At 38.3% G+C, this 105,000-nt stretch overlaps 2 protein-coding genes across 4 annotated transcripts; one reads left to right on the top strand and one right to left on the bottom strand.

Annotated features, from left to right (window-relative positions):
* Window positions 1-27,612: 27,612 nt before the first annotated feature.
* mchr1b (melanin-concentrating hormone receptor 1b) lies at window positions 27,613-33,648 on the bottom strand (the record flags this gene model as incomplete). Its single annotated transcript, XM_079831895.1, is given in 4 exon segments — window positions 27,613-28,628; window positions 33,087-33,156; window positions 33,593-33,621; window positions 33,624-33,648. Coding segments are annotated over 4 exon segments (1,134 nt in total). The 5' UTR covers window positions 33,643-33,648.
* A 3,206-nt stretch (window positions 33,649-36,854) lies between these two features.
* On the top strand, window positions 36,855-93,710 carry grb2b (growth factor receptor-bound protein 2b). 3 transcript variants are annotated; one of them, XM_079822026.1, is made up of 7 exons: window positions 36,855-37,020; window positions 38,137-38,224; window positions 38,310-38,460; window positions 81,104-81,201; window positions 87,280-87,402; window positions 88,774-88,942; window positions 91,972-93,710. In XM_079822026.1, exons 3-7 carry the CDS (start codon window positions 38,383-38,385, stop codon window positions 92,155-92,157), a joined length of 654 nt encoding a protein of 217 aa, XP_079678152.1. In that variant the 5' UTR covers window positions 36,855-37,020; window positions 38,137-38,224; window positions 38,310-38,382; the 3' UTR covers window positions 92,158-93,710. The 3 variants fall into 3 exon arrangements, with proteins under 3 accessions (XP_079678152.1, XP_079678151.1, XP_079678150.1); XM_079822025.1 differs by having other exon boundaries at window positions 36,860-37,020; window positions 38,137-38,228; XM_079822024.1 differs by lacking the exon at window positions 36,855-37,020 and having other exon boundaries at window positions 38,056-38,228.
* Window positions 93,711-105,000: the final 11,290 nt, after the last annotated feature.

The following is a 105,000-nucleotide window of genomic DNA, read 5'->3' on the forward strand; positions in this document are numbered from 1 at the left end:
TTTAAAAGGTCTAGCACGTCACGTGACAGTGTTTAATCGCCCTATTAGCAAGGTGTGTTGATTTAGAAAGCAAAGAAAAGCGAAGCCTGAGTGGAAATTAAAGATATAATGCAGTGACTGAACATAATCTGATCAATAACGACAGAAAATACTTTATATCAAATATTCATGGCTACTCACCAACATGTGGCCCACGTGCACTGATGCCAAACATCGCGATGTATTCTGAATGAGACTTCTTCAGCGAGATTTCATACCGATAGAATACCGGCAAAGGTTTCCCATTGAAAGCAATGGAGTTCCCAGTTCGTCTATAGACTGACGCCGAGGGGTATGGCCGTGCCTGTAGCGTCTTCACTATGACGCCGGGGTGCGGAGGGAAACGCAGATCGCTTTTGGGTCTTTTCTTCACACAAATCAATCGTTTGGCCTCGGAACAGTTGGAATACTTGACATTTTTCAATAAAGTGTGCATGTTGTCTGTTATATTCTGTGTTTTATATCATATAACGCAAATGGGTAGGTTAAGGGGCGGGGTTTGGGCTACTTTCAAACGTGTCTGAATAGCGTAAATACAAATCAATAAATGTAAATAAAATAATGCTGGCTGATTAAATTGAGAATCATACTCCAACATGTCATAATGGAAACATTATAACCCAATAAATAGTTACATCATGATAACATTCACATGCCCAACACGTCTGTGTATGACGCCAAAGGTGTCTCATTGGAATCACTGCAGTACCCTTAACGTCGAAAAATGCCTTTCAAGGGGTACCCTGTACGTAAAAAAGTGACGACGAGGGGTCCTGACCAAGCGTCAATATGTGACGAGTGGGAGTGAGACTGTGTTGTTTTGAAAGAAGCATCTTTTGCTCTCCAAGGCTGCATTTATTTGATTGAAAGGACAGTAAAAATAGTAATATTGTCCTATCCTAACAAACCATTCATCAATGGAAAGCTTATTTATTCAGCTTTCAGATGATGATATTTTAAAAAAAAAAAGTACCCTTATGACTGGTTTTGTGGTCCAGGGTCACACATACTGATTTGCTCCTCAAGAAACATATATTATCAATATTGAAAACAGTTTATATTTTTCATTTTTGTTTTTGTTCATTCATGATTGCCTTAAATTTTAGATTCACTTTGGCTAGCGGGATGGTTTCTGCAGGAAATTGCATACTTAATTCGCCCATTCATCATTATGGGCCCTATTTTAACGATCTGAAACGCACGTGTCAAAGCGCGAAGCGCAAGTAACTTTGTGGGCGGGTCTCGGCGCTGTTGCTATTTTCCCGGCGGGATAAATGGCTCTTGCGCCCGGCGCAAATCTAAAATGGGTTGGTCTGAAGTAGCTTCATTATTCATAGGTGTGGTTTGGGCGTAACGTGAATAAACCAATCCGAGCGTCATCCAACATTCCCTTTAAAAGCAGGTGCGCAAGTTCCATTATGGATTGCTATTATTATGGCGTATTTACCAGGCGCACGCCAGGAGCGGTTCACAGCCGAGGAGACTGATGTTCTTGTAAGAGCAGTGAAAGACAGAGAAGTTGTGTTGTAATGTTGTACATTATGGTAAAGGTGATTTCACAGTCTTTTTTTTTTTCAGTCTTTCAGTTTTTTCAGTCTTTCAGTCGATTTTTTTTTCCTGGTTCTTGACGGACAAACCAATTTGTCAGATGTCCTTATATAGTACATGTCTTGCCACTATTGGGCAAACAGGTCTTATCCTTAATTATTACAATTAGCCTGAATCATTTGTAAGCTAGATTTATGCCTATTTTTTCACATCTTCGTGGCACACCACAATGATTTCCGTCATCTCATGTGTTAATATTTTTTTAGTGTAACAATTTATGATTTGCAAAAATAACTGTTGCATCTGTGTAGATTACATGAGCAAAGTGTATGCGCGTTGTGCACGCTATACATTATGGTCAAGCATGCGCCCTTAAAATAGCATAATGAACAACGCGCAACGCGCCACTGACTTTAGACTAGGTTTTTTCTGGTCAGTGGCGCAATTGTTTAATGGAACAGCAAAATAGCAACAGGGATTGTTTGCGCCGGAACACGCCTCCTTTTTTGCGCTGAACCGCCCAGGGAGCGCAAGTTCATTCACTAGTTTAGCGACGTGCTTTTGTGGAGGGAAAAGCGTGCTTTGCGCGGGTGCAAAATAGGAATGACACATGCGTCGGTGTACAAAGTCAATTGCGCTGGGTGCAAGATAGGGCCCTTAATCTGTAAATAGAGAAAAGATTCTGGCTACTTTGACATGAGCAAGAAAGGTTGACATGGAGCAGCTAAATCTTGAACCTCCGGGGAATCACCCATTTTACAAAAACGTCAAACAGAAGAGAGTCAGCTGGCAAAGAGAGAACATGACAGCGCTCGTAATAAACCAATAACCAACATTGGCTTGGCTTTTCGGAGATGGCAAAAACTGAGGGATTTGTTGTAAAAGTGACGTGGAGATGGTGTTTTTATTACTCAATAGGTGAGAAAGGTATTTTATTGAACAGATAAATTGTATATACTGTATATACACTCACCTAAAGGATTATTAGGAACACCATACTAAAACTGTGTTTGACCCCCTTTCGCCTTCATAACTGCCTTAATTCTATGTGGCATTGATTCAACAAGGTGCTGAAAGCATTCTTTAGAAATGTTGGCCCATATTGATAGGATAGCATCTTGCAGTTGATGGAGATTTGTGGGCTGCACATCCAGGGCACGAAGCTCCCGTTCCACCACATCCCAAAGATGCTCTATTGGGTTGAGATCTGGTGACTGTGGGGGCCATTTTAGTACAGTGAACTCATTGTCATGTTCAAGAAACCAATTTGAAATGATTCGAGCTTTGTGACATGGTGCATTATCCTGCTGGAAGTAGCCATCAGAGGATGGGTACATGGTGGTCATAAAGGGATGGACATGGTCAGAAATAATGCTCAGGTAGGCCGTGGCATTTGAACGATGCCCAATTGGCACTAAGGGGCCTAAAGTGTGCCTAGAAAACATCCCCCACACCATTACACCACCACCACCAGCCTGCACAGTGGTAACAAGGCATGATGGATCCATGTTCTCATTCTGTTTACGCCAAATTCTGACTCTGCCATCTGAATGTCTCAACAGAAATCGAGACTCATCAGACCAGGCAACATTTTTCCAGTCTCCAACTGTCCAATTTTGGTGAGCTTATGCAAATTGTAGCCTCTTTTTCCTATTTGTAGTGGAGATGAGTGGTACCCGGTGGGGTCTTCTGCTGTTGTAGCCCATCCGCCTCAAGGTTGTGCGTGTTGTGGCTTCACAAATGCTTTGCTGCATAACTCGGTTGTAACGAGTGGTTATTTCAGTCAAAGTTGCTCTTCTATTAGCTTGAATCAGTCGGCCCATTCTCCTCTGACCTCTAGCATCAACAAGGCATTTTCGCCCACAGGACTGCCGCATACTGGTTGTTTTTCCCTTTTCAAACCATTCTTTGTAAACCCTAGAAATGGTTGTGCGTGAAAATCCCAGTAACTGAGCAGATTGTGAAATACTCAGACCGGCCCGTCTGGCACCAAAGACCATGCCACGCTCAAAATTGCTTAAATCACCTTTCTTTCCCATTCTGACATTCAGTTTGGAGTTCAGGAGATTGTCTTGACCAGGACCACACCCCTAAATGCATTGAAGCAACTGCCATGTGATTGGTTGATTAGATAATTGCATGAATGAGAAATTGAACAGGTGTTCCTAATAATCCTTTAGGTGAGTGTAGCTCTCTAACAGAGTTTATTATAAAGTATTATATTGTGAAGGGTCATTACATTATGGTCGTTGTAGCACAATGTTCTCCAGGGCATCCCCCTGTGGCTTCTACCTCTTTCTGATCTTGTGCGGCCACACTATCGCTTCTGGGTCGGGCCCCTGTGCTCCACCTCACTGCCCTGTGGGTACGTCTGTGGTCCCACTGGACCCGCTTGCTTTGTCTGGGAGCCTTGCTAGCGCTCCGCAACCCGCCATGTTGGTTCACACGGAGGATCATACTCGGCTATGCGATTCAGTTCACCCTGGCCAGTCCATATGTGTTACTCCAAATGTTACCTTCCTACCGGCAGGATGTGTCCATCTGGAATAGGCACGCTTCCCCTTGTTAAGTTGTTATCCAAGAGTCTCACTGTATAGGGTAAGATGAACAGCAATGATTCCAATTCTTCAATTCAGTTCTGACGTAACGCTGAACGTGACTGATTAATAGGGAACATCTAGTTACTATTGTAACCCCCGTTCCATAAAGAAGAGAAAGGAGACAATACATCCAGTCGCCACAATCCACTGTGTCCAAGCAACCGGGCACTGGCTCAGGTCCTCAGCGAAAACTTAATGAGTGAGTGCTGCATGCTTTCTCATATACTCATGGCACAGGGAGTGGTTTGCAGTGAAAATAGCACTTGCCATTGTCCATTGGCTTGTGCTGTTAACACTCGAAGGTAATTGGGCTCCCAGGCGAGATCCCAATTCGTCAGTTCAGTGCTGACGTAACATCTCCGTTCCCACCTTCAGGGAATGGGGCTTACATTAGTAATCCAGTCGTTTCATAATCTTTATTTTCTGAAAAGTCTTTGTCTGCTTCCTTTTTGGCCGACATCACAAATGATGAAATTCTAAAAGAGTGTGCAAAGGAAATGGAATGTGCACTGAATTGAAGCTGATTGTCTTTCCTCTTTCAGAAAACAGCTTTGGCAGTGTTCCTTCAGGCAAACATTCCTCCTGCCATTGGATTCACTGATGAATTAGCCTACTAATTGAGCTTTTAGCTAAAGTCAACAATGATGACGTAGTTTTCCCATTACTCAGAGCTGTAATCATTAATCATTTCTGAAGGCATTCCTCATATGTTTTTTTCTGTCTGTTTGATAGTTCTCCATATGCATGGCCCCATTTTCTAATAGACTGCTGCTATTCTTAGGTGGTGTCATTTGTCAACTCCGGGCCTGAAATGTATTGAAGGGGGTGGATTCTGGAAAACACTGCCACTTCAATGTTTATCTAATGAGTGATAAAAATCAAGATATTAATCAATATTTTCCTTCTACATATTTAATTATTTAAATTATTTCTTTAAGCTTTATGTAGTCATAGAATTACATGTCTGTTTACTGAAATGTGCTCTCTCCATGTGTTAAAACATATATATATATATATATATATATATATATATATATATATATATATATATATATATATATATATATATATATATATATATATACTTTTCTAGATGACCAAGACAGCCGAGGGTACGGGAGTCTCTTCAGCCTGTCCCTAACATGGCCAATCCTTTACTCCAACACAAGAGAATAAAGATGAATTGTCTGTCTCATTGTAGATAAAAGAACATGTTATCTGTATGTTTTGGAAACTTTCCTGCAGAGTTCGACCAATTTGAACCTTGAAGAAGTTTTGTCTCCTGTGTATCTGTGTGTGTGCGTTAATATTCTTTGTTATAGATCAGTATTGGAGGTGGACAAGCTGCTGAAACGCAGTTCTGCGACCTGGAAGATCACTCGTGCCTAAACCAGAGCCCTTGATGTCAGCCATATAGTCGATGCTCCTGCATATCAGTTCATGTGTGGAAAATGTCTATGTTTATCTATTTCTTAGCCAATCAGAATCATGCAACCTGCAGTAATGACGTAGATGTAGGGTATAATTGTGGTGTAAAATGTGAGTGTTGTGTTGAAGCTGACTTCTTCTGATGAAACGGCAAATGTTCTTCTTTTTATTATAATTCTGACTCCGGGCCTTCATTCAACATATCTGGTCCTTGGGTCTTTAACTGTAAATTCCCCTACAGTAAAAACTGATGATACTTCTACAACTGAAACCTCCAGTGTATAACAGTCATTACAGCAAAGAACTTCAGCCTTTTGTTGTTGTTCTAGTGGGAATGTGTGTCTGTAAATCTCCAAAACAATTGACACCAAATTGGTACAGTGGAGCAATCATAATCCAATAAGAAACTCCTGGGTATTTTCCTTATGAAGAGAAGAAGGCCAGGTGCACTGGTACTCTTGAAAAACAGCAAGATCGATAGGAAGAGAGCAGATAGAAGAGCAATACATTTGGCTCCTGGTGTCGGTTTCCTTCCAAACCGCAGAAGAATTATTCATGAAAATGTTAATCCGCATTCCACAGAAACGACAGTGTTTCCTGAGGCGCAAGTTAAAGTTTTGCTTAAAGTTTAAAGTTATTAATGAAGCAAAATCAATAAAGATGCATTGAGAGTCATACTGGCATGATTACATTCAGAGGGCATAAGAGTGAAGGGGCCAAAGAGGCATTTCAATTAAGAATATCTGTAGTAGGTGTTGAGATCGTTCTCTTGCTTATGTACTGCATGGTCAAACCACAGTAACAAGTAGTTTTTACCCAATCAGGGGCGTAGCACAAGATCCCCGCCAGAATGTGATAGACCCTTGGGGCCCTGGTAATCAGTAGTGGTTTTACCCCCAGTCCTACGCCCCTGGACCCAATAATAAAGTCAATACCATCCACTGACAGTCATCATCTGCTGTAAACCAGGAGTGTGCATGAAATTAGTTATTCATGTGGAAGTCGATGAATTATTGATGCGGTGTTATTAATGGTTTTCAAGTTGTCATTCCATTTCAAGAAGTTATTCAGTTGTAACATGTAATTACAGGGAGTGCAGAATTATTAGGCACATTGATTTTCTGATCATATTTTTTTTCCAGGCACATTTGACCAATTCCAAACCACAGTAATCCTAATAACTACTATTGATTTAGTATTTAATAATGTATAAGTGATATAGAATTGTTCATGAAGGCTGGAAATGAAAATCACCTTATATTCAGGTGTGCAGAATTATTAGGCATGTTTTCTTTTACAGATAAATTGAGCCAAAAAAGAGATTTAACTCAGACTGAAAAGTCAAAAAGTATTAAATGCCCATGAGAAGGATGCAATACTAATGCAATACTAGACATTGCAGTTAAGGCATGACCATTGGACAGTGAAATGCTCATTGGGTCAGCAGGATCTGACAAAAACATGTGGCGGAGAAAAGACACCTGTTAACTGCAAAAGAATTAAGAATTAAGGTGAAGAATTAAGAGTGAAACCATCAGGAACCCTTTAGTCTCCAGCGCCACCATTTTCCAGAGCTGCAACCTACCTGGAGTCTCCAGAAGTGCAAGGTGTCAGGATCTTAGAGACTTCAGTTAGGTAAAGAATCCTAAAAAATGACCCCCACTAGATAAGAATCACAAGCTGAAGTGTTGTAAAATACATGAAGAAGGTTTTTTTATAGGCTTTATGGACAGATAGGTTGAGAGTGACTCTTGAAGGACCAGCACCACATCCTCTAGTACCACTGTTTGAAGAATTCATCTTCCAGAATCTGGCAGTACGTTTTGGGAGTTCATTTTAGTCCATCCTGAAGTCCGTTTTGCAGAGATGGACTAAAAATGAACTCCCAAAACGTACTGCCAGATTCTGGAAGATGAATTCTTCAAACAGTGGTACTAGAGGATGTGGTGCTGGTCCTTCAAGAGTCACTCTCAACCTATCTGTCCATAAAGCCTATAAAAAAACCTTCTTCATGTATTTTACAACACTTCAGCTTGTGATTCTTATCTAGTGGGGGTCATTTTTTAGGATTCTTTACCTAACTGAAGTCTCTAAGATCCTGACACCTTGCACTTCTGGAGACTCCAGGTAGGTTGCAGCTCTGGAAAATGGTGGCGCTGGAGACTAAAGGGTTCCTGATGGTTTCACCCTTAATTCTTCACCTTAATTCTTAATTCTTTTGCAGTTAACAGGTGTCTTTTCTTCACCACCTGTTTTTGTCTGACCCTGCTGACCCAACGAGCATTTCACTGTCCAATGGTCATGCCTTAACTGCAATGTCTAGTATTGCATTAGTATTGCATCCTTCTCATGGGCATTTAATACTTTTTGACTTTTCAGTCTGAGTTAAATCTCTTTTTTGGCTCAATTTATCTGTAAAAGAAAATATGCCTAATAATTCTGCACACCTGAATATAAGGTGATTTTCATTTCCAGCCTTCATGAACAATTATATATCACTTATACATTATTAAATACTAAATCAATAGTAGTTATTAGGATTACTGTGGTTTGGAATTGGTCAAATGTGCCTGGAAAAAAAATATGATCAGAAAATCAACGTGCCTAATAATTCTGCACTCCCTGTATGTGTGTAGATCATAATGTTATATGCTTATATAAAAAGTGTAGCAGTTCAGCTATTTCTACCTAATGACTTTTGTTGGTGTAATATATATATATCCATACACACAGTGCTGGGTAGTAACTGATTACATGTAATCTGAAATACGTAAACAGATTCCTAAAATTAAGTACTTGTAATTAGATTGCAATATATTTTAAAATACTCATTATCAAATATAGAGTCCATAACTCCCCCCAAGAGAATTTGGGGGGGGTGGGGGTGTGGGCTAGACGTGCGTTAAGACAGGCATAGACACGCGTTAAGTCTCTCTTTTTTCATCCCTACTCGCCTTAAAACCCCACTATCTATTTATATTTTACTACCAAGTGAACAACTTCTTTGTAACATATATATTGGCTTTGATTATGGCAGCTAAATCATCGAAACAAGGCAAAAAGGATCAGAAAGCCGAGGATGCCAGCTATCACTAATCTTCTAGAGGAGCAACGGGCCACTCTTTCTATGGACTTTAAAGCCGCCACTTCGACACGCGAGGTAAAACTAGACCAAATTCAAGCTACCGTGATGGATCACGGTTCGAAGATTGCTTTGCTCGAGACACATGCAAATTCACAGGATGAGCGCACACAAGCCTTGGAAACAACCGGTGCTATGCTAACAGAGAGCAATGCAAAATTGCTAGCCAAAGTTGTTGATCTCGAGTCCCGCAGCCATCAAAATAATATAAGAATTATTGGACTACCTGAATCCATTGAAGGACCCCGACTTTCTGTCTTCTCTGAGCTACTCACGGAAGTGTTTGGGGATGGAGTCCTCAAATCCTCGCCAGAATATGATAGAGCTCACTGGTCACTGTCCGATAAACTGAGGCCGGGGCGGAGGCCCTGTTATCACCCGGCTGCATAAGGCACACAATCTTGGCCTAAAACCAGCGCTGTTGCTCACTATTGTAATGAAGGACGGCGCTAGGAGAAGATTTGCATCGGTTGCTGAAGCCAAGGATTACATTTCATCTATACGTCCTGATGCTGAGGTCTAAACTTGTAATGACAAATGTGCAGTAACTCATGGCTGGATCGGCTGTTGACTCAAAAAGCAGCGATCGCTAAAGGCTTGGACTCCTATACAGCCTTAGGCGGGCTGTTGGCCATCGCTTGGCTGTTACATCTGATAGGGTTATTGTTTTGCTTATTATAGATTTATAGATGCCTTTTGTTCTGCATTATAGAGGAGTTGTTTTATGTGCACCCTTGTGTCCACTTACTTCATTTTAGTTCTACTGTGTGACGGCTGTATACATACAGTTTTACTGACTCTTTTCTCCCTCCTCTTCCCTTCATTGTGCCTGACGGTGCTTATTACTTTACATACTTTGTTTCAACTCATTTTTGTTTAGCTCACGAGTCACAGGCTGGATGTTTTTTTCTTTTTTTTCTTTCTCTCTCTTGAATTGTTTCATTTGAGTCACTATGCACATCCATTGCCTGTGAGAATAGTTTTGTAACTGGCTAGGGCCTACAGTATGTTCAGTCATGTGTGATGTACATTGCATACTAATACGTGGATACTTTTTTTTTCTTTTCCTTCCAGGCAGCACTTATGGTTTCCACATTTATTTTGTTTCTATTACTTTTGTTTGGTTCTTAAGTCACAGTTTGGACTAATTACAACATTTTCTCCTAAATGGTTTGTCTTGTGCCTTCCTTGGTAGTTGGCACCATGCTTATCTGGTGCCTGTTAGACTTTGGAACAGGGGTGTCTACAGTATGTGACTGTTAGAATATATATACGGTATACATGTATAATATTTTGATTTTAAATGTTGTATTCTTTTTATCTATAACAGTGTTTTACCTTATTGGCAAACATATATTGTTTATGTTTATATGTGTATATAATTTAATATTTGTTGGTTTACTTATGTTTGGATGTGGTTTTCTTTTTTTTGTAATTCTTTTTTTGTACCAAACTGTGACAATAATCTTCCTCTTAGTGTTACCTCCCCACCACTATGGAAATTTAGTTCTCATTTATTAGCGGATCATGAGTTTAAGGACGTCATGGCCACTCAAATTAGTAACTACACTGAATTCAATGACACCCTTGAGGTCAAGCCCTTAAAGCTTTTGTTCGAGGTCAGATTAATTATTTCACTTTGTGCCTTCGTAAGGCTGAAAGGGCCAAAAAGCAGGACATTTTAGACGCGATTTTCAAACTTGATGAAACGTATGCCCTCTCTCCTTCCCCCGCCCTTTACAAAAAACGACTTCTATTACAATCAGAATTTGATAGTTTAATGACGCATGTTGTAGAGAGACAACTGCGACAATCTAAACAGCGTTTTTTTTTTAACTGGCCCGCACGGCCAGTGCCTCTAGATTAATTCAGAGAATTATTTCACCTAGTGGCAATTTGACTGCAGACCTGGCAGAAATCAATAGAGTTTTTTTGGATTTTTATGTTAACCTCTATACTTCTGAGTATTCTTCAGCTTCACTAACAATCCCTAACCCCTTAGATGAATTAACATACCCAAGAATTGACGAAGGTATGGCAAAGGAATTAGGCAGCCCCATTTCCTCCCAAGAAATCCAAGAAGCAATTAAATCAATGCAAGATCGGAAATCCCCAGGCCCTGGTGGGTTTACAGTTGAATTCTACAAGGCATATTCTACTTTACTAGCCCCAATTTTAGCAAAAATGTTCAATGATTCCTTTCTAGAAGGCCAGCTCCCAGCGACTCTGTATATGGCTTCTATATCTTTGCTGTTAAAGAAAGACTGGGATCCCACTTCCTGCGGTAACTATAGACAGATTTCTCTGCTAAACGTAGACTGTAATATGCTAGCCTAAATTCTTTCTCTCCGCCTCCAAAATGTAATGCCATTCATAATTCTGTTAGATCAAACAGGCTTTACATTGGATAGGCATTCTTTCTTTAATGCTCAGAGATTGCTCAACATTATTTTCTCTCCCTCATCCAATACCCCTGAAGTCATAGTTTCATTGGATGCATAGAAAGCTTTCAACAGGGTTGAGTGGGAATACCTATTCTTTGCGTTAGGAAAATTTGGATTTGACCCCAAATTAATTTATTTTATTCGACTCTTCTATGCTTCCCCGGCTGCATCGGTGCATACCAACGGAGTCCGTTCGCCACCTTTTTTGCTCCAACGGGGGACATGTCAAGGTTGCCCGCTCTCACCCTAATTTTTCAATATAGCTATTGAACTCTTGGCAATTTGGCTTCGTAGCCACGATGCATTTAAAGGCATCACACACCATGGTCGGGTACATAAACTTTCTCTTTACGCAGACTATTTGTTATTGTACATCCTAGTTTCTCTCCCTCCTATACTATTCATTCTGGATCAGTTTGGCTGTCTATCAGGGTACAAGTTAAATTTTCAAAAAAGTGGTTTTGTTTACCAATTGACTGAATCTCTTCCTCATTCTTCATTCCCCTTTAAATTGGCCTAGGATGGGTTTAAATGTCTGGGGATATTTATCACTAGTTCGCTTAAAGACTTGTTTTTTAAGAATTTTACGCCACTTTTGGACAAATGCAAGTTGGACTTTGCTAGGTGGAGTTCCCTTTCCCTTTCTGTAATAGGTTGTGCAAATATTATTAAAATGGTTATCCTGCCAAAGTTCTTGTATATATTACTCTACCATAGATGGTAGATATCAGCCGTTTTTGACCAGGGTCGAGGGTGAGGAATTAATTAAGTTTTGATTCGGGTGGACGATTGGGGTAATGGGGAAACAACTTTTGAATAAAGTGCCTCACTTGGAAAAAAAAGAAACAGATGGCTATTAGGAAGGTTGAATTTAGCTGATAAGGAAGAAAAAGAGGAGAACACATGATTTTCATACAAGTCATTCAGAATAGAAAGGCCCTTAGCTGTCCTAATATCGAAGACGCTGTCTTAGAGGGACGGGGGAAATAAATTATTATTTGAAATTGCATATGAATTGAGGCATCGAATTGTTTCCTCAATTGAAACCAAATCTTAATAGTATTGATTACTATTGGATTGCTTGAAATTTTGTGTACCCCAAGGGGAAGCTGGGAGCAGATATTAGAAAGTATAGAAGGGAGGGAAGATATCTCTATATTCACCCTCGGCGGCCTAGGCATCCCTTTAAGGCCAACACAGTAAAGTAATTTATTAATGTTACATGGCCAAAAGTAGTACGGAAAATAAACCCCTTTCAGTTTTGGGAAGCTGGAGAACTGATTTCCTGATGCGAAGTGGTTTATTATTCCAAAGGAATGTGTTCAATTGCTGATCTAAATTAGTGAAAAAAGATTTACTAATGCAGACTGGAACATGCTGAAAACTCCCTAACCTCATCTCCGATTGATAGGCTTAAGCAAACCTGGATGCAGGATTTGGGCTTTGACATTTCTGAGGACCAGTGGAAAAACATACTTGGTTTAGTTCATTCTTCGTCTATTTGTGCTAGACACGCTCTAAAACAATGTAAAGTGCTTCACAGAGTCCATTTCACTAATGCCAAAATGTTTCCTAACAAAAGTGATGCCTGTAACCGATGCAGACATCCCCAGCTGATCATCTTCACATGATCTGGTTTTGTCCGATGCTAACGGACTACTGGTCTGTTATATTTTCCGAACTCTTTCACATGCCCTTAATGGGGTCTATGTTGCTGATGACCTGTTCTGTTACTTTTCAATGTTTTTTTTTTTTTCTTCTTTTCAGACATCCTGTTTCATTTTGCAACAGTTGTAACACATTTAATATTTCTGCAGAAAATTTTATAATAATTAAAAAAAATTGGGATTCAGATCCAGCCTTGCTTTCAGTCTCTGTCCGGTCACTATTGTGTTAAAGTGTAGTTCTCTCCCTGTTACCAGATTCTTGAGTGTTCCTATTAAGGTTTTGTTTGGATTTCAGTCTTCAGCCTGTTCCTGAGTACACCACACCGTGACAATTATGTTAAATGAATTAAATGTTTAATGCATTGTTTTAGTGTTATGTGTGTTTCTGTGATGGTTTTGTTTTTGTGTATATAAGACACTATTTGCACCTTCTATATATTATCTCAGCTTGTGGAAAAGTTATTTGTTTGGATTTCTCCACTTGTGTGTTTTTGGTGGTTGTTATTATATACGTTTCAAAACCGACTTTAATAGGTTAGTATATTAACATTTTATCAGTTCATGAAATAAGCTTTTTCTTTTTTATTGTAAATTTAAGTTCAGTCTTTAGAACCTAAAATGTTGCTACTACATTTTTAAGGTAAAGTTCTGGCAACCATAGCTGCCTTTTTCTTTTTTCTTTTCTTTTTTTTACTGTAAAGCTTGGATTTATATAGGCCTACTTGCATGATATTGCTTCAATCACAATAAAATGACATTTCATTGCTTCAATCACAATAAAATGACATTTCACATAAAGTGGAAATGAAGGGATGGCTTATGATAAAATAAACAAATGTTTTCTGGCAAGGTATGCCATGTGGAAAATGTATTTCTTCCATGGCGAACTGACTTCAGAAAAAAAAACATTTTCACCCATACAAAAATATTATTAATATTTGTTAGTGAGCAGACTTCATTTCAGAAAAGGATATAATCTAAACTATTAGTATAGTGTGAGGATTTGGTTAAATGTGCCAAGAAACAACACTGTTATAATGATATAGTGGAATGGAATGCAGAGAATACAAAAAATCTGTTACGAAACAGATTTAAATCAAAAGTAAACCTTTCTGGAGCTTGGAACTAATTATATTTTTAGTTATTTTTTTTCCATTGCTGCATAGTTTTGCCTCAAGGCCACATATTACCAATGGGAAATTATTTTCATTGTACAAATTAGGTTCATAAAGATTATCAGACAAATTTCTCTATCAGTTCTGTAAATATTGTTTTTATTGTGCCTTACTGAGCATGAATACAGTTCATCAATTGAAACTCCCTTAGAATAAGCAAGTGTTCTTTAGCGAAAGCTAAAGAAACTCTAAAAAAACACTCCACTATTTTTGAAAACAGTTGAGGCGTTGTGTAATATCATTGCATCTGCTGCACCCATGGTACGGGACAAAGTTCCTTGATTATTACGCAGGAATGAGAGTATAGTTCCTAGCCATATCGGCCTAGAAAATTGCAACTTTTCATTTTCTGTTGCCTTATACACAATGTAACTACAGAAGAGTCAAGTTTTAAATAGCAAAATATCGAAACTCTTTGGTAATTTTTTGAGCGAGATGCTAACGGTCTAATCAGATTCAGTGATCTATGCTAAGCTATGGTAAAAGTGCTATCACCAGACCCGGAGATCGGCTGAATGGATTTGAAAACAGTAAAACTTAACTGTTTTACTCTAGGGGAGTTGAAAAATGGGCCTATTTTCAAAAATAGTGGCATGTTCCTTTAAATCACAGTAAGGATTTTTCTCCTTTTGCTGATTAAACAAAAGAGTGAATTGAGCACAATCAATAATTTGTTTTAAAAAGCTACTATTATGTTGAAAGTGTTGTTGTTCCCATCACCTCAAGAACGGCTCTATAAGGCTAACGTGGTCAGAAAACCACTCTTAGGGCTTAGAAAACCAGACCCTCATCATTATTGTTGATGCAGACCACATCAACGTCAAAAGGAGCTGTCAGTAATAATCATATGAATAGAGGGTGAAATGCATTGTAGTATTTATACTGAAGCTTCTATAATCATGAACAAGAAAACAGCTTGTGTAAAATTTTAATTTAAAATCCTTTTTTTAATGTTCATAAAGGTTTCTATCCTTCTGCTTCCATTTTGTATCTCTCTTGGTAAAACAAATGAATGATTTCTGACGAATTCCATTAAGGAATGACTTTTTCAGTTTGCACCATAGGCCATATATATATATACGTATATACATACTGTATATATACACAATATATAATCTGTGTGTATGTTTTTCTATTAGCTGTTTAGAATCTAAACAAGTGATTCGTGAATTAATCACTATTGATCTAATTGGCCAAACAGGTTGCAAAAAGGTCTGAAACTGTTCGCAATTAAGTTTGAGTCATTCGGACAGTTTAATTAACGCAGGGGTGTCCAAACTCGGCCCTGGTGGGCCATTGTCCTGCATGGGGATGTTATCTGAATTTTGATGTTGACTATTTGACATGTTCCAGGATTGTTAGCTTCGATGCTCATCCCACAGTCGTTGTCATAGAAACAGGCCTGTAAGCTCAAACCTGCTCAGGAGCCAGTTTGTTTCATGTAAACAGGATTAGATTTCAATTTGAGCTTGTGAAATCAAATTTTCCTTGAGCTTTTGATATATGAAAGGTCATCTTAATATATGAATATCCTGTAAGTTTCAGAACTGAAAATTTCCTTGTTAGTGCAAAAACAGCTTGTGGAATGTGGAATGTGCTTATCTATAGATAGGTGAAAGACCAACTCTGCAGAAGAAAATCAACACCTATTTCATCATTCCAATTTTGGCACCGCCCACTGGTGTGTTAGTGAGATGACGAGGAGAGAAGAGTGATAGGATCACTGGACTAAAAATAACATTACCTTCCAAAGGATCCTAATGCTAGGAATGTGGTTATTTAGGATAGAAACCTTTATGAACATGAAACATAAGAATGATAAATTAAAGATGTACACAAGCTGTTTTCTTGTTCAAGAAGCTTCAGTATAATCCTGACTATAAATACTACAATGCATTTCACCCTCTATTTATATGATGTATAATTATTACTGACAGCTCCTCTTGACATATCCAGTGATTGCTGTGGTCTCAATCAACAACAATGTATGGGACTTTTCAACAATGTGAATGTCTCAGTTGAGAATTATTAATTTGTATTCGGTACATTTCACTGTGGATTCTTTGGTAATTGCAATTTCGGCGCAGGCTTTGAAAACAGACTTTTACCAAATGGACTCGACAGTAATGCCACAACATGAAGGTAACCGTGTTAATTCTAATGGCTGATCTAATGGGTGATTTCTGATATGTAATGATTCATGTACAGTCAGATGTTCTTTGTCTATGTGCCAGTAAATCAACCTAGTGACTATACGGTCAACTTCACTGTGGCTGCGTTCGAAACCGCATACTCATTGAGTAGGTACTCATTTTCAATAAGTACTTACTTAACGAGCTCTAAAAGAGTAGGTACTATATTGCCTGATCTCGTTAAGTATGAATGCGATCCGCACTTTATGCGCCATGTTGACGTTATCATGTGACCTACGACGTTATCTCAAGCGCAACAACTTGAAAGACGAGTGACAGGTTTAATTCATCGATCTATAAATATCTTAATATTGATTAAACTTGTTAATTTTGTGGGCTTGTTGAAGAAACAGCTGCCCATTTATTTTTTGATATTAACCCTACTAATCTGACCCAGTTTTATCCTTACCAAAACCCACAATCGTGATCTCTTAAATATGTTGTTAATTTCTTTATTTTATATGCAAAACATTTCATCCACAAGCAAAATTGGCCTAAATCTCCTTTATATTTTCCTTTTTCTTTTTAAATTTAACTCCTGTTTTATCCCTCAAGCTTATGAAATAAAATTTAATTGCATTATGATGAATTATTCAAAGATATCTAACCTTGTTATTGTTTTTTCTTTGTATATAATGTATGCAACCCCATGATATTTGTTTTATTATTAGGATTGTTAAAGATACAACCATGTAATTATAAAATAAAAGATAGGCCTATGAGTGACAGGTGCAGTAACAGCTCAAAGCATCAATAACTCCACAGCCCGACCTGTGCGGTTTCCCGCGGAGTCTGCAACGAGGACGTCTTTCAGCTGCTCGAAGATCTCACCTTGGGAGAACACTGTTGATTTTATACTCTTAAAATGTAAGTTATCACTATTCAAAATTAAGATTACCTCAGAATGAATTGCATTGCTAGCCCACTAAAACACTTACAATAATAATAATAACAAATGCTGACCAATACTTAATTATATTACTTTTTTTTTTTACTGAAAATTATATTGTTTTAGTAAAACAAGCAAAATGCAACTTGATGTCATATGACATAGCGATGCATGAATACACACTAGACAAATGCAGCCGATGTGAATACCAATTTTCAGTCAAGCAATGAATAAATGCATGAGTTAATAAAATATTTTATTTACTGACAACAATAGGAAACATGAATTAATGAGTAAAAGAATGAATAAAAGTAAACATCACAAATGAATAAGTCACCATGAAACAAAGCTTTATTCAAACGTATTGTTCTAACAAACCATCACACATTTACAGGCGGTGAGCCCCACATCTGCTGCCATCTCAACACAGCTGTGCCAATTCTGTGGCTTTATGTTGATAAAGCAGTTGACCACCGTGAACGCGTTCGCCTGTCCTATCCATCCATCATGTTCCTCCTGTACCTCACAACCTTGAAGCAAGAGTGGGAAAACATGTGTGGGACAATCTCTGACTGCTGATGTCTGCTCCAAACATCCGTGTGCCTGCTCTCCATCAGCATGACTACTTAAAACATTTTACAATTCATGTTGTCAGCATCCCATTTCTTGCCATATTTGATTTAATATTTTTACAATTACATGCTATTTGTATTGTAGCTTTATGACTTTTGTGGTGTAGTGGGCTAAACACTGAACTGATAAGCAGAAGGTTTCCTTGAGCAAGGCTCAACCACAGAAGCTCTGCAGCAAACGCACAGACATCAAGAATCAGAAAAGTGCTTAAATAACTCTGTTTGAAAGAGAGAATCTAACCTATATCGTTTATGTAAATCCACTTTGGAGACGTGTGTGTTACTGGAGCTCATACATAATAAAACATGTTTTTACAGCCCAATAACAACTGTACTATACTGTCTGTTGTCTTTACACCTTCAACAATTTAACAGTTTACTCTACAGTAGTTCAACAAATGCGATTTTAACACAAGGAACCGTGATTTTGGTTAGTAATACTCACATTTGATTCGCTTTTCTCTGCCTGACATCTCCTTTCCTGTGGCCTCATGGGAAGGCAGGGATAGAAAAGTATCCGACGATGGGTACTTCACAATCTGGGCGGAATCAGTAAGCCATCCGGGGATTTATCGCATACTCTTTTATGATTACTGAGGTTTCGAACATACTACTCCTTTCACGTACTGTTTTCGCCTACTATATAGTAGGTAAGTAGGCATATTCGAGCGCAACAGTAGTATACGCACGTCTGAATCTCGCGAGAAATAGTCCAAAACCCCGGTAGTTCTCGCCTACTCTTTTATAAATCCTGTGGATTCGTACATACTTTTCGCTCGCCTACTGCTTTTTACATACTATATAGTAGGGAAGTATGCGGTTTCGAACGCAGCCATTGTTTCTCTAGAAAATAATCTGGGGCCGTATTCACAAAACATTTTAAGGCTAAAAGTAACTCCTAACTAGCCAATTTTGGAGAAACTCTTAAAAACAATGGGCGTGTCAGTCCTAATTTTTGCTTGAGTTTGACTTTGGTTTTCACTGTTTCTAGATCAGTTTCCTTTGTCTGTGTTCATTAGTTTCCATGGTTACTAATCAGCTCATTAGTGTTGGCACCTGAAGTTCATTTAGTTCATTGGTTTGTTTCAGTACATTTAAGCTCCGTTTTCATTTCAGTTCTTTGTCTGGTGTCATCACATTTAGCATTGTTGATTCTGTTCCTGCCAGTGGGTTTGAGTTTTCGGTGTATAAATAAAGTAAAGCTGCTGCATTTAGATCCTTTTCATCCTTCTTTATTTTCACAAGCTGTGACTATGATACCTCGTCGTTACACAATATTTCTGACAGAGACCCCTATCCCTATCAGCCAATCACTGTGTATGGGTCACCTATTCAAAACAATGGCCTATTCAAAAAATCGTACATATTGGGCCTTAAATTCAAGTCTGCTGAAGAGACATGTCCGCTTTATACGATGAACAGGTTTTAATTTAGGCTTTAGTTTACATATTTAAACATTGATCAATTACAATAATCTCACTTAAACATTTGCTCACTCTGTGTATTTGTCTTTACAATAGGGTTACTTTGTTGCAATAGCTTACACGCAGAACAAGAAAGCTTGATTTCAAACTTGATCACAAACTGAATTAAATTTTTTTTAAAAGACAAGTAAACAGAGAGAATTCTTAAGAGTGAGGGCGGGGTTGACTACATTGCTATGGATGATGTCATCACGCTTACTAGCTACACTCTAAAAAAAAAAAGGTTCTATATTGCACCAAAAATGGTTCTTGGCTCGTAATCATAGGGGAACCTTTTTTAGTGCTATATAGCACCAATTTTGGTGCTTCAGTGGTTCTTCAGCGGTTCTTCAGCGGTTCTTCACCGGTTCTTTGACTAAGGTGCTATATAGCACCTCTGAAGAACCGCTGAAGAACCACTGAAGCACCAAAATTGGTGCTATATAGCACTAAAAAAGGTTCCCCTATGATTACGAGCCTTTTTTTTTTAGAGTGTATATGGCATATGATTTGATTTAATATTTATTGGTAATTCATTTTGCCAGCTAAAAAGTAACTAGTACTCTGAGTAGAGTACCTATAATTGAGTATTATTATGTCAGCAACATTCAGTTCTTTTTCCACCTCTGAGTAGAACAACCCTTGTTCCTGAGCTACAAAAATTGCATTGAAAACAAAAATAGCACTGGATGGAATGATATTTACCTGCAATCCATTGTGTGAAACAATTTTTTTTTATCCATAAATCCGATACAGTATCATAGAGTATCAAAATGAGTATTATCTTTGATGGAGAGGTCTATGCCCCTGTCTTGAGGAAAGGCTTGAAACAGTCCTTGGATATCGTGCACAGCCGTTGTGAAAATCTAAAACAGTTTCAGGCATCAGCGTTATTGCATCATGTATTCAACATGCACGCTGAAATTAATAAAACACAAAGCCACTTAATGCATTACAGGCCAAACATTCTCCCCTGTGTCTTAAGCACCAAAATTTACAGCGTTTCCTAGAAACATCACTGAACTATACTTCAGGCTTGTTTCCTGTGATAACACAATACACGGTTTAAACATTCATTATGATTCTTCACATGAAAGGTTTAATTAGTTCACATATGTTCAGGCAATTTCCTCTTAATTGAGTAACCTTTACAAAGCCAGAGGAAGTTTGTTGTCTATAGGCGTTGACTTTTTAATGAGCCCTTATTAACAAGCATATGAAATTAAAATTATAAATTCATAGGCAACTCTGCAGGCGTGTTTTGCAAAGAAGGGATGCTATGAAATTGCAAGGCAGGTTCTGAATGGCAAACTTGTTTTGTCCTGTTTTTCCACTGCAATCAAAAGAGGAAATGGAGCAACCTGAATTTCTTTATATGCTGTTTTCAATAACCGAATATGCTCATAAAATGGGGGAAAAACCATTTTCCATCCAAATTAATTACCTCTCTTTTCAGAAGAACAATGGCTGGCATTGTGAAGAAGAACATTAGTGTTTCTCTAATGGAAGTCCTAGTACGGCTGCGTATCTTGGCTATCACGTCATCAAACGTCGCTGAAGGCTGTCTCAATTTAAAGGATCTTTGGAGGGCAGCCTTCTTTTGCATTCTTCATTCAGCCTGTTTTGAAGGATGCATCGGATGTATCCTTCATGGCCTTAAATCACCCACACACCTTTGCACACATTCCAATTCCAATTTCAAATGCAAAACGAGTCAGCACTGAGCTTGTTTGAGTTTATTATGAAATGTAAGACAAAAATAATGTTTTCAGACATGAAAGCATAGATGTTATCTTTTGTTTTGCTAATCACTTAACACTAAGGGCCAGATTTACTAAACAGGGCAAATTAGCATGAGAGAGCAATTCCATAAATGGGCCGATGGGAGGGGAAAGTTCTGCGGGTGATCTACTGATGACACACAAATTAAAGAACACAGATGCAGCCGGATCATTTCCATAACGAATTTCCATTTCCTGATGAATCTTCTAGTGTGTGCATTCAAAGGATTATAATGCTAAAAATCGTCCCAGGCCTTAATCCCTGTAAAGAAAAAAGTAATTCAGAAAGCATCTTAACCCTTAAAAGAGGTCTTAAAGGTCCCATGGCATGAAATTTTCATTTTATGAGGTTTTTCAACATTAATATGAGTTCCCCTAGCCTGAATATTGTCCCCAAGTGGATAGAAATGTTGATCGGTGTAAACCCGAGTTCTGGCTGTCTTTCTCTGCCTTTGAGAAAATGACAGGCCAGACGAGCCAATCCTGAAGTCTCCTGGTTTGACGTCCAAGCAGGAACGGTTACCTCCCTTTCCTCCGCCCAGAGAATCTGGCACGCCCATGCAAACGCTCGAGAGATCATGGGTTGTGAACGAGTGAACGCTGGCAGTTTCTCAGTGTTTGGATGTACAAATGAAAACAGAAGTCTTTTTTCAGTTCCTTCTGATCTGTGATTTCTTATGTGTAGCTAATTATTTATTATTCGTGCACACAATGCGGCTTCTTTCTCTCTCGACAGACAGAACGGTGTTTTCGTGTTTTCTATCTTGTGAGTCAGTGTTTTTGTCCGTCCTCGTCGCGTCTATCGGTTCTAAAATGTGCATACAGTCGTTTCTGCTCAACATAGAGAGCCACATCTTTAGAGATAAACCTCACACACGCCGAAGCTCGGGCTGACCAGTCGGCCTTCAACATCCCCGACCCCCAGTACTGCATCTGGCCCACAGCGGAGGCGCCTTACGCAGCGCGAGATAAAGCAGACGGGGGGTAAGCGTGTGGGTATCCGGCTAGGCTAGCCAGCTATTCCCACAATAAACTGGATTACATTCGATTACTGCTGTTGTGTCTTTGTTTGCGCTGTGTACTCAATGCGCGTCACTGACGCTTTTCATATGATAGGAACATGTCTAAAAATAATGCTATTATCAACACTTACTCGTAACTCGTTCGTCTCGACAGCTGTAATGGTACTTTGCATGTGTTACAAAGTTGGTAATAATGATGAAGACGGACTCGGTGTGACTGGAACTCGTGTTTATTCAGAACTCTCAGATACAAACACAATAAACTCGCGCTGACAGACAGCGCTCTCACAACTCAGTAGTTACTATAAATAACTGTTAGTAATCGCTCCGTCTCCGTGATGTCCGGTTCGCGAACGAATCATTCTTTAGAACCGGTTCTTTTTAGTGAACCGAATCAGTTGACCAAATCGGACTGAATCGTTCTAAACGGTTCGCGTCTCCAGTCAGCGCTGATCCATAATTTACTAAAGTTACAAACTTTCTGACATGAGTGACAGTCCCTCCGACTAGAAATAAACTAATAACCTGAAGTATATGCTGTAACTACAACAGCACTGAACTGAGACTGACAGAACTGATGTGAAGTGAACTCAGGTCCATCCATCTCTCTGGCAGCAGCTCGTGCCTGCTCGTGCCTCGTAGACCTTGTTAAACCACGCCCCCTCCGCTCATTTAAAATGCAAAGATGTCAGCCAATCACAACAGTGGGCGTTTTTACTGAAGTCTCACAGCAGACACGCCTCTTGAAGCAGGGCATTCAGCCAGAGGACAAACATCAGTATTGAAAAAATGCCTTTTATTTCTAAATTATGACATTTTATGATGTAAAAATCATACTAACAATATAAGTACACCTCAGGAAACATTATAAAATAATAGAAAAATGCCATGCCATGGGACCTTTAAGGTCCAAAAGTGTTAGGAGTACAGACGAGGTCTCCACCTACGTCACGGCCAACATAATGGCGTCATACGTCGTGAAGAAGTACAACACCATAGTTGCACATTTGAGATTAAAAAGTATATACATTTCAATTTTTTTTAGAAAATGGCAGATGGTTTCACTAGATAAGACCCTATTCCTCAGCTGGGATCGTGCAGAGCCCTCTGAAGCCCTTCAAAACCCTTTGAAACTGCATTGATTTGGACCTTCAACCCGTTGGTTGCCATTGAAGTGCATTAAAAATCCTGCAACGGTTTCCTCAAAAAACGTTATTTCTTTTTGACTGAAGAAAGTAAGACATGAACATCTTGGATGAGATGAGGGTGAGTAAATTATCAGGAAATTTTCAATTTGAAGTGAACTAATCTTTAAAGAGTTTCTTTAGCAGCAGAGAAAATGGACGAAACTCGAAGAGGGAGAAGAAATGTGTTGCACACAATGCATGAGTTAATAAGACACTACACATTAGATTGTGCAGGGATCATGTTTCTGACCGATCTTATTAGAGACACGCTAACATCTCAGAAACAGCGCAGAAATGCCATAGAAGTAATCACTACATTAACATATTTGGCAACTGGAAAAATACAACTATGCAGCAGGGATGATTTGGGTCTGTCACAACCTTCTATAAGCAAAGTGATCACACAATTACAGCAATTTCAGAACCTTATTGTGTTGCTGTTCATTAAGTACAACAAATACATTAAGTACAACATTAACAGCATGGTAAATAAAAAAATAAAGAATATATATATAATGTGAGAAAGAGAGAGTACGGTAAAACAGGATAAATGACGCCTGTAATTTAAACAAAAAAAAAGCTCTTATTTTCCTTCTTGGACAACCAACCAATCACAGTCTTCAAAAGACTGTGTCATACGTAGCAATGGAGTCAGCCCCGCCTCCTCACTAAGATAAAAGTTTTTGTATTTTCCTCGCTCAGAGTTGCTCTCAGATCGGTCCTGAATCACTCTTAAGCTAACATTCCTACGTAGACGTTTTTTAAAGTTAATTAGGAGCTGTCTGAGAGGATTCTTAGAAGCTTTAAGAATACGGGCCCAGATTTTTTTGGTGTTATTTATATATGTAGTGACTATTTAAAGATTTAATACACCAAAAGAAGACAACATAGTATGCACATTTGCACTGACATTAAAACAAAAAGCATTGATCTAATTAAACCATGATTAAGAATAGCTCATAACCATTTTCAATAACTACAATGCAATGCAAACTGATTTTATAAATAATGTAAAACAAGCGTGTCTCTTTTGAGATAGAAAATGAGACACATTTATGGACTTTGTAAGGACAAAATAGGCAACATGCAGAAACTGTCATCAAGGTTATTATAGTTAAACACTAAAACCATGAAATTAAATAAATATAAAAAAAAAATTGTTTTCCATCACAGGAATAAATTACATCTCAAAATATATTAAAAAACTTTATTTTTAATATAATTTTTTTTTTACTGTATTTTTAATCAAATTAATGCAACCTGGTGAGCAAAAGAGACTTTCAAAAACAAAATGCTGTATATAAATGTCAAAAATTAGTAGGAAGTGTACAAGCCCTTTCTTTGACTTCAGCACATCTGCAGCCAGGACATCACTAGTTTCTCACACTGCTCTGGTGGGATCTTGGTCCTCTCCTCTTCCTGTCTCCTCTAAATTTCGGTAACCGTAGTGGGTTTCTTAGCCTAAACTTTGTCACTAAGGATTTTCCAGAGATTTCAATTGGTTTTGCCACTCTGGTCTGGCCATTTCATTATTTCAATGTACTTAGCTGCCATTATCTGCATTACCGGTTTTGCAGTGTGTGACAGGCATTGTCTTGCATAAAAATTGCGGGCTGGTTGGGAGATGCTCGCAGGAAAAGATGTTGCATTTGCATTCACCCTGTAGCTGTATAAAAGGCCCAATTCCTGCTGCAGAAAACATCCCTCAAACCATGACACTTCCTCCTCCACCTTTCAGTGTCTTTTTCTTTGTCATTACTGTCACAAGGTTGTTGTCAACTTAGAGCGGCTCGTCATCTGGCAAAGTCAGTGAAAATTGGAAAGATATCCTAACAGGAATGCTGCTAATTAAAGGCACAATATGTACGATTTTTGGATTCAAATATCCAAAAGACGCTAGAACAATGTTATATATTTTGTTGACTTGTGTACTTACATTGTCCCAAATGTTTCCAAGTATGTTTAACCCTTAATCGTCCCTTGGGGTCCAGCTGACCCCACTGGACTTTTCCTCCATTTTTTAAAAGTGTTCCCTTCATCTCAGGGCCATGAGACTCGGTGACTTTTCCTAAATAATCTATATAAACATGCACAAAAAATCTGGGCTTGATTTGGTTGTTCTAAAGTTGTGTAAAAAAATTACCGTTTAAGTCCCTCGGGGTCAGATTGACCCCACATTGAAAATGAATGGGAAAGTGTAAAAAATAAAAAAAAATCACTTTTTTTGTCAATTTTTTTTTACTAAATCCAGTATAAATCTGAAAATTTCCACATTTATATCAAGGTCTGGTCCTAGAGCATAAACACAAAGTAGAACGAACTTTCTATCTCATACACACACACGTACACACACACACAAACACACATATGTGTGTGACTGCAACAGAGAGTATTTTATTGAAATTGGCAAATAAAATCAACAAAACTGGCATAAATCTGAAAGATTTTCATACATAAATGAAGTACTAATACTAGAGCACAAATGCAATATGGAACAAGCATGTTCACTCACACGCACACACACACACACAAACACAAACACAAGTGTCTGGAGCATTTTTTTGGATTTTGGCAATGAATGGGAAAATGTAAAAAATGCTTTTTTTCACTTTGTTTGTAAAAAAAACCCAACTAAATTCAGTATAAATCTGAAAATGTCTACATTTATATCAAGATCTGGTCCTAGAGCATAAACACAAAGTGGAACGAACTTTCTGTCTCATACACACACGCACACACACACACAAACACACACATGTGTGTGACTGCAACAGAGAGCATTTTTATAGAAACTGGCAAATAAAATCAACAAAACTGGCATAAATCTGAAAAAATTCCATATACATAAATGAAGGACAAATACTAGAGCACAAATGCATCATGGAACGATCATGAGAAAGAGATGGAAAAGGGCAAATAAAAGAAAGATGAAAGGCAGCTTAACTTTTGCATAACTTCCCTATGGACCTCTATTGGATAATGTGGTCATTGCACTCTCTTTCTCTTTAACTATAATTCCTAAAGTTTTTCCACAAACCTACAGATGGCGGTATTCTATCCTTAACACATAGAGCAATGTCCAAAAACTATTTATATTTATTTAAGATCATCATTCAAGTGATTTTTTCATAAAAAAATCATTTTTAATGAGCCAATTTATGACATAGTTAAGTATTTGTGCAGTAAAAAACTACCAAATACCCACAAAAACACAGCATAAATGTATAGTTGAGAAGTAAATAAAAAAAATGATATATAGTTTTCCATGTAAAAAAATTATATTTCCTTATGCAATCGCTCTGTAAAAGTTTGGGGTCTATCTGACCCCAAGGGACTCAAACGTAAACCCTACTTGAGGGGCGATTAAGGGTTAAATCCAGAGAAATAAGCAATTTTCGCCTATCAATGACATCACACCCGCGTTAACCCCGATTTCCGATTTTATTTGGTTGAAACCATGGAAACACCAAAGACGCTTTATTATGTGTTTTATTAGACAGGTGAGCAACTGATTGGATACATTCATTGAAAACTAAACATTGTTTTACCGTTAACATTTACCGTGAGTACCATGTTTTACCATTCCTAATATCAATCTAGCTAAGTGTCTCATAGGATCCGCCGAGCGAATGCACAGAAAAGCAATATAACATAACTTTCAACACACTTACCCCACATACGCATGAGCGGAAGAAGCGGAAATGGTCGTCTGTGACATAATAAAAGCTCCACTGCTCTTGAGCCGTGTGGCTGGCTTGTCTCTCATTAGCAATCGCTCCAGTGGCCTTGTTCCACTCCAACGGTTTTCAGCCCCAACCTGCTTCATACTAACGTTAATAAATCTTTAATACATCAGCTCATCCAATATCATTTCTGCTCGAAACCCATCTGATTCTTTTCTGCCGGCTGTAGAGGTGAAGACAACAACTCCAATGATTCTGTGAAATCAAGCCGTCATCAAGCTAAGCCTTTGTTTTGAATAAGCGACCTCTAGCAGTAAAAATTACATATTGTGCCTTAAAATAGTTTTTTTTTTTTTTTTTTATCAGAGGTTGTTGTGTATTTTTTTTCAAACCCTAAATACCAACCCTAAACTTCCCAAAGCCCTATTTTACAGAAAACAAAAGGCTGTAAATGCAACTGCAAGGTAGTAAATCACTGTGATGTAAAAGTGTTGCTATAATTGGGTTGTGTGTATATTTTATCTCTAACACTAACCTGCACAGAAATATGACAAGGAAAATGTGCAATCACAGATACATTTAAACCCACAAGCTCTGTTAATGAGCAATTCTGCAAAAAGCTTCGTAGACTTCTTTGCAGCTGCATGCTCATTATAGACACAAACATGTGTTCATCATGCCTCAGTGCATTTCTCAGAGATTCCTGGTGTGATAATTGTTTCAGTGTACAGCCACGGTAACCGGCAACAGCTCGCGTGAGGACTGGGACTGTTGCACTCCGTCAGGGACCAAACGTAGACTGACGCTTCCGTCTGTCGTTCCCGGATCAGCCCGGAAGTGTTTGTGCACTGGTCGGATGGCTACGATGAATTGTCTTTTGAAGGTCTCACTTAGCATGATGTAGAGAAGTGGGTTAATGCAACTGTTGGCGTAGCCCATGCTAATGGCGATGTTATAGGCGTAGAGGAAGGCGTAACTGGGCCGTTGCACGCTCAGATGTGCCAGTTGCAAGATGTAATGAGGTGCCCAACAAATAAAAAACGCCAGGCATATGGCGACGGCCATCCGAGTGACCTTCCTGGTGCGCATGCGGAGGCTGTGCTGGGGAAGTGGGGCGACCGTGGCCGCCATGTTCTGGAGGATCTTGAAAAACACCACGCAAATGATTACTAATGGCAAAGCGAATGCCAGAACGAACTGGTAGAGAGTAAACCAGTAGGTGTCTGTAGATGGATTGGGGAGGAGCAGAGCGCATCCCATTGAACCGTCCCGCAGGGGCATGAGGCCGGCGTACATCCACACTGGTGTGATGGACAGCAGTGAGAGGATCCACACCAGGCCGACGACTGCCACGGCCACGCGTGGAGTGCGAATGTGGTTGAAGCGGATGGGATGAACTGTCGCCAAGTATCGATCCAACGTCATGACTGTTAAAATGTAGGTGCTCACGATCTGGCTGTTGGAGTCCAGCGCTGTGATAACAGTGCACATGGTGCCGCCGAAACACCAGGAACCGTTGCCCACTAGCTGGTGGATGAGGAACGGCATGCCTAGGAGAAACAGAAGATCTGCGATGGATAGACTGAAGATGAAGATGTCAGGCACCGTCTGCTGTGCCCTGAACTTTGTCTTTTTGACGATGGTGTAGATGACGATACAGTTGCCTATAATGCCGACGAAGCAGATGACGCCATAAACACTAGGCATGAGAACATTGTGGTACTGATCATCAGTGTCTGCAGGAAACAAGAGAGAAATTGTAGTGTTTGTAGTTTTAAGGATCAACGTACATTTAAAATATATGCTTTAATTTTATTTATTTTAATTTTTAGTTTCAAAAGTTAATCAAGTACAACAGGGCTAAAGGCGCTTTTCCTCTACTTCAAAAACTTGCCTCACCACTTTCCTAAACATCTGCTTTTCAAGATGCACATGGAAATTTGTCTGATCCTTGACCTGCTAATTTGATCTAAAAGTTTTGTTCAAGGTAATTAAAGCAACAGTTTTTTAATTAAGGGAGGATATGTAAAAGTATGGTATCTGGGGTCAAAGGTGCCCCTGCTATTGGGGCAACAGGCACAATAATTAACATGATAATAAATAGCCGGCTGATTTTCTGGTTAGATTCCGATGGTAAATATCATATATTAAGTTGGGTGTCCACCTTAGAGATAATCACCATATTTATAATGTAACCATCATATTTAAAAAAATATATGATATTAATCATATCATATAATAAAATATAATTTATTGTTACTACTGCAAATTAGGGTTGATCTGAATACCATTTTTTGAGCTTTGAAACTTCGGTAATAATCAACACCGAATATTTGAGGCTTCGGTGGGAGGGGGCTGAAAATATTCTTCTCTCTAATAAAGGCAGGAATCTCGATAAGTGGCACGCCTCACACGGGCAGGGCTTATACCGAGAATGGACACTGCACTAGTGATACAAAACACACCTGTCTGTTACGTCCCAGTAACACGCTCCTATATTTCGCAGTAGTAGATTCATTTTGATTGATAATAACGGGTAATAGGCTTGCAGTGATAGTCGGTGATAGTAAAAATAATTTAGTTCAGTTAGAGAACAGATGAACTACAATTAAAAACTGAATGTGCTGCGTGAGCCAGACAAGAGTCTCAGCACAGTCCCAAGAGGGTAGTCTTCTCGCTCCCCTCAGGAACCTGACGATCAGGTCGTGCTTTCCTAGAGACTTACCATCAACTGCATCGTGATGTGCGGTGATCACGGCAACATACACTTTGAGGGTGGAGGGAGACAGCCTACTCTCAAGCCCATCTTTGTGGGTCTTCCCGGCGAGAAGAGCACCACTTGATGAACAGGTTCCACTTAAACACATAGAGGGAGCTCTACCTGAAGTGATGGTGTCTACCACTGCTTGGGGTAGATTACCTAAGTCCTCCGCGTCCCGGCCAAAGACCAGACATGGAGATTCCAGAGGTCTGGACGCAGTGGGCGAGTTGTGACATGTGACGGGAGCGTAGACCACCTTGGCGGTTGATGTACGCAGTGGCTGCAGTGCTGTCCGTATGGACCAGTCTGTGCTTGCCTCAAAATGGCCCTTTAAGGCAGCTCAGCACAAGATGTACTGCTAAGAACCCTAGGCAGTTGATGTGCCAATGTAGTTGGGGACCTGTCCAAATGCCCGATACTGCATTCCCGTTGTATGTGCCCCCCCCCCCCCCAATGTTTCAGTGGGGCCGCTGTCCTGTGTTTGAATGAATTCAAGCAGTTCATCGCCGACTGAACATGTTCCTCTGTGAGGCGTGCTGTTAGGTTGACCGAGTCCAATTCCATACCGAGAAAAGAGATCCTCTGCACAGGAGAGAGTTTGCTCTTTTCCCAGTTGATCTGAACTGGCTGAGGTGACTGAGCACCATGTCCCTGTGCTCGCACAACTGCTCTCTCGACTGGGCCAGTATCAGCCAGTCACCGAGGTAGTTGAGAATGCGAACGCCATGATCCTTCATGGGAACAAAAGCTGCCTCCACGACCTTCATGAAGACGCAAGGCGACAGGGACAGCACGAAGGGTAGGACTTTGTACTGATATGTCCCTTGAATGCAAAGCGCAGGAGTGGTCTGTGTCGAGGGAGAATCGAGAAAGTATGTGTCCTTCAGGTCGATCGCTGCAAACCAATCTTGGGGACGGATGCACCCGAAGATGCGTTTCTGTGTCAACATCTTGAACGGCAGCCTGTGCAGAGAACGATTCAAGACTTGCAGGTCCAAGATTGGTCGTAACACACTGTCTTTCTTGGGTACAATGAAGTACAGGCTGTAAAACCAAGTCTTAATATCGGCTGAAGGGACCGGCTCTATCACGTCCTTCGCCAGTAGGATCTCCGCCCATAACACACGAGTACCCTCGTTCAGCACGGAGGTGAACTGAATGCCCCTGAACTTGGGGTGGCGCCGAGCGAACTGAATCACATAGTCTGATGGTGCAGATGAGCCAGTGGGACGGGCTGGGGAGCGCTAGCCATCTTTGGGTGGCCCATCTCAGGGACGCTTGTACTTCCGCTTGCCACCTGGCTTTGCAGCGGCCTGGACGGGCTGGGCAGCCCACCTACGACCGGATCCACGCTGTGGCCTGGGTGAAGGCTGCTGCTGAGGCTTAGCGGGAGCGGAGGCCATTGCAGGGGGACGCCCTCAGCGATGAGTGGGCGGAGGATCCAACATGAATCATCCACAAAATCTGTCTCAGCGTACTAAATGCCCAGACACATGAGACAACAATTGTGACCGTCAGACGGCGCCAGGGAACGACCACATTCAGAAACGCATGGTTGGAATGCCATCTTTAAAAAGACGCAGTGTCACAGTTGCTCTTTTAGGGAAAAACTCTTTTTTAGTGCTGAAGCACACAGGGAAATGGCCGCGGCACACAGCAGGGAATAGTGCCGCCTGCAGTGGGAACGCCCACAAACCAAACCGTCAGCTGTATAATTAGCACTCGTTGAAGACGTCTACTCTCTTTCTCTCTCTATGCTGTGAAAACAGCAGTTGTTGAGTTGGTGAGCTTGCGACCACCGCTGAACGTGTCGTCATACCAACACCTGGTACAAAGAAGCTCCTTCTGAAGAGCTGACTTTCGTAGTCGACACACTCTCAGGAGATTGCAGCAGGAACAAACAATCCTCTCAGCTCTGAAGAGAAAGACAAAGGTGCGTTGCATCTGCTTCCGTATTTATACCCGCTCTGCGGGTCGGAACGCAAGATGCAAATCTCGCACACCAATGTGCATTGACTCGTTTAGTTTACACTCAAGCAGCTCACATGCGTTTCCCCAATACATTTGTGACAATGACGAAACGTTGAATGTGACAGACTGAAAGGGAACATATTATTTTAGCTAAAGTTTTTGTATAAATTCTTTTGTGCCTTTTGCCCCATGCTGGTTTTACCACCTCATACATTTATAAGATTTTTAAACAAAATAAACCACTTTTATAACATCTGTTGCTCCATAAATGTTCAATACAAATATTCTGCAATCATTCTGCAATCATACACAGGGAGTAGTGAAAGCAAATTTTTTCTTACGGAGTGCCTTTAGCCCCGTTGTACCCTATACATTACCTTTTATTCAGCAATGCATTAAATTGATAAAAAATGACAGTAGAAATTTACAATGTTACAAAAGATTTTTTTTTTTTTTTTTACTTTGTATTCCTCAAAGAATCCCAATGAGCTTGACAAGATAACGAGTTAACAAGGGACACCTGGGAAAGACAAACAAGGGGGGGGAAACTACAAAGGACTACAAAATGGCACCCAAGACCGGAAATTATACAAAAGTCCAAGAACAAACACAGAGAACATATGATAGAATCCACAAAAATATTAAGCAGCACAACTGTTTTCAACATTGATAATAGTAAATGTTTCTTGAGCAGCAAATCATCATATTAGAATGATTTCTGAAGGATCATGGGACACTGAAGACTGGAGTAATGATGCTGAAAATTCAGCTTTGATCACAGGAATAAATTCAATTTACAATTTATTCAAATAGACAGTTGTAATAATATTTCACAATATTAAATTTTTTTTACTATATTTTTGATTAAAAAATGCAGTCTTGGTGAGCATAAGAGACTTGTTTCAAAAACAAAAAATACTACCAACCCCAAACTTTTGAACAATATATTGTATAACAATTTTTTACTTTTGACCATTAAATTATGGATTCATGCATGTCCCTTTAACATAACTGTGTTATTTTCGCATGCCATATGTGCTGTAGCATTCTATAGTCTCTTTATTTTTAAATAATAAACTAAATTCTACAATATTTAATGCCTGTGTATTCATTCAAGTTACAAGTATAGCCATATAATAAGCTGGATATTACAGTCAGCCAGTCATAATCTGACAATAAACATCTCTGGGTTTGTTCTGTGATAATGACTGGACATTATCTGTGCCATAAAGCCTGTGAGTTATGAGCTATAAAAACAAGCAGAGACCCACAATTTCATCTAATTAACAAAACATTACACTTCAAAAAATAAGAGACCTATACTTTACCCTAAAAATTACTTTTGATGGTCTAACCTAATGTAGTCGAACAAATAACATGTTTGACTTGAATAAACCATTTTCATTTGCCACATGACGCACATTCAGGTTGCTCGAAAAAAACATTATAATAGTGTAGTTACCTGCATTTAAATGTTGAGATGAATTAAACTCATCACTGGAATTGAGGGTCACGTTGAAATCCATCACACACTTAATCATAAAATATAAAAGCACAGATGTTATTAACAACAGGCTGCCGCAGGAGATATGATTGTTTCAAAACATATTGTAAGTGACATGAGAATTAATGCTAAACTTACTGTCAAGTAAATTAATTATTAGTGGTCTTTGACACTGTAGAATATGACTGAAGCTAATTCAAGACAGTCTTACACACTTTAACTTATATTCAACTCTTATTGAGTTTTTTTGTAAACAGTCAAATCTGCACATTTATCTTATGAGATGGTCCATTTATTAATTTATAGGCAACCAACAGCACAAAAAAAAACAGCATGGTGCTATCATAGTAAATATTATGAAATGTTTTATTGATATGGTGCCTGCCTACAAACACTTTTTGGTACTTTTTCTAAGAGTAAAACAATCACGCATCGAATGCCATCTCTATTTTGCATGAACCTACCTTTATCCGAGTCTCTCCAGTGGTTTGCCTTTAATTTCTCTGAAACGCATGCCACTAGTTGACAGCTCCTCGAACGCGCGCTACACGAACCATTTCTGATGCTCCTACATCGCCAATATGTCTCCAGTTCACTAGCGCACACTTCACTGCTTCATTGTGCGATGAAAATGCGCCTCATGTGATGTTAAGCTCTCGTTCATTCATGATTCACAGGACGAATGAGCCTTGCTGGGTGAGCTCGATGTAGCTTCTGATTTGCTGCTTGATGCTGCTGACGTGACGAACATCATCCATCTGGGCACTTTCTGTACAGAAACGGCAAACAGCACTTAACTGGTTGCTATGCTGAACTACCATAACCACGTTTATTTACAGAGCAACTATCCATTTGGGGTGGCATTGCCACCGCATAATGTTTGCATGTCTCCACCTCGACTGCCTTTGTAATTAGTGAGCGGTTTAATCAGGCTGGGTTTGAAGTGTGTACGAAGTGAAAAGTGGACACGTGTTTGCGAATGCAGGATTAAACGTTGACTTGTTAATGAAACCTGGAGGGGATTGATCATCCTGAAGCGCGCTCATTTATGCAGATATATTCATAAAGAAACTGCAGCCGTAGACTATATTTATGTAGGTTAGCTATGTGATATTTCGATATCTAGCAAAAACACTAAAATATAGGCTAATAACACGTTTACCCAGCGATCAGGGAACGTTCTCATAACTTAAACTAACTTTTTAGAAAAGGTTCTCTTAAAGTTATGAACAAACGTTCTTAGTAACGTTAATATGATCTAGACTAGAGAGTTCTGTTCACAAACCTGGAGGGTTTAAAGACAACATTCAGAAATGACATTTCATAACTTAATATTATTAGCAAAATGTTCTTAGAACATATGAACACATGTAGGCCTAGGCTATACAAGAATATTCCAGTCAGAATGCCATGTAGCCTAAACGTCATGTAAATTCTTTAACTCGATGCCATACGCAGACATATTCCACACTGCCATAATTTTGGTCTTGTAGCTAAACATCTTATAGCCAATGTAGCTGAATGTGTGTGTGTGTGTTCATGTTTTTTCTATCCCGTCGGGGACTAAATGCACACAGAATTTGAAAATGTAAAAATGCATATTACAGTTTTGTGTGACGGGAAGTTTAACCCTGTTGCTCTTCGGTCATTTCTGACCGGAAAATTTTCTGTTTTGAAATGTTAAAAATCACAGCTTCATCGGAATGGTATGAAACTTGGTGCCTTTTCTTGCATTAGGTAGTACGGTGGCCTATGTAAACACACAAAAAATTGGGGTCATGATTCGAGCATGCTAATTGGTCGTAAAAAAAAAAAAAAAAGTAGCGTTCATTGTCAGTCATAATTACCAACCATAGGAAATTAATTGGACATCTGCAAAAACACAAAAATGCACAGAATTTGTGTGTGTACAATCTACAAATCGGCCACAATGCTGAAAAAAGTACACAGCAGAGGGGGGCAGTAGGCTATCAGTTGAATGTTGACTAAATTCAAGGATTAAAGAGAAAACAGTGTGTTCACTTTTATCTTTTTACATATTCATTTCCCACATATAATTGAATGAGGAAAGGGAAAAACAAAAGAAAACAGCATTTTGAATTAAAAAAATTACTCCCACTTGTGCTCTTTGGTCAAAAATGACCCCCAGGAATGAATGGGAAATCTGCAAAAAACACACAAATTCGCAGAATATCTTGTGTACAATTTACAAATCGGCCACAATGCTGAAAAAAGTACACATCAGTAAAGGGGTGACACGCTAAAACATCAAGAGTGTGATATTGACGTATCCACTCACTCACACACACACACACACACGCACGCACGCACGCACGCACGCACACACACACACACACACACACACGCACACTTATATACACACACACACACACACACACACACACACACACACACACACACACACACACACACACACACACACACACGCACACTTATATACACACACACACACACACACACACACACACACACACACACACACACACACACACACACACACCCCTATGAAAAACAGAACCTATGAACCACATTTGGAATTTTAAAAAAAAAACAGCTTCATCGGAATGAAATGACACTTGGTGATTTTTCCAGCATGTAAACACACAAAAAAATTGAGGGCATGATTCGGGCATTCTAAGTGTCGTAAAGAAAATACTCCCACTTGTGCTCTTCGGTCAAAAATGACACCATAGGAAATGAATGGGAAATCTGCAAAAACACAAATTCACAAAATATATATATATATTTCAAACAAAAAAATGTTTTATCTAAAACTTTATAATAAATAGTCTTTGAGATTTTTTAAATATATATTCAAATCCATCAAAAAAATTTTTTTTTAAATGTGTTCAAAACAGAACTAGGGAATTCTCCATAGAGACATCTAGTGATTACACCCATTGTTGCATGATTTCTTAAATAATTCCAAAAGAGGGCGCACATTTTTTGGGGGGCAAAAATAGACCATAATTATTGCATAAATATTAAAAAATACCATCAAATCATCTCAAAATACAAAATTAAAAAGAAAAGAATATTATTGAAGAAAAATAAATTGCCTAATAAATACCCCTAAACGAAGAGCACCAGAGGGTTAAGGGTACGATAGTGAACCAGAAATGTGTGTGTCGTGTGTGTGTGCGCATGCATGACAGTAATCCTGGATAGGCCTATTGTTAGACAGACTGTTGTGAAAAATAATGCAAAAAATGTGTGCATATAATAAAACCCTTTGGCAGTTCTTATGTATATCTCATTATGTGCTAAAGTGGGCTACGTTTCCAAACATATCCATTTGTTATTTTTAAACCCTCAATAATGTATATGATTTTAAAGTCAAGGCAAGCACCAGATAAACTGAATTGTGTAGAGGATATTGCTTGCTTTATAGAATGTATAGCTCATGCTCCACAACAGTGCTAGGGTAGTGTCAGGTGTAAACAACAGAATTTGCACATTAAATATAACACACTATTTGATCCTGAAAGTTCATCTGAATTCGTGAAGAGGATGCAGTTTCAAGTCATGTGGGAAAAAAAGAGAGTGTCAGTCACACTAGAATGTTTATTCCCTTTAGTATTAAATACTCTCGATATTTGGCCAGAAGATGGCGCTATGCTGCAGCCTGTCGAATATCACTGTAAAACTGCATGTGATGAAGCAACTCGTCCACTAGGGGCAGGCGGAAGGTGCACATGCCGTATCGAGGAGGAAACGGAAATAAACAGAAAAATACAGCAATTTTTCACCATTTCAAGTCGGGCGAGGTACAAGAGCTCAACCTCACTAACGATTAAAGACTAATTGGAGTGGATTGTAGGTTCATTAAAACGAAGAGAGCGAGTATTGGCCCTTACAGTTGTTTACAAGAGTGAGTATACGAAACTTCAGTTTTTCTCTGACTGCCAGCGTCAGTGTTTTTACGTTAACATGAGCAAAGGCCATAAGGCCTGTGTGCTTTACCATACATTATCCATATTCGCTATTATATATGGTAACGGAATCCTCGCTTTTATGCTTCCAGGGATGTTGACAAAAAGTTGACCAGAGAAACGCAGTCTCGTGTGTTGTTTTAAAGTTACTTCACGCGATTTGTAAACTAGACCCGTCGGAACTGTAACGTTACTGAAATTATTGATGTTTCTTCTATTAGTATTTAAACGACACATAGTTACATAGCAATACTTTAAAAACTTGGATATAATATCCAAGATGGTGAAAGTGAGTTGTATATTGTGTTACTGTATGTATAAAGGTAAACAATGTTGTCAATCATAACAGTTTACAATTCATATTTATTTTAATTAGATAAACATTGATTATATGATGTTAAACGTTTACAGATTAATACGGTTAAACAATAATACGCCATTGTCAAATGCTGCCTGGTGATTAGCAATACTATGCAAGATATTAATATGATTCAAATGTGCGATAGCAACATATATATGCTTTAGATACAACCCAAAGCGGTCCCATTTCCGGTGTCATTTATGCAATTTTCTCCTCTAGAAATCTGATATCGTTAATACACTACAACTTGTGTACACAGCTGTGTTTACGCGGTGACTTATGTCTGCGCAATCCTAGATATTTGCTCACAGGTTTAAACGAATATTATTCTGTGCACGTTCAATAGCGCCATGACGTTATCGAGCGTCGCGTTCTCCAACGCTGTGAAATTCTGAACGTTTATTGGTCGAACACTAGACGGAGCGCAGCCAATTGGGTGTTGACGTCCCCTCTAGGGATTTGATTGGCCGAGTCCGCTTTGACGCGCTAATCTGATTGGACGGTCAGCTGTGCTCGCGGCGCGTAATTGGCCGCTTGAGACGTCAACCAGACGGGTTTCCTTCCTCTTTATGGGGAGCGTTTGCTTTTTAATGCCAGTTGTATCTTGGGGCGCGGCCCATTGAACAATCTAGAACACTAGATCAACACTATCGAGCCCTATCAGATTTTCTGAAAGAGTGTATTTTGTTTACAGGGTTCTCTCCGTGATCTTTATGTGAGGATCGCGACGGGAGGAGAGACGTGGGGCTGAGGCTGAGAGAGAGAGAGAGAGAGAGAGAGAGGCAGGTGGACATCATTGTGTCTTCTTGGATCTGTGCTCACCATCGCTATTGAGATCTCATTGTCTGGTCCTCTGGTCCACAACAGGGATATAAACTGCACCAGGAGGCATTTCCCACTGCTTTGTACCTTACCACATAGGTGTCCGTCAGGCTGAATCATGGAGGCCATTGCCAAGTATGATTTTAAAGCAACAGCAGACGATGAGCTGAGTTTTAAACGTGGGGAAGTATTGAAGGTAAGTCATGATTATCTATTTAATGTGTATTATTGCTTCTCAATATATATCCACACGAGCATCTAGTTATGGCGGTTTTATCTCGAACAAGATGTCTAGAGGTGCATTATTGCCTCATAACTAATTAACTACTGAAATGACACTGACAGGTTATATTGGATCTGCATCAATTGGTTATTGCTTAGTTCTATTGTTTGATCTTCTGTTCACATGCCAGGAAGAATTTCCCATTTACATGAAGTAGAATAGATGATTATGCTATTGTAAAAAAGGAAGTGCTTTAAAAAGATCTTAAGTTGAGATGCGCCGATTATGATTTTTCATGGGCGATTTCTTTACAAGCAAATGGGCCAATTTTGATACATATTGTCATCTTTTTATTTAAGCAGCAGACAAGAAATAATGAAATGGTGCATGGAGAATTACAATATAGCATCAGCATTGAACTTTTTTTTTTTTAATAGAGCAAAGAACAGAATAGTCTGACTTTAGCTTTGTAAAATGACATAAAACATACATAAAACAAAAATAAAGTACATGAAACACTATGCATTCAATCAGATCAAAGCTCGTTTCCGCAACAGGATAAAAAGGTAATTGCGACTTTTTATCTCACAATTTCGAGGAAAAAAGTTCCAACTTCATCATGCCGTTTTGAGCTGCTCTTATTTGTGTGTCAATAGACCAACGCTTGTTGAAATGGAGTTTCAAATGTCAGATCAAATTTGTTCGTCTTCGCTGTAGTTCCTTCATGATTAACTTTTCCTTGCACTGTTCCTTTGCTGACGTTACAGCTTGCAATCTTAACGTCCTGTTCACAGACATCGTAATATTTGCAAACAGATGACATTTTGGGAAAGGATTCCAATGCAGTTTGCTTGAATTGGTGTACTTCCGGGACACAGACCGGCCAAAATTAAACAAACCAAAAATCCCCCCTGGCTGACGTTGCGATTGATGGTTGGTCGACCAGTGCGTCTCTTATCCTAAGATATTATATTTCAACATTTCCGCAACATCAATATGTGCACATGTTTATTTATATGTACTTATTTAGCAGATGCTTGTATCTTAAGTGACTTGGAAGAGTCAGGAATAATACAGGATTTTTTTTTATAAATGAGTTGATAGTGGTCAGCATTTGAAACTGAGGAGCTTAGTAGATATTTTGTAGGTAGGAATGAACAAATAAGAGCAAAAATGTATATCGGTGTTTAGTTCCTGTGCATCTCAAGGTCATTATTTCTTCACTTTTAATATCTGTTTGTGATATCACTGTAGGCTCATCCATCAAAACGGCAGCTTCTCATTGCGACTGTTTACGCAAGCACATCATTTCTCTTTCCTCTTCTGTCTGAGTGTTAATCTCAAGCGCAGCATCTGTTAATCCGGCCAGAACTCACAGCTGTATGTTGCTGTCCAGCTTATGTAAAGCCGCGATCTTTCGCTCTCTCTCTAAGGAGAGTTCAAGCCATCCCTCTTTGAGCTGGATTGCAACATATCAGCTGTGTGGAGGAAAGGGCTTGTGCTCAAGTGCTCGGAGATTTAAACGCAATCATTCTAATCCTTCAGGTTGAATTTGGGGGCATCATTCGTGCATCATGCATGCATAAGCCTGTCACAAACACGTCAACAGCATCATTCCTTTGATCTGATTACTACCCGAGACTATCATCAGGTCTTTTGTCTTTGTGATGGGATGGAAGGGTCACTAAATGAACCACGTCCTGGAGTGGTGAGGAAGAAAATTGGGAAGGATTATGGCATTGGCCTGTTCCTCTGTGAACTTTTTTTTTCTTTCTCGACTTCAGATTATATTGTTGGATAATGCATGCAGAACAACAGGGTAGTGATGAGAGAATTCAACGAGCGATCATGTATGTTTTATGTTGATTACATGCAGAGACCTGTCTTTTAGTGCCTTTTACGCCTTATACGCAAGTATGAGAACCATCTACGCAAGCAGGCATTCACCTAAAAATTAATATTGTATTTATGTACTCGCCCTCATGTCATTCCAAACCTGTATGACTTTTTTCTTCTTCTTCTGTGGAACACAAAAAAAATCATCCCATTCAGTGGAAGTCAATGGGGTCCAAAACAACATTGGACCCCATTGGCTTTGATTCTATGGACAAAAAAAAGAAGCATTTTTTGTTTTAATATCTTCATTTGTGGTTTACAAAAGATAGAAAGTCAGACAGATTTGAAATGGCATACGGGTGTGTAAATTATGAACTGTCCGTTTAATTTCACGTGCTGTTTTTTTTAAAATGCACCAGGAAGAGTATTTCAGCACACGTTAACATAAACTGTCTTCATTTTTGCTAATCATCAGTCAGTGACGCAGCGTTGTCTGTAAAAACAAAGTTTGCTCAATCTCATCAACAAACCGCAAGATATGTTTTCGTCCCTGTGCGTTAGAATGTTTTATTGGTGTGTTTATAGGCTAGTTCACGCTACCCCAACAACCATTGCAGTTTGGTGTAACATTGTGCACAAACATCAAGTTACTTTTTTTCCAGGAGTCTAGAGCACTGACTGGCTCCAAATCTACCCACTTTCCCACAATTCCTCCGTCTTTTCTGCAGTCTGATGGAAGAAAAAGGGGAGATCACCCATGTTCTCGTGTAGATGTTCAGCGCTGTGCGTCTTTATGGTTCTGTGGAGATGGTGGTCACTATGAACGCACTCTGTGCATTTGTGAGTGCTCTCTTGTCTCTTGCAACTGTGTTTTGATGAGGAAGTGATTCTTCAGAGTGTACAAAAAAAGACCATAAGTCAGCAAGGGTGCTAAAATATCCAGAAGAGAGAGAGGCCCTTCTTTATTGTAGGCTGTCAGCATTTTATTTTATACTAGATTTATGTTTTGAGATGAAAACATATGCAAATGAGATATGCAAAAGTCACCACCACAATGCAACGGGGTTCTTGGGGGTGTTCAAGGTGCTTTGCAGCTGCTAAGGTCTTCTGAGTGGGTTTTATATTAATTGCTATGTAGCATTAGTGCTGGGATTTCTGTTTGTTTAAAGGGATAGTTCACCCTGAAATGAAAATAAAGCCATCTTTTACTCACCCTGCTGTTGTTCCAGTGCCCTATGTCCTTCTATCTTTTACGGACCTCAAAAGCAGACATTTTTTTAAATAGTCCTGCATGCGCTCCTTCCTATAATGGCAGTGAATAGCAACCAAGCTAAAACCATTACAAAAATTATACAAAAGTATCACGTAATGATACAGTGAGACGTGCGCCATATACGGAAAGTGTTCAGGAGGCACACTATAAAGTTTTGCGAGAAAGAAACCGTGTTCTTCAGTCAAAACACTGAGCTCGGCATTCAGTAGCACTGCCACTGCCATTATAGGAATGAGTAAAAGATGGCTTTATTTTAATTTCAGGGTGAACTATCCCTTTAAGCAAATTGGCTCCAACTTAAGTACCTGTTGGTGGTTCACTCTTTTAAAAAAAATTTTTTTTTTGACTTCTTGACTCCTTATGTTTGAGCTGGTTATGTAGATGTGACATCTAGCATCGTCATATCTGAAAACGGTGGTGATGTATGAAACCCGCAGTTATCTCTTGGTCTGTAGATCTAGACTGACCCTTATTACTGTACCTTAAAACATCACAGCGGTTTTAGTGGTAATATGCTCAAGTCATTTTCTCTTCGTTTCATTTCTGATGCAATGGCTAAATGAGCTTCATCTAAGTGTAATTCACCCTATGATGCCGTTTTAGTCTCTTATGTTCATCAAGGCTGCATTTATTTGATTAATAATACAGTAATACAGCTTTATTGTGAAATGTTATTACAATTTAAAATAACGTTTTTCTATTTTAATATACTTTCAAATATAATCTATTCATGTGACCAAAGCTGCATTTTCAGCATCATTACTCCAGTAATGATCCTTCATTAATATGATGATTTGAGGCTCAGTTATTATCAATATTGGAAACAGTTGTGCTGCTTAATATTTTTTAATATTTATAACCGGTGATAATTTTTTCAGGATTCTTTGAACAGCATTAATTCAAAATAGAAACCTTTTCTAACAATCTTTTCTATAAATCTTTACTATCACTTTTTATCCATTTAATCCTTGTTGAAGAAGTGTTCATTTCTTTAAAAAACTGACCCCAAACTTAGTAGTGTACATTGTTAGAAAATATTTCTATTTTAAATAAATGCTGTTCTTTTTTTCTTCTTTATTTTTTACTTTTTATTCACCAAAGAATCCTGAAAAAAGTATCGCAGGTTATACAAATATTAAGCATTAACTGTTTCCAACATTGATAATACATCATCATATCAGAATGATTTCTGAAGGATCATGTGACACTGAAGAATGGAGTAATGGCTGATGAAAATTAAAGCTTTGCATCACAGAAATAAATTATATTTTAAACTATATTAAAATAGAAAACCTTTATTTTAAATTGTACATTTGTTACTTTGTTTTTCTATATTTCTTTTGTCAAATAAATGCAGGTTTGATGAGCATAAGAGCCTTCTTTTAAAAGCATTAAAAATAGTAATGTTTCTAAACATTTGACCAGGGGCCTGTACCATGAAGCCAGTTTCACTGGCTAGCCATGGAAGATTCAGTTTAGATTGAGCCAATCCTGGGTTTTAGGTACCATGAAAGTGGCTTGGCTTTTAGCTGTGTTCATCGTCATAGTAACTTAAGCTCCACCGCTAACCTGCGCCGGAGCAGGTTATGATCTGGATAAGAGATCTCAAACTAAAATTGGACCAATGAGCTATGAGCAAATTGACACGTCTGATGCAATAAAGTCACTCCCCCAGTTTCTCTTGCTCCAAATGAAAGGTCACTATATGATAAAAAAAAATATTGTCTGGCTTTAATGATAATTACTTAAAATAACTTTATATGATTTATAATTAAATTCATATACCCTTAATCCATTACACACAAGCAATTTTAGTTCATAATAACTAAGCATTTAGTTTAAATGCATAGTAATATATACAGATAATATGCAACAAGCTGTAGAATAAATAGATAAAGCTTTAAAAATGTTACCTTACATGTCTAGCCATAAAATCAACTATATAAACTGATTTCACAACTTTCACTTGCACGCATAGCAAGATATTTTCTTTATTTATCCTCTTTCGTGGAAAAGTATTTTCTTCTGTGTAAATGCATTTAAATGCTTTATTTCAATCTCTTAAACTTTGACAAATGAGTTTTGAATCACATTGACTCCCTCGCGAGAAGTCAATCACACTTTCTCTGTGTTGAAAGGCATGTGGTTGGCTGTTCACTGCTGATGTCACACTTTCATGTGCACACGCTCCACAAACTCGGGATCAAAGCCTGAGTTGACAGAGAAAGCTGATGATCAGCATCATGGTACCAACAAAGCCGGATTGGATTGGTTTGGTTTTGTCAACTCGAAACTAATCCTGTGACCCTGAGTTTGTTCTGCTACCATCATGGTACAGGCCCCTGTAGAGTGTGTGTGTGTGGGCATGTTTTTGTGAAATATCAGGACACAAATGTGTATAATGACATGGGTATGACATAGGTATTACAAAAAGAGGGTGAAATATGAGGACGTTCCCCATGTCCTCACTTTTCAAAATGCTTATAAATCATACAGAACAAGGTTTTTTTTCACAGAAAGTGAACTGCACAGTCTCCTGTGAGGGTTAGGTTTAGGGGTAGGGGCAGTGTAAGGGGATAGAAAATACGGTTTGTACGGTATAAAAACCATTACGCCTATGGAATGTCCTCACATTTCACAAAAACAAACGTGTGTGTGTGTGTGTGTGTGTGTAAATTATATTATAAGTAAATGTATGTTTTATATTATAATTAAATGTAAAGGTTAATAAACATTTTATAATATCATTTTTATGTTATTACAAAATAAAATGTAGTTTACTTTTTTTTTTTTTTTACCCGTGTCAGCTTGTGATGGACACATATAGAGGTTGGGAGCACTGTGCATAGATATTATGCACCGCAGTGGATTTAAACACTGTCCTCTTGTGTATGAAGTTTGGTCCATTAGTCAAGAGGAGTAAGTGCATGTTTTCAGAGACCCATTATGATAGTGCTATCATGCTTTTAACAGGGTTTTGAGCTTTAAGACGCATAGATACCGGTACAGTCCTCTTTGACTTACAAGAAAGCTTTGACTTTGTGACAGTGATCTCACACATTAAAGCGCTTTTTTTGTGTTTCTTTCGTAAATCGAGGGCTTTTGTGGGGTTTTTGCTTGCCACCACAATTGGAGGAACAACCTGGTTTTTCTTTTTAATTTACTTCTAATTCATCTGTAAGACAAAAACAGACAATGTTGTCTTCTCATTTTCACTTCCCTCTTCTCAGAATGATTTTCTTAAATGGACCACAGTGGCTGTTTCTCTTGTAATATATTGCAGAATAAACATTGACCGGCTGATAGCTGTCGCTGAAAGGCCAAGCGTCTTTGAATTGACCTTTCATTCGTTCTTAAATTTCCACATAGAGGCTGATTGAGAAAGGCTGCTCCGCTTATTGGTCAATCTCATCTTAGAAGGGATGGAGACGGAGTCCGTGAGAACATTTGCTCGAGGGGTCGTTGTCCCGCTGACATGAACGCGTTTGCACTGCTGTTGAAACATGCCATGTGCGCGCCTTCCTGGGATGGCAGCACAGCTCTTAAATGTCTCATTATTATGCTTCAGACTCTTTATTCTACAAATAACCAGGAGCATTTTTTCCAAAAGGAATGAAAAGGTTTTATTTCGGTACTCTCGAGTGATTCAGAATACAATACAGTAGAGATAAAGGTTGTACTGCTAAGTTAAGCCTAACTTGTCTTGCAGATAAATTTGCAGACATGAATGATCCTTTGAATTGTGTGGCTTGTTAATAAAAGGTGTTGCCCAAGGTCTTGGCTTTGATTCCCAGGGAATGCATGAACTGATCAAATGTATACCTTGAAATCAGTTTGGATAAATCGGCCAAATGCATAAATGTAAATGTATTAAAGTTCAACGTGTAATGTTGTTGTTTAGGTTAAAAAGTTTACATTTTTAGTTATTTTTTGAAAATGATATCGTTTCACTAGATAAGACCCTATTCCTCATCTGGGATGACGCAGATGTTTGTTTGGTATTTAACAGGCCAAATTGCAATCCAAACAAAGATGTTACTTAAATCAGCATTTGTTTTTAAACTCAGTAAAAAAAAAAAACGTCTTTACCAGTGAAATTAAATAAATCCAAAGTATATAATTTTTCCAAAATGTTAAATCAAATAATGTTTAGTGCTACGAAAAAATTGCTTTTTAAATCATATTAAGTCAATGTACTTTTAAGGTAAAATAAAAATGATCATCCTATACAGAACTGATAGTATTTCAAAAGTGCATGCATGTTCTTCTTTACAAAAAGAAGTATTTCGGCTTTGTCACAAGTTAGTCTGTTTCGTTCTCATCCGATCCAACACGTGAGAAGACAACTTTTCACGTTGTCATTATGGGGTGTTGTTTGTAGAATTGAGGAAATTATGAATTTAATCCATTTTGGAATAAGGCTGTAACAGCAAAATGTGGAAAAAGTGAATAGCTGTGAATACTTTTAATATAACAGTTTGGTCTGGTCGAATGATTTATTAATTAAATTTTGCATAATGCATTCTTTGCGGTTGATATCGACTGACTGTACATTTCTATTGTGTCAGAAAGCTGAAATCTAAACTATTGAAATTGGTTCTGCATTTATTGGTCATAATCTATATCTGTCGTGATGATTTTTTTTTTTAAACTAAAAAAACAAGAGCAGAGGATTCTAAACAGGTCAGGTGTCAAAAGTCAGTCGTGGTTTTACTAATGAGTGGTTGCAGATGCTGTCTTTTAAGCTGGCAGCAAAATTTAGTAGGTTTAATTTCATTCCTCCACATAGTTTCAGTTTCTCCCTTGAGAATGTAGAATAGTTTCAGCATCTGTCCCCTGCGTTTAACCTCTGACGACTTCATAAAGCTGCCACATGCTTTATGAACAGTGCGTTAATGTCTGTTATTTGCTCTTTACATAGTTTGGTTTATCAGTTGGGTAAATTTGCCTCTAGCTGTGGAAATGAGGTAAAATAATCCTGGAAAATACAGTTTGCTAAAGCCATAAAAGGCTGACATAATTTGCATTGACATCAATAGCCTACATTTGTTTTTCCAAGTGTTGTCTTTTGCTCTCTCTCCCCTCAGACTGTGACACACGCTCTGATCTTTTCCTTGAAATGAGTCGGTAAAGACAGACATGATTTAACAGGCTCTGATCCATTGCCCTCGGCCTCTAGTCAAGCTGAATTTAGTATGTCAGCTATTAGACTGCATGGCTTCCCTCTCAGTTCATCTGTTCTTGTCTCCTTTGCTATGAAGTCAGAACCTATTCACACTGACAAAGCAAACAGAAGCTGTTGGTTTTTGATGGGACTTGGTGAGTTTTGGCTTCAGAGACCATTTGCGACGTGACAAAGTTGAGTAGAATGCAACTTTATGCAAATGAGGCGCAGCACCTACCAATGGGAGTTAAGACTAAGGTTGGATTGATACAAAAAATGTGTCTTCTGTGCCATACCAGCTTGTGGTACTAAATCAATACCTCAGGCAACAAATATACGTGTCGACAAATGTCTTGCGCAACTGATGAAATTAAACTACGACAGTCAGTAGATTCTGTAATGTCTTAGATTCTTTCTTTAGGTCTTATTGACATGTATGTCAATACTAAACGCATTAATAAATGACTTCCTTATTGACACTTCACTTATGTTTCTTCCATCGTCGTCTGATTTGTCTTCTCAATGTTAATTTATGTCATAAAAATAATATTTCATACTTGTTTATCATTAAATTCCACCAAAGTGTAGAAAAGGATTTTTGTTCTTAATCCAAATAATCTTGATTTAGTTTATAGACAATTTGGTTATACACTTTATTTAAAGGATTTATTTATAATGCATTATAAAATTATATCAATGTATGAATTATGCCTTGCAATGCATTGTGTGGTCTCATGAAAATTTGTAACCACAGTTATAAAACATAATAATAATAATAATAATAATAATACTGATTAATTGAACACACCTTTATAAAATACAATGCATTCAAGCACTGTAAATATTACAATGCATTTTAACTTTGGTTACAATTATTTATGGAAAAATATAATGCTTCATTACATTATGAATATCTTTATAATGCATTATACATAAAGGCTTTCAGTAAAATGTTATCAACAAGGATAGTAAATGCTATAATACATATATTTTTTTTAGTGCTTTATTTGAAGCAACAGATCACAAATAGTGGAGTTCACGTGATAATGTTGCAGCTGGTTAATACAGGAATTTCTATTAGCATTGTGATTTTTAGTCACTGTCAGTTGCTTCAGGCTGCTCTTGGCAGCCTAAAGTTCATCATCATCATTTCGGAGGGAAATGGCAGCAGGCTTGTGGTTTCTTCCACCTGTTCTGGAGTTTTCTGCTCTGCCCTAGATCTGGAGGTGGGGGCTGTTACCTCCTCGACCCAGCAGCATCCTGAACACATCATTCCTATACAGAGCAGGTCGTGTTGCAGGCACCGGTTCGGTGGGTGTCACAAATATAAAGTGAAACATTTGAGCATTTTATAATGAAGTAAAAAGCACTTCAGAGGTGTTTGTTACAGCTCATAAAAGTGCATCTGTCCATGATATAACGTGCTCCACACGGCTCCGGGGGGTTAATAAAGGCCTTCTGAAGCGAATCGATGCGTTTGTATGAAAAAAATATCCATATTTAAAACCTTATAATGTAAATCATCTAGCTTCCGGCCGATCACCTTCCGTATTCAACTTATGGAAAAAGTGTAACGCCTCTCACAGTTTAAAATGCTTACGCTATGCGCAGATGTAATATAGGTTACTCACATGCATCTGATTTGTTTCCCAACTGGTGTTGGTTTAATTCTTCAGTAAACAGAATCGGCGTGGAGTGATAAGTGGAAAATGAGTGCCGTAGCGAGCGAGGAAATTGTTGATAAAACAGGAAAACAAGTCAGCTTACCAGTATGGCAGTTTTTTGGATTTTAAAGGTCCCATGGCATGGCATTTTTCTATTATTTTATAGTGTTTCCTGAGGTGTACTTATATTGTTAGTATGACTTTTACATCATAAAATGTCATAATTTAGAAATAAAAGGCATTTTGTCTATACTGCTGTTTGCCCTGTGGCTGACTGCCCTGTTTCAAGAGGCGTTTCTGCTGTGAGACTTCAGTAAAAACGCCCACTGTTGTGATTGGCTGACATCTTTGCATTTAATATGAGCGGAGGGGGCGTGGTTTAACGAGGTCTACGACGCACGAGCTGCTGCCAGAGAGACGGATGGACCTGAGTTCACTTCTCATCAGTTCTCTCAGCATGTCTCAGTTCAGGGTGAACTGTTGTAATTACAAGAATATACTTCAGGTTATTAGTTTATTTCTAGTCGGAGGGGCTGTCACTCATGTCAGAAAGTTAGTAACTTTAGTAAATTATGGATCAGCGCTGACTCGAGACGCGAACCGTTTAGAACGATTCAGTCCGATTTGGTGAACTGATTCGGTTCACTAAAAAGAACCGATTCAAAAGAATGATTCGTTCGCGAACCGGACATCACGGAGACGGAGCGATTGCTAACAAAGTTATTTATAGTAACTACTGAGTTATGAGAGCGCTGTCAGTCAGCGCGAGTTTATTGTGTTTGTATCTGAGAGTTCTGAATAAACACGAGTCCCAGTCACGCCGACTCCGTCTTCATCATTATTCTACCAACTTTGTAACACATGCAATGTACCATTACAGCGAGATGAACGAGTTAGTAAGTTTGATTAAAGCATTATTTCTAGATATGTTCCAATCATATGAAAAGCGTCAATGACGCGCATTGAGTAACTTACACAGCGCAAACAAAGACAACAGTAGTAATCGAATGTAATCCAGTTTATTGTGGGGATAGCTGGCTAGCCTAGCCGGATACCCTCACGCTTACCCCCCTTCTGCTTAATCTCACGCCGCGTTTGGTGCCTCCGCTGTGGGCCAGATGCAGTACTGGGGGTCGGGGATGTTGAAGGCCGAGCTTCGGCGTGCGTGAGGTTTATTTCTAAAGATGTGGCTCTGCCGATGTTAAGCAGAAACTCCCGACTGTATGCACATTTAAGAACAGATAGACGCCACGAGGACGTACAAAAACACTGACTCACAAGATAGAAAACACTGTTCTGTCGGGAGAGAGAGAAGCCGCAGTGTGTGCACGAATAATAAATAATTAGCTACACATAAGAAATCACTGATCACAGATCAGAAGGAACTGAAAAAAGACTTCTGTTTTCATTTGTACATCCAAACACTGAGAAACTGCCAGCATTCACTCGTTCACAACCCATGATCTCTCGAGCGTTTGCATGGGCGTGCCAGATTCTCTGGGTGGGGGAAAGGGAGGAAACCGTTCCTGCTTGGACGTCAAACCAGGAGACTTCAGGATTGGCTAGTCTGGCCTGTCATTTTCTCAAAGGCAGAGAGAGACAGCCAGAACTCGGGTTTACACCGATCAACATTTCTATCCACTTGGGGACAATATTCAGGCTAGGGGAACTCATATTAATGTTGAAATACCTCATAAAATGAAAATTTCATGCCATGGGACCTTTAACGTCAGCCCCACCAAGACTGGTCAGCGCGAGCCTCCGCTGACGGCGTGCGTGCCTCAGGCGTTCGTTTGTGCTATTCTTGACTTTGGCTGAATCCGAGATCGCCCCCTAAACCCTTAATCACTATTCCCTACTTTAGTCCACTAATACAGTTTACTTGAAGCCCTATTTTTGTGCATATTTCACTGTTTAGGCTCTTATCCAAAGCCCAAGTACACTTATCTTTGTCCATGTTCTGCACGCAGAAAGCTGCCTTGGAACAATGCAAGTTCTCTTTAACAGCTGAATGTGCAGCTCAATAACGTTTCAATATGAAGCACGTCCTGCAGTAGATTTGACTGATTTTGGACAAAATGGGCTTTCAATAAAGCTTGCCTGCTTATGCAGTAGAAAGGCGAAAAAAAATAAAATCAGTGCTTACCTGACTAGAGAAAATGGAGAACGTCAACACCCATAATTCACTGGACATTAGGGATGGGCATTTCAAGCAAAAATTATATTCGACGATCGCTGGGAATTATTCGATTTTTATTCGAAAATCGCAACTCCTCCCCCGCATGCACGCATGTAAAGGCTACACGTGTATAAACAGAGAGAGGGGGAGAGAGACCATTCACGCTCTCAATCTGTAGGATAACAAACTGTTTAATTCATTAGGGAATAGGCTATATCAACTCAAGCCATATATTTATTGTAACATGCTGAAACATATGACTGTAATGTAACATCGCCCCAAGTTACCTGATAAATGCCACAAGTCTACAGCGTGCGTTATTCTTCTGTTGTCTCAGGGCGTTTTTACTCTGGCATTTTAGTTCGGAATGGGGCACGGTTAGCATGAAAAATTGCTAATGTGAAAGCTTACCTACAGAGCTTGGTGTGCACTGAGGTAACGAACCCGAGAACACACAACCGGAGTTCGGTTGCTCTCGGAGCTGTGCCACGATTCACGTGAATGTGCAAACAGCACTCGGGTAGTAACCAGCACATGCGTTTTAGCCGATTACAATGTCATTAGTTCAATAACATACACGTAAGAGATGATAGTGTTGATGATTTAGCTGAGATACGATCGCGAGAGCGAGCCTGCAGTGTATTCGCGCATAGAGTGCAATCAAGGCAGCAAATGAATGGCAATTCACCGTCTCCTCAAAAGAGTCTGTTTGTAAGCAGCAAAGCCGCCTTCAAGCGACACACATACGGTTAACCCAAGTGTCGTTTACTCAGCTGCACATAATAGCACCAAATTCATTAAAAAAAAGCCCAATATTGACCCGCGTTCTGTTTTCTATCACGCCCGTGCACGTTTGTGATGACGTAAGATGAACGCAAACGCACCAGGGTTCAAGTTGAGTGTGAAACCAGACCAACACTGCGGAGGCGGAGGGAAGAATCAGACTCGGACCGCAGCAAACGTGTCCAGTATAAAACACCCTGAGAGCGGACTGGCAGCTTTTAGGAGCGTTATTGGCAGCGCCTCTGGTTACATGAACGCGTCAGCACCGACAACATGGGGATTTTTTTTTGGACGATAATCGCACATACTATTCGATATTCTATAATTAAATAACTAAGCGAATATTCGAAAATCGCGACCCATCCCTACTGGACATGTTGCCGTCCATGGCCCATCTGATATGGATACACTTGACCAGTCAAATTACACTTATGGCTTGTTTTCACCGAGTGGTACGGTTCAGTACGGTACACAATTTTAGCTGTTTCCATTGTCAGAAGTTGTGAATGGTACTCTAGTTCCGCACTGTACCTTACCACTTTTTTGGCTCCCTTCTGTTGAAGTACCTAGCACAGTAGTCCGGCACTAAAGAAATTGTAGAATTATAGGTAATAAAAACAAAACGGTTCATTATTTAAGGTCTTTATACACCACTGAAAACATTATGTATAGGGCTGCACGATATGAGGAAAAGCTGCGATGTGCGATAACATTGTTTAATATTGCGATGACGATATGACTTGCGATAAATATTCAAATGTGAATGTTAGCTATACTGTTCCCATGTCTTAGTGCTTTAATAGGTCGTGTTCAGTGTTGGGCAGTAACGGAATACACGTACCGGCATCACATATTCAGAATACATATTATGAGTTATTCCGTTACAGTTACAATTTAAATAGTTGATATTTATAATACAGTTACATTGTTGAAATCAATGGACATTAACAATACTTCTCTGTTTCATGAGTTTATTTACTCTCTAAATAAATTAAGGCAACTCAATGCATTTCTCAGAACGCCCCAATATGAAAACTAAAAAATGCATGGTTTGCGTGATCAGTCACAATGGAGTCGGAGAGGAGCAGCGGGAGCTGGAGGTAGAGATGGAGCCAGAACTGAACAGAGCCAGGGCAAGAAATCGTTTCTATCTTGGAAATTCAAACAGCATTCCATATTAAAGAAAGAGAAGGGAGAACAAAATATAACACAGCAGTGCAGCTGTGCAGTGCCGCGGTGGTTGGGGTGGCGGCTATGCACGCACGCCTATATATTTTTTTTTATATAGCCTATATTATAAATATAAATTCGTTATATATTCGTTAAATATATTATTCGTTTATATTTTTTAATATATATATATATATATATATATATATATATATATATATATATATATATATATATATATATATATATATATATATATATATATATATATATATATATATATATATATATATATATATATATATATATATATATATATATATATATATATATATATATATATATGCTACCTCAATTAAATAGCCTACATTTTGAACTACAGTCTGTAAAACATTTAAATAAATATCTGTAAATAATCGAAATATAAATAGTATAAGTTAAATATTAGTTAAAGAAAAAATTTGTTTATGTTTCCCCACAGACGTGCGTCATGCCTCTTTGCGCTGAAAGGGAAGACACGAGCAGGAAAGAAGCATCTTTTCTAATATCTTCATGTTTTCTATTGATGTTCCAAAACTGATAGGCTACTTGTAGTAAAATGTGAAGAACGAAATTATCTTCCGCAGGGTCAAGAACTTAGGCTTTGTTTGATTATGCGCTGTGAGAGAAAGCAAAACTAAAAATCTCCGGCGTGTATGAGATACGCTATACACATAAACTTGACCAAGTCTAATAGCAAGCACAAACTGTGTTAAATAAAGTAAAGTTTGAAGTAAAATGTATCTGTCCGACTCCGTTTTCTACTTTACCACAGTAAATGATGCGAATATAGCCTAGGCTACTCCTAAATTAATCAAACAAGGAAGACACGTTTAATCCCCTGTGAGAGACGTAAATGAGGATTTGGGGAAACAAATAAGAGATTCCATGTCCAGTAGAATAAAATGGAGTAAGCCTAAGCCTATTGTTAAATTCGAGGAAAATCGTGTGACCAGATAGCAAAATGCAAGCAATCTTAAATTTGTCTCACCACACAAAGCTTCCTCTCTCGTTCGGCCTGAATCCTTATGTTTCCATGGCTGCGATGTAACATTTAATTGCAAACCTATTATTTATTTTGTAAATGAAGCTTTTTGCTTCACTCGTGTCATTTAATATTCACGTAAAACGGCATTCACAAAAAAAAAAAAGTGTTTTGGCCGCCCACCGCCGGTGCTCCCTGCTTAGTTGACGTGCGACTTTACATTCTCCTATGCGCTGATTTACTAGCCCAAGAGCCATTGGCCCTGTTGACGGCAGCTAAATATTTTATAATATATGTTTAGTAAGCAGGATTTGATGGCCGCATTCCTAGACTTATAAAATGCAATTCAATGTGGAAGGAATCCAAGTGTTCAGAATACGTTACTCAGATTGGCGCATGTAATAAACTGTTTTCCCTTATTCATCGTGTCAGGCTGTCGGTTGCGATGTGTTCATCGCGCGAGTTCATATCGCGATGACGGTGAAAATTCGATGTATCGTTCAGCCCTAATTATGTATATTATATTACATTTCTGTCAATAGATCCTCCTAAATATTACACGGTGTATATGAAAATAAATTACGGTTAATCGCAAGTTATTATTAAGTGCATTATTAATCCAGATACTTATTATAATCTATTTTAAAATTGCATATCTCTATAATTATAATAAATTATATAAAAAAATAAGGGGGGGGGGTATGAATGTAGATGAGTATTTTACACTGTTTACTTCATTAGCGTTTACTGTTTACACTGTTCATTCATTAGCAGACGCTTATTTTTTAGAACCGTTTTATTCTGTATATTTATTACATTTACTACAACTTTTTTATTGCCAATTATCCAGTCACATTTTATATTTCCAATCGTTATTGTAGTTGTTGATAAAAGACATTGATTTCTAAAGTATGCTTAAGGTTTGAAGCCAATGGCAGGTCCTTTATAGGGATAGGCTTGTGTAAACTCTTAGGCTGATAGCTTGCTCAACGACAGCAACAGCTCAATGGTTTTACCTTGATTTTATCTGTAATCAATAGAGGGGCTCTCTTCAAACTGATGGCGAGGCTGTGGCCTTGTGACCTACTCTAATTTAAATGACTCTTCCACTACAGATGCGAGCGGAGCTGGATGCTCTTGTTGAAATGCATTTTAGTTGAGTCAGGACAGGCTGTTTGCAAACCACTTACATTTGTAGCAAGGATTTCATGCCACTAAGCTTTTCTGGTCAATTAGATGATGCAATTTGACTTTGTCAAAAATGTGCAATTAAAAAACCTAATTCAACAAAAAATAGCAAATAATTTTTCTTGCAATACATTGCGTCCAATACGACCAGAAATGAAGCAATAGTGCAACTATTCCTGCTCTTTGATTACAATGTGCCTGTGGTCTGTTGGTATTGTCTGTGATGTTATGAGTAAAATAGAAAATCCAGATCTGCTGGCATGTGTTTGTATAGGAAGATGTATCTTTTATATAGGTAAGAACTAAGGATGAGCCATTATATTGAATAGACCTATATGATGGATGGATCACTCAACATTTTCTGGGTGATCTAAAATAAAGCACCATTATGAATACTGTGAATATTTTCACATTCAGTGTACTTTTTATTTGGCGGTTAAGTTTAAGCATTTGGCTAATTTTGGATGTCAGATCAATGTTTTGAATTGAATAAAATGGTTTAAAATGAATTACAGCCTTTAATTTGATGGGGTTTCTCTGCGAGCTGGGATTCGTCATTGATCTGGTCTTGTTAGAATGTGAACTAACGCTTTGCAAACGAAAGCTCAGCTTCACACTAAAGGTGCACACTTCTAAGAAATCCCCCTGAAGTGAAACGTGACTGACAGGTTCTCCACTTCAGCTACTAATACTACAGTTTGCTTATTACTGATCAACCTCTTAGAAAGGAACCGTCATTTAGTGGAAACGGTCATGTACGATTACTTTTATCTGGAACGCAGTCTGATTTTCCTCACTTCCTCTAAGACTATGTCTTAAAATGTAATAAAGGGGAATGGAAAGTCGCCTCCTTCGGCTTAATGGAAGTTCTGAATCTAAAAGCTTGCTTTTAAACTATTCATTGCCTATTGCGTAGAGCAGAAGCAAAAGATACGGATATTAAGGAGTTGAGTGGCTTTGGACTGAGAAAATGTGGCTTACATTAAAACTCAAACCAAATTCTCAACCAAAAAAAAGGTCCTTAATGTTTAAAATAACGTTGAGGTTAAGGACAGGAAAGGGGTGAGCAGAGGAAATGTTAATGTGTTCATGCATAAGACAGTCACGGAAGGTTTAATGTGACCATCTGTCTGTGACCTGTAATTGAAAAGAGCTGTCCGTTCATTGCAGGGACGAATAGGTTTAATTTTTAATGACAGGACAGAATTAGTCTTGTCTCTTTTAGCAGCCGTTATGAAGGCAATGGGCGCTTTATTTTTAAGATTCAGTCTTTCCATTTGTTTTAGATGGCTTAGGTTGTTTCTGTCTACAAACTTCTAAATTATAAATGTAGGGCTTGAAAGAGCTAACAAAAACTGAAAATTAATAAAGTGTTTGGGACCTTGCATGGTAAGCACTAGGCTATGTACGTTTTAGCATGTTAATGATATGCAACAGTTTATTTATTTAGATTTAATTAACTGAGGGATATATATTTTTTGTTAATATTTAAGTGAATTGGATATAGCACCTCCAAATTGTTTAATTTATGTTCTTATGTTATTATTTGGTCACACAAACACTTCATCCTTCCCTCAGGTCATTTTGACCCGGAACAACAACAAAAAAAAGTTAGTTTTTTTTTAAAATTGAGGTTAATCAGAGTGGTCCAAGACCCTAGGATTTTGTCGTACTTGAATACACACAAAAAATTGACTGGATTCGAGGAGTTTTGTGGTTGAAATTTAAAAAAGTAACAAGTCCTTCCCTCGCTGCTCAATTTGACCCCCTTAGGGATGAATGAATGTGGATCTGAATGCATACTGAAGAACTGACTTTAGGACCCAGCGCAACAGCTCCATATAAAGCTATTATGTTATCTAGTGGCAAGAGTCATGAAATATCATGTTATATATTTTTTTCCAAAAGAGGTCGGCAAAGACACCCAATGTAAGATATTTTGAGCTGAATTAAAAGGGTTATGCATGAAATTGAGTTATTTTGAATTTAAGTTGAAAGATTGTGCTTAAATTATTTATTTATTATTGATTGATAAAATCTATTCATTTAAAGGTAAAAAAAAAAAAGACCAAAAATATTAAGTATAATTTTAGGGCTTTGGGTCATTTTGACCCGCAAGGGAAGAATTTGTTACAAAGTGCGAGGGTTAAATGTAGAGCCCGACCGATTTATCGGTCTGTCGATATGAGCCTTTCGCAGATATATCGCTGTATATGCCACCGATATGAACGTGCACCCATGCGTCTCACAATGTGCGAATATTCACACAAAAGGATGTCAAAATGCCAGTCTTGTCAAGTATCATTGTAAACATAGTCGATTATGTCTTAAGTGAACATAAATATGAAATTTGCCAGTCACTGCCATTGTTTTTGGTCATTTTCACAAGTTTCATGGGCCACAGAATATCTTGTTGTATGAATATCAGAACATGCAATTAGGGATGGAACGATTACCGGTTTCACGATAAACCACGATAAAATGTACTGACGGTTAGTAATATAGTTTAAAAATGTATTATCATTAAAACCGGGCGTGATTATCACAATTTTTGAAAACTTGCTGTAAATCCTGTCCATTCAGCATCAGTCTGGTGCAGGCGCAGCGACAATGCTGTTTTTGAATGAGAATAAATGGCAGAAGGCAGTGTCAGCACTCGGGGGATTGTTCAGCCTTCTAAAGGGACCAAATCTGAGGTGTGGTCATATTCTGGCTTTTACAAAAGTCTTGAGGGAAACTTAAACGAAGATGGTCACCCTGTCTGCAGAACATGCCAGAAGAAAGTCGAAATGCGTCAAATCTGTGAACGCAAGGCAAGTGGACTTTGACCTCAATACCAAAACTACGTCTGGTATTACTATCACTCACACTCGCCACTTTGAACTTATTATAGTCTTCTCAAAAGCCATCTGTTATAATTGCGTTGCGCATTATAACCAACCACACATGTCTCTAATAATCAGATGCGTTCAGATGAGCCAGAGTTTTGTTCCGAGCGCGCTCTCACTGAAATCTGCGTTCAAAACATGCGATGTACGCAGGAGATTCACTCATCATACAGTGGTTGACTGTTTTTGTTCTATTTCAGCAGCGAAAATAGTTTCGAACAAACACAGCAGAACCACAGCGCATCTGATATGACTGGCATAAAGTTGGCTTTACGTTCGAGATTCGCAAATTTAGGGACCGTCTCTAAAGTTACATACAAGATTGGTATACACGTTTCTAACTTCAATAGCATTTGAAGAGAATGACTTGCAGTCATAAAACTGAATGTAAAGTGATCATCTAGGTGTCAGGTATGATCCACACCTTTTGATATTTAATCAAATAAACTGTTAAATCATATGAAAATATGGATTCATTATTTCAGTAGGATACTGTTTGGGCTCGTACACAAAATATGCTAGATATAAATGTGTCATAGCTGATGATGAGAATATGGTTTGAGAATATATTTACAGAGATAATATTAGAGATTATATTTACACCAAATTATTATTATTTATGCGTTATGCATTGCTATTGACGACCATTATAAGGAAGGAAATGCCACAGAATAGAATCTATCTTAAAGTGCATAGAGCTGCTTTAGTTATTTGTTGTTTGCTGATTTTCAAATATAAAACTTGTTGAAATGTTTTAATTGTGTGCATCTGTTTTTTTGGAACACATTCGTCTCATTTGAACAAAACAGTGATAATATTGATAACCGTGATAATTTGGGTCACTATAATCGTGATGTGAAATTTCCATACCGTTTCATCCCTACATGCAATATATCAAAAGAAAGAACAGACCCTGTTTTATTCTAGCTTCATGCATTCTTTTTTTATCAACACTTGAATGTGAGTAAGTTTCATGAAAAAAGCAACATTTCGAGAAAAAAAGCGATTAACTTGCATACAGATGGGATTCAGAACGATGATGGAGTAGATCGAGTCCATCAACACCCCTAAAGCTTCAGTCCTATAGCTCGTCCTGGGTCGACATTTCATTCACTAACTTTAGGCAGTTTTGATTTATATGCTGTGTAATGTTGATCGTGTTATTTTACATCTGCATCTGCTTATAAGAGAGCTCGTTTCTGCTTCTTCTTCGCCTGTGTTTTGATCAGGAGATTCTGTACTCATTCAGGAGATGTGTAATAGCGCCCCCTACCGTATAACAGTGAAAACCTGGAAAAATCTTGTCAATGCGTTTTCTCATAAAAGACGAGATACGAAGACAGAACAAAAGACCACTCGCTGCTCTTGACTGAATAACTTTTATAAGGGTTAATCTATATTTATACACTGAAGATTATGAAGTGATATTTTTGTACCTGTAAATCTAGTTTAGACCTAAATGACATTTGTATGTTTGTTCTGTTGTATTTATGTATTTTGTATATTATGTATATACTGCATTCTAGCTATATACAGTACCAGTCACAATTTTGACTGTTTCTGTACTATAATATACACAAAGTGTATCGGCCAATATATCGATATCAGACTTTTTTCGGTATCGGCCCCCAAAAACCGGTCGGGCTCTAGTTAAATGCGTCAATGCAACGATTGCCTAAATTATTGTGTATGGAATATTATGTGTATGGAAGGTTTTTACAAATTCGTAATAGCAAGGCCATAGCAAATGTAAAATTTCTCGCAGCTCTAAAATAGTTCATGGATGCAAATAATGTAACCTGTTTGGTAGAGCTGCTTTTGACCAAATTAATATAAGCAATTGGAGACGGAGCCATTGTATTATGAAAATGCTTGTTATAGCAAAGACATAATGTATATATTTTTTTTAAAATCAAGAATAACGATGCATTCACATGCGGCGCGGTGTCAACACTTCTCATTTACTTTGAATGAGTGACGTCATGCGTTGTTGAACTGAATTGTGGGTTCCATTACATGTCGTTGCTTGTGGCAGAAGGTGAAACATTTTCAACTTTTCAAGCGCCAATGCAGGCGTCAGCCAATCAGACTGGCAATTCAAATACCCAAGCGTCTGCGTTAGGGGAAGTGATGAGATTGGCAGGAAAAGTAATGTGATTGGCAGTTGTCACTATGATGGTCGTGTCAACACCAAGCTTCAGACACGCTGTCAAGCACCGACACCCCTTGTGAATGCAGCATAATTTAGACAAATTTGACCCTCTTTATTCTTGACGTCATCTTCCTTTGAATCTATTATCAGTTGCTTTATGTAACTTTGCTGTTGACAACTTTTGTAGAGTTCAACTTCAAACATTTTTTTCCCCCTTCAGGCATTAATCGCATCAAAGCTATAATGTGTAAAGCCCTAGTGTTTTCTGCATGGAACCGCTGGATTTTTCCAAGAATAACTTTTAGCTTTCCAAATAGATTTTTATAAGCCCAAAGCTGAAAATAAACCTAAAAGCTGACTGTCAGTTTAAGAAAAAAACTCTTTATCAGTTCTTGTCTTAGTCAATAAGCATCATGTGGATGTTAAACTGTTGCTTTTGAACAGACGGACTCTTCTGTTTTGCCATTTTAAACAGGCATTTGTTTGGTGACTTCTGTGCAACAGAGTCTTCTCGACTGGTCTGGTTACAGACCACATTTCGGAGGCTTTTTATTTAGAGCATCATGACCGCATGGGGTTCTCTGAAGCACATGCAATGATGATATTATGTGTTGCTCAGTTTTCCTTTGTGAATGTCTTGTGAGGCACTTTGTTAATGTCCTTATCTGTAATATAATAATCAAATATTTGGTAGCAGTTGTTGTGGCACTTGCTAAATTATTTAAACCTACACGCTGGTGCTTTGGTTATAGTTTGTATGACTTATCAGTGAAAAACACTTATTAGTTTGTTTTACACTGGAACAATCATAAGTTGTTCAGCCCTTTGAACTTCCCATATTTTGCATAGGCTGTTATAGTGCTTGACTAACCTTCCATTACGAAGCTGATACTGACTGTCGATTGTATATTTAGAATTTTAGATTGTTTTGTAGGTTAAGTATCATTAAGTGGCTGTTATATTCAATTTCATTGTGTTTTCATAAAGAATTTTCCAAAATAATGACTGGAAATTTCCAGTAACGTCTTGTGGTTTTGAATCACTCTGCCAGCAGAAAGAAGGAACTCATCTACATTAGATGTACATCAGCTGAGCTGTCTAAACATGCACTTTGGTTTATGTTCTCGGGTGAATTGTGCACTAGTCATAATTAAATCTAGCTCTTTTGAAGCTTTATTAAGATTTGCTTGCACATCCATCAAAGGGCTTTCTACAACATGCTTTTCATATCAAATTAAAGTTTTTTTTAATCCACCTTATTCCCGACTAGCATACTGCGTTTTGAATTAAGGGTGGCACTTCCGGTTTGGGGAACTTCCATTCAAAAAAGACTGAAACGAGTCATAAGGTTGCCCTACAAATAAATCTTATCCGTCAGTTTGACTGAATGAGCTGTCAATTTCCCTTCATGTTTTATTTTCAGACATCATGAGAATAACGTAACACTTGGTATTTAAATGTGTTGAAAGTATGTTATGAGTATATGACGTTATAATTATGGCAAGAGCTCTATTCAGTCGCTGCATTATTTTCCTCATGATTATTTTGTATTCCACTGTAACAGGATAGAAAAAGGACAACATATACTGCACATTTGTGGTCTGTTCTCCCGATTTAATTTATGATATTTCCAATTAATAATTATGACTGGAATGCACGAATAAACTCTCGTTCATCACCTATCTTTCCAGGTTTGTTTTTAGAGGTAAATACAATTTATTATCAATCAAAATGACAGAAATCACTTTGAAATGGTATCGTACAATGATGAAGTTAATGGACATTTTTCATTAAGGCATTGTATGTTATATGTTACAGACATATGTTATTGCTGTGGAAATATTTCTTCACGGTCTGCTGGAACCTTGTTGATGCTTTTACACTTTTAAATGTGCATTTAATGTTTTGATGGTTGAAGGGTTAGGTATTATTGTGTTCATAGAGCGAGCCTTTCACTGCTTGTTTACAGCTTAACGGAAGTTACACCCATAGTTTGCGCAAAGCGCCATGGGGCGTAGGAATAAGGTGGATAATTCAAAATGTATTGTGGTTATGGAAACCTTTCTCCCTGTAATTTCCAGGTCTGAAGAAGCCATTATAGATATTTACATACATTTACATAATTGATCTGTGATGGAGAGACCTTAAATGTGTCTTTCATCACTGTTTTTACGGTGTTCTCACTGTTCCTATGCATTTTATAATATTTACGTGGGGTTTGCTGTTTTATATTTCCTGCTCTTTTTAGCTGTTTATGGAAGTGTTTGTGCAAATGTAGATTGGTTTTATCCGACTTTTATCTCTTTTTCTTAATCATCTTGTGTATTTATTAATCATGCTGAAGTAAGAGCATAGACTGCAAAAAAAATATGGATGTAGTGTCCGTGATGTCCGTGGGCAAAGAGGCGGGACGTGGGTGGAGCTGAGGTGACGTGATGACTAAAGGCCAATTTATACTTCTGCGTCGAGTGCATGCAGAAGGTACGCCGTACCCTACGCCGTAGCCTGACGCGCACCTCTCCAAAAATGTAACAACGCGTCAATTCTACGCGGACCGCAATCGCTGTGATTGGTCTGCCAGAACCCTTCCCTCAGGTCAATAAATAAATAAAAAATCTGCGATAGGAGTGTGTGTGTGTCCAGAAATGGGATGATAGTTCCTTACGTCTGCTATAACACAATATTTTGTAGTTCAGCGATTCTTTATGCTAGTAAATAAATACATAGATCCGCTGAATATAGTTTATTTATTTTCTCATTAAAACCAAAGAATGTTAATCAGTAATTTTATATCAAGAACAGGGACACATTAGGGTACATTTCGTGAATGAAGTCTCCGCAACAGTGAACCTTGGTGTGCACCTGAACACACCAAAAGGACTACAGCCGACTGTCAACTAGCGTGTGAAGGAGATAACTGTCTATTTAAACAAATATATTTGTCTATATTCATCATTCAAAAAGGAAAGCGAAACTTAGGCTACAGGTATACAAACCATAATCAAAGCAGCGCTTGCTTACTGTTTTTAAATATCAATCACGCTGATCACGTTCTTTATTCCACTCCGCTCATGTTATTAGGAAAATATTTGTGCGGTAAGATGGCGTACAATTATAACAGCCTTCTGTCTGTTCAGTTTTGACTTACTTGCTCGCTTTTATCACTTTTTCTCCTATTCTCATGCACTGACTCATTCGCTAATCTGAACAGCCAATCTGAGTTCTCTCTCTCACGACAGACCGACGCTGATTCTACATGTTGAATCGTCCAAAAACAGCCCGACGCTGCTTAGAAGCTTGGCTTTACAGTGAACATAGGGATATGACATCACTTAACAAGTGCTTTTAATTTTGCTGAAATATTAGAACTATTCGTTTTCATAGCTTGAAAAAATAACTGCCTTACATGAAAATATGATGTGTAAAGTCATCGTACATAACAGATCGTTAAAAAGGGTCTCAACTAGCAGAATACAAGCATATTTATTTCAGTTAGAGACCAAACTATACCAAGTATTTGTATGAAAAAGCGTTGTTGGTGCACTTGTAAACATACACATGATGCTTTTTTATAAATTTCAGCCAATGGAAACTGAATCTCGGGTGTGGTGGGTGGGTAGGGTAGGGTACAGTGGGTAGGGACGATGTGTAGAGACCAATTGGACACTGTTTTACAGCTGGAACACTCTTGGATTGGTTTGATCGCTCAAATCGACAGGTCTTGTTTTACCATGTGCCATAGATTAGGAGCGCACAGCTGAAACAGCGTTACCATCTCTAGTAGTAAATATAATTATTTCTACTTATGCTTAGAACAATTTGAATTTCAAGCCATTTTGGAGCCATGTGAGTGCAATGTCTATAAAAAGGAGGAGTTAACAATTGGCTATTTGGATCCAAAAAGTGCGAGAATCCTGAATAAAAGTCAATAAATATTTGATTTCTCTTCAGACTGATGTTATATAGGCTATCCACCAAGAGTTTTAGAGCTTTTTGAAGGTCTAAAATACATATTTTTGTAACTCACAGAAAGCCAGTGCCTCGCACACAAATGTGTGAGACGTCTATAAATGTATCAGTGTTAATATCTTAGCAGTTGGGTGTGGAATCTGTAAAATATGTATGATGTTCTTCTTTGGACAGTCAGTGACGCATCCTTTGTCCTCCTCGTCATCTTTCTGACCCAGGCATTCTGGGAAATAGCATCAGCCTGAAGGGGGACCGAGCATGTGCAACGGCTCCCTGGTGACATCAGCATGCGAGCTTGCAGCCGGCTTGAACGCTACTTTGTTCTCACTTCCTGTTGGGTACAGCTTCCACCCCCAGCAGTTTCCTGTATCCGCAGAGCTAGTGGGGTGCGTGCGGTAAACATTGAGCAGTCTGATGATTCTACTGCAGATTTACTGTCTAATCACTGTTAAAACGTGTCCCGTCCTGCTTCAAACGGCGTACGCGTACTTGATCGGAATTTTTTTCCCCCTGATATCCTTCAGGTTTTTTTGCCCTTTGTATTTCATGAGTTGGTCATCGCTCTCTGTTGGTAATCATTCTCGATTATTAATTGTGTGGCACATACAATCAGATTCCTTTTGCAGAAATTGAATTATTTAATTCTGTCTAAAATCTTTTCAGTCTCTTCAATCTTAGTTTAAAATCACTTAAGACCACAAGTTAATTTTGAAGTGAACAAAAAGAATGAAAAATAAATAAACTTATGGTGTTAAATGATTTCGTTATTCGTTTCATATTCATTCAAATCCAATTTTAACAGCATTTTTAAATAAATATAGAATAAAATAATTTAAATGAATAATACAAAAAGAAATTGTATAAGTGTATCAATTGTACAGTCATTTACAGTGCAATATTTCATTCTGATTTATTTTTGTGTGTTTGTGTAAATTTGCTGTCTTTTAAAAATGTTTTATTTAAATGTCATTTCACACTTTCATTGAAAAAGCCATATATCGGTTGAGCACTAAGTGTGTATGTTTATATTACACTCTTTACATTCAGTGTTACTGTGTTTACCAGTGTGAGTTCTTAGTAGCTTCACATTGGATATGTTTGTCTCTAATGTGTAAGTAGATGATATTTCCCCTCCAGAGAACAACAGCCTCAAGCTTTCTTTGGTATTTTCTATTTTCTAAGCATAAAAAGCTCCTGTGTGCAGCATGACTCTGTGAGCATTGCATTAGCAAAAGCCTCACTCGTGCATTCTACATGAGCGTCTGCTGAAATGCTGTGTGTTGTGAACGCAGTTACCTCACCACGTTTCAAATGAAAATATAGCCAGACATGGAGAGAGTGAGTTGTATGTGGCATCACCGATGAAGGGTGAGGCTGCTGCCCTCGTCAGGGCCGTTTCCAGCAGCACAGCAGTGTTATCAGCTGTCAGTATCTTTAGGGACTGAGTCATTGCCGCTAGACGTCCTTTGTGGGTGTGTTAAGGTGACTAAAACACGGCTCATTAGAGCTCATCAGCTCTTTGTTTGGAGGAACTACAGCCATTCTGAAACTTGAAACTGTTGTGTTGAAAAAATTTCAAAAAATTTGCACCTATGAAATTCCCCTTTCTTTTTTTTGTGGTAATTTTCTTCATGTCATTCGTTGTTTTATGTCAATTTGACTTATGGTCTTAAAATGAAAACTTGCTGTTAATTTACTCAACCGCAGGCCATCCCAGATGTAACTTTTTTTCCTTCAGGGTTAGGGTTTGTATTTGCAAGACAAAAAATACGCAAAACATAGTAATTTCCAAGATCGTGTCTAAAAAGCAGAAACCCACTTTATAGATCACATAACACACAAATTGATAAAGGTCTATTTTAAATCATTCGAAGGAGATAGTTCACCCAAAAATGAACATATGCTGTTCATTTCTCACCCTCAGGCCATCCAAGAATGTACTAGGTGTCTTTTCATGAGTAGAGCAGTAATATAAATATAAATATAAAAAAGAATAGTTAAGAATGGCATTATTGCACTTTTATTTAGTTAGTTTAAATAAAATCTTAAACAAAATAGTAAATGACGACGTGTGATAATACTATTATATTTTAAAATAAAAATTGAGTATTAAATAAAAATACAATTATTTTACAGTGCACTTAAAATACAATGCTAATATTTACATTTAAATGTTTTTTTTTAATATGAACTTTCAACATTTTCAGACCTAAAATCAGCAAGCTTTTGTTTTGCTAGGAAATAAGTATATGCACTGCCAAATGAAGCACGTCAGTGACTGTCACAGCTTTGTGTTTTACTCTGAAACCGGCAGATTTATCATTCAGTTCGAATGGAAATCTTGTACAGAATTAGTTAGTCGATCTAAAACGGTGATCATGCATAAACAACCATGTCGGTATGCAAATTAGTGTTTTTATTTTATTTATTTATAGTTTGGCTGCACAAGCTCACCACTTATGTGCACTCCTGCATATAATGCAAGTCAATGGGTGTCGTCACTTTGAGAGTCAAAAAACATAAACAAAAAACATATACAGGCAAAACAAAATGGATTGTGGCTCATGACTAAGAGTGCTCAGATCAGGATTTTTGGAGCCGATCACATAAATCAGTATCTGCCCATACAATCACCGATACCGATCTATTTGAAGCCTTCTTTTTATCATGTAGAATTATTTATAGGGATGCTCCAATCAAGATTTTTATAGACATTCATTCAGGGCCTGTATGTCATTAAATTACTTTGCAAGTTATTTAATAAAGAAATGTGAATTGCACGTCACCTTCAGCATTATAATTATTTTACCCGCACTGGACAGAGATTGAGACTGTGCCACTGCATGTCTTCCACAGACCGATCGTTTCACTTCATAAAACCTCAATGAATTGTCATTAGGGCTGCAGGATTAATCAAAATCGAACAGCAATCGCGATTTGGCTTATGTGCGATTATGAAAGCGCAAAGGCTGCGATTTTAAAGGGGTGGTAAAACACATTCTTTTGAAGGCTTGATTGTGTTTGTGGGGTGCACTGTAACATGTGTTCATGCTTTGTTTAAAAAAAAAATCATTATTTTTCATATATTTGACCTTTATTCTACACTGCTCTTTCCCTCCTTGTAAAAACGGTCTGATGATTTCCGGGTTGTATGAAGCCAGTCCCTCAAAAATACGCGATGGGCTCAGATTGGTTAGCTGGCCCAGTGTGTTGTGATTCGCTAACCGCCTAGTGCACGTTTGTCGGAAACGTCACGCCCCTTACCTTTACCGGTAGACTGTGCTTTGGTCAGTATTAGAAACAATGGCGTCAATAAAACCATACCAATCTGAGCCCGAATCAGACCCAGAACATTTTAGTGAAGATAATCGAGTAGAACCTGTTCATTCCTCAAGAGTAAAGACTGCGGATCTATAGTGATCGCTACTGAATGGCACTGTTACTTTTGTATTTTTAGAACGATTATAGCCAAATATCTGTCGCAAGAACTATTAACCCAAAACACTAAACACTGGCTTTACTAGTAAGTTAGCCAAATCACACACAGAGCCATGTTTAGCATGCCTGTAGATAAACAACACATAAAAGCTCTAATCAAAGAATCATTTACACTAATGCCAGGTTTGCTGTTGAGATTTTAACGTTAGTGTTTGTAACGATAGGTGTTCGTCGGATAACGTTAAGTATGAATGAGCATTTAACAGACTGGTTTGCAGAACAGCGCTGTCATCTGTTTACTTCCTTGCTACAATGTACAACCTATTACAGGAAAACACATCGATGAAAAATAAATCAGACTTACAGGTTGTGGCCCGTAAACAGCTTCTGTTTGTAAATCCAGCTTTCAGGACAAGCCGCTGTGCATATCCTGTATTGAACTCGCGAACATTGTGGAAGTTTTCCTCCGTGAAATGTGCTGCGGGAGGGAGCCCCGCGCGCGTCGTGCATTCACACACTGGCAGTGTTTGTCTTATGCAGCTGACGTTTTGCAAATCCGGCATTGAACTCGCGAAGATGGAAGTTTCCCTCCGTGAGATGTGCTGCAGGGAGCCCCGCGCGCGCCTGTTCCCTTCTGTCTCATACACACGTGCATATAACATGTTGTATGTTAAACGCTCTGCAACGCACCCCTGTCCCTATGAAGGCTGAACAGAGCAAGTACCCCAGACCTGCAATCCGGATGAATATAACAGCGTTTCCTCGGCATCGCGGCAACAACACTCCAGCCTAACTAACTTATACCACAACAGCGCCGCGATACAAAATGGCGCCCCCGACCCCCCTATTTAATATTCTCGGAGGAGGGGTTTATGTAAATATTGAGCCTGTTGATGTCACCAACCCTGGAGGAATGTGTGTAGTCGCCTACTGGCCGTTTGCTGTAGTTCTTAGAAAGGGATTTCTTTAAAAGCAAATATCTCCCTTTGCTTTAAACTTTGAACGTTGTAACTTTGCAGATGTTGTTTATGCTCAAGCAGCAACATTACACGCTAGCTAAAGTTAGAATAGTGAAATCGTGGTTTACCACCCCTTTAATGAAATAAATAAATGCCCAGCTTGTCAGTGAAGAGCGGCTCTGTGATCAGGAGTAAACGCTGCTCCGTCTGAAAGCACTAGGAGTTTGAGCAACATGTGTCAAACATCTTCACAAACTAGTAATGCGAAGCGTTCATAAACCTGTTGTCCAACCAAATACAACGTTTAATAACATGTTTTAACTCACTTCATATAGTCAATCGAGCTGATTTGGCTTCTTATCATAGAATGTTAATCAGCACTGAATACTTTATTATTATGAAAATACCTGAGAAGGCTTGAAGAACTCAAACACACCATATCTTGTTGCAGAAGTATTATCTTCATGTTTAATCAGTCAAAGCGTTTCTATCTTCGTTTTATTCAGCATACAGCGCAAGCTTCACTTCAATGTACAGGAGTTTTAATCCCCACAGTGGATGCATAAGAGGCTCATATTTCATATTAAAAGACATACACTTTAAGAAATTGATATCAGATAAAAAGCACAGATTTGTAAAATAATATATATATCTTTTTTTTTTCAATAAATCCTTAGACCTTTCTAATAATTTTTAGTCATAGGCTGTCTGCATACTAACAGGTAACCCATAATTTGTAGTTTTCTGTAAAATATAAATATTATTATTATTATACTGTTATATTTATTCTTAAATGCTCTATTTAAATTTGTTAATAATGAATGTTATTGTAATAGTAATATTTCTTATTTTTATTTAGCAATAATCATAATCATTATTATTATTAGTCACATTAATATATAAACACAAAATGTTATACACACTTTTCATTTGTAAAAATTAATAAATAATAATAATCGCATTTTCAATCGCAATTTTAACCAGAATAATCGCAATTGGATATTTTCCCCAAATCGTGCAGCCCTAATTGTCATGAGTAGGGGTGCTCCGATTGATCGGCTACCGATCGCTATTGGTCAATAATGGCTTTGGGAAGTCTCACGGCAGACACTCGTCTCTATGCGTCGTCAGCATGAAATCGGCCTTTATAGAGGCCACCAATCAAAGTTCCCAAATCGATTATTGACCAATAGCGATCAGTAGCCGATCAATCGGAGCACCCCTACTATGACAATTCATTGAAGTTTTATGAAGTGAAACGATCGGTCTGTGAAAGAAACTGAACATTATTTACAACATTACTACCTGTAATCCAAAGCCTCATCAAGTGGTTCTGAACGCATTCTTGGCGATCTGGAGCACGAGCTTCCTGTTGCATAATGACGTATGTGCAGGAGCTCAAACAATTGGAAAAAGCAATCTTCCCAAATGAGATTGCGCAAGCGAAACAAAATGGTAATTTATTTATATAGGTTGTGGCATCCAGGATAAGCACAAGTAAGTACCACTTTTAACAATACAACACAGTCTTCCTTCTCTGTTGTAGACAAACACAGCATCAGTTCACGTGTGAGTTTGCTCCTGCACATGCGTCAAACTGAGGCAGGAAGCTCACGCTTCAGACTGTCGTGAACGTGTTCAGGACCGTTTGTAGACGCTTTGGATTACAGGGAATAATTCAATAAATAATGTTCAGTTTCTTGCACAGACCGATCGTTTCGCTTCATAAAATCTCAATGAATCATCAGGAGACGTAGGTATTAATGCATATATTTTTTGACACTCAAAGTGATGGTAGCCGTTTTTATCTTAGATGTTACTATGTTTCGCAAATACAAATTCCTGTTATTTGTATGGAAGAGATGTTGGAAACCGGGAAACAAACTTTGTGAACAAGGTATTTAAATGGCAGCAGCCCTTGAAGAATCCAATTTCGGATAATTACAGTAGCAGGTACTGAACAAGGTGTCTAAGATCACAATCCCTAGTGGGCTGAGCTCCGCAGAGCTCATTAAAACAGCCTCCTAAAGCAGGGATTAACACGGCCCGTCACATCTTGTTCACTTTGGCTTGTTAGGAGCATCCTTGCTAATGCCTGTCTCACTCTCACTGCCTCTGGATTAGAGACATGTCCATAAACTGTCCATCAGTAACTGTGACTTCTGCTCATGTGACATCGAGGACACTGGGTTACGTAACAGCTCAATCCATGATTTATAATTCACGGATGGGCGAGCAGAAAGACTTAGTCAACCTATAGAGCTAAACAGGTTCGATTTAATCTCCTGATTTGAGTGCGACAGATTAAATATTCAATAGTTCAGATCAGCAGTCCTTACATGTGCCATGTGTCCTGCTCACTCACTTTCTTTCTTCTGTAAAACACAAAAGATGACAGGTTGAGGTCCAAACAGACTCAAAAAGCACAGGCATTTTTAAAAAAAAATGATCTTTTGTGAAAAAGTAATTCCGATTTGAATGAACATGATAGTACACTCATGATAGTACTACATGATAGTAAAGGTTCTATATGGCACCAAAAATGGTTCTTGGCTCGTAATCATAGGGGAACCTTTTTTAGTGCTATATAGCACCAATTTTGGTGCTTCAGTGGTTCTTCAGCGGTTCTTCAGAGGTGCTATATAGCACCTTAGTCAAAGAACCGCTGAAGAACCGCTGAAGAACCTCTGAAGCACCAAAATTGGTGCTATATAGCACTAAAAAAGGTTCCCCTATGATTACGAGCCAAGAACCATTTTTGGTGCCATATAGAACCTTTTTTTTTTTTAGAGTGTAAGTAAATTATGACACCCTTTTTATTTAGTGAACTATCTCTTTAAGATTTATGTTTGGCAGACAATAAAAAGAGCAAAAAATCTAGAGACACACCGATATTAAAAGCTGGTACTAAAATATTTGTTATGCATAAAACAAAAATGATTGGTTGTGTTTTGTGTAAAGAAAAACTATTCAAATTAAGGGGCTGTTTATACAACTTCATTTTCAACTAAAAACATGACTGGAAAACGTTAACTTTGATTTTGCTGCTGTTCTTTTACGTGACAACTGTGTTTTGCGGGCCTGAAAATGCAAACTTTTGAAAATGGGTTTCAAAGTGCACGTTTTTGAAAACAAACGACAAAAATGTAAATTTGGGAAAACGGTGACTTCATGCGCATGCGGATTACGTGTTCAGTCTATAGGTGCGTAGTGACATTGTAGGCCACCCACTGGTCTGCCATGAATAATACAGCGTTTTTAGTCGTTTTTGCAAATCCTTGTGAACGAGGGTCGTTTTAACAATGTTTTAGCCAAAGCTAAAATAAATCATTTCAATTTAGGCATCACAACATAATAATATACTGTATGATCGATTAATATTCATTTAGAGATTTGTTAAATATTACAAGAAATTGTATTAGACAATTTCTCGCATGGTTTTTATTTAGGTAGAAACTTTATACAGGAAAGCAATTGCGTGAGCAGCCGAGCACACAAACATTCAGGAGCTGGTGGTTTTCAACCTCTGCCCCATGAGTTTTATAAATGAAATGGCTTCACAACTGAAAGCTACCTTGAAAGCTACTAACTTGTGCTCTCTCTCTCTCTCTCTCTCTCTCTCTCTCTCTCTCTCTCTCTCTCTCTCTCTCTCTCTCTCTCTCTCTCTCTCTCTCTCTCTCTCTCTCTCTCTCTCTCTCTCTCATTATTTCATTCAAATTCATTAAAAAAATTTAATCTTACATCGCTACTTTATTTCATTTCACTTTAATGAAAATTACTGTTATTTTCCTGTCCGTTCGGTCAAACGTACATGCTGGCAAATAATCATGGCCACCCGACATTATTTATATAATTTATTTTAATAATACGGACATTTAAAACTACTCTGTGCATTAAGACTTGCAGTGTAAACGCAGCCTGAGTCAGAATGCATGAAATGGCATTAGACATCCCCTTTAAGGGAAGGACATGAGCCATTACCATAGAGACTTTTGGGGCGCTATTCTAACAGACTTCATTAATCCCTGAAATATGATGTAATGTATTCTGGGCGTACAAGTGCGAGTGAGCTTTATTTAAACAGCAATCAGAAATCCCAGCGGGAGAGGTGTGAATCGGGATGAAAATGATTACTGTTGATTGACTCCTGCAGCCGCCTGCTTCTGATTGCGGAGCCCTGTTGTGAAGGAAAATGCAAAATGCCGGTTTAAACGTTCGCCTCATCTCCATTTTAGCATTTCTGCGTGAATGTTTTCTCCAGGGTCAGCAGAAATGGCATAGCAATGCAAATCCAAGTGTAACAATGCCACTTAACCGTAATCAAACCCTGGTAATTACTGTAATTTGTGGTTTGTGTGACCTTGCCCTCCTCATCTGAAGGGATAATGAAGCGCAGTGACATCACGTCTGATCGAGTTCTGCCTGAAAAGGACTCTTGGGGGTAATGAGCACAATAAGGACTCTTTGCTTCCATAATGAGGTCAAACTTTCTAATTACCACAGCTTCATTTAAACGGGCTTTAAATGGGTTTTGTCCATTTGTCTTACTGCCTGCAGTAATATGAGCATTTTGAAACGTCTCAAAGTGCTAAACCTTGTAGATCTTTGCTCATTGATCCTTAAAGATTAAGATTTGGCTTCTCACGATTACTTGATACATTTAATTAATCGTGCTCGGTTACCAATGTAATGGTATCGTGAGTGACAGCCCTAATCAAGATGTTTCTCTCATTCCTCTTTTCTTCCGGAAGCACATTCAGCGTGATTGACCTGCGTGACAATCCTGACCCCGGATTGCGTCCCGGGGTCAGGCCTGCGGTACTGGGTCGAGTGAAGGAGCAAGATGCCGCATGTGTTCATTTTCTCTATATAAATACAGAAATTAAAGTAAATTTGCTTCTCTTTTCTTTTATTCCGTTCTATTCTATTGTTCAAATATCATCATGTAGAGTCTTTGTGTGTATGTGACAGACTGACAGCGTCTATTGCCTGTCCAACTGTTGTCCAGTCAGTCATAAGCAGAGACTGACACTAGCGCACACACTGGTGTCTTTGTGAAAGTGGACACTGAGATGAATAGAAGCCTTGTTGTGGTGCACATCAACATCTATGGTGGTGTAGTGTGCCCTGACCTTTTGTGAAGTCGTGGATTGATAACAGCGCACGGGTTATGATATGAACCGCTGGCCTATATTATATCTGTCACTTTTCCACATTGATGTTTTCATTTGCTTAGGCAGACATCACTTTTTATTGCCCATTCTTAGGGTTCAGCATTCAACTTCAAAACGATTTTATTTCATTTTCGTTTATATTTCTCATGCTTTTTTTGTTTTTATTATTTTTTAATTGTATGTGTGTATGTCAAACGTTTTGAAACATTGCTATTTTTAATGTTTATGAAAGAAGTCTCTTTATGTTCATCAAGGCTGCATTTATTTGAAAAAAAACATTCATTTATGCAGAAAAAACTGTAATTCTGTGAAATATTATTACAATTTAAAATAATGTTTTTCCATTTTTAATATACTTTAAAATATTATTTATTCCTGTGATCAAAGCTGAATTTTCATCAGCATCATTACCCCAGCCTTCCGTGTCACATGATCCGTCAGAAATCAGATTAATATGATGTTTGTTTGGGGGGGTTGTTGGTTTTTTTGTCACCATCAACAGCAGATGATGGGCCGCACAGCAGATTAATCCACACGTTCAGATAATCTACTGTCGTCTTGCATCACAATCCTCTCTGGACTGCATTGCCGCCCCCTCCTGTCTCTCTATCAAGCTATGAAAAGCCTTGACCCTCATCTGATGACGTCAAAATGTCCGCAAATGCGTCATCTCCGTCAGTGTTCATATTATAACCCATTGGTCTTGTTACAACCTGCTATATCGACTGAAGTATAGGTCTTTGCAGTGCATTGTGGGTATCCCGGTGTGTCTTCTCATCTCAGATTGGGAAGCAGCGGCTGTTGGAAGCACGACAGCTGTGGATGAGATTATCTCTGCCACACAAAACCAAAGCGCCATTACTGCTGCACCATAGTCTGATTAAAAGCTGGTGGATGTTGACACAGAGCTGGTTGACAATGGATAGAGATTGTGTAGGCCACAGCGCCCAGCCTGTCACAAGAACGCAGTTGTGTCCACCGGTGAAACTGCCAACAAAGCAAATAGTTTTCTTTCTCTCCGATTAGATGTTTCAGGTTCAGCTGTGTGTATTGGATGAAAAAAATGGTTGACTATTGTTGAAAAAGAGTGTTGTGTGTGAGTTTGACCAGTTTATCTCTAATATAGATCTGACATCAGCGTCCTCATAAGGAGAGGAATTCAAATTTGTCTAAGCTTGCATGCTGGACTAGCCTGAAAATAGTGTGTTATTATAGTATTTTATTACAAATCTGAAATGTTATTTGAATACGTGGGCGTCGGAGCCATTGTGTGTGTGTCTTTTTGCGATCAATGACATTGGACCCATCCACAGACATTATCCACAGTCTTTCAGCTTATTTATGTTCACAATGTGTAGTAAAATAAATAGCCTATAAATCACTTAGTTTAGACTGGAGTGAGGTGAACCCAGAACAAAGTTATTAGCTAGCTGATAATTTTATGAAATTGTATATGGCAGAAATTTAGGCTATTTGATCATTTTTTTAATACTACTTTTTAATATTGATATGATTATATACCAAAACAATTATCTGTAAATAGTGTAAAAATAAGGTATCAAAATAAGATAAGCAAAAATTACAAACTTTCTTTGAATTTATCTAAAATGTATTGTCAGTATTGCGCTTGCAGATCACGTGGGTAGGGTACTTTTTTACTGTGCGTGTGTGTGTATGGATGACCATGTCCACCACCGAAGACCATTTTTGACCCAGGAAAAACCCTGTGCTACAAAGAAAATAGGATTAATTGACCAAAAAACATCATAAGCTGACTTTGATGATTGCCAGATCTTATTAATATATATAATGATTAAAATTCACAGATGTTCTGTTTACATATTTGTGAAGACATTAATTTCTTGCAATCAAGGAAAAACGAATTAGCTGGAGTGCAGCACATCAGAAATAGAAACAGGATGTTCATCAACTGAAAGCATCAAGATGTGGCTCAACGAGCTCCACTGATTATAATCGGCACTATGTAATTTTGATCTGACGCAATATAGATAGTGTTGTTTTGTATGTGTGTTTTAGTTATTGACTTCTGCACCGCTGTGATATATTTATACGGCAATATGCAATATTGCAGCATTATAAACCATTGTATATAATAATCATAAATAATTTTATACTAATTGTCATATGAATATTTCTCTGGAGCACATTTCATGGAGTTCAGTTTTCAGGTCTGTGCATTTTCTTAATTTGTAAAGATCAGTTTTCATGTCACCTCTATGAATGATTGCGTTGCTGTTCTATCCCGAATGTTCTGGTGACTAGAGATGCACCGATTGATTGGCCAGGGATCGGAATTGGCCGATTTTCTGCATGATCGGCCGATCAGTCTCACGTGTCTCCGATTTTGAGCCGATCCGTCTACATGCGGCGGTGAGCACGAGCGCGGCCGCGACATTGACGTCAGAGCCACACTCGCGCTCACAGCCGCATGCAAACACTAGAAGACACTAATTATGCCATTTGTGAAACTTGTAAGGTTAAAATAAACCGTGGGGGAACCACCAGGAAAGCGCACAACACGACAAACCTAATTAGACACTTAAAACTCCATCACATGCCCAGTTTGAAGAAGGTAACGTTAGTAAAGGTAAAACGGCTAAAGCTGGCCAGAGCTCAGAGCCAGCCACAGGTCTGCAGCCTGTCCTATCTTTCCTTGGTATAAGCAGCGAAAAGACCAAAGCAATTACAAAGAAATTATGGACTTCATGGCGCTGGATGATCAGCCGAACGCATAAACCGTCACTTCATGAGAATTTAGCGTTTCATTTGAGAGAACTGTCATATCATGAACACAGACACTGAAGGGCAACGGCAACCCGTCAAAATAAAAGTTTGGTTTAAAAAATGTTTAATTGACAGAATATATTAGGCTACTGTTGTAGCCTACAGTAGATTTAGCACCGGCTCTATGTAATAATAATAGCTGGCAACATTTATTACCCAAACTACTGAACTATTTATTTGGAGGAGTATTGTACATTTTAAGGTTTGTTCATTCATAGGATATTTTGTACTTTAGTAAAAAAAGAGAAAAAGGTCAATTTATAATGTTTTGTTTCATAAAACAACTGATTTTCAGTTATTTGTTATTTCTACTTCTTTCCAGGCACAGAACACTTATTTTTTGAGAGTTGTTTAAGTGAGAGAAGATCCTGTTGTAATGTTTAATCATTTATTTTAGAAGAATTTTTTTTTTTTTTTGTATATGTTGTCAATTATAGTTCTTAGAAAGAAAATCGTAATCGACAAAAATCAGTATCGGCCGATCTCATTAACAAAAACATTGAAAATCGGAATCGGCCTAGAAAATTGGAATCGGTGCATCTCTACTGGTGACAGGTTTGATTGAGGTGTTGTAATGGATAAACGCACAATCTTAGGTTAGTCCGCCTTTGATCAGAAAATGTCAAGCAAAAGGGATCACATGCTCATGCATTGAAACTGCTTGATGCTTAAAAGCAGTTTTGCAAGAACACTTGTACAGTTCCCGTCGTGCACTTTTTGGGTTTCTTTCATTTCCTCTCTACGATCATTCCATCTCACACAGGAGAATGGGGTCACTTCCCTGAAGCTTGTTGGCATGATGATCTTGTTCACTCAAAATCTCCCATCTCGTTTAATTTGCAACTGGTCCAGAAACTTAAGCTCGAGGTATTTTCCCTGTGTGAACAACACACTCTGTTCTTTTGATTTCGTTAAATGAAGCCTTGCAATAATGCTATACATCCATAAGGCCCTTGTTCTTTACCCAGCCTTTCTTAATCGTGTGCTCTTCCTCTTTAAGTATTCATGTTTTTTCACTGCCGCTTGTCTAAAATTAAAGTCTGAATTTGCAGACAGGTTTGTGTTGCACGACGTCGATGCTCTTCACGAGAGTCTAATAACACTGTCCGTTTAATGTATTAGATCCCAATTTAAATCTGGATTTTCATGTGCATTCCATTTTTTTATTGCATGTCATATGCTGTGTCCGAAATCGCCCCTAAACCCTTAAATAAGGCTCTATTTGGAGATGGTCCTCACTGCAGAACATTAGATTCAGGGGGCGGGGTTGGATCCAGATCCAACACCTCCCACTTTATATACTTTGCTGTATTACTGCAACAATGGAGCCGCAAACTTCACATACTTTTAAAAAAGGTCTCAATGTCCCAGTTGTAAACATGACGGCTTTCTTCTTCCACGAGGGAGTTTGGAGTCGCACCATTTGTTTCCAGGGAGACCGTTAAAGAATGCGACGCGCACATCTCACACAGTAACATCCTGTAGAATTCAACAGAAACTCAAGAAGGGTTTCCAGTTAAGTGTGCCATATGCATCAGACGTTCAGCCCACGGTCCTGAGACTACATCTACCCCAACCCTATACCTACCCCTACCCCACACCCTGGATCTGGATCCAACCCGCCCCCCCTGGATCTTTTGTTCTGCAACAACAGAACTACTGGCTATTTGAAGGGACAGCAATTGGTAGTGGTGTCTGAAACCATAGTGGACATTATCGATTGCACTCATTCAATCCCATAATGCACCGTAATAACGAGTGTACAACTGATGTGCACTCAATGGCTTGAGAACGGCCATAATGCACTGTGAGAGTTGAGCGCCGAATTAATTCCCACGTCTGACTAGATGTCATCCAATGTGGTATAAATGTATGTTTTTTCATGTTTAATTATCATCAATATGGTATAGAACATTTAAATAATGGTAACATGAAGTTTAATATTTTAAATAATTATCGTAGGCTGCAGTATGATTTTGATAGGCTTTGTGAGATTCACTCTACTATGCAGGGTTTTTCCTACATTGAATTTTTTTTGGCGGCCGCCAAAAAATGTTTTGTCCCGCCAAAGCTTTATTTGATGAGTTATTGTGATTTATGAATGATGTAGAATAGATGCTGCGCTTGTAGGTGAGTGACAGAGAGAACGATCAGTGAGCTCCTCCCCCGCTCGCACGCTCTCTGTCTTCAAAATAAGCATTCTTAGCTTTCTAATATTTCACATATTACGTTAATCAAAATCAAAAGGTCGGAAGACCGAATCCAAGTTGCACGTGGCGCTATCAGACGATATTTTCCTTTAATTACTGCTGGGTGTGAAATGCGCTCAAAAAACATTGACTGATTCTCTGACCAGCTGACATAAAGCATACTTTAAATAAACGGGAAACAAATCCTATCCGGTTATGAAGCGTTTTCTGTGTGTTGACAAATCTTTCGCGATGTTCTAACAGACGGGATTCGCACACAAAGCGTCTGCTAATGTCCGATTCGCCACCTAATGACTCCTTTGAACCGAATCATTTTAACGACTGATTAGAACAACTGAACTGTCCAACACTGAACTCACGAATCCGTTTAATAATTTACTCTGAACACATCTGAAATGAGAACACAAGTGTGCTTACCCAATTTATCAAGAGTGGGTGTAAGAGTTAGTTGTAATTATTCACAGTCTTTCAGCTTATTTATGTTCATAATGTGTAGCAAAATAAATAGCCTATAAATCACTTAGTTTAGACTGGAGTGAGGTGAACCCAGAACAAAGTTGTTGTTAGCTAGCTGATCATTTTATGAAATTATATATGGCAGAAAATTAGGCTATTTGTTCATTTTTTTATTACTACTTTTTAATATTGATATGATTATATACCAAAACAATTATCAGTGTAAAAATAAATAAATAGTGTAAAAATGAGGAACAAAAACAAACATCAAGGTATCCCACATGAAAAAATACTATATTATAGTATATTATAGTATTTACTACACTTATATTTACTATAGTACGGTTCAAAAACACTATAGTATTTACTAGAGTAATTTTACTATAATATACTACAGTATTTTTTCATGTGGGATCAAAATAAGATAAGCAAAAGTTACAAACTTTCTTTGAATTTATTTAAAATATATTGTCAGTATTGCGCTTGCAGATCACGTGGGTAGGGTACTTCTTTACTGTGCGTGCGTGTGTGTGTATGGATGACCATGTCTGTCAGCCACCACCGAAGACCATTTTTGACCCAGGAAAAACCCTGCTATGTGGCAATTTTGTGTAGATGAAGTGTATGTGTGGTTGGGTAAATGATCAGACCCAAACTTGATGCTGGCAGTTAGTGAGATCTCTTTCTCTCCCTCCCTCTCTAAATAAATTAATGATGGCCATCTGTAGCTTTCACTCCAGATTGAAGCCGCTGAGTGGATGGTGTCAATCTCATTGTTGTCTTTTGGGTTTAACAGAGAGCTGTTAGCGCCCTATTATATTTTAAGTATGCATCAGGGAGAGGACTGCACAATCAATTCTCTCTGTATTTCTGTTTGTGGGTTTGTTCGCTCTGTTACTGCACTAAAATCGTCCTGTGAACCGCCCAACATGTCCTCCTACACTTCTGACTGTGCACCCACTTAATTCCAGTAATGAACACACCAAATTGTATGTGCGAGTCAAAAAAAGACAATCGTTGTTTCCAAAAATGGAAAGTATGAAGTATTCTGGGCTTTTTTTTTTTATGTTGACTATTGTGTAAATTGAGGTGTGGTCAGAGACCGCATTAGGCGAAAATGTTGTCAGTGACTTTTAATTTACATCTTTAAAATTCTGTCAATGTTCTGTCAAAACGTACATTGTATGAATAACATACCATGCAGGAAAACGGGCTTATTTCTAAACGTTAAACTACTCGCAGGTTTGAGTAGGTCTATAATTTGGCCTGCTTCGGGACTGTAGTTAGTTATATTTGGATTGCAGATGGCTGTATTTTACCTGTGTTCTCATGTGCTTTTTTTTCACAAGCAAAATTAAACTGAAATTGAATCACAAAGGTTCTAACCATGTGTTAAAACCACATATGGAATCCACCATCATGGTTTTCTGTGATCATCTGTTGCCATATCAAGTGGAAATGGGCATCAGGTTGGACGTTTAGTGGATGTTCTCGCATGCTATAATTGTTCCTAACCTATTTTTGGTCAATGGTCCGTCCCTTGTCGACAAACTTTCTCTTTCTCTCCTCTTCCTTTGGTTGTCTACCCGTCAGTCTTTGCATCGGAAGGATGTTGCACACTCTGTTTCCTCCAAACCACAGTTCTGAGTCTGTTCTCTGGCAAATTTTTGGTCCCCCACCCTCCCTCTCGCATCTCAATGCTATTGAAAAGGACGTTGGCCAATGCAGAGAATCTGAACACAGGCACTATGCTTCAGAATACTAAAAGCAGCTCTGTTGTAACAATCTCAGGACATTTTTGTTTTTGTATCGGTAACTTTCAATATTAGATATGCGACACTTGTCGGCCAAAAACCTGCCAAAAAAAGAAGAAGCCTCAGTCCATAGATACATTTAGCATCCAATCAGATTTAAAGTAAACGCATCACCACACACTCTTTTTTTCTTTTCTTTTTTTTCTCAATTTTTACATATACTGATGATAAAACAAGATAAAAGACCAGGACGCAGGTGGTTTGTACTGGGCGTCAGTATGAGTACTCTTGCATTACACTTTAACACAGGTGTTTAACTATCCAATGCTGGTTTGATGTTTAGCTTCTCTGATAGTGGTGTTGACCACAGTGACTCATGTGCTTGTGATAATTCAACAGGATCTTTTTTTATGCTGTTATATGCGTGACAGCATAATGCTATATGAAAACTATGGTGAAATGTACAATTACAGCTGGATAATCATGAATCATGTTTAATCAGTATTAATCGTCTTCTCTTTTATTCGCAGGTATTAAATGAAGAGTGTGATCAGAACTGGTACAAGGCAGAACTAAATGGCAAAGACGGTTTCATTCCTAAAAACTACATTGAGATGAAGGCGCATCCGTGAGTATATGATACTTCAGCCACCTACACTTTCAAACCACCCTGAGATCATTCACAGCTTTAAAGATGTTTGTGTCGTTTCTGTGCTACCAGCATCACCAAATGACATGACACGAATAGTTCCTCTTTTTCCACCTTAAGAAAAGTGATTTGATTGTTCAGAATAATTTTTCTTTAGATTTGAAAATTTAAGTAACTGAAAGTGCTGAAAGCATGCTCTGATGAACCTCAACAGTAGATGGTGTTCATTTATTACATCATTCAGAATGTACAACTTGATATTTATGTATTAGAAAGGGCTTAAAATAACACACAAAACTGGTGAATCGTTGTTTTGAACGATTTATTAAAATGGTTCAAAAGAAATGATTCCCAGAACTGAACTTCTAGACACTGATCAGTTTTCAATTCTGCAAGTGAAAAAAAAATCTTATATTTTCATATATTTGTAAATGAATTATTTACTCAATCTATTTTAATGGTGACGTACCGGAGTTGTACAGTAAGTGCGTTAGAGTCTGTTATATATTGCTGGACAGAGAACAAACCGTGTATGTGTGTGCTCTATATCACTGATCGCATGCTGCATTCATGTACAGACACATTTAGGTACATTGTGTCATGTGTAGGTTGTTGTGTTTGTAATCGTAGGTTTATGCAGTCAAGTCAAAGTGGTTGATTTAGGTGTTTTTGCCGTCTCTGTGTGGTACTGTTCGATATCGCCGCTTGACGTCTAAAATGAAAACAATCTCATTCTTGTTGTTAAGACTTTCTGCTCCAATTTTAGACATAAAGTCTTGATTTGACCTTCCACAATTTAAGACTGGCAGAAATCCTGTGTTATCAGTGTTGAAAACAACTTTTTGGGGGGATTCAGAAGAACAGCATCTATTTGAAATAGAAATCTTTTGTAACCTTGTTAATGTATTAACAGTCACTTTTTGGTAATGTAAAGGTGCCCTGCCACACACAACCGTTTTTACTTGTATTTTTTTTTTTAAATATGTTAGGTCCATATGTGTTTGTGTTATGTCGTGAATGTGAAAATGAACTGCTACCTCCTCTGTTAGCTCTAGCCACTGAAAAGAAATAAGCGAAGAAATCAGGCCGATTTCAAAAGCTGGCCAGTCTGACTGAGCTCATTACTATTCATGAGCTTGCCCAGTTGACCGCGCCCACAGAATTTGTCTTGCTCAGTGACAGTTTTCATATAGAGCAAGGATGGCTGAACGTCATTATATTATATATATTTATATTTATTAGTGCTGGGCAAATTAACGCGGGCGATTCATTTTAACACATTAAAAATATTTAACGCAGCGTTCGTTTTTATATACATTTTTGCCTAGCATTACATTATATGATCACGCTCTTATTCATATAAATGCTTTTAAACCATCTAAGCGCGACAAGACACAAGATAATACGCTGTCTGTCAGTGTCCTGTCTGTGTGGGTGTGTCTCAATCAGATCCCTAGTTGCGCCAGTCTCATGCACACATCGAGTTCTCTTTCGCTCTTGAACAAACAATAACAACAACACAGATAATTTTGCCAAAATGCCAGTTTTGTTGAGTATTCTCATATTAGGAGTCTTAAATGAGTTAAATAACATCTTAAATGAACGTGAGAAAATGAGATGCGCGTGACAGCACGTCAGATCCGCGTCATGTTCAGCAGTGGCCGATCTTAAAGTGACAGCAGCACTGATGATGTCTGTCATTAATGTTCATCAAAGAACAACGGGAACAGAGAAAAGATGATTAATCTATATTTAATTTATTATTTATGCAGTTAAGAAAGGTGTCTGATAACTGTTCAATTTCTGTATATGTCTTACAGGGAAGGCCACAGGTAAATATAACATTTATTATAATGGGTTTATTTAAAGGCTGTTTTAAGTTCAATTAAATTAAAGTGAACTTTTTTTTTAAAGCCTAATAAATATTGAAATTGGTAGGTTTCAGTTATATTGTAATGGCCTTCATTCATAAAAAGATGCCATTACAACACACATTTAAAATATGCTGTCTTTAAATTGTTTCTACATTAATTTGGAGAGTAACTGAAATTATTACAATAGCAAAATATAAACTCAATTCCCAGCACTATTATATTTATTTATATATATTAGGGCTGTCAAAGTAACATTAAAAAAATAATGCAGATTAATCCATTCTGTATTGGACTTTGACCCTGAGCTGTAAAATGAAGGAGGGAGACGAGAACACACTGCCTATAAAAACGGCCTGATTGAAGTGTGATGTTGATGATAATATCGTCTAAAAAAAGTCGTCTGCAATGTCCACCCCTATCCTACCCAAGAGCGTGTCATATACAAGCCATAAAGTGCTTTTCATATGTATGCGGAAAACTGCGTAGCATATACATTCCCACGACATTGCACACTCGTACTATTGATACGCATTCGCATGAGATCGTGTTGGTCTGCAGCAAGCAATTTGCATATCACAGGAGTTTGTCAACTCTAAAGTACCACATCAATGCAAAGCATCCAGGAGTTAATGTTAATCTGGAGGTACGACCTAGATACACATCCCATGATACCAACTCTATCAGTCAACGTCATCTTCAAAACACACTGGAGTAAACACTGAAAAGCAAATTTAGCAAATCTGCATTTGGCCAATTGAGCAATTCCCTTGCTAAATGGATCACAATGTCCTGCAGACCAGTTACCTTGTATGTACAGTGAAAAAAATCTTCTTCCTGAAGCACTTTTGAATTTATTTCCTCAGCATAGTAGGTCATATTGTTTATTGTTATGGCCAATATCTGAACAGTGAAAATAATAATACAATTATTGAACTTTAATGTCACTAATGCTGATTTTTCATTGATTCATTTTAATTGAAATATTTAAAATTTCAAAAAATATGTATGCAATTAATTTAGATTTATTAATCACACAGTATGTAATTTAATATAAATATATGGCTAGCTGTTAGCCAATCAGAGTCAAGCAGCTTAGCTCGTTGAATATTAATGAGAAGTCTTCCTGCAGGCTTTCTATACCACGCTAGAATGGCTTGAAACGAGGTAACCAAGGCATTTTTTCCACAAAAAATGTTACCTAGTCCATTGTGGCGCAAAAAAATTCCATTCAGGAATTTGTCACACATTCCCAGGTCTGATTACTTTTCCAAACCCCACCTTGTGCATTTTGCAGAATGTCTTCCTTTTTGTCTGTTTACTTCCTGCTAATTTTCGTGGGAACTCTTTGTTGCCCTTTTGCAACCAATCAGCTTGATTGAACTCAAAGTCTTTGTACATGTACCTGGTCCAGGTTGTTCCTCCTGCTCTCTTTCCCTACCGCATTAATGAATGAATGATTGACTAATATTTGCTTGAGAAAGAGAATTGAAGCCCTTGTAATGACACACAATAAGTCTCTGAACATGATCCACCAATCAAAGCCCTTCTTCCCCTCACTCTGAAATGAAGTGACAGTTAGCCGCCATGAGAGTGATTGCTAAGGGGATTGCCAAGTGTTTTTAGTGTGTTGTATGGTTGCTAGGGTGTCCTCTGGCTCAAGCCATTGGAGCTCACCTTGATTTGTTATTTCTTTAGTACTTTTATTGGAATAAACACTATCGAAATTGTTTCTCATTTGCAAATATTTGATAGCCACGTATGTAACTTTTAAATAAAGGAGAATTCATAACATTAGTTTTGGCTGTGGTGTCCTAATGGGAGGGCCTTTGTTATGAATAGCTTCCTCTCTTTAAAAGATAATTGAATATTGATCATTTCCCATCTGTGGTAACTAGTCATCAGTCACACTGTCACAGAAAGGTTTTTTATTCCAAGTTATATTTTTCTCGCTTTTTTTGACAGCCCAGAAAACACACCACAGACTCTTTTTAATATCCTAGGACAGGTACACAAGATCGGCCAGGTTTATGGGAAGGGCAGGCAGCTGTCTCTTATCAGGACAGGGAATGTAAATGTACGTGTTTGAGCGGAGAGAGACACGGCGTGCAGACGGTGGTTGAGTGGAATTTGCCCTAGAGTGCTTTAATGCCACTTCCTGGTGATATGCTCTCTGTGTTTGTGTGTCTGTGGCTTGTGCTGTCCGCATCAAAGCGGACAGGAAAGATTCGGCAGGTACAGAGGAGACGGCCAGTGTTTTTATGCATAGCCTTACATAACAGATCGCCTGACAGCGTAAATGTTGTATTATTTCGGATGGTGTTTTTTTTATTTTAAGTAAAGAGTAAAAGCATCAGCTATATCATTGATCAAAGTAGATATTCACTACATATTTAATATGATTTGAATGAAAATAAAGGTGTGAGGGTTGGAACAATAGAGTGCATTAGTGCCCACCCCCTTTTTCAGCAGCTCTGGTTTTCGGAAGTATTTTTCCCATTAATTTTCCTATAGGGATTTTAAAATAGTCTGTGTTAAAGAGTTATAATCCATAAACCAAGACAATCAGCTACGAGGTGAATCGCAACACTACGAACTTTGATTTGAAACCAAAAATCGGACAAAAAGGATGTATAAAAACAATTAAAAGTTTATTGCAAAATATGGGTATATATACAAATAGTTAAGTATTTCGAGAGCGTCGAGAGATCGACTCGATTACATCATTTACAGCGTTTAATAGGAGTGGGCGGAGCTAAAGAGATCTTTTGGCATGTGTTGCTTTTTTCGACTTTCTGATTGGTGTCATTTTCTGTACAACATCATGGGTAATGTAGTTTTTCACCAGGAATTTAAAAAACACGATTAGAAAGAAAAAGCTGAAATAATGCGGGGTTCAGCAGAAGCAAATACCATTGATTAACAACCTAGTAGCTCACAGTAAGGCTGTCATTAAAGGTGTATAAGTTATCGTTAAAAATCAATTTCCCTATGGAGTTTTTACTTCCGGAACCCAACTGTTGCGCTCTATAGTCCGTTCAGTGTTTCGTAGTATTTTCCCTTAATATGATTTTCACAATCCATGTCTTCTGAATTGATTTCTTTATTTATAATCCACTGGAATTTGTTTAGTTTTTTTAATGATCTGTAATTATGGAATTGTACCCTATTAATGAAACAAGCTAAACTGTAAATAATTTGTAAAACTTGTTTGTTACATTTAAATATTGTTGAATTAAAATATAAACATTTTATATGTATATATTTATTAATATTTGATCTTGTATAGTTTAATCCACATTATTTAAAATGTATAAAAGTTGTTTATAATATAAAATGTAATATATTTTTAAAACACAAGCATCACTATAAATCATTTGTAAAACTCTTTTACGTCCATATCTTGTTCAATCAAAATGCAACAATTGACTTTTTATTATTAATAATACTTCAAATTAAACATGTCATCAACTCTATCTAAGGTCTAGAAGCACAGTGATGAAAATTGGATATTATTTATAATTCCATTCCACACAGTAATTGAACTTTGGATTTGTCAGCTGTTTCTGGTCTCTCCAGTAAATAAAGGCCTTGTCAGGTTTGCTTAACCCAGTTCCCCTGACATCACAGCACACATGCACAAACACAGCAAGTCTTATTGAAGTTTAAGGAGTTCATTCAGTAACTAAGGACATATAGAGTTCGATGTTTTATAAACTGGCTTTATTTTAGAAGCAAAGCACAGGCAGAAGTTTTGATGTCTTTCACAATCTCACCACATCTGCATGTTTTTTGTTCCCACGTGCACATGCACACACGTTCTGTGCTGATCATCTATCTAAACGTATGCTTTTTGCGGAACTTCTAAACTATGTAGCTGATTTTCTCTGTGCTGCCTGTCTTTACTCTCTTTTTTTGTGTGTCTATTATCGGCACTCATCTTCTTTGTCAGTGTTAATTGCTCTTTTGGCTTTCCATCAGGCATCCTACTCTAAGCCCTAATGCACTGAAAATTATCCTCCATCTTTCTATTCATCCACACTTCCATGTAAATCAGTGAAATTCATCTGATCTCTGCCTTCAGCATCTCTCGTTCCACCTCTTCTGTTTTCGGTTTTCCCAATACCATGTCTTTGTTCTGATATAATCGTAACGTTTATGTTTGTGTGTGTTCATGCGTTCTCAGGTGGTTCTTCGGGAGAATTCCTCGGGCCAGAGCGGAGGAGATCCTAAACAAACAGAGGCACGACGGAGCCTTCCTCATTAGAGAGAGCGAGAGTGCGCCTGGAGACTTCTCCCTGTCCGTCAAGTACGTCCACACACACACACACACACACACACACACACACACACACACACACACACACACACACACACACACACACACACACACACACACACACACACACACAGCCTCAAACCACCTCTTTAAGTGCCCTTTTATGATGCAAGTGAGGCATGTACGATACCATTAATAATTTTGGGGTCAGTAACGTTTTTTTTAGGGATGCACCGATAGGATTTTTTGGGGCAGATACCGATTTTAACAAACAATTATTTGTCACTTGCGCTCTTATTTGAAATTTTGTCATTTAAAATGGATTGTTTTGATCCTGTTTTAAATCAGCAAAGTAAAAAAAAAACATACATTAACAACTTATAGCCTAGCTAGTTTATTGCTGCATCATCAAATAATTTCTAATGAACATAGACTGGATCCATTTAACATTCAGCAGGCCAACATAAATGCATAAATACAACAGAACAAGATACACATGAAATAAACAGTGCTTTTTAAAGGGATAGTTCACCCAAAAATGCTAAATATCCCATGATTTACTCACCCTCAAGTCATCCTAGGTGTATATGACATTCTTCTTTCAGACGAATAAAATCTGAGTTATATACAAAAAGTCCAGGCTAATCCAAGCATTAGAATAGCAGTGACTGTTGCTCTGTTTTTGAAGTCCATAAAAAATGCACCTGTCCATCGAATAACGTGCTCCACGCGGCTCCGGGGTGTTAATAAAGGCCTTCTGAAGCGAATTGATGCATTTGTGTAAGAAAAATATCCATATTTAAAACTTTATCAAGTAAAGTTTCGATCGGCAGGGGAACTTTCAACACCTTTTCCATAAATTGAACACGGAAGGCAGCATGAAAACCGCGTGCTTCCACCCAAAAGGGGCGTTTTGGGCATGGTATAATAAATGATGTATGGGATATTTTGAGCTGAAACTTCACAGACATATTCTGGGGACACTGGAGACTTGCATTACATTATGTAAAAAAGGGGCATTATAGGTCCCCTTTTATAATGAATTAAAATAGAAAATGTAAAAAATAAATTCAATTGTAGTATGTCAGTTTCAAAAGTATTAAAAAAATCGTAGTGTAGATGATGTGGCTGAATGTCGTCATGTGAATTGAATGCATCCTGTGTGAGTCAGGGCTGTTCTTGTCTTAGTCTGGCCGCGCTCTTTGATAGACATCAGGGCAATTACCCATTTGATCACCATCTATGGTGCCTGCCTCGCATGTGTTTGCATACACGTGTTAATATGCATTCTGACCTCTGTTCGCTTGTGTAAAACTTTGTGTGCGTTCATCCAAAAATAAAGGAGTCCATTATGTCTATCTCTTGTATCAATTGTGAAGTGTTTTGTCTGTCTTGTTTAAGGTTTGGCAATGATGTACAGCATTTCAAAGTGCTGCGTGACGGGGCTGGAAAGTACTTCCTTTGGGTCGTGAAGTTTAACTCTCTCAACGAGCTGGTGGACTATCACCGCACCACTTCCGTTTCCCGAAACCAACAGATCTTTCTACGAGACATCGAGCAGGTGCCTCAGGTCTGTATGCCATTTTTTACCTTCTTAATCCTTAAAGTCTATGCGAATGACTATTTTTACTTCTGTAATGCAACACTTTTTTCAAGTAAAACTGGATATTTGAAACAAGTGAAACAGGAAATCATCTGTGGAACAGGAAAGTAGTTTCAGGGGAGGAGCAAATCACTACTACTTTTAGTAACCTGCAGTAGAATAATCGTTCGCAATAACATTAGGGGAAAAGGCATGCTATACACACTAAATGAAGACAATTATTTAATCATAAAAAATCGGAAAGGTGTGAAAATGCCACATAGGGGCTATTGGCAATATTTTATAACAGATGAGGCTATGAATGGCTATGTTCACACTGTCCTTTCAAATCCGATTAATTGTTTATCCGATTGGAATTTTATCTAAATTGTTGATTGTTCACACTGTGTATCGCAACTGTTCAGTTCTGATTTGTGTGTCCCGTGGCACTCTTTCGATTTGTGGAATATCTGCATTGGTTTCTAGGTTTCAAAGACAATGTCGCTTTGGTAGGCATACACTAAAACAACATCAACATGGAGGGGTTTGCAATACAGATGTTCTCCTATTTACAACATGACTATGTGTAGCTCCTGCACTAGACTATGTCTATACTATACTATACTACGTCTTCTGAGGCAGCGGCAGAAACATAGGAGGCTGGTATGCGTGCTTTCTTTCCATACCGTTATCTCTGTCTGTCTCAAAATTCAACATTTATATTGTAATTTTTTGCGCTACCGGCACTTTGCAACAACACAACATTGTTTCTGCAGCGACTTTTGCCATGTTTGCTATAATTAGAGATCAACTGGTAATTGGTTTTAAGGCTATTTTCCTGATATTTTCCCAGATATTTCCATAATCAGATTTTGATATATCGGGGTCAATGATAAATGGCACCATCTTGTGGCTGGTTTGAAAATTGTGAAAGATTTAAAAAAAATTATTTCTATAGCGCTTTATTCAATACATATGGTTTCCAAGCTGCTTTACAGTGATAACTAGTAACTTAACGATTCAATGATGCAAACATAATTCAGTTCTGCTGTAAAGCAGCTCTAAAATAACAATAGTAATCAGTGTTGATTTAATTTCGGTTCAATAACTGTGTAAAATTTTGTTAATTTCATCAATAAAGCGGCTCTGGAGAAAACAGTGATGTCATCGTCCGGCTAAGTTCCGGTCTCATATAACGGCATCAGTACAGGCAGATCAATAATATTGCTGAAAATGAATATATGCAGAATATTGTCCCCAACTAAGGAAGCTAGAGGCGACAGTAGTTTAATAGGGAGCCAATGCAGTGTTGACAGAACCAGGCTAATATGGGCATACTTGCTGGCTCTAGTAAGAACTCTAGCTGCTGCGTTTTGGACCAGCTGCAGTTGATTTATTAAGCGAGCAGAGCAACCACCCCGTAGAGTATTACTATAATCTAGCCGTCAAGTCATGAACGCATGAACTAACTTTTCTGCATTTGTCATTGAGAGCATATGTCATAATTTAGATATATTTTTGAGATGGGGATATGCAGTTTTACAGATGCTAGAAATGTGGCTTTCAAATGAAATATTGGTATCAGAGATCCACACCCAGGTTCCTAACTGACGACTTGACGTAACGCGGTTACATGCTAGATATGTAGTTTAAACTTGGAGTCATGTAATCCATCATGTCCCAATAAAGATGTAATTTAACATTAGTTAAATAAAACAGCCATGAATGAGTGCGTGTTGGAAATAAAAGCGCTGAATTGAATTTAAAACGGATTTCCAGAAATGCTGCAGAAATTTTTAATAGGATTTCAAACCACACATGAATGTAGCTCGAAATTGATTTTTTTTCCCATTCACGCTTACTAATTCCAATCGGATATGCACAAAAATCTGATTTGGACTGACAGTGTAAACAAGGCTAAAGCGTTCAGTCTTTGTTTCGAACAAATTGACTGAGACGGTCCAGAACGGATTTGTGGAAATGAATCAAACATTCTAAGTACTAACATTCTTCAATTTAGCGTTTTTGTTTTTTGTGTGTTTTTTAGGAAACTTAATGGACAAATAAAAAGTGCCTTAAAATGACTTATTTATTACTTAAAAACTTGAAAATATTCAACTATTTAAGTTCACTTTTACTACCGTCTGTAAGATTTTGTTAAAGAAATTAATTTTATTCAGTAAGGCTGAATTAAATTGATCACATTAGACAATAAATAGATTTATTACATCACATAAGATTTCTATTTCAAATAAATGCTGAAAAAAAAAAATTCCACAAATATGAAGCTGCACAACTGTTTTCAACATTGATAGTAATATGAAATGTTTCTTGAGCATCAAATCAGCATTTGTGACCCTGGACCACAAAACCAGTCATAAGTTGCACGGGTTTATTTGTGGCAATAGCCAACAATACATTGTATGGGTCAACATTATCGGTCATTTTAAATTAGTTTTCTTTTATGCCAAAAATCATTAGGATATTAAGTGAAGATCATGTTCCATGAAGATATTTTCTATTGTTATTAGTAATATGCATTGCTAAGGACTTCACTTGGACAACTTTAAAGGCGATTTTCTCAATATTGAGATTTTTTTGCACCCTCAGATTCCAGATTTTCAAATAGTTGTATCTCGGCCAGATATTGTCCTATCCTAAAAAAAAAAATTGACCCTTTTGACTGGTTTTGTGGTCAAGGGTCACATATTAGAATGATTTCTGAAGGATCATGTGACACTGAAAACTGGAGTAATGATGCTGAAAATACAGCTTTGATCATTAATTTTTAAATGTATTCAAACAGAAAACCATTATTTAAAATTGTAATAATACTTGCAATATTACTGCTTTCAATGTATTTTTGATCAATAAATGCAGCTTCGATAAGCTGAAGAGACTTCTTTCAAAAACATTTTAAAAAAATCTTACTGACACTAAAACTTTGTATAGAGTATGTGTTAGATGCTAAACATGCCATCATGTTATTTACACACGTGTCTATTGTGCATCTGCAGCATCCAACATACGTGCAGGCCCTGTTCGACTTCGACCCTCAGGAGGATGGGGAGCTCGGCTTCAGACGCGGAGACTTCATTCAGGTCCTGGACAACTCTGACCCCAACTGGTGGAAAGGCGCCTGTCACGGCCAGACGGGCATGTTCCCACGCAACTACGTCACGCCTGTGAACCGGAACATGTAAAGGAAAAAAAACCGAAGTGATTAGTGAATAAATTGTAATTATCGGCCCCTCACATTCACATACAATCAGACTACCCTACATGTCCCCGTCAACACCCTTAAAGTCCTGTGAAATCTAAAGCGGCACAGAAGAATGGAAATTGTGACTGAAATCATGGAGAGAGAAAAAAACGTAGCAGAGAGGCTGGACGTTTCCACCTCTTTCGTGGTGCCCGGGCGAAACTATTATTCCTGAGAATCGTGATGTCTTCATGAACGCTTGCAGTCCAGACTGAGCATTTAGGGCGAAGGAAAGGCTGAATCTTAGCTTAGTAAACAACGCATAAATTAAAACAACAATGATTCTATCTGTAGATTCATCCTGCTGCTTCTGGCTTCTTTTCTAGTCTACAATTAGACTTTGTTTGTTTGTTTGTTTGTTTTTGTTGATTTTGTTTTGGCTGCATGTTTAGATCTCTTTATAATAGTAAATCCTGAAGCTGTTTTTAAAAAGGAAAAAAAAAAACATTCTAAAAAATATATAAAAATGTAAGAGTAAGAAAATGCAAATGCATTGTACATCTGGGCTGTGGAAAAAAACACCTATAGAGAGAATCCATTTTTTTAAGAATATATATATTATATATTTGTATGTGTCTGTCAGTTTTACCTTTCAACACATTTTTGTTTTCTTTTTCCAATTGTAAATTATGTTAATTTTTTGGGGAGGGCGAATGGAACGGAGTAGCTCTGGGACGTGCTCATTTTCTGAGCATCCCAGTCGTAACACCGTAGTATTTAACGCATCATGTATTCCATTTGACATCATTCTTATTTTGTTTTAGAATCAATAGGTGAGTGGATTCTTGACGATAGCGATTTATCGCCAGGGAGCTTCCGGTCGTGCAGGAGTTGATCTCTAATGTGAAAAACCACACGGCTTGCCACCATTTTAAGTCAATGTATTTATTGCAGCCACTTTTTATTTGTGTTGGGTTGTGAATGTAGCCGACATCACTCTGTAGGGATCATCATGAGGGACTTCAGAGTGGAGAGCTGAACGGCAGTTGCATGACTTCAGAGACGCATCGATTCATGGTGTCAAACAGCTGTTCACGTACTGCATTTGTAACTAAACATTTAAAATCACGATATTTGGTGTCGAAAAACTGGCGGATGCCGGTTAAGCCAGTAAGAAGTAAGAAACCAGAGAGTTTTAAGATATGAGTTGTCACATCGACTAATGTGACGCATTCTGTTTTTGGCTTTCCTGCCTCTTTTGTCTTTTCAGTGTTGTATGTTTTAGCTCTTTTTATGTATTTTGTTTCCCTCCTTGTGTATTATCCTCCGGTTTTCCGTGCTGTTTTTTGTTCTCTCTGGATTAGTGCCTTTTTCTCTGGTGTGACAGTGTCTCTGGCTTGCTGCTTTAGCCTGAGCATTGGGTTTCGTCAGAACCGCAGTGAGAAATCATGTGTGCCCTCATCCTCCTGAACACGCCTGCACACATTCGCTCCTATTTAAATGTCTCGCCTTTTTCTTAACTTTTTTTTTTTGCCTTTTTCCTTGTTTCTTTTGAATAAATAAAAAGAAAATGATAAAAAAGAGTCTCTGTTGTGTCGGATACTTTATATTGAGCGAATTAGGCTTTTCCAGTTTCTTGTCATATAGTTCATGACATTCTTCTGTTAAAATTTACATTCTTCTGTGTATTATTTGAGCTGTAAAATGTTTTGGCCATTTTAGGTGTTACATTGGGAACTTCGAGCTACTGGGGTGCCTCAGGGCTCAGCACTGGGTCCACTTCTCTTCTCCATCTACAGGTCCTCATTAGGATGTGTCATTCAGAAACATGGTTTTTCCTATCACTGCTACGCTGATGACACAACTCTACCGCTCTCATCCCTGCCAGATGTTCAAACGGTAGCTGCTCGCATCTCAGCCTGCCTGATAGACATTTCTTGCTAGATGAAAGACCACCACCTACAACTGAACCGTGCAAAGACAGTACTACTTGAGCTCTCAGCAAACCCAACACTTCATCCAGCTAGATTCGTCAACCATAACTCCAGCCAGGAACCTCGGAGTTGTGATTGATGATCGGTTAATCTTCACAGATCACATTGCTAGAACTGCCCGGTCCCGCAGATTTGCCTTATACAACATTAGGAAGACTCCACTCCTTGTCCAAGCTCTTGTTCAATCCAGACTGGACTATTGTAGTGCTCTCTTGGCAGGCTCCTCTGCAACTGATCCAGAATACTGCCGCATGAGGGGTCTTTAAAGAGCCAAAGAGAGCGCACGTCACACCTCTCCCCACAAAATTGCACTGGTTGCCAAATGCCGCTTGCATCAAATTCAAGGCACTGATGTTTGCCTAACACTACTAATACCTCAACTCACTACTTCATACCTATGTGCCTTCCAGAAGCTTGCGTTCTGCAAGTGAACGGCACCTTTTGCCAACCCAAAGAGGCACAAAATCGCTTTCACTGACCTTTACCATGACTGTTCCCTGCTGGTGGACTGACCTGCCTAACTCAACCTGAGCTGTTGAGTCTTCAGCCGTTTCTTGAAAACGGCAACACTTGACCCATTAATACTAACACTTACTATTCTACACACCGATCAGGCATAACATAATGACCGGTGAAGTGTGAATAATTGACAGGTGAAGTGAATAACACTGATTATCTCTTCATCACGCCACCGGTTAGTGGGTGGGATATATTAGGCAGCAAGTGAAAAATTTTTCCTCAAAGTTGGTGTGTCAGAAGCAGGAAAAATGGGCAAGCGTAAGGATTTGAGCGAGTTTGACAAGGGCCAAATTGTGATGGCTAGACGACTGGTTCAGAGCACCTCCAAAACTGCAGCTCTTGTGGGGTGTTCCTGATCAGTATCTGTCAAAAGTGGTCCAAGGAAGGAACAGTGGTGAACCGGCGACAGGGTCATGGGCGGCCAAGGCTCATTGATGCATGTGGGGAGCAAAGGCTGGCCCGTGTGGTCAGATCAAACAGACGAGCTACTGTAGCTCAAATTGCTCAAGAAGTTAATGCTGGTTCTCATCACAGTTTGTTGCGTATAGGGGCTGCATAGCCGCAGACCATTCAGGGTGCCCATGCTGACCCCTGTCCACCGCTGAAAGCACCAATAGTGGGCATGTGAGCATCAGGACTGGACCACTAGACTGGACCACAGCAATGGAAGAAGGTGGCCGATGAATCATGTTTTCTTTCACATCACATGGATGGCAGGGTGCGTGTGTTGCTTATCTGGGGGAAGACATGGCACTATGGGAAGAAGGCCAGCTGGTGGAGGCAATATGATGTTTTGGGAAATGTTCTGCTGGGAAACCTTGGGTCCTGCCATCCATGCATGTGGATGCAGACCATGTAAACCCTTTCATTGAAACGGTATTCCCTGGTGGCCTCTTTCAGCTTCAATGCGCCCTGCCACAAAGCTAAAATAGTTCAGGAATGGTTTAAAGGAACACGGCAACTTTTTGGGACTTTAGCTTATTCACTGTATCCCCCAGAGTTAGATAAGTCCATACATACCATTCTCATCTCTGTGCGTGCCATAACTCTGTCGCACCCAATGCTAGCCTAGCTTAGCACAAAGTGCAAGCAGGTTGTCACATTGGTTATGTTGGCGGAAGTTAGCCTATTTCCATGCGCTGCATAATATCATTGTGCCACTGCACCCATGGTACGGCAGCAAAGTTCCTTGATTACGCAGGAATGAAAGAATAGTTCCTACTAGCCATATCCATATCGGTCTAGAAAATCGCAACTTTTCATTTTCTGTCGGTCTTATGCCGCCTTCACATGCTATCGGAAATGTAAAAATTCCCACTTCTGAAGTCGTGATCACGAGCTCATCGCATTCAAATTTTGTAATGGGAGGGCGTTCATGTGCAATTTTTACCTAGGAAACTCGTATTTACGATATTTCCAAGAGCACGTGAAGACAGCATTAGTACACGATGTAACTATACGCATCACAACATGTAAATAGGAAAATGTTGCGTTATTTTGTCACTTATTGAGCAGTAGGCTAGCTGGAGCTGTTCACCTACAGCCTTTGTGCTAAGCTAGGCTAGCGGTGGGTGCGTCAGACAGAGTTATGGCACACACGGAGGACTTATCTAGGCTAACTCTGGAGAATACGGTGAATAAGCTAAGTCCACAAAAGTCGGCATGTTAAGGGTTAATACTTTACTTAAATAATTCCTTTAAATAGAATTGGTTCCCTCCCCATTTAAAATATTCATTTAAAACATTTGTGTGTGCGTGAAATGTTTGAAAGGCATGTCACTTAAGTTGACATTTTATTAAGTGAAGATTACTAAGTGTCTAAATACTTTTTTGAGGCCACTGTATGAAAAATGACATGGACAACTTTTGAAATCACATAATCAATAACCAATCTGGACTGCTTAGAATCATTTTAAATGAGGCTATTGCTGTGCTTCAATTGACCGACACATAATAGATATCTGAAATAGTTTAAGCCTATAATTTTCATGCATGTCTAAAGGCTTTAAAAACATTGTTAGTCTGTTCAGTCTAGTTTTCTCAACTCACAACGGTCGGGATCTATGGTGACCGCCTTTATTTTGCAAATATTTCATGACTGGAAAACCCTAAGTTACAGCAAGCAAGTTGTGTATTAGCGGATGCACGTGTATAGATGCATCAAAGCAGAAAGAAGTGTGATCATGTTAAGACATTGACATTTTCTGGTGCACAATGAACCGATCACAAAGTCACCGTCAGAAGCACTTGAACTTACGAAGACCTGTTCACTGCAGCATTTCTCCCGCTCTTGGCCATCATATGATGAAAGGTTGTTTCATTGCGGCTGGATCAATTGCACACTTACACACTTCGACGAAACCCCCAATTACTGCTGAGGGTGAGATACAGGGCATCTCTGTGTTTCACACTATCTATATGGTGTCGTCACAGCCCTTCTGGCTATCCAGCTGGTTGATTATAGGAAGTTATCTGCACTACTATTAGATTTGTAAGATGGTTTTAACGGGCAGCTGTAAAATGACGTTACAATGAGCTTTAATACGATTGTAGTGGCTGTATATGTTAAGCTAAACTTGTAGCAACCTTGCACTATATTGCTTCTTAGAATACATGACAGATCGGGGAAGATGTGTGGTGTTCTCGAGCTGAACTCTTCTGAGAATAGTGATTAAAGCACAAAAGTGAACTGCCTTTCTATGTATTGATTAAACTTCTGGGATGTCCTGCTTCGCTGGCCATTTGATTGCAGCCAAATTGAATAAAGCTTCACTTCAGGCCCATCCATGATGGATCTTACCGGGTCAAACTGACCCAACTTGACAACATAAAGTCCATTTTCTGTTTGTTATTGAGCATTTGAGAAACATGGTGATAGTAAAAGCATTTTAAATCACATATGCAGAGGATGTTAGGAAGTTTCAGGTTAAAAGTTGACATTTAATCGCAATAAATCTGTGCTGAAGTTAAAAACCGGTCAACATGACCCACAAAAGCACAGAAAGTCCAAACTAATATAAAGTTTACAGTCTGCCTTTTGAAAATAATCAACACATTTGGACTGAAGAGAAACCGTTGTTAACATACAGACAAAATGTTTCATTTTCACTCATTTAGTTTTCTAAAAGGAATGTAAACCATTATTTACAAGGACAAACAAGCACTATAATTCAAACGTTTTATTATATTATATAATATTTATTATTTTATTTTGTATATGACCTCTTGCTCACTAAATCTAATCAAAAACTTGATCAAAGTACAGTAAAACAAACTGTAAAATTGAGAAATATTATTACTATTTAAAACAAGTTTTCTATGTGAATATATTTAAAAATGTAGTTTATTCCTGCACTGTAAAATAAAAATAAAATTGAGCTAACTTTAAAAAAAAAAATAGGCCTAAGGCTTTTTAAGTTAACTCAACTAATCCACTCCAGTTAAAAACTTTTATTCGCGAAATGTACAGGTAGTCTTGAATTTAAAACGTCAAGGCAACAATGTTTAGCCATGCAAGCAACTATAATCCTTGTTTTTTCACCTCCATGTTTGATTTTCAAACATGGGCGGAGCTAAAGAGCGCGCGTAGCTATTGCTTTGAGAGCTGTGACATTAGAAAACGTGGAAAAAAAACTTCGTCCTAAATAAAAGATGGCCATCAATCGGATTCAGTCATACATATATGATCCAGAATCAGATTCAGAGGCTGAAATAGAAGCGGAGCAGCAGCAACAACGACTAACGTTACAGCAGGACGTCTCTATGTGGTGTGTACTGTAAGTTAACTGTAGCGTTATATATTTGCTTAGTCTTGTGTAATGGGGAATGGGGAAAACGCAAGGTTTCGAGACAAGTTTTTTAACAGTTGAAATGATATTAACTTGAGCCCAGCGTTTTTAGAACAACATGCGTGTCATGTCATGAGTTTTACAACATTTGTTTGTTTACTTATGGTTTATGAGGACATAATTTGGTTTATGTACTATTGTATGTTAATTAGCAGAAGCAAGCGGAACGGTTTTGCACGTCAGACTAGTGCGTGTTCACATAGAAAAACAGAGAAGCGCGCTTTGTGTGAACAACTAGGTTAAATATGAAATAATTGATTTAATTCAACATATTTTCCCACTCTTTGTGTATTGTTGATTTGAGTGGTTTTACAAAATATAAACTGACACCTACAGTGGTCGGCTAAACAAATGTATTTGAACACACCATACATAGCATGCTCCATAGATAAATTAACTATATGTTCATGTTGTTTACTTGATGTGCAACAAAAACACTTGCACATCTGTTGCTGCTCCGGAAAAACTAACTCGACCCACTGTCCCCTTAAAGGTCCTACGGGATGAAAATGTTTTTTAACATTAATATGATTTCCCCTAGCCTGTATATGGTCCCCACGTGGCTAGAAATTTTGACAGGTGTAAACCGAGTTCTGGGTGTCCTCCTCTGCCTTTGAGAAAATGACAGCTCAGACCAGCCGATCTGGAATCTTCCCTGTGTGCCGTCATAAGGGGAACGTTACCCCCCCCCCCTTCCTCTGCTTTGCCCGCCCAGGGAATTTGGAAAAAATGGATTCAGTTTATTTTAATCGCAATGTCAGCACAGGTTTTAAAGGTCCCATGGCATGAAATTTTCATTTTATGAGGTTTTTCAACATTAATATGAGTTCCCCTAGCCTGAATATTGTCCCCAAGTGGATAGAAATGTTGATCGGTGTAAAACCGAGTTGTGGCTGTCTTTCTCTGCCTTTGAGAAAATGACAGGCCAGACTAGCCAATCCTGAAGTCTCCTGGTTTGACGTCCAAGCAGGCACGGTTTCCTCCCTTTCCTCCGCCCAGAGAATCTGGCACGCCCATGCAAACGCTCGTCGAGAGATCATTGCATCATTGCTTGTGAACGAGTGAACGCTGGCAGTTTCTCAGTGTTTGGATGTACAAATGAAAACAGAAGTCTTTTTTCAGTTCCTTCTGATCTGTGATCAGTGATTTCTGATGTGTAGCTAATTATTTATTATTCGTGCACACAATGCGGCTTCTCTCTCTCCAGACAGAACGGTGTTTTCGTGTTTTATATCTTGTGAGTCAGTGTTTTTGTACGTCCTCGTCGCGTCTATCGGTTCTAAAATGTGCATACAGTCATGAGTTTCTGCTCAACATCAGCAGAGATAAACCTCACACACGCCGAAGCTCGGCCTTCAACATCCCCGACCCACAGTACTGCATCTGGCCCACAGCGGAGGCACCAAACGCGGCGTGAGATTAAGCAGAAGGGGGGTAAGCTTGAGCATATCCGGGCTAGCCAGCCTAGCCCCACAATAAACTGGATTACATCCGATTACTGCTGTTGTGTCTTTGTTTGCGCTGTGTACTCAACACGCGTCACTGACGCTTTTATTTTATTTTAAAAATAATGCTATTATCAACACTTACTTTTAACTCGTTCATCTCGACAGCTGTAATGGTACTTTGCATGTGTTACAAAGTTGGTAGAATAATGATGAAGAGACGGACTCGGTGTGACTGTTTATTCAGAACTCTCAGATACAAACACAATAAACTCGCGCTGACTGACAGCGCTCTCATAACTCAGTAGTTACTATAAATAACTTTGTTAGCAATCGCTGAGCTCAGTCTCTGATACATTAGTGATGTCCGGTTCGCGAACGATCTTTCTTTTGAACCAGTTCTTTTTAGTGAACCGAATCAGTTCACCAAATCGGACTGAATCGTTCTAAACGGTTCGCGTCTCCAGTCAGCGCTGATCCATAATTTACTAAAGTTACTAACTTTCTGACATGAGTGACAGTCCCTCCGACTAGAAATAGACTAATAACCTAAAGTATATGCTGTAACTAAAACAGTTCAGACATGCTGAGAACTGATGTGAAGTGAACTCCGGTCCATCCGTCTCCCTGGCAGACTCGTGCCTGCTCGTGCCTCGATAAACCACGCCCCCTCCGCTCATATAAAATGCAAAGATGTCAGCCAATCACAACAGTGGGTGTTTTTACTGAAGTCTCACAGCAGACACGCCTCTTGAAGCAGGGCATTCAGCCACAGGGCAAACAGCAGTATAGAAAAAATGCCTTTTATTTCTAAATTATGACATTTTATGATGTAAAAGTCATACTAACAATATAAGTACAGCTCAGGAAACATTATAAAATAATAGAAAAATGCCATGCCATGGGACCTTTAAAAAAAGAGACTTTTACCATATGGATTCGACAGCACCGCCTAGGGTTGCCACCCGTCCCGTAAAATACGGAATCGTCCCGTATTTACAAGCAAAATGACACGTCCCGTATCAAACCAATACGGGACGCGTTTTGTCCTGTATTTTTCACAGGTCCACACATAGTTCAATAAACACATACGGATTTTGCAGTGTGGAGAATACTGCTAGCAAATATAAAGAAATCAATTTCACAATAAGTAGTACAGGAGCTCATTTGTGCGTGGTTGCGTTTTAGCGGCTTTGTTGCCATAGTGGCGGAGTCTCGAGAACATGCGCTGTGCGTGTGCCTGTAAACTTGCACGGTTTTTTAAAAACATGTCGAGCTTGCGTCGCGTCCACCGGTTGAACGCAAGAGGATCTCCAGATATAGAGCTGAATAGAAAAAGGTATCAATGGGTCTGTCCAGTAACTCGTGATGAACCTCAGGATGAACTGCACACTTTATGAGAAGCATTTCAGTTGCTCAGACTGTCTGACTAGGAAGCAGAGGCGACACACACATCCGTGCTTCTAAAGGTATAGGCCTATAGTTTTATTAATGGATACTATATTAATATAATATTCCATACATTTTCAGAGCTTGGCAGACAGAATAATTATTTTTTTAGACCGGTTGATTAATGGACTGTAGCCTAATAAATGTTATTATTAATTTATAATTAAGCTAAGCTATATTAATCATACATAATAAATAATCCTGTCATATAAAGTTTGACATTTAAAAAAATATTTAGATAAAAATGGGACAAATAATTACATGATAATATAGTCATAATTTAAGTAAATTGATCAAATAAAAAATAATATAATTTTTTTAAATAAAAAGAAAGTGATTACTGGTTCAGAATGACTGCTTAAAGGGACAGTTCACCCAAAAATGAAAATTCTGTCATTATTTACTCACCCTCAAGTTGTTACAAACATGTATACATTTCTTTGTTATGTTGAACACACAGGGAGATTACTATGGAAGTCAATGGTGCCCCCAAAGCAGCCTGGTTACAAACTTTCTTCAAAATATCTTCTTATGTGTTCTGCAGAACAAAGAAACTCGTACAGGTTTGGACATCATGAGGGAGAGAAAATGACGACAGAATTTTCATGTGGGTCGAGAATGGGTGTCCCTTATTTTACCACACTGAAGGTGGCAACCCTAGCACCGCCACAAACAGTGAGTAACAGTGTTCATTAATGCCTGATCTGTGATCAGTGATTTCTGATGTGTAGCTAATCATTCAAGTTCACACAGACGTTTAATACTGTATGCATCAGTGAATCAAGCCAGTGACTAAACGATTTACTTCGTTTCTGTTAGTAGCATGAAACAAATCTGTTATTTCAATTTTGATTAGACATTAGATTAGCGATCAAAGAACACTCTCTTTATAATGTCCGGAGCTGTCAATCACACATCGTGAGTGTATCTGCACACTTGCCCAAACTGCCGTTATATGAATGACGCTGTTATGCTGCACAATGAAGCTCTTACTATATTCATGTCGATGTCGTGTTTGCTGTTAGTTGTGGTCAAAGCATTTTGTGAGAGAAAATGCGTTGCAATGACGAGATCACTGTATTCAATTCGATCAACAGACTGTCTGTGTACTCAGTGCTCATCACTGCAGCCTTTCATGTCATAGGAATAGATCTAAAAATAGTGATATAATCCACACTTTCACCATTCGTTCATCTCCACAGCTGTAATGGTTAAAAAAGTAGTAAAAGTATTCAAGAGGGGTTCCACATTTTACAAAGTACGTAGAATAAGGAGGAAGACAGGGTCGGCGTGGCTGGGACTCGTGTTTATTCAAAACTCTCAGAAACAAACAAAATAAACTCGCGCTCACAGCAACTCGGTACAATATAACTTTTCTCAGCAATCTTTCTCCAGCTCTCCATCTTTCTGGTCTACAAGTGCCCAGTCCGTCTCTCTCTCTCACGCCCCCTCCGCCACAAGATCTAATACTCATTTAAAATGCCAAGATGTCAGCCAATCACAACAGTGAGCGTTTTCACTGAAGTCTCACAGCAGACACGCCCCTTGAAACAGAGCATTCAAGCCAGAGGGCTAATATCAGAATAGAAAAATGCCTTTTATTTCTAAATTATGACATTTTATGATGTAAAAATCATACTAACAATATAAGTACACCTCAGGAAACATTTTAAAATAAAATAAAAAATCCATGCCATGGGACCTTTAATGCTGGGTTCTTTGGGAAGCTGTACAGGGTTGTCTTGCCCTGACAACCAAAAACACACTTCTTTGGTGACATTGTTGATTTTGTGAAGTCCTGTAACCTGTGCAGCGCAGCCCATGACTTCCCGGGCATGCTTTTGCTTGAGAAATGCCCGTACAACGAAATTCCGCCCTTATTGATGTCACATAGGCCCATACTCTTAAAAAAAACTTTCTGAAACTTGTGAGAAACCGGAAGGAGTATTTTTGGCACATTAATACTCCATCAAATGTCCAACTGATTTTTTTTAACTTTGCCAATATTTAGCATGGGAATCGAAGTCTTTAGCCGTGTAAAAAACTCAGAATGCATGAAATAGCATTATATTTCCGCCCCCTAAATTAAAAAAAGACTACCTGTACTCATTAGATGAACAAAAGGTATTTTGCTGACTTAAACTGGAGCGAATTAGTTGAGCTAACTTAAAAAGTTGAGTGCGATAGGTTGCCTTATTTTTTCAAGTTTTCTCAACTTGGTTTTTTAGTAGTCTTGACAAGAAGTTTTAAGTTAAAAAGACTACATGTACTCAGATTAGATGAACAAAAGTATTTAAGTAGATTTTAACTTGAGCGAATTAGTTGAGTTAACTTAAAGTTGAATGCGATAAACTGCCTTAAACCTTTTTAAGTTAGCTCCACTTTTTTTTTTTATACAGTGCGTGATTATTTTTTAGCATCATTACTCCAGTCTTCAGTGTCACATGATCCTTCAGAAATCATTCTGATATGATTTAATGCTCAAGAAACATTTCTGATTATTATCAGTTTTGAAAACAGTTGTGCTGCTTGATTTTTTGTGTGGAAACGTGTTACTTCTTTCAGGATTCTTTGATGAATATAGAACGTTTAAAAGAACGGCATGAATGAGTTTTTAAAAAAATCTTACTGACCCCAAACTTATGAACAAGTATAGCTATAAAGTTTCTGCCAACCTTTTCTTGGCTGCATGATCTTTAAAATTTCACAGCTCAGTCTGAACCTGTGGAGATATTACATAAGGAGACGACAGAAGCCAGTCCTTGGTGAAGTCAGATGTCTTTTTCCTCTTGATTGTATCGCTCTGTGTGGATGGAGGACACATGTTCGGGTCGCTCCAGGTGAACAGCGCTACAGTATCTTGGAAGGCAAAGTGTCCAAATGCAGTTTCCGAATTGTGTGATGTCATAGGGTGAGACAAAGAAAACCCTGTTGGCTTTAAACTCTTCAGCCGCGCCTTATATGCAAATGTGTTCCAGAATGCAAACACTGATCTCTGGCACATTGACTTTCCGTGTCAAACACATTTATCTTGCCGTTTCCTTTTTGCCACGTTCAGCTCTTCCCATCCGAAATGGTAAACTGATTATATCTTTGAAGTAATAAAAAACAGTTTAAATGCCAATTAATTCCAATTAATAACTTCCATAGAACTGCTTAATCTGAAAAAAAGAATAGGCCCTACTATACTTAACGATACTTTCTCTAGTGTTGTTTCCAAAATTCAATTTTTGATTAAATGGGGGGGAAATGCTATGAAAATGTCTGTCATTCTCTCTAACATATTTTTGATGATCCAAAGAAATCTAGGTTTGGAACAACACGAGGGTGAGTAGATGATGACATCTTTTTTATTCTTGGGTGAACTGTCCTTTTGGCCCTAATATTGAGAGTACAAAATATATTTAATACCGTGCTCTTTTTTTATTGCCATATCACTTTAGTAATCATCATAAATTAGGTATCATTCGAAAGCTTACAAACGCAAAATTCAACCTGTGAAACAGGAAATCGGATGTTTTACCATGGAAAATTCTTTAAATTCTTTCAGCAGGCTCCTCCCCTAATGGGCGGTGTCAGGTTTCATATT

The sequence above is a fragment of the Gobio gobio genome (assembly GCF_949357685.1).
Source record: "Gobio gobio genome assembly, chromosome: 1".
Taxonomy (NCBI): Eukaryota; Metazoa; Chordata; class Actinopteri; order Cypriniformes; family Gobionidae; genus Gobio; species Gobio gobio.

Excerpts from the sequence above, each read along its gene's own strand:
- grb2b (XM_079822026.1), top strand. The coding sequence starts at position 38,383 with ATGGAGGCCATTGCCAAGTATGATTTTAAAGCAACAGCAGACGATGAG. Across the intron at positions 81,202-87,279 it reads ATTGAGATGAAGGCGCATCC|GTGGTTCTTCGGGAGAATTC; the intron begins GTGAGTATATGA and ends ATGCGTTCTCAG. Across the intron at positions 88,943-91,971 it reads ACATCGAGCAGGTGCCTCAG|CATCCAACATACGTGCAGGC; the intron begins GTCTGTATGCCA and ends GTGCATCTGCAG.